We start from the raw sequence: 134,295 nt of genomic DNA on the forward strand, positions 1-134,295 counted from the left end.
TCTTCTCTTTACGCAATGTTCTTCCTTCCTAGGGACCAGAATGCCGTTGCGGGTTTACGCTTTAAGGCCTTAACACTTAATGGACTGTTCTTGCTCTGCAAATGACATATTCCCAAAAAGGATTAGGTGAGATTCAAGCATTACCGTTTTAAAATTGTATGTGTTATTGAAAGTAAGAGAATCAGAACTTACCATTAAACAGGTTCCATGATCAATGTCACAAACCGGGTACTCGTGAGGGCAGCAACTAGAGTTGTCATCACAGCAAGTGGCTGCTTCTAATGGGCAACATCCCCAAGCAAAGCAATACTTTCCATACTCAAAGAGACAGCAACAAGTAGCGGTGTCAGGACAAGTGTAGTAACTGTCACATTGGGTTGGTGGCTTGATGGGAGATGGAGGTGAAGGTCCCGGGTTTGGCGGGTTTGCGCCATTCTTGACCGGGTATGAAGGTTCAATTGCGATACCACATTTTCCTGATGAAGAGGCGATGTTACGCTCCATCTTTAAGTATCCACTCTCTCCCCAGCTTTTACCCCATGAGTTTCTCACAATCCAGTAGTCTTTGCCGTTCTCAGTTCCGTATCCAATCGCCACAACTCCATGGTCTACTTGTGTTCCACAAGTTCCATCAAATATACCCTTAAAGAGGAAAATAACACATCAACACATTAGAACACAAGTGAGTAGCACTATGAACATTTTGAGATAAAAAAAAGCTACTTAATAACTACGAGAAGATGGCTTATTTAGTTACCGAAACATAGAGCTGGAACGCACGACCACCAGCCTCAATGGCGACACTGATGGGTTGATTAGCAACTGCTTTCTTCAACGATTCCTCGCTGTAAACAGGAACATCCTCATAGGAATCGATTGTGACAACTTTAGCGTTTTTCTGAAACAAGAAAGCCACGAGGGGATTGATATAAGAATCATAAGTTGTTAGTGATCAAATGTAATTCCTGATCAAAACAAAAACCAATGTACTTACCCTGATCTGGTCACAACGTCCATCAAGACCCTTGTAAGGATAATCTTTGTCTGTATCGATTCCACCATTCTTGATGATGAACTCAAAAGCATAGTCCATGAGACCTCCGTTACAACCTTCATTGTATGAAGTGTCACAATCGACCAGCTCTTGTTCGGACAAGGTTGTTAAGTTTCCGGTTACGATTTGGTTTATCCCCTCCACTGCTCCAATGGCTGAGAACGCCCAACAACTCCCTTAATTACCCAAAGGAACAAAACAAACAAGATGAAATTAGTTACTTTACTTCATTTATGTCATCTATATCAGCTTACAAGATAAACCATTAATATCAAACAGAACATTTCTACTAATAAACAATCACCCACCGACCGACTCGATCTTTTGGCAATTTCTTTGATAATTTTGACTACGCATTACATATAATCAAAATGAATATATTCAAGATTTCCCAACCGAACAAAACCTCATCTGTAATCTGCATATTTGAACCCAGGCTAAATGTCACAACGACTACTAAAGTACTAATACAAACCACAAAGCTACAAATATTTGTCAATTTAAACAAGTCTCTAATAAAGTAATAACCTCTACGCTTCTGATGATTTGTCAACTTAAATTCATTTCATAACATTAACTGAGTTATGTTTTGCCAACAGACCACCCTCATTCCTGAAGGGGCAATTATGTCATTTTCAGAAGTTCCAATACTTTTTGAAAAAATCAGAGAGATATTATAAGAATATTACTATACTAGAGTAAAATACAAAATGATTGGTTAGAGTTAGATCTAGTGAACTGAAACTTACCGCAGCCTCCCTGATCTTTGACCTCAGCCACGGCTCCTTTTTTCCTCCAGTCAACAAACTCCGGTAGCTCATCACCGACACGAGCCTTGTACCGATGGCTAGTCCTTCTCTCACCTTTCTTGTGCGTCTTAGCTCCAAGGTACATGGATCTATACTCATCGTTGGTAAGATCCGCAAAACGAGTCAACCCCAATCTATAACCAAGATTCTTCTCGTTGTGATCGTCGATGAAACGGAGATTGTCCTTAAAGATCTCGAACCGATCTTTCTCACCAAGAAGAGAGTTCTGGTTCTGAACCTTCCCGTGTTTCACCAACCACTCCTCGTACATACTCCTAACCTCTGCTTCGCTCCGGCCACCGGAAGAGGAGACCCCGTGCTTCTCGTCGTAGGAGATGATTGACATGTCCATGGCCGATGAAACTGCGACCATCGCTAGGAAAAGGATCGCCATGACTGGCTTAAGGTAACCCATTTCTTCTTCAAGTGTTTTCTTGTTGAAGAAGAAGAGAAAAAGATGAAGAAGACGATTGTATGATGGACAAGCTATGGTGGTGGGGTATATTTAAAGCCAAATGAGATAAGCGTAATAATTGTTTCTTTTCCTATTTTTTATGTTTTCGTTTGTCACTATTATTTCATTTCTAAAATAATAATGGTGACTTGTTCCAAATTTTTCATTAGAAAGTTGAAAATAGATAGGAAAAATCCAAATGAATTTTGAACAGGTAGCGAAACAAGAAAAACTTATGTGTGCATCAAACAAGTTGAAACGGAATCTAAACCGAAAAAAGAAACAAATAAGGGATCTAATATAAATGAAGATAATTCATGTATGGGCTTCTTTGTAGATAAGATATCATATGGGGGTTGGAAATTTTTATAACTCTATAGTGAACTAAAGTTTAAGATGTAGAAAATAGGATAAATAAATTGTGTTATTAGGAAAAAAAGGTTATATAATGAAAAAATGATATTAACTTGTTGATCTATGTTAGAAAAAACTGAGAGAAATAAAGCCAAAACAAATTATTTTTAATAATTATCATCCTTTTTCGCATATCCCTTTTTCTAATTTTTTTTTAAATTCATGTCATTTTCAGTTTTTTTTTTTAATTGAAAAAACACTAGGCCGAAATTGTTATTCAAACCTTTCTACTAGGAAAAATTAATCAAATTCTTCTTAAATTAATACATATGTATCGTATATTTATTCTTGTTATTACCATTATTAAAGATAAAATAAAAATTTCTGAGACCAAAATCCGGTTTTAAAATCCTAATTAATTTCAGAGTTGGTAGAGATATTTTCAAAAGTTAAGGCGGTTAAACAAATAAGTTTTAAAAAAACAATAGTGTAAAAATGAAAAGATTTAAATGTGATGGCCACAATTATTGGTTTTGGTTAGACAAAATATGGGGAAGGAAGAGATGAGACGTCAGTGTGGTTTGATTTGGCAAACCAAAATATGTCATGTCCACACAAATTGGAGCGCGTCAGATTCAGCGCGTGGATAGGATTGATTATGTACGCGAGATTCTTATTGAGTTATTTGTGATACTACTATGGATGGATCTAAAGTCTTACAAGTTACCGATAAGAAATAAACATTATTGTAGACATGTCTCTATTATTATGATTCCTTCCTAAACTAAAAGACTCAAATAATTCTATAATTTATTTGGCACACTCGAAACAATTTAAATTAAAATGGTTTGAAGAAGCAGTTGGCTTGTGAGATTAGATTACTTGCCTTTCTTGCCGTCTGTTTCACTGAAAAGAGATAATGTAAACGAGAGTTACATATAAAATAAGTCATATTGAACAAAGAAAGAAAGAAAAAAAAAAAACTCACTCATTTACGTGCATACTGATGACTTTATATGATTATTGCTGAAGAATAAAAATGAAAATAATAATTTACAACATACACCGGCGGACCTACGTACATGAAAGGGGGGTCATTTGACCTCCCCAAATTTCAAAAATTTCTTTATTGTTACAAGTAAAAATACATTTGGTAGCCATTAATTTTTCTTTTTTACTTAAGTCTGACCTGGGTAAAAAACAGTCCTAGGTCCGCTATTGACAACATATCTAGAGTTAACGGATTATTATTCTACGCTATTGCACAAGTGTGCACGTATGGCCAAAACAATCCAGACACAACTAAATCTCCTACTCTCCTAGTCTCTTTAACAAACAAAAGAAAAAACTCATAGTCTAAAGGAGAACTCTTCTCCAATGGTCATAATTGATATATATAAAATATGAGTGGCATACCACTTAGTTATGTTTTCATCTTATCAAGACATAATTCGGCTATAGAAATATATAATTAGAAAATATAAGACACGCACGACTAAGATTACTTTTTATCATTTTATAATTAATTCACAAATTTTTACTTAACTTATTTTGTTCTGCTAACAATTATTCAGCTATTTCGTTATTTCACTGTTTAATCTACCATATAAGTCCGATCTGTAAACGATTCATTAATCACGGAATCACTTCACATGCTTTTAATGGAGCGAGAGACATGATGGCTACAGCAGGTTGGACATAGTATCAAGATGGCATGTAAATTTATTTATTTTCTGCCTTGTTGTACCTACCCACCTCCATCCTCCAGTCCACCATGAGAAACCACACTACTTGCAACCAATATCCATTCATAGTTCAACAGTTTTGAAATTATGTATAACAGTTCTTTGTTATTGTCTTTCGGTTTAAGAAAGGGTTGCAACATGGATGCGTTGCACATCCTAGTATGACTCTTTCCCTATGATACTTCAGCGTAAAGTGCTTATTGATACAGTTCATTAGTGCTTGTATATTTTTGGAACGTTACAATTTTTTCATATTTGGAACATTTAAGAAAAATAAAACAGTAAGACTAATATGGGCAGAAAGTTTGTCAAGAAATCTAGGAGGTTGTAAAAGGTTTTCTTTTCGTTTATTGATTATGTCTAAGCGGCTTATATACAACGAGTACCATTAATCTAGGTTACATTCACAATATTAACAAGATAAATATAACCGTAAGCCCAATTATGGCCCAATATCCCCCCTCAAGATGGAGTGTGTAGATTACAAACACCCATCTTGACAAGGAAAGCATCAAACTCTTTCTTCCCCAAAGCTTTGGTCATAATATCGGCAAGTTGTTGAGAAGTATACACATGAATAGGTGTAATGACACCATGCAAAATCTCATCACGAATAAAGTGACAGTCATTCTCAATATGCTTTGTTCGAGCATGGTAAACGGGCTTCTTTGCCAAGAAAATCGTCGAGAGACTATCGGAATACAAAACCGTAGAAGCTGAACAATCGATGCCAAGAGATGGTAACAGACCTCGCAGCCATAAGATTTCCGAGACCGTGTCAGCCATCGCACGATATTCCGCTTCAGCAGAAGAACGAGAAACAACATCATGCTTCTTAGTTTTCCATGAGATCAGAGAATCGCCCAGTTGAATAAGCCAACCCGTGAGAGATCGGCGAGTGATAGGGCACTTGCTATAATCAGAATCACACCAGCCAGTGAGAACCAAAGGCGTATTAGCTTTGAGAAGAATACCTTGACCCGGACTGTGTTTCAAGTAACACAAAACACGCAGAGCAGCAGTCCAGTGTGCCTCTTTCGGTTTACTCATAAATTGCGACAAAACATGGATCGCATAAGACAACTCAGGCCGAGTAACACTGAGATAAATCAACTGTCCCACAAGACTGCAATAACGAGTAGGAAGGGCAAAATCTTTTCCTTTGGCCAATGCAAGTTTGTGGTTTTGCTCCATAGGAAAAGATACAGGTTTAACGCCAAGACAACCTGTTTTGGTGAGGATGTCAAGCGTGTACTTGCGCTGGCAAAGATAAAAACCAGTCGAATTCCTTTCCACTTTGATTCCAAGAAAGTAACGAAGCTGACCAAGATTCTTCATGTGAAAACAATCACTCAAATAATGTTTGAACTTGTCAACGACGGCGAGAGAACTACCCAAAATAATCAGATCATCAACATACACAAGCACATGGAGAGACGATGAAGAATCAGAGAATGTAAACAAAGAGTAGTCCGAAAATTCTGTTCAAACCCGTATTCTTTTAAAGCAGACCCTAATTTCGCAAACCAACATCAAGGGGCTTGTTTTAGACCATATAAAGACTTGTGAAGCCGGCAAACCTGAGTCTTATCAGCGGTGCGGAAACCCGGAGGGAACTGCATATATACTTCCTCATCAAGATCACCATGCAAAAACCCATTATGAACATCCATTTGATGAACCTCCCAGTTATTTGATGCATCATGTTGTAGAAATGCCCGAAGTGTGACCATCTTAGCCACTGGTGCAAAAGTCTCACTGAAATCAACTCCCTCCTTTTGATGATTCCCATGAACAACTAATCGAGCTTTGTGTCTCTCTAAGGTGCCATCAGAGTTGTATTTAAGTTTGAACACCCATTTACACCCCAATGCCTTCTTACCAGGCGGAAGAGTACAAACGGTGAACGTTCAACTCTGAGAAAACGGTGAACTGCCTTGTTGTACCTACCCACCTCCATCCTCCAGTCAACCATGAGAAACCACACTACTTGCAACCAATATCCATTCATAGTTCAACAGTTTTGAAATTATGTATAACAGTTCTTTGTTATTTTCTTTCGGTTTAAGAAAGGGTTGCAACATGGATGCGTTGCACATCCTAGTATGACTCTTTCCCTAGGATACTTCAGCGTAAAGTGCTTATTGATACAGTTCATTAGTGCTTGTATATTTTTGGAACGTTACAATTTTTTCATATTTGGAACATTTAAGAAAAATAAAACAGTAAGACTAATATGGGCAGAAAGTTTGTCAAGAAATCTAGGAGGTTGTAAAAGGTTTTCTTTTCGTTTATTGATTATGTCTAAGCGGCTTATATACAACGAGTACCATTAATCTAGGTTACATTCACAATATTAACAAGATAAATATAACCGTAAGCCCAATTATGGCCCAATATCCCCCCTCAAGATGGAGTGTGCAGATTACAAACACCCATCTTGACAAGGAAAGCATCAAACTCTTTCTTCCCCAAAGCTTTGGTCATAATATTGGGAAGTTGTTGAGAAGTATACACATGAATAGGTGTAATGACACCATGCAAAATCTCATCACGAATAAAGTGACAGTCATTCTCAATATGCTTTGTTCGAGCATGGTAAACGGGATTCTTTGCCAAGAAAATCGTCGAGAGACTATCGGAATACAAAACCGTAGAAGCTGAACAATCGATGCCAAGAGATGGTAACAGACCTTGCAGCCATAAGATTTCCGAGACCGTGTCAGCCATCGCACGATATTCCGCTTCAGCAGAAGAACGAGAAACAACATCATGCTTCTTAGTTTTCCATGAGATCAGAGAATCGCCCAGTTGAATAAGCCAACCCGTGAGAGATCGGCGAGTGATAGGGCACTTGCTATAATCAGAATCACACCAGCCAGTGAGAACCAAAGGCGTATTAGCTTTGAGAAGAATACCTTGACCCGGACTGTGTTTCAAGTAACACAAAACACGCAGAGCAGCAGTCCAGTGTGCCTCTTTCGGTTTACTCATAAATTGCGACAAAACATGGATCGCATAAGACAACTCAGGCCGAGTAACACTGAGATAAATCAACTGTCCCACAAGACTGCAATAACGAGTAGGAAGGGCAAAATCTTTTCCTTTGGCCAATGCAAGTTTGTGGTTTTGCTCCACAGGAAAAGATACAGGTTTAACGCCAAGACAACCTGTTTTGGTGAGGATGTCAAGCGTGTACTTGCGCTGGCAAAGATAAAAACCAGTCGAATTCCTTTCCACTTTGATTCCAAGAAAGTAACGAAGCTGACCAAGATTCTTCATGTGAAAACAATCACTCAAATAATGTTTGAACTTGTCAACGACGGCGAGAGAACTACCCAAAATAATCAGATCATCAACATACACAAGCACATGGAGAGACGATGAAGAATCAGAGAATGTAAACAAAGAGTAGTCCAAAATATTCTGTTCAAACCCGTATTCTTTTAAAGCAGACCCTAATTTTGCAAACCAACATCGAGGGGCTTGTTTTAGACCATATAAAGACTTGTGAAGCCGGCAAACCTGAGTCTTATCAGCGGTGCGGAAACCCGGAGGGAACTGCATGTATACTTCCTCATCAAGATCACCATGCAAAAACGCATTATGAACAGCCATTTGATGAACCTCCTAGTTATTTGATGCAGCATGTTGTAGAAATGCCCGAAGTGTGACCATCTTAGCCACTGGTGCAAAAGTCTCACTGAAATCAACTCCCTCCTTTTGATGATTCCCATGAACAACTAATCGAGCTTTGTGTCTCTCTAAGGTGCCATCAGAGTTGTATTTAAGTTTGAACACCCATTTACACCCCAATGCCTTCTTACCAGGCGGAAGAGTACAAACGGTGAACGTACCGCGATCCTCAAGTGCGACAATCTCATCTTGTACACCATTCCTCCAATTCTCATCAAGCACTGCTTCATTGTAGGATGTGGGTTCATGACTGAAAGTAATAGCCAAGAGAAATGCCTGATACGTATCCGAAAATCTTGAGCTAGAAAGAAACTGATCAATGGGATAAGGTGTGGCAGACGGATATGGTCGATGCAGTAGAGTAGTAACGTAATCTGCAAGTTTCACCGGAGGATTCTTGATCCGACACCCACGCCAAAGATGTTCGATGTCGGAGTGAGAAGACGAAGGAACATAACTTGACAGAGAGGGAGAAAGAGAAGGATCAGTCGACGTGTCTGTTAGTGTCGACGACGGAGATAACGCAGACGGTGAGGATGGTGTGCTTTCCACCGACGGAGCAAATAAATCCGTTGAGATATCATCCAAGAACGTGTGAGATGAAGCAGGCAGAGCATCCTCTGTTTACGAGACTGATGTCGACGGAGGAGCCACAACCAAAGGTGATGATCTAGAATTTGGTGCAGTTTGAACCATACTGAAACCATCGTCGTCCGGAATAAGAGATTCAACAACCAGGAGAAGGCGATACCGGTAGAGATGGAGAGATAGCGCTACCAAGGGCGAGAAAGGGGAACTCTATTTCTTGTTAGAGAACATCGCGAGAAACTGAAACCAGACCAGTGTCCAAATCATAAACTCTCCATCCTTTCTTTGCAAAGGGATAACCCAAAAAAACAGATCGCTTACTCCTTGGTGCAAATTTATCACCTCCATGCTTTTGATTGTGAACAAAACACAAACAACCAAAAACACGTAAATGTTGAAGTGGAGGAGGTCGACCGTAAATCAGTTCAAATGGTGTTTTGCCATCTAAAAGCTTTGTGGGAGTTCGATTAATAAGGTAACCCGCTGTGAGAGCACAGTATCCCCAAAATTCGATAGGCAGAGCAGCTTGAAAACGAAGTGCTCTAGCAACATTGAGGATATGTCGATGTTTCCGTTCAACCCGACCATTCTGTTGCGGAGTTCCGACACAAGAGGTTTCATGAATAATGCCGGAGGAAGCAAAGAAATCACGAAGACAAATAAATTCCGATCCATTGTCACTGCGGATCGTCCGAACCTTAGCAGAAAATTGTCGCTCAACAAGAGCCAAAAAAATTTTCAGATGCGTTGGAGCCTCTGTTTTGGAAGTAAGAAGGTATATCCATACCGCACGGGAATAATCATCAACAATAGTTAAGAAAAACCGTGATCCACAAAGAGCTGACTTGTGATAAAGACCCCAAAAATCACAATGTATTAAATTAAAAGCCTTTTGAGATTTAGTAGTACTCAAAGGAAAAGAATCTCTAGTATGTTTTGCTCTAATACAAGTCTGGCATGAATGAGAATCAAAGGAACTGCTATTTCTAGAAAACTCCAAAAAATCCAATGCTTTAGAGGAAGGATGTCCTAAACGCTTATGCCACAGCTCCAAAGACTGCAAATCCGTCCCTCGAACTGCTGAAGCAATCTCCACTCCTCTAAAGAAATACAAACCGTGTCGTTGTTCACCTGCACCAATCACCATCCCCGAAGTGCGTTCCTGAACCACGCACAGCCGATCAGTTATCTGAAAGACACAACCACTGTCACGAGTTAACTGACAGACTGAGATAAGGTGACATTTGAGTTCCTCTACAAAATACACAGCTTGCAAACATAGAGAAGAACCCATTCGAACAGTTCCTTGACGAGTCGACATAGTAAAACGACCATCAGGAAGCTTAATGAGAATCAGAGGCATATCAGAAACCTCACTTAAAAAATCCAAAGAGCCAGTCATGTGATTAGATGCACCAGTATCAATAATCCAAGACTCAAAAAACCACTTACCATTGAGGTTATCGGGGGAGGTAGACTTGCATTCAGAAAGCAGTTAACGACTTCCATTGATGATCATTGAGACCGGTGAGACCCACACGATCAACGTCAGAAAGAGCCGTTGTGTGCAGAGCTGAACCAAGCGGACGAGAAACCACTGCAGTGTTAGCTTATCCACCACGAGGAGCTTCATTGGAACCACGAGGACGAGAGGTCTGAAGCGGAGCTGGACTAGTGAAACGACCACCATTTGTTCCAGAGGAACTCTTGTTCTTTGGCTTTTCTACCCACCAAGCAGGATAGCCAATTTTTCGAAAACAATTATCATCAAAATGTCCAATCTTTCCACAAATTTTGTAAGTGTGATTACGATACTCCATCGGAGACGGCGACGAACGTGATTGCGTTTGAACCGTAAAACTGACAGCATCAACCCGTTCGTTATGAAACTGACTCGCCAACTTGGACTCTGCCTCTTGCTGCAACACATTATACGCCTCTTCTAAAGAAGGTAAAGGAACTCGAGAGAGGAGAGAGGACGTCACTGTTGCATGAACGGATTCATCGAGACCCATTAAAAGTTGATGCAGCTTGTCCTCTTCTCTCTCTTTTTGCACTTCTTCCATTGTTTTGGCCTGTTGGTAATCGCCCAAACTCTTCCATAGACCAGACAATTTGCCGTAGTACTCATCTAGAGACACACCTTAATGTCGACACATAGCAAGTTCAGTCTTTAATCGCTGAACACGCTGCCCGTTCTTCACACCATAACGTTTTTGGATATGTGTCCAAAGCTGGTATGAATCATCGAGATGAGACATTGAATCCGAGATGGTATCTGCAATTGTCAACTTCATCCAGGAAACCACCAAAGCATTATTTGCAATCCAATCCTCATAATTTTCTGAATCGATTCCTGGGTTGGGAATCGATCCATCAGCAAACCCAAATTTCTTCTGAGATGTAAGAGCCAATCGCATGTTTGTTGCCCATGCATCATAATTCGGACCACACAGCAAAGGTTTGGGGATGACGATGCCCGGATTATCACCTGAAGAGAGATCATAGGGTGAAATCGTTTTTCTTCGAGATTCAGTGGTAGCTCGAACCGATGAACTCATCGAAATCGCGGAAGATGGAGAAGACGCCATGATGAAATAAAAATTGGAGGTAAAAGAATTTCAATCAAACGAGGTCAAAGAGAAGTCAAGATCTTTGCTCTGATACCATGTCAAGAAACCTATGAGGTTGTAAAAGGTTTTCTTTTCGTTTATTGATTATGCCTAAGCGGCTTATATACATCGAGTACCATTAACCTAGGTTACATTCACAATATTAACAAGATAAATATAACCGTAAGTCCAGTTATGGCCCAATAAAGTTTTGGGTGGACATAGTCAACTTTTTTTTTGTTTAAATAACTAAGGATGTGTTAACTGTTAACAAGTTTGGGCTTAGGCCCTAAAATTTCTCCTATATTATTAGAGGGGTAAACTTTTTCTTTTTAAAACTTGTTTTTGGTCATTGTTAACTCTATGATACGAAGATATTGTAATTTCTTTCTATCTAATTACAAATTATCAACTTACTTTTCACCCAGCAAATCATTTATACAGTTTCTTATGACAAATGATTCTACCTACAGCAACAAAATTCGTGTTATGTAATATATATGTGGTTCACTTTGCACCATGTTCATATGGTTGATTTAACCATGTGATAGAATGGAGTCAATGGACCACAGAAATACAGTTTTTCCTAAGATTGAATTAAAAATTATATAAATTCCTTTTTCAGTATTTTAGAATTTTTCTTTGAATTTTTTTTTTCTTTCTAATATTTGTTTCCACAATCTTTGCAGCTATTTAAAAAGTTTATTCTTTCCAAATATTAAATTGTTTTTTAACAGAACATATTAAATTGTTAACCAAATCAACATTTTTAAAAATACATATTTTCACCGCAAAATATAATGGGTAAACTCAATCTAACCCAATTTATGAACTTATTGAATTGATAATTTGGGTTTAAATGAATTATCACCACTTGGTTGTAGAATTTAAACAATAAATAATCCGTTTAGAATAATAAAATCATCATATTAGAAGCATAAATTAGATATGATATGGAAAGGGAAAACCTATAAGAAAACTGTTCGTCCTTCCAACACATATGTTTTTCTAATTATGGATGGACAACATTCAACTAATTTGTCCGTAGATGTATTCATCGAAAGAAAAAAAAAAGAAAAAAAGAAAAAAAAAAGACTGAAGAGGTTTGTTTAAGGGCTCTTTAACGTACAATAATCCATATACGTGTAACATCAAGTTCCATGAACGTGCTTGCGTGCTTGGCCATTCGTAAGGTAGCTCGAAAATATTTGAAGTTGACATAGATATATATTTTAATCCAACGAGTTCGAGTGACAACATTTTTGTTTTTCGAGCTACCTTACGAATATCAAATCCGATCTCAACACATTCAATTCAGCAGGAGAGGTTCCGAGCTTAATTTGCGGATTATCTAATTTGATAAAAAAAAAAAATCGAATTATGTGCAAGAAAAGGAAAACAACATACAAAAAATTTGGAAACGTTGATACAAGAGTTACAATTTCTATTTTGGTCGATTTATATAAAACTATATTATACACTCACAATCATAATTACTAGCAAAAACAGAGAAAACAAGAAAACAACATTAACGATATACAAATTTTTTGGGAACGTTGATACTATAGTTACAAATATTCATCATGTGTATTACATCCGGTCATTTTAGCTTAAACTGGATCTTGCTAAGAAATATACAAAGTGTATAATTAGAATACTATACCTCCAACATCGCAATTAACACTTCGAATTAACATATTATACCAAAAAAAACTCGAAACATAACCTTTTTTGTGTGGAGTACCTTTCTTTGGCCATTGGATCTGACTACCTATTTGAATAATAGCCAACTTACAGAATTTGTTCCTTAATTGCTAATTTACCATGTTTAATCCGAAAAAACCACCTATGTTTTACAAATTGAACTGAAATGGATCGTCATTGAAATTAGATTATTGATAAGCTCAGAATGGGGCTTATCAAGAGAGTAACAAGGAAAGGGATGAGATTCAGAAGAAATAGAGATGGAGATTGAGGCTAGAAGTCAGAAGAAGGAATGAAGAGGAAAAGAGACAAAGGTAAAAGAGAAACATTGTCCAGATGTATTTCGATAAAAGGCCTAATATGACTATTGCATGCGACAGGGGTGCAAGGTATACATTTGCACTGGGACCATATTAAATTAACATAAAAATAGTTTATTTTAAGGTCAAAAAAAGTTTTGTAAATTTGTTTCAATGTAATTAAGGCTTATTTTCTGAAAATTGAACAAGGACCATAACTTTTTAAGCTAGTTTAAAGCTGACACTTCCTTCTTGTTAAGAACTAAGCCTCCGATTCACAACCCAATCGTAATCAATTGCCAAATAACAACTCTAATCAACACAAGAAACGAATAGCAAAATACTTAAACAAGAAACAACGAACGCAAGAACACGCAAGAGTTTGTTTACCCAATTTAACCATATCGATGTGATCTAGTCTACGTCTAAGGGCGAATCAGTTCGGCAATCCACTATATCAAAGTGATGAATACAATCTCAGGGCAGAGCTCTACAACAATGGAGTCACTCTCAGTTACTATTACAAGAATGAAAACGTTAGAGAAAAAGATGAATCGTTCTTCGGTATTTATACCAACACCGACATAAAACAACAAACTCTCTCTCGCGAAAAGAAGGTATCTCTTGCTTCTTCAATTCCAGTTCATTAAGCTCCAGAACGGTTATCAAATCTTCTCAAACCAATGACTAAACCAGCCACTAAAAATTGAATCAGAATCAATACCTTTAACACTTCTTTTATTCAGCTAGCCCACTTAAAGCCCACCAGTCTCAGTTACATTCACATCAATTATTGTATACATATAGTTTTAGTTATCTTCATCAAGTAAAACATGGTAATGACCATGTCTTGGAGTTCCCTAAGACATCATCATTGAGATAAACATTATGTAGAGTTGATTGTAATAAAGGTGTGAGGGGTGTAGCTTTTGGAAGTAAACAAGTGTCAATTTATTTGAGTCTAACACATGTAAAAAGGGTGTGAGGAGTGAAGCTATAATTCCGCCTTAGCACACATGTAAATTTTTGTAGTGTGCTAGGTGCACGATCTTTGTGTCCACGATAGTTCTTGGCAAACATGGTTGTTTTTATGATTCCTCGCGTTACAAGCTTCCTCTCACTGTTTTCAAAACATTTATCGATAAAAATACTTTGAGATGGAGCTATACACCGGAATGAGTTTTGAAACAACCCGACCAGCTTTTTTAATTAATAACAATATATAATTAAACATCTCATACTACTTAATTAAACCAACCAAACTACAACTCATCAATAAACCAACAACAACCAATATGCACAGCAGAAGCATACCAACAACACAAAACCAACATATCATCAATACAATAACATCCCTAACCATTCTATCCAACTACCTATCATAACTCTATCCAAGGTTCGAACATCAAGAACTTAACCATAACACAATAACTGAGACCCTAGATTATCCTCCTCCTCATCGCCATGATTCCACGTCACATACCTGCACACCACAAACAACAATTGAGATGCATGATACTAGGATTTTTGTATGTCCTAGCAGGTTCAATTAACCTTATGTGTTGTAGTACTTAAGGTGTCAATCCAAATGGGATGTTGCTAATAATCAAGATGCAATCAAGCAATCACAAGTCAAGCCAATTCAAAAAGAGTGTTTGTCTAACAATCTTAGAATGATCAAAATGCAAAACGGAAATGAGTCACAGAACTAGAAACGAGAATGCATGACAAGAAGCGAAAATGAATGAAAACAGAAACGAGTCTATGCATGAACTAAACAATGAACATCACGACTTAGCTAATCCAATCTCTTGACAGAAGCTACTCAGACTCAACCACTTCCAAACCTAGCTCTCGCTAGAGAAACATGATCAAGCATGGCATGACAAACAAGTTCATTCCCGTCAACAAACATCCTAGACAACTAATCTCGTAGGCTAGGAACGTAAGTCTCTGGCAATAGTTGGTCAGACATTTCATCAAACACCTTATGGGTGTGGAAATGTCTAAGACCTAGTTCTAATTGATCAGAGAGAAACTAGTATTTCGAACTCTAGTCCATAAGGGAATCATACAAATCAAAGCTTAAACACCCTACATCCTAAGATCCTCCACCTAATCTATCCTATCCTCAAGAACTCTAACACTACTCGGATCTAGAAATCATCATCAACGATAAAAACGTAGAAAAAATTGAATCAAGCATCTATTAGATAGATAAAAATAAGATGAATAATTTTGTAGAAGAAATCAAATGCAAAAACTGAATAATCTCAAAGATGTCGGATTACAAAGTCTCAAAACATTTTGGTGGCTAGGTAAAACCTTAAAAAAAATAACAGAAACGTAGATAAAAAAAATTTTCTCTGTAAAAACTTAACAAAATGTATTTATAGAAAAACATGGAAAGCCCTAGAACATAAAACGACAAGATAGAGCATCGGTTCGGGAATCGGGTTGTCCAAGTCGGGTGTCGTCAATCCTGCGAGTGCGTCGGTCGAGCTGGGTCGAGTGGAGGGGTGTTTGATCAAGCAGGGTCGAGTGGAGTGGTGTTGGCTCGACCCAGAGTGGTGTTGGCTCGATCCAGAGTGGTGTTGGCTCGATCCAGAGTGGTATTGGTTCGAGCTGGGTGTATACGCATCCACTAAAACGATTATAACTCTTGAACCATACCTCCGATTGGCTTGAAATAAAGGGCATTGGAAAGATGACTCAATTCCCTACAAATTTGATGAAGACGTCGAAAGCTAAATCCCTCAACTGGTGGCTCGAATGGTGGCTCGAGCGCGTGAGTGAAATTGGCTCGATTGAGTTCAGCGGTTGGCTCGATTGGTGAGGCTCGAACGGGAGACGAAGTCGGCTTGAGAGAGGGAGTTCGGAACGTCGGCTGTCGAACGGCTCAAGTGAGAGAGTTTGGAATGCTGCTAGAGCGTGGATGTTGGAGCATGGCTCGAACATTGATGTTGGAGCGTGGCTCGAGCGTTGATGTTGGAGCGTGGCTCGAGCGTTGATGACATCCATTCCAGGCATGATGGATCGAGTGGGATACTGGTGCTTCTTCCTGGGAGTGCATCCAAGTCGCATATCGGTCGAGTCACATGACGTCCATTCTAGGCATGCTTGGTTGAGCCGCATGTCTCAACCTCCATTCGGTTCCAAAAGCCTGGACATCTCCTAAACACCTGAAATAACTACAATATGCAAGATGTATGCAGGATCAATGCAAAGACTACCTATATATGCATATTATGCAAAAAAGACTAAAAACAATGCAAAACAATGAGTTAAGAAAAAAAAATGAATAACAAATGCATGATGAAAGAGTGTAGAATATATACATATCAATGCGTAAGTATTATCAAAAATACTTAGTGAGGCAATACTCGTATCTACTGATCTATACACACAAACAACTAAGAAACCAATGTTTAACAAACAACAAGCAAACACAACAAACCAGGAAAACAAGCATCAGCCGTCTGCTGAACAGGTTGGTGTTGACCAACACCCTTTTGGTGTCGTCTGACACCCTTCTGGAGTTGACCGACACTGGCCCTTGGTGTCGACCGACACCTTTCCTCCAACCCCTTGGTGTCGACCGACACTCTTTTGGTGTTGATCGACACCGACTCTGCAGACACGTTCTGCTCAAAGCCGAAAGTCTTAGATCCGCTTCTCAAAATCTCCAAATCGCCCGAAACTCACCCAAAAGTCCTAGAAACTCAAGGAAACCAACAACCAACCACAAACATACAAGAAAACAACACAAACAGCCACAAAATAAGCAAAAAAAAAGGATTCTCAGGCTTAGATCAGCAATGGTCATGTACTCACCTCTTTTGCATAAAGTTCTGTCCCAACAACGACGAATCCAACCTTTAGAAGTCTTCTCCTTTGTTCCTAGCACAATCTCCACTCCACATGAACATATCTCTCAAACAAGCCTAGAATCACCACAATCTCTCAAGAACACTCTCTCTTCTCTCTTTTCTCTCTATTTTTCTCTCTAGACGGCACAAAGTGACTTTCCCAAAACCCTTAGGTCGACTTCTCACTTATATATCCCAGTTTGGAATTCCACTTAAATCAAACCGCTCCAATTGGAAGTTTTAAAATGATCTGGTCGAACCAGAAATTGCTGGTGTCGATCGATACTACCCTAGTGTCGACCGACACCCTTCCCCAAAATCCATAATTTGGTTCACGGATGTTATAATTCTCCCCGACCAACAAGGATTTGTCCTCAAATCCCGCAACACCGCACCCCAACTACAAAAATCTCCACTGTCGCAACGGTTCACACCACAACCTGAACCAGTGGTCCATACACCTTGTCCCCACTGGTCAGCACAAACCAAACTCCACCGGACAACCCCAAACTAGAGTTTCCCAAACAACAAAACTCTGCCCCTTGGCCAGCATAAACTTAAGCCTCTCGGTCAACACACATAACCCCCGAGACTAAACCCCCATCAACCCCGAGATCCGCATCCGGTCTCAACCAAAAACCTAAGATTGAACCCCCATCAATCTCCTAAAACCCACATCCAGTTACAATGCTTATTCCCACGTCCTTGACACTTTTGCCGCCAACTCATTTGCTCTTAGGTCGCAACCTTCAAGCCATACCGATCACAATATCAGACCCTCTGTTTTCGAGCCACACCGTCGTCACCCTCAAGATCTCGGTAATAGGAGAACCCCCATCTCCTCAGGAAAACCTCCATCTCCTCTACCACCCTCAGAACCGTAGTCCCTCGACCTATCGGTATCTAGGGAACCCCGCGTTCCCTCAGGAGAACCCTCATCTCCTCATGAGTTGTTTAGGACCCCGGCCCCTACAACAAACATTCATAACGTCTATAAGCATTTCATCAACCATGACCACCCCCCGTGATCCGCGTAAGGCATCACAATGTCCTACCAACCACCATATTCCCTCCCGGAACGTCACCTCCACTGTGGCCACTCCTAGGCCAGACTCCAAAACATCCCAACCACTTTGGATGTTCACACGCACCCTTTCCATAAATAGACAACTTCTAACTCATGCAAAACTTTCCATTTTTGGAAACTTTCTATTTATGGAAACTTCCCATTTTTAGAAATCTCGTGCAAATTTCTTTTTCCACATGACACACAAGTCAAAACTCCAAAAGAACTCTATTTTATGATAACACGATCGACGATATTCCTGCGTGTCAGCGACCTCCACCACACATGTGCATCTCTCGGCAGGTAGTGCACTGCCAAGTCCACCCGATACTGGTCAGTCACCAGAGCGACTAGAAAATATCCTCCATCCGCTCTCTCCACTCATCCGCCACACTCTGATCCGTGCCTCCCGAGAAAAATCCTGCACCCACATGCCGTAGTTGTACCAACATCTGAAGATATTGTGCATCCACCACCTCGGCCCCCGGCTGCACACATGCATGCACCTTAACCACAGGCTGCACCACTAGTCCCTGTCCACCAACCACTAGCGGAACCACCTAAGCCTGTGCCAGTAAAACTTCCGGCAACCGCTCCAATAGCTGCGTCAACAAGCCTGCCAGGTCAAAACCTCCCCAAGGGGCTCCACCTACTGGGAGTTCCGCACCCGGAACCCTAGCATCGCCGGCCACCCTTGCACCGACACCGTCCACACCGACTTCTTCGGCGCCTACGGTCCTATCGGCACCTCCACCGGCCACACTCATAAATCTCTCCTAGAAGCGCTGCAACTCGCCGACGCCCTCAGTTGTCACCCTCTGATCCGTGGTATCACTAACCACTAGGCCTCTGCCCCTACCACGACAACGACCACGTCCGCGTCCACGACCAGCAACAGCACCCTCTCTAACCATCTGCACTACCAGAACAGAAGGCTAAGCACACAAACAAACCGCACACAAAGAACACATCTTACCGTCGAATCTCATTTAAGGCTCGAAGAGGATGATACTAGGACTCCATACCACTTGCAATCGACTAACTACTCATAATAAATTCCCTCACACAGCATCATACATCAAGCAACAGGAAAATAACTCAACCAATTAAATTCCTAAACCGCTCTAAACCATCCACTTAACCATGCTAGAACCGTAAGGGCTCTGATACCAAACTGAAACATTCCGACCAGATATTTTTTTTTAATAATAACAATATATAATTAAGCATCCCATACTACTTAATTAAACTAACCAAACCACAACTCATCAATAAACCAACAACAACCAATATGCACAGCGGAAACATACCAACAACACAAAACAACCATATCATCAATACAATAACATCCCTAAACATTTTATCAAACAACCTAGCATAACTCTATCCAAGGTTCCAACATCAATAACATAACCATAACACAATAACCGAGACCCTAGATCATCTTCCTCCTCATCGTCATGATTCCACGTCACATACTTGCACACCACTAACAACAATTGAGTCTGCTGAACAGGTTGGTGTCGAACGAACTGGCCCTTGGTGTCGACCGACACCTCTCCTCCAACCCCTTGGTGTCGATCGACACCTCTCCTCCAACCCCTTGGTGTTGGTCGACACCACCTCTCCTCCAACCCCTTAGTGTCGATCGATATCCTTTTGGTGTTGATCGACACCGACTCCGTAGACACGTTCTGCTCGAAGCCGAAAGTCGTAGATCCGCTGCCCAAAACCTCCAATCGCCCGAAACTCACCCAAAGGTCCTAGAAACTCAAGGGAACCAACAACCAACCACAAACATACAAGAAAACAACACAAACAGCCACAAAACAAGCAAAACAAAAGATTCTCAGACTTAGATCACCCATGGTCATGCACTCACCTCTTTTGCAAAAAGTTCTGGCGCAACGACGACAAATCCAACCTTTAGAAATCTTTTCCTTTGTTCCTAGATCTCCACTCCACAAGAATATATCTCTCAAACAAGCCTAGAATCACCACAATCTCTCAAGAACACTCTCTCTTCTATCTTTTCTCTCTATTTCTCTCTCCAATAACCTGGAAAGAGAAGCAAAACCAAAATCAGGGAGGAGTATAGAAGTATATCCCCTCCAGCAAGAGTGATGGACAGAAGTATGTCCAACACAAGGTCTTCTAAATTCAGCAATGCAAAACCCAGCCGGTGACTCCCATCAAACCTTGAAGAACACACCGAACAGCCACACAAGAAACATGGTTGGGCAGTTGAGACATACTCTATTAATGAGCCAAAACGTAAGCCCACTAAGGAGAAAACACACCCACATGTCCAAGAAGTATTGGACCAGGCCCATCAAAGAAACAGCTTTAGGTTCCTCCGCGCAAGACTTAGCTCAAGCGAGAAAACATCATGGCGGCAGATAGGACGGGGAGGAGCAAAAGATAGACCGGAAGACACCAGCATAACCTGATATTATGGGATGGCTAAAGAGCCGGAAGCAAGGTTGATGGAGAAGCTAAGGGGAGGGAGAACCGGTGAGGAAATCACCAGAAGAAGGTTAGCAGCAGACTAGGAGAGAAGGGCTCTCCCAAAATTCATTGAGAGAGACTTAGGGCATCTCCAGCCCACCTCTATATTTGCTTTTTGACTCTATTTTAGAGTAAAATCTATTCCAATCCATCTCTATTTCTACCTCTATTATAGAGATCTCTATTTTTTCCTCTATATATAAAGGAACTCTATTTTTTCCTGTATAATAGAGTTGAACTTTTTTATTTATAAAATGGTCCTTAAACTTTTAACACTTTTATATTTACGATCAAAATAAATAAAATATATATTTAAATAGTTTAATGTTTGTCTATGCATATTTTTAACTAATGCATGTTTTCCTTCGGTCAAACTCAAATAATTAACCAATGCATGTGTAAATTATTAATGGACAATGTTTGTAAAAGATCAAATTTTAATTGGGTTTGTGAATGTTTGGATTGACAAGACATGGTATAATCGAGGCCAGTGCATGTTGTATTTGACCGGACAAAAAACTTTAACAATTAAATTGTAATCGTGAATCTTGTGTTTGACCGATATTGTACCTTAAGCATGTGGCGTCCAAATTACACATTCCCGTTGTGGAAAAAAGGAAATCTAATATACAAGTGAAACACCCATAATCTCATGTGATTGTGTGGGTGAGATTTAATAAGTGTTTAACTAATCAAAATTACATTAACATGGCACTTCTCGACCTGCTCATTACCACGTTCTTTGGGATGAGAACAACTTCACCGCTGATGGACTTCAGTCTCTGACCAACAACTTATGTTACACGTAAGATTATTTTGCCTCCCTTTATTAGCATAGTATTATATTTTAATATTCTTCATTCTCTTTTGGTTTATACTTTCTATATAACTCTTTTGGAAACTCACGAAGAAAAGTATACTTCCTTGTATTCATGATATCCGATCCCAAGAATATCTAGGTCGATTTAGAAAAATCAAAGATAAAGAAGTTCATTTTTCACTTCGAAATGCATTAATTGAGCATTTGTGGGAAAAATACACTAATGTCGATGGTTAAAAAAATCTACTATGTTTTATTATTTTATATGATGCAATGTATTTCTTTTAATAAATATGATATTTAAATAATATTTATAAATGTTAAAAATTTAAATAATATCATAATTTTATGAAAGTTTCACAAATACTAAAATAAATAGGTTAGTTTGCAACTTTTATAAGTAAAAGGTATTAATAGTAAAATAAAAAGGAATCTCTACGGAATATTCATTTTTAGAGGAAAAAATAGAGGTATGCATTGGAGCAAAAGTCACCTCTATTATAGAGTTCTTTTATTTTAGAGGTAAAAATAGGAAAAACCATTGGAGATGGTCTTAGGCCCATATCCATGACGAGACACGACAACACTTGGGCAAGCGCCGGGGAAGAATCCGGTAGACGAAGTGATTCCGGTGGACCCGTAAGTTGAACGCCAGAGACTAAAAGAGAAGACAGACCACGGCAGAAGTAACGCCGGATTTGAACCAGGAGTACGGTTTAAACGAGATCTTAAATCAAGACGAGCTTGAATTTGACGGGAGAGAGACGGAGCAGCAACACACAAGCAGGATCCAACGCCGGCGAGCCATAGCTACACCATTGCTAGAGAGCAGATGCTCTTTTGACGGCTAGGGCGAACTGGACGGAGGAGAGAGGAGCGAGCGTTTTTGTTTTTTATTTATTCCTTTTTCATTTTTCAAATTATTATTTTATTATTTTCTTAAATGAATTATACAATTAGACATATCTAATTAACTTGATTAATTACAATTATGTAAAAAATTGTTTCTCCATATACCACGGATTAAATCCTAGAATTAACCAATCAAAATACAATTATACATAAATAAATAAAACAAAATAAAATTTTAAAAATAATTACGACTTAATATTAAAAGAATTTAGTTATAAAATTGTCTCACGCTGTACCGTAGATTAGAATATAGTAGAAGCTTATTATAAAAGATTATCATTGGTTTGCATAAAGTTTTTTCAACTTTTGTATCAAGTAATATTCAAAATAATATATAAATTCATTTAAAATTTGGATGAACTTAATAAATAAACTAGATTATGACCCGTAGTATACCGCGAGACAAGTTATTTTTCTTCGTTTTTGTTAATATTCTATTTTAATACGCAGCACAACAACTTTTGTTTAATACAATCTTAATTAAATCTGTATGATTCGATATATTTTATATTGGTGTTGTTCAGGAAAATGATGATTTTCCCCGTATTGAAATATCATATTAATAATATTTTATCTTTAAGTATTATCAATTCAATCATGTTATGTCATATAACCCGATATGTAATATAACTCGTTTGTGTTATTTTGAAATTTAATATGTTTAAATATTTATAATTTAAAAAAATTATTAAGTTTAGATATTTCAGTTCTAAATTATAAACTTCTTAAAATTTTATAATTTATTATATACGGTAAATTTACTATATATGTATGTTGAACAAACACTTTTATATTAATTGAGTAATATATATTTGTTTTTAAAAAAAACTTAAATCACAATATATGCAGAAAAATATATATTTTCATTAACATTATGTATAATATAATGATTCTTTACATTTAAATTTTAAAATAAAAAAGAGATGATAGGAGAATAAATTTTTTAATCTGGAATAAATCTTCTAAATATATATATTAATTGTAGAACATTGTATATATGGATATTTAAAATATTTTAAATGTGTTTGGTTATAAGGATAGTAGAGAGAGTTAACTAAACTTTTTGGATATGAATATAAAGATTTAATGACATTCAATAAAAAAACTGGTTTCAAAAACATATTTTTGAGCAAAAAATGCTGCAAAAGTACTATTATAGCCGAGAACTTGCTATAATCAGTTGACAAAAAAAAACTATATTAAAATAATGTGGTATTTGAGATGAGCCCAACATATTTGATTTGGGTATCTGCATTATGAAATTGCACTTATATTTTTTGGTCAAACATTATGAGAAAATTTTATAGTTAAACATTTGGACTGGAGCAATTTCAGGATGAGTGACCTACCAGAAAATGATTTTCTGTATTGTGCAAAGTGAGGAAACAATATGAAGAAAGATTATTTGATGATTTGTAAGGTCAATAAAAAATCTTTAAAACCTCTAGAATATGGTAGCACCGATCATTTGTTGATTTGTAAGGTCGATAAAAAATCTTTAAAGCCTCTAGAATATGGTGATACAGACCGTCAAATCAAGGGTGAGCTCACGGGCCAAGAGAAGACATGGACATATTAAAAAGTGGTAGTGGAAGAGTTACACAAAAATATTGGTTCCTCCTTTTTTTTGTTGGGAAGAATTATACAATGAGGATAATAACCTGTTTTCTCTCAACTTTAATATCAAGGAAAAAAAAATTCAAAAGCCTCATAAAGATTCTCTAACCATTCCATTCTTTCCACATCTATAATCCTAATAAAAATCAGCTTTGTTGATTAGTATACTTCATAATTTTTGCATATATATTCATATGTCAATATATATATAAATATATATTTTGGTCAAAATATATTCACATGTCAATATAAGCACAAGAATGCACAAGATATAAAAAAAGTGGTTAAGGTTAGGATTGGTACTAGATTAAAATATAGTCTAGCCATTCAGAGTTAGCAAAAGCGATAAAAATGGTAAAAAAAAACTTCGAATGTATAAGTCCCATGACACGATTATCAAGCCCCTAGGTGAGATAACTTAAGTCCAAGTTCTACGTTTCAATTAATAAAGCTAAGTTCAAATCCAAGTTTCAAAGTGACTGAGACTTTCCTATTTATTAAGTCTTCTCATGGTTATTCTAAACTTCAGTTCAATTGTTGAACAAGGTAAGAATAAATTATAGGAAAGAAAACAAAGGACTTTTTTTTTTTTTGTTCTAAATTGTAGGAAAGAAAACAAAGGACTTTTGTTCCCGACTAAGCACATTTCACCCCAGTAATAAAAAATATCACCTACTTGTACTCCAGGAACAAGACCAATCCTCCTTCTCATATTAGTTTGGACCCCCATAGTCCTACAATTAACGTTCGCTGTTGTAAGGATGTCTTTCTGGAGGTTTAGTTGGCAAAATCTCCGTCTTACCGCGTCAAACCGCTTCAAAACCAACTCAACTATCTCCTGATTTCCGGTTTCCCTTTCTGCTTCGGTTATCCCTGAATCAAAGTTTCGGGGAGAGAGCACCTTTTTGTTTTTGGGATCTTCTGTTTTTGGCTTCTCCACTGGGGTCTTCAAGTTTTTGGAACCCTTTGGTCGACCACGTCCTTGTTTTTTTGGAGCAGTACTTGGACCAATACCAGAGGAGTAGTTGTTGAAGTCATCAGATGGTCTAATGATTCGTAGTGGTGTGACATGTAGAGGAGGAGGAAGGCCGGAGGTTGATGGTGATGGGTTTTTTGGGATGTTGATGAGGTTATCCATTGCAAATCCTATCAGTATACAAAAGTAATAAGCCATAGATTAGTCAAAATGCGATAGGTTTACAAAAATATGGTTGTGGATAACATTATACAAACAAAAAGACATTCGTTCCTTTTCTTATAATGATTAAAAAAAAAAAGAATTAACGAAACTTTTTTTTGTGCAACACTAATAAGTGAAAGAGTCCACTCACTATTGGTCCTCCGTATAACTGAGATTTATGGGAACCCTAAAATTATAATCAACTATGTAGACACTCGATGATGCGCTCAAGTATTTTTTTTTAATCACTCAAGGGCAACGAGGGTAAAATGCATTTGGAGACTCGATTCCGAGACTTAAATTATTCTTATCAAGCAACAAAAAAAAACGACTTGAACTGATGTATATATATAATTAGGGTTTTAAAAGGAGATGTTTAAAACTATTGCTTGACGATATTCAAACCACATAGTATAAGTCAATTGCATAACACTATGTTCAGATCTGAATTCTATAGTGATGACATCCCCTGGATTAAGAAGAACTCTTAATCAAATTGGAGTCTTCACAAACAATGGGACAGAGAAAACATATATCGTGTAGAAATATCATACATATAAATATAAATATAATTTCATTTTGACATCAACAAAAAAAATAACATTAGAAAATTATCTTACTCTGACCTTTCCTCTCAACAAATTAATCAAATAAATAAAACATAAAATAATCATAGCTTGAATATAAAATTAAAGTGAGTATATATATATATATATATATATATATATTCTTCAACAAAAATTGTATATAAAACAGTTAAATAGTGACACTGCAAATCAAATCAGCATAACATACCTTTACAATCTAAGAAATGAGATAGATGGTTTATAAAAACAAGCAGCAGGGTAGAGATAAGAGGAGAGAAACGGAGAGAAGAAAGTTATGAATGGAAAATGGTTGAAGTAGTGTACATAAATTTTTTTTTTGGATGTGTGAAGTTGTGGTAGATAGAAAGATAATCCTCTATTTATAATCACATAACGATATGGATTAATAACCGTCAGATGAATCTCCACCGTAGACATAAAGATTTAGTCATTAAAAACTTGTAGATTTTTTTCTATTCAATGTATCGAAGACTATCCATTAATATTTTGACTATTTTTGAAAAACATAATTAACATAAATCTGAAATATTATTTTTTCTATGTTACATATTATTTTCTACATACTTATAGTTTATTCAACTATTTTTAAGGAAAAAAAAGTTAAATGGGTTGAATCAAAATGCACCCATAAATATTGAATCATACGTGTTTAAATGTTTTGTCATTTTAATTTGAATATGACTTCAGAAGAGATTTTCATTTAAAACCATACTATATGAAAGTTTATTATTATCTTTGAATAATAAAAAAGAGTAGTATTTGTATTTGTCTCATAGATAGCAACGTCACTAGAGCATCTCCAATGACTAGATACTCATTAATATAATAATATTATTTTTAGTTTATTTTTATTATTTAATTAAATTTTAAATGAAAAATAAAAATTAACAAATTGGAATAAGACATGTGGCATTTGGGTTTAACCCTTGTTTATAAAAATGAGAAACTTAAGAACCCATCTCTATTCTCTTTCTTTCATTTTAATTATTTTTGATGATTTGATGTTAAGAAACTCACTTAAAAGCCCCTTCATTGGAAGTGCTATTATGATTACAAAATGTATCCAATATTGCAATTAAATTTTAGACACAAAACTAGATTTCCTAACCTCCACCAATCGTTATACGGCGCCTTCTCCATTGATTAGTGGCAATGTGCCTCCAAAATTAGTCAGTAGCATAGAGTACCGATCAGTCGCCATCTTAATTCTTCCCCTATTTTGGCGTATATTGATCCAATTCTCTTCTAAAACTCTTTCCTTGATTCGTACAGGTCCAAATCGTAATAAGACTCACAAAAAAAGCTGTATTGTTTTAATACTTAAAAGACTCAAAACTCGATGTGAAAATGGATTTAAAATCACTATACCTATAAGTTATCAGTCAATAAAAATATGAAAATAGGTCAAATTCATACATTTTTAATATATTTATAAGTTTGTGTTTTTTACAAAAACATTTACCCATATCAAAATAGCATAATATGTAAAAACAAAGCAAAGCCAGTAATGAACAAAACTTGTTCTAATATTAAGATTCACTTAAACCACCTTACAAGATGTGTTTAATCAGTTTTACACACAGTTGCTTAAGACTTGTCACTGACCAATTCTCAATAACTCTCTAATACAAAAGCTCTCAAGACTTATATTTTCTTAAGTCTCAAACTATCTCTCTTGATGGCCAAACAACCTGTTTGCCTTTACAAACCAATATATAGGAACCCTCCTATAACCTAGTTTCCTAAACAAGGATAAGTGTAAATCTTCTAGTTGATACGATAATATCTTGTCATCCAATCAAGCAGTCTTCAAACATAATGCCACGTCATCCAATTTCCATGATTTCTTCAAGGCGCGAAACCATCTTCCCGAGTCCTACACCACCATTTTGTAGCATAAGAAATCTTCATGCTTTCATAATATATCAAGTGATAATAACTCAATTGATAAAGACTCTCCGGTAAAGTCTAGAAGTCACCAGTTCAAATAACATTTAAGAGAAAACTATATAAAATTGTAAGATTCCTGGCTTGAGATAATATATAGATGTAAGCGGATAACCTCTTAATTATCTGAAGAAAAATAGGATAATATATGTATGAAAATGTAGCGGGTCATCTTCTAAGTGTTAACCCTACATCTGTCATGGGTTTTGTCCGCCAAAGTCACCTGCTTATGGACATAAAATTGTAGTCGATTTAAAATTGCGGAGTCACCTGCTTATGTCCTATAATACTATGCTTTACTGAAACGATCCGATCCGTTTTTTTAATATAATAATAATAATAACCTAGTGATTCCATATTCACTAACTACCTAACCACATTCAAACTAAACAGCAAAAATAACCAAACAATAAACCAATGAAATAAATAATCAAATAATAATACAATAACACCTAACCATCAATACCAATATCATAAACCAAGTTATAGAACAATGAACCCAAAATCTAAACATCCGTCCTAGACCACTACATTCCATTCTAGCCACCTAAGACCATCTCCAATGGTTTTCCCTATTTTTTCCTCTATAATAAAGGATCTCTATAATAGAGATAAGTTTTCTGCAATGGTTTACCCTATTTTTTCCTCTATAAAAGAATATTCCAAGTAGATTCTATTTTTATTTTACAAGTAACACCTTTTATTTATAAAAATTGGAAACTAACCCATTTTACTTTAAATTTTGTAACACTTTCATAAAATTATCTTTTGCAAATGGTAGTCTCAATATTTTAGAATAAATATTTATACTTAAATTTATAGTATTAGTTCTTAAAAATACTTATTTTATTTATTTTGGTCATAAATAAAAGAAGTTAAAGATTAAGAGAACAACTTTGCAAATAAAATAGTTCAACTCTATTTATAGAGGAAAAGGTAGAGTTCCTCTATATCTAGAGAAAAAAATAGCAGCCTCATAGAGGTGAAAATAGAGATTGATTGGAAAATTACTCTATAATAGAGTTTAGAGTCAAAAATAGAGGACCATTAGAGATGCTCTAACAGCAACATATAACAAACAATCAAGCCTCTAGAACATCCTCTTCTTCATTGCCTTGATTCCACGATCACACTTTGTCTTTACCTGCACCATAAACACAAATTGAGATGCATGAGTATTGTCATAAACACTTAGTGAGGCAATCTTCCCATCTACTGGGCTATACACACAAGAAACTGAGATTCCAATGTCTAACGAGAAACAAACAAACACAAACAAACCAAGAAAAACAACTATCAGCCGCCTGCTGAAAGGGTTGGTGTCGACCGACACCTGCCTGGTGTCGACTGACACCTGCTGGTGTCGACCGACACCTGTCGACCGACACCTGCCTGGTGTCGACTGACACCTGCTGGTGTCGACCGACACCTGTCGACCGACACTGCTCCTTGGTATCGACCGACACTGCTCCTCATTGTCGACAAACATCCCTCCTCGACCCGGAAACCCTTTACCGACACTCGCGAAGTCTCCGCGCCGTCAACACCTTGGTGTCAACCGAGACCCACCTGGTTTCGATCAACACCAACTCTGCAGACACGTTCTGCTCTAAGCCAAAAGTCGAAGAACCGTTTTCCAACTCTACAACTGACCCAAAATTCCTAGAAACTCATGGGAAGCACGAACCAACCTGATGAGACCATGGACAGCTCAACCAAACCAAACGGACCTGAGGAGCAGCTTGAACCAGAGGAAGCACCGGAGGAGCAGCTTGTACTAGCGGAAGCATCGGAGGAAGCGTTCATCGTTCCGGCGGGTCCTCTAACAAGGTCAAAATCCAGGAGGTTCAACCAAGCTATCAATGGACTAATTAAGGAACTGGACAAGAAGCAGGAAGACGTGGTTCAAACCATTTGGACGATGCTCACAGCTCAAGGTGCTCGGTAAAGGATTAAGTGTTGCTTATGCACTCTTTTTCCCTTGTCAAGTTTTGTCTCATTGGGTTTTCTTGACAAAATTTTTAATGAGGCCTAAGTAACACTTTCAAGACCCCCTTTGCCAGCCCATGTCGTGGTCCAAGACCCATTACAAAGCCTTGGCCTATTTTCTCTATCTTTTTGCATTTATTGCTTTTGTTATTTTCAAGACATTGTGCATGAGCTTGCATGAGTGTGGACTCTTGCATGTCCTTGCATGAGCTCGATCTTGTGCATGCTCTTGCATGTTTCTCCCTTCTATCCTCTTCTCCTTCGTCCTCCTTCTCCTACAAAAAAAAACAATGTAGTTCTCATTTCTTTTTCATCAAACATTTTAATCAAAAAACTTCTTTCTACTTGTTTATCAGAGAAGTGTGTAGTATCTTCTCAACTTGTTTACTTCCTAGTGTGTCATATCTAAGTTGTAATCAAGCTTGTAGTCCAAGAGTTCTCCATCTCTCTGAGAAGTACACTTCGTTCTCCCCCTTCAATCCGCTGCAATTCCACCTCTTCACCTTCTCTGCCGCTGCATCTTCCATCCATTCTTCTTCACCATTTTATTCATCCCTCTTCAAAACCTTGCAAAGTGTGTTCATGGGAATAGATCCTCACCCAGGATTCTATCATGTGGTATCAGAGCCACTTTGCAACCAGGTTTTGAAATTCCAATCGTTACTTTCTGTTTTTCCCACATTCTTTGTTCATCTTGCAAGAGTTTTATAAAATGTTTTGCTTGTTCAAAAATTACAAAATCAATTGCATTTGGATCAGCTTTAAGTCTATTATTTTTGAAAATTGATTTCCGAATTTTTTTGAACCGTTTTCATATTTTTCCAGATCCGTTTCTATTTCCGTGTTTTTGGAACTATTTACTTGTGGGATCTTTGATTTGATTTTCAGGTACCATGGTGACGTCTGAAGAAGAGGAAGAGTTATCTACATCTAGCCTGGAAAGGAGAATCATGAAATCAGTCACAGCAGCCATGGCAACCATGCTTGATCAAAAACTTGGCACTCTACATCTGAATCAAGACAACCCGGAACAAAATCAGCATCAAAGGCAGCACCATGAGGAACCAAGGCAAGACGACGAGACCAGGGAGTATTACAGTCACGGTTCTTCACACAGTGGTCAGCGTAGGTGTCGACGAGACCGTCCAGTCCCTAGAGATCCTTTGGGAGGTCTAAAGTTCAAGATTCCCGCTTTCCATGGAACCAGCAACCCGGACACTTACTTGGAGTGGGAGCAGAATTGAGTTAGTCTTTGTTTGTCAAGAGGTAACTGAGGTCAACAAGGTTAAATTTTCTGCTACTGATTTCTACGACCATGCCTTAAGTTGGTGGAATCAACTTGTTACCAGCCGCAGACATATCGGAGATATACCGATCGAAACATGGAACCAGCTGAAAGCCGTCATGCGAAGCAGATTTGTGCCGAGTTATTATCACCACGATCTACATCAGCGCTTGAGGAATTTGGTTCAAGGAAGCAAGTCAGTCGAGGAGTACTTCCAAGGAAATGGAAACCCTTATGCTAAGAGCTGATATTCAAGAAGATGGAGAAGCTGTTATATCGCGATTCATGGGAGGTCTTAACCGAGAAATCCAAGACCGTCTAGAAACCCAGCACTATGTGGAACTTGAGGAGATTCTTCACAAGGCAGTCATGTTCCAACAGCAAATCAAACGGAAGAATTCTCGATCCAGCTACAGCACCGCCAAGACCAACTACAGTTTAGGGAAACCAAGTTTTAAAAAGGAGGAAAAGCCCAGCTACCAAAAGGACTACAAGCCATTCGTCAAGCCAAAACTGCTAGATTCAGACCAAAAGGAAAGGGTAAGGAGGTGAACACTAGGGCAAGGGATATTAGATGCTCTAAGTGTCAAGGACTTGGGCATTATGTAAGCGAGTGTTCCAACAAAAGAATCATGGTCCTTAGAGATAATGGCGAAGTAGAATCTGAAGAAGAGCGTTCGGAAAACGACTCTTTGGAAGAGGGTTTGGAAGCCCCTACTAAAGGAGAGTTGCTTGTTGCGAGGAGATCTTTGAGTGTTCTAACTAAGGCTGAGGAACAATCACAAAGGGAAAACTTGTTTCACACGCGATGCTTGGTTAAAGATAATTTATGTAGTTTAATTATTGATGGTGGTAGTTGTACTAATGTTGCGAGCAGGACTATGGTTGAAAAGCTTGTCTTAGAAGTGCTCGATCCAGAGTGGTGTTGGCTCGATCCAGAGTGGTGTTGGTTCGAGCTGGGTGTATACGCATCCACTAAAACGATTATAACTCTTGAACCATACCTCCGATTGGCTCGAAATAAATGGCATTGGAAAGATGACTCAATTCCCTACAAATTTGATGAAGACGTCGAAAGCTAAATCCCTCAACTGGTGGCTCGAATGGTGGCTCGAGCGCGTGGTTGAAATTGGCTCGATTGAGTTTAGCGGTTGGCTCGATTGGTGAGGCTCGAACGGGAGACGAAGTCGGCTTGAGAGAGGGAGTTCGGAACGTCGGCTGTCGAGCGGCTCGAGTGAGGGAGTTTGGAATGCTGCTAGAGCGTGGATGTTGGAGCGTGGCTCGAACATTGATGATGGAGCGTGGCTCGAGCGTTGATGTTGGAGTGTGGCTCGAGCGTTGATGACATCCATTCCAGGCATGATGGATCGAGTGGGATACTGGTACTTCTTCCTGGGAGTGCATCCAAGTCGCATATCGGTCGAGTCACATGACGTCCATTCCAGGCATGCTTGGTTGAGCCGCATGTCTCAACCTCCATTCTGTTCCAACAGCCTGGACATCTCCTAAACACCTGAAATAACTACAATATGCAAAATGTATGCAGGATCAATGCAAAGACTACCTATATATGCATATTATACAAAAAAGACTAAAAACAATGCAAAACAATGAGTTAAGAAAAAAAAATGAATAACAAATGCATGATGAAAGAGTGTAAAATATATACATATCAATGCGTAAGTATTATCAAAAATACTTAGTGAGGCAATAATCGTATCTACTGATCTATACACACAAACAACTAAGAAACCAATGTTTAACAAACAACAAGCAAACACAACAAACCAGGAAAACAAGCATCAGCCGTCTGCTGAACAGGTTGGTGTTGACCAACACCCTTCTTGTGTCGTCTGACACCCTTCTGGAGTTGACCGACACTGGCCCTTGGTGTCGACCAACACCTTTCCTCCAACCCCTTGGTGTCGACCGACACTCTTTTGGTGTTGATCGACACCGACTCTGCAGACACGTTCTGCTCAAAGCCGAAAGTCTTAGATCCGCTTCTCAAAATCTCCAAATCGCCCGAGACTCACCCAAAAGTCCTAGAAACTCAAGGAAACCAACAACCAACCACAAACATACAAGAAAACAACACAAACAGCCACAAAATAAGCAAAAAAAAAGGATTCTCAGGCTTAGATCAGCCATGGTCATGTACTCACCTCTTTTGCATAAAGTTCTGTCCCAACAACGACGAATCCAACCTTTAGAAGTCTTCTCCTTTGTTCCTAGCACAATCTCCACTCCACATGAACATATCTCTCGAACAAGCCTAGAATCACCACAATCTCTCAAGAACACTCTCTCTTCTCTCTTTTCTCTCTATTTTTCTCTCTAGACGGCACAAAGTGACTTTCCCAAAACCCTTAGGTCGACTTCTCACTTATATATCCCAGTTTGGAATTCCACTTAAATCAAACCGCTTCAATTGGAAGTTTTAAAATCATCTGGTCGAACCAGAAATTGCTGGTGTCGATCGATACTACCCTGGTGTCCACCGACACCCTTCCCCAAAATCCATAATTTGGTTCACGGATGTTATAATTCTCCCCGACCAACAAGGATTTGTCCTCAAATCCCGCAACACCGCACCCCAACTACAAAAATCTCCACCGTCGCAACGGTTCACACCACAACCTGAACCCGTGGTCCATACACCATGTCCCCACTGGTCAGCACAAACCAAACTCCACCGGACAACCCCAAACTAGAGTTTCCCAAACAACAAAACTCTGCCCCTTGGCCAGCATAAACCTAAGCCTCTCGGTCAACACACATAACCCCCGAGACTAAACCCCCATCAACCCCGAGATCCGCATCCGGTCTCAACCAAAAACCTAAGATTGAACCCCCATCAATCTCCTAAAACCCACATCCAGTTACAATGCTTATTCCCACGTCCTTGACACTTTTGCCGCCAACTCATTTGCTCTTAGGTCGCAACCTTCAAGCCATACCGATCACAATATCAGACCCTCTGTTTTCGAGCCACACCGTCGTCACCCTCAAGATCTCGGTAATAGGAGAACCCCCATCTCCTCAGGAAAACCTCCATCTCCTCTACCATCCTCAGAACCGCAGTCCCTCGACCTATCGGTATCTAGGGAACCCTGCGTTCCCTCAGGAGAACCCTCATCTCCTCATGAGTTGTTTCGGACCCCCGCCCCTACAACAAACATTCATAACGTCTATAAGCATTTCATCAACCATGACCACCCCCCGTGATCCGCGTAAGGCATCACAATGTCCTACCAACCACCATATTCCCTCCCGGAACGTCACCTCCACTGTGGCCACTCCTAGGCCAGACTCCAAAACATCCCAACCACTTTGGATGTTCACACGCACCCTTTCCATAAATAGACAACTTCTAACTCATGCAAAACTTTCCATTTTTGGAAACTTTCTATTTATGGAAACTTCCCATTTTTAGAAATCTCGTGCAAATTTCTTTTTCCACATGACACACAAGTCAAAACTCCAAAAGAACTCTATTTTATGATAACACGATCGACGATATTCCTGCGTGTCAGCGACCTCCACCACACATGTGCATCTCTCGACAGGTAGTGCACTGCCAAGTCCACCCGATGCTGGTCAGTCACCAGAGCGACTGGAAAATATCCTCCATCCGCTCTCTCCACTCATCCGCCACACTCTGATCCGTGCCTCCCGAGAAAAATCCTGCACCCACATGCCGTAGTTGTACCAACATCTGAAGATATTGTGCATCCACCACCTCGGCCCCCGCCTACGGTCATATCGGCACCTCCACCGGCCACACTCATAAACCCCTCCTAGAAGCGCTGCAACTCGCCGACGCCCTCAGTTGTCACCCTCTAATCCGTGGTATCACTAACCACCGGGCCTCTGCCCCTACCACGACAACGACCACGTCCGCGTCCACGACCAGCAACAGCACCCTCTCTAACCATCTGCACTACCAGAACAGAAGGCTAAGCACACAAACAAACCGCACACAAAGAACACATCTTACCGTCGAATCTCATTTAAGGCTCGAAGAGGATGATACTAGGACTCCATACCACTTGCAATCGACTAACTACTCATAATAAATTCCCTCACACAGCATCATACATCAAGCAACATGAAAATAACTCAACCAATTAAATTCCTAAACCGCTCTAAACCATCCACTTAACCATCCTAGAACCGTAAGGGCTCTGATACCAAACTGAAACATTCCGACCAGATATTTTTTTTTTAATAATAAAAATATATAATTAAGCATCCCATACTACTTAATTAAACTAACCAAACCACAACTCATCAATAAACCAACAACAACCAATATGCACAGCGAAACATACCAACAACACAAAACAACCATATCATCAATACAATAACATGCCTAACCATTTTATCAAACAACCTAGCATAACTCTATCCAAGGTTCCAACATCAATAACATAACCATAACACAATAACCGAGACCCTAGATCATCTTCCTCCTCATCGTCATGATTCCACGTCACATACTTGCACACCACTAACAACAATTGAGTCTGCTGAACAGGTTGGTGTCGAACGAACTGGCCCTTGGTGTCGACCGACACCTCTCCTCCAACCCCTTGGTGTCGATCGACACCTCTCCTCCAACCCCTTGGTGTTGGTCGACACCACCTCTCCTCCAACCCCTTAGTGTCGATCGATATCCTTTTGGTGTTGATCGACACCGACTCCGTAGACACGTTCTGCTCGAAGCCGAAAGTCGTAGATCCGCTGCCCAAAACCTCCAATCGCCCGAAACTCACCCAAAGGTCCTAGAAACTCAAGGGAACCAACAACCAACCACAAACATACAAGAAAACAACACAAACAGCCACAAAACAAGCAAAACAAAAGATTCTCAGACTTAGATCACCCATGGTCATGCACTTACCTCTTTTGCAAAAAGTTCTGGCGCAACGACGACAAATCCAACCTTTAGAAATCTTTTCCTTTGTTCCTAGATCTCCACTCCACAAGAATATATCTCTCAAACAAGCCTAGAATCACCACAATCTCTCAAGAACACTCTCTCTTCTATCTTTTCTCTCTATTTCTCTCTCTATATGGCACAAAGTGATTTTCCCGAAACCCTCAGGTCGAGTTCTCACTTATATATCCCGGTTTGGAATTCCACTTAAGCCAAAAAGCTCCAATTGGACGATTTAAAACGATCTGGTCGAACCAAAAATTGCTGGTGTTGATCGACACTACCCTGGTATCACACCCATCCCCAAAATCTACAATTTGGTTCATGGATGTTACAAGTTTTAGTTGATATTAATATAAATTTAAAATATCATTAATCTGTGCTACAATATGGATAAATTATTTTTCTTTCTTTTTTTGTACACCAAGATTTTATACCACACTAATCAACTCCTTGATCCAAAAGCAAGTCCAAAGACAAGATACAAGCAGATAGAATGAAGAGCAAAGCAATCCTAACATTTAGACAATAACTGTAGTCGCGGAAACTTTGATAATTTAAAACAATATAGCGAAAAAGTAAGAAGACACTTTGGACAACACCAAATACACAAGCTGAGATATTGGTCGAGATTTAGTTCGCCACTGAGACAGACAAGACAATCATAATATTGGATGAGAAGACAAAGGTGACAGGGCACCAAGATGGTTGAATACACAAGCGTCATGGAAGCAAGGATGACGGTGGGATGCTTTTCTCCAATAACCTGGAAAGAGAAGCAAAACCAAAATCAGGGAGGAGTATAGAAGTATATCCCCTCCAGCAAGAGTGATGGACAGAAGTATGTCCAACACAAGGTCTTCTAAATTCAGCAATGCAAAACCCAGCCGGTGACTCCCATCAAACCTTGAAGAACACACCGAACAGCCACACAAGAAACATGGTTGGGCAGTTGAGACATACTCTATTAATGAGCCAAAACGTAAGCCCACTAAGGAGAAAACACACCCACATGTCCAAGAAGTATTGGACCAGGCCCATCAAAGAAACAGCTTTAGGTTCCTCCGCGCAAGACTTAGCTCAAGCGAGAAAACATCATGGCGGCAGATAGGACGGGGAGGAGCAAAAGATAGACCGGAAGACACCAGCATAACCTGATATTATGGGATGGCTAAAGAGCCGGAAGCAAGGTTGATGGAGAAGCTAAGGGGAGGGAGAACCGGTGAGGAAATCACCAGAAGAAGGTTAGCAGCAGACTAGGAGAGAAGGGCTCTCCCAAAATTCATTGAGAGAGACTTAGGGCATCTCCAGCCCACCTCTATATTTGCTTTTTGACTCTATTTTAGAGTAAAATCTATTCCAATCCATCTCTATTTCTACCTCTATTATAGAGATCTCTATTTTTTCCTCTATATATAAAGGAACTCTATTTTTTCCTGTATAATAGAGTTGAACTTTTTTATTTATAAAATGGTCCTTAAACTTTTAACACTTTTATATTTACGATCAAAATAAATAAAATATATATTTAAATAGTTTAATGTTTGTCTATGCATATTTTTAACTAATGCATGTTTTCCTTCGGTCAAACTCAAATAATTAACCAATGCATGTGTAAATTATTAATGGACAATGTTTGTAAAAGATCAAATTTTAATTGGGTTTGTGAATGTTTGGATTGACAAGACATGGTATAATCGAGGCCAGTGCATGTTGTATTTGACCGGACAAAAAACTTTAACAATTAAATTGTAATCGTGAATCTTGTGTTTGACCGATATTGTACCTTAAGCATGTGGCGTCCAAATTACACATTCCCGTTGTGGAAAAAAGGAAATCTAATATACAAGTGAAACACCCATAATCTCATGTGATTGTGTGGGTGAGATTTAATAAGTGTTTAACTAATCAAAATTACATTAACATGGCACTTCTCGACCTGCTCATTACCACGTTCTTTGGGATGAGAACAACTTCACCGCTGATGGACTTCAGTCTCTGACCAACAACTTATGTTACACGTAAGATTATTTTGCCTCCCTTTATTAGCATAGTATTATATTTTAATATTCTTCATTCTCTTTTGGTTTATACTTTCTATATAACTCTTTTGGAAACTCACGAAGAAAAGTATACTTCCTTGTATTCATGATATCCGATCCCAAGAATATCTAGGTCGATTTAGAAAAATCAAAGATAAAGAAGTTCATTTTTCACTTCGAAATGCATTAATTGAGCATTTGTGGGAAAAATACACTAATGTCGATGGTTAAAAAAATCTACTATGTTTTATTATTTTATATGATGCAATGTATTTCTTTTAATAAATATGATATTTAAATAATATTTATAAATGTTAAAAATTTAAATAATATCATAATTTTATGAAAGTTTCACAAATACTAAAATAAATAGGTTAGTTTGCAACTTTTATAAGTAAAAGGTATTAATAGTAAAATAAAAAGGAATCTCTACGGAATATTCATTTTTAGAGGAAAAAATAGAGGTATGCATTGGAGCAAAAGTCACCTCTATTATAGAGTTCTTTTATTTTAGAGGTAAAAATAGGAAAAACCATTGGAGATGGTCTTAGGCCCATATCCATGACGAGACACGACAACACTTGGGCAAGCGCCGGGGAAGAATCCGGTAGACGAAGTGATTCCGGTGGACCCGTAAGTTGAACGCCAGAGACTAAAAGAGAAGACAGACCACGGTAGAAGTAACGCCGGATTTGAACCAGGAGTACGGTTTAAACGAGATCTTAAATCAAGACGAGCTTGAATTTGACGGGAGAGAGACGGAGCAGCAACACACAAGCAGGATCCAACGCCGGCGAGCCATAGCTACACCATTGCTAGAGAGCAGATGCTCTTTTGACGGCTAGGGCGAACTGGACGGAGGAGAGAGGAGCGAGCGTTTTTGTTTTTTATTTATTCCTTTTTCATTTTTCAAATTATTATTTTATTATTTTCTTAAATGAATTATACAATTAGACATATCTAATTAACTTGATTAATTACAATTATGTAAAAAATTGTTTCTCCATATACCACGGATTAAATCCTAGAATTAACCAATCAAAATACAATTATACATAAATAAATAAAACAAAATAAAATTTTAAAAATAATTACGACTTAATATTAAAAGAATTTAGGTATAAAATTGTCTCACGCTGTACCGTAGATTAGAATATAGTAGAAGCTTATTATAAAAGATTATCATTGGTTTGCATAAAGTTTTTTCAACTTTTGTATCAAGTAATATTCAAAATAATATATAAATTCATTTAAAATTTGGATGAACTTAATAAATAAACTAGATTATGACCCGTAGTATACCGCGAGACAAGTTATTTTTCTTCGTTTTTGTTAATATTCTATTTTAATACGCAGCACAACAACTTTTGTTTAATACAATCTTAATTAAATCTGTATGATTCGATATATTTTATATTGGTGTTGTTCAGGAAAATGATGATTTTCCCCGTATTGAAATATCATATTAATAATATTTTATCTTTAAGTATTATCAATTCAATCATGTTATGTCATATAACCCGATATGTAATATAACTCGTTTGTGTTATTTTGAAATTTAATATGTTTAAATATTTATAATTTAAAAAAATTATTAAGTTTAGATATTTCAGTTCTAAATTATAAACTTCTTAAAATTTTATAATTTATTATATACGGTAAATTTACTATATATGTATGTTGAACAAACACTTTTATATTAGTTGAGTAATATATATTTGTTTTAAAAAAAAACTTAAATCACAATATATGCAGAAAAATATATATTTTCATTAACATTATGTATAATATAATGATTCTTTACATTTAAATTTTAAAATAAAAAAGAGATGATAGGAGAATAAATTTTTTAATCTGGAATAAATCTTCTAAATATATATATTAATTGTAGAACATTGTATATATGGATATTTAAAATATTTTAAATGTGTTTGGTTATAAGGATAGTAGAGAGAGTTAACTAAACTTTTTGGATATGAATATAAAGATTTAATGACATTCAATAAAAAAACTGGTTTCAAAAACATATTTTTGAGCAAAAAATGCTGCAAAAGTACTATTATAGCCGAGAACTTGCTATAATCAGTTGACAAAAAAAAACTATATTAAAATAATGTGGTATTTGAGATGAGCCCAACATATTTGATTTGGGTATCTGCATTATGAAATTGCACTTATATTTTTTGGTCAAACATTATGAGAAAATTTTATAGTTAAACATTTGGACTGGAGCAATTTCAGGATGAGTGACCTACCAGAAAATGATTTTCTGTATTGTGCAAAGTGAGGAAACAATATGAAGAAAGATTATTTGATGATTTGTAAGGTCAATAAAAAATCTTTAAAACCTCTAGAATATGGTAGCACCGATCATTTGTTGATTTGTAAGGTCGATAAAAAATCTTTAAAGCCTCTAGAATATGGTGATACAGACCGTCAAATCAAGGGTGAGCTCACGGGCCAAGAGAAGACATGGACATATTAAAAAGTGGTAGTGGAAGAGTTACACAAAAATATTGGTTCCTCCTTTTTTTTGTTGGGAAGAATTATACAATGAGGATAATAACCTGTTTTCTCTCAACTTTAATATCAAGGAAAAAAAAATTCAAAAGCCTCATAAAGATTCTCTAACCATTCCATTCTTTCCACATCTATAATCCTAATAAAAATCAGCTTTGTTGATTAGTATACTTCATAATTTTTGCATATATATTCATATGTCAATATATATATAAATATATATTTTGGTCAAAATATATTCACATGTCAATATAAGCACAAGAATGCACAAGATATAAAAAAAGTGGTTAAGGTTAGGATTGGTACTAGATTAAAATATAGTCTAGCCATTCAGAGTTAGCAAAAGCGATAAAAATGGTAAAAAAAAACTTCGAATGTATAAGTCCCATGACACGATTATCAAGCCCCTAGGTGAGATAACTTAAGTCCAAGTTCTACGTTTCAATTAATAAAGCTAAGTTCAAATCCAAGTTTCAAAGTGACTGAGACTTTCCTATTTATTAAGTCTTCTCATGGTTATTCTAAACTTCAGTTCAATTGTTGAACAAGGTAAGAATAAATTATAGGAAAGAAAACAAAGGACTTTTTTTTTTTTTGTTCTAAATTGTAGGAAAGAAAACAAAGGACTTTTTTTTTTTTTGTTCTCAGAGAAAACAAAGAAATCAAATGACAAAAAAAAAGGAAATTAGAAGAAACAAATTACAAAAGAACCAAATGATGATATATAGAGTACAAATCAGCCGAAAGAGCCACGACAGTTGACTGAACCACAGAGACAAATCTTGTTGCCTTTGTAAAGCCTCTCATCTTCTCCAATACGCTCTACAGAAGAAACTCCATAGTCATATGTTAACTCTGTCATTGGAGGAATATGCTTCATCGCAAAAAGCCCAATGCGAACGTATGTATCAGATTCAATAGGCTGCCAGAAAACATTAGGCTTACAGCTGTGATTCATGAATCGAGCAACGTTCCCTTTTTCCTTGGCGCTTATCAATACTTGCGTCGTAAGATTGAAAACCTCAGGAACACTTTCCCATACATCCTCACACACAAGCTCAGGTTCGTAGTTCCACTTAAACCTCATATAAAATCGAGATGAGTCGAACAAGAAATTATCGTTTTCTTGTATTTCATCTTTTGTCTTCCTCACACCAGCAAACTCGCAGATAAAAGTCCCGGCTCGGATTGGATCCCAAGAACGTAAACCCCAACCACAATTTGTCGTCTTGAACACTTCCATGTGTAACTTCAAACCGTTTTGAACCAATCGGTTTTCACAGTCGTTGGAGCATGAACAAGATTTACCACACTCATAAATCAATGGTTTACGACAAACCAAAATGGAGTTATGGTACGGTAACTCGCCACTATTTCTTCGCATGCAAATGCAACTTTGATGAAAGCATGGCTGACCTTGACAATTCTGGCATCCAAGTTCTTGGGGATCGATGTTTAAATCAAGCATCATTCCTGAGTGATGCTGAGATGTGATGTATTCAAATTCTTCAGGAATTGTTTTGTCATCTTCATCTACATCGTTAACCAGCGGCACTCGTAAAACCTCTTTTCCAAAAGAAAGATCTTGAAGTATAAAACCCTGCCTCGGGTCGTGCATCCTCAATTCTTCAGCTAATTTCCAGTTTGCATAACCAGAATTAGGTTGATTTGGTTTCCTCACCATTTTAAACTTGAACTCTTTACGCCCGCTTTTTCCTATCACAGAATACGTCTCAGAAACTAGATAAAGTCCATCGTAAATGTATACCTTTCTAGTGTCATCATTGGGGTCGCGTCTACCTCGGATGACTCTAACGTCATTTCCTATTCTTCTACTGGTATCTAGTGCAAGGTTTCCTTTGTCCATAGTTTGATCACGAGGTAAACCGTTCTTATCCGCTCCGCCATATCCAGAATAAATCAAGCATTCAAGATCCTCGGTTTCATCATTGTACTGTCCTGATGTAACCACACTTGCTGCAAGAGGTTCTACTGCGCCATCATTAGCCGTCATATAATCAATGCCGCCAACCGTTTGTTTGTGAAGCCCGACTAAGCACATTTCACCCCAGTAATAAAAAATATCACCTACTTGTACTCCAGGAACAAGACCAATCCTCCTTCTCATATTAGTTTGGACCCCCATAGTCCTACAATTAACGTTCGCTGTTGTAAGGATGTCTTTCTGGAGGTTTAGTTGGCAAAATCTCCGTCTTACCGCGTCAAACCGCTTCAAAACCAACTCAACTATCTCCTGATTTCCGGTTTCCCTTTCTGCTTCGGTTATCCCTGAATCAAAGTTTCGGGGAGAGAGCACCTTTTTGTTTTTGGGATCTTCTGTTTTTGGCTTCTCCACTGGGGTCTTCAAGTTTTTGGAACCCTTTGGTCGACCACGTCCTTGTTTTTTTGGAGCAGTACTTGGACCAATACCAGAGGAGTAGTTGTTGAAGTCATCAGATGGTCTAATGATTCGTAGTGGTGTGACATGTAGAGGAGGAGGAAGGCCGGAGGTTGATGGTGATGGGTTTTTTGGGATGTTGATGAGGTTATCCATTGCAAATCCTATCAGTATACAAAAGTAATAAGCCATAGATTAGTCAAAATGCGATAGGTTTACAAAAATATGGTTGTGGATAACATTATACAAACAAAAAGACATTCGTTCCTTTTCTTATAATGATTAAAAAAAAAAAGAATTAACGAAACTTTTTTTTGTGCAACACTAATAAGTGAAAGAGTCCACTCACTATTGGTCCTCCGTAAAACTGAGATTTATGGGAACCCTAAAATTATAATCAACTATGTAGACACTCGATGATGCGCTCAAGTATTTTTTTTTAATCACTCAAGGGCAACGAGGGTAAAATGCATTTGGAGACTCGATTCCGAGACTTAAATTATTCTTATCAAGCAACAAAAAAAAACGACTTGAACTGATGTATATATATAATTAGGGTTTTAAAAGGAGATGTTTAAAACTATTGCTTGACGATATTCAAACCACATAGTATAAGTCAATTGCATAACACTATGTTCAGATCTGAATTCTATAGTGATGACATCCCCTGGATTAAGAAGAACTCTTAATCAAATTGGAGTCTTCACAAACAATGGGACAGAGAAAACATATATCGTGTAGAAATATCATACATATAAATATAAATATAATTTCATTTTGACATCAACAAAAAAAATAACATTAGAAAATTATCTTACTCTGACCTTTCCTCTCAACAAATTAATCAAATAAATAAAACATAAAATAATCATAGCTTGAATATAAAATTAAAGTGAGTATATATATATATATATATATATATTCTTCAACAAAAATTGTATATAAAACAGTTAAATAGTGACACTGCAAATCAAATCAGCATAACATACCTTTACAATCTAAGAAATGAGATAGATGGTTTATAAAAACAAGCAGCAGGGTAGAGATAAGAGGAGAGAAACGGAGAGAAGAAAGTTATGAATGGAAAATGGTTGAAGTAGTGTACATAAATTTTTTTTTTGGATGTGTGAAGTTGTGGTAGATAGAAAGATAATCCTCTATTTATAATCACATAACAATATGGATTAATAACCGTCAGATGAATCTCCACCGTAGACATAAAGATTTAGTCATTAAAAACTTGTAGATTTTTTTCTATTCAATGTATCGAAGACTATCCATTAATATTTTGACTATTTTTGAAAAACATAATTAACATAAATCTGAAATATTATTTTTTCTATGTTACATATTATTTTCTACATACTTATAGTTTATTCAACTATTTTTAAGGAAAAAAAAGTTAAATGGGTTGAATCAAAATGCACCCATAAATATTGAATCATACGTGTTTAAATGTTTTGTCATTTTAATTTGAATATGACTTCAGAAGAGATTTTCATTTAAAACCATACTATATGAAAGTTTATTATTATCTTTGAATAATAAAAAAGAGTAGTATTTGTATTTGTCTCATAGATAGCAACGTCACTAGAGCATCTCCAATGACTAGATACTCATTAATATAATAATATTATTTTTAGTTTATTTTTATTATTTAATTAAATTTTAAATGAAAAATAAAAATTAACAAATTGGAATAAGACATGTGGCATTTGGGTTTAACCCTTGTTTATAAAAATGAGAAACTTAAGAACCCATCTCTATTCTCTTTCTTTCATTTTAATTATTTTTGATGATTTGATGTTAAGAAACTCACTTAAAAGCCCCTTCATTGGAAGTGCTATTATGATTACAAAATGTATCCAATATTGCAATTAAATTTTAGACACAAAACTAGATTTCCTAACCTCCACCAATCGTTATACGGCGCCTTCTCCATTGATTTGTGGCAATGTGCCTCCAAAATTAGTCAGTAGCATAGAGTACCGATCAGTCGCCATCTTAATTCTTCCCCTATTTTGGCGTATATTGATCCAATTCTCTTCTAAAACTCTTTCCTTGATTCGTACAGGTCCAAATCGTAATAAGACTCACAAAAAAAGCTGTATTGTTTTAATACTTAAAAGACTCAAAACTCGATGTGAAAATGGATTTAAAATCACTATACCTATAAGTTATCAGTCAATAAAAATATGAAAATAGGTCAAATTCATACATTTTTAATATATTTATAAGTTTGTGTTTTTTACAAAAACATTTACCCATATCAAAATAGCATAATATGTAAAAACAAAGCAAAGCCAGTAATGAACAAAACTTGTTCTAATATTAAGATTCACTTAAACCACCTTACAAGATGTGTTTAATCAGTTTTACACACAGTTGCTTAAGACTTGTCACTGACCAATTCTCAATAACTCTCTAATACAAAAGCTCTCAAGACTTATATTTTCTTAAGTCTCAAACTATCTCTCTTGACGGCCAAACAACCTGTTTGCCTTTACAAACCAATATATAGGAACCCTCCTATAACCTAGTTTCCTAAACAAGGATAAGTGTAAATCTTCTAGTTGATACGATAATATCTTGTCATCCAATCAAGCAGTCTTCAAACATAATGCCACGTCATCCAATTTCCATGATTTCTTCAAGGCGCGAAACCATCTTCCCGAGTCCTACACCACCATTTTGTAGCATAAGAAATCTTCATGCTTTCATAATATATCAAGTGATAATAACTCAATTGATAAAGACTCTCCGGTAAAGTCTAGAAGTCACCAGTTCAAATAACATTTAAGAGAAAACTATATAAAATTGTAAGATTCCTGGCTTGAGATAATATATAGATGTAAGCGGATAACCTCTTAATTATCTGAAGAAAAATAGGATAATATATGTATGAAAATGTAGCGGGTCATCTTCTAAGTGTTAACCCTACATCTGTCATGGGTTTTGTCCGCCAAAGTCACCTGCTTATGGACATAAAATTGTAGTCGATTTAAAATTGCGGAGTCACCTGCTTATGTCCTATAATACTATGCTTTACTGAAACGATCCGATCCGTTTTTTTTAATATAATAATAATAATAACCTAGTGATTCCATATTCACTAACCACCTAACCACATTCAAACTAAACAGCAAAAATAACCAAACAATAAACCAATGAAATAAATAATCAAATAATAATACAATAACACCTAACCATCAATACCAATATCATAAACCAAGTTATAGAACAATGAACCCAAAATCTAAACATCCGTCCTAGACCACTACATTCCATTCTAGCCACCTAAGACCATCTCCAATGGTTTTCCCTATTTTTTCCTCTATAATAAAGGATCTCTATAATAGAGATAAGTTTTCTGCAATGGTTTTCCCTATTTTTTCCTCTATAAAAGAATATTCCAAGTAGATTCTATTTTTATTTTACAAGTAACACCTTTTATTTATAAAAATTGGAAACTAACCCATTTTACTTTAAATTTTGTAACACTTTCATAAAATTATCTTTTGCAAATGGTAGTCTCAATATTTTAGAATAAATATTTATACTTAAATTTATAGTATTAGTTCTTAAAAATACTTATTTTATTAATTTTGGTCATAAATAAAAGAAGTTAAAGATTAAGAGAACAACTTTGCAAATAAAATAGTTCAACTCTATTTATAGAGGAAAAGGTAGAGTTCCTCTATATCTAGACAAAAAAATAGCAGCCTCATAGAGGTGAAAATAGAGATTGATTGGAAAATTACTCTATAATAGAGTTTAGAGTCAAAAATAGAGGACCATTAGAGATGCTCTAACAGCAACATAGAACAAACAATCAAGCCTCTAGAACATCCTCTTCTTCATTGCCTTGATTCCACGATCACACTTTGTCTTTACCTGCACCATAAACACAAATTGAGATGCATGAGTATTGTCATAAACACTTAGTGAGGCAATCCTCCCATCTACTGGGCTATACACACAAGAAACTGAGATTCCAATGTCTAACGAGCAACAAACAAACACAAACAAACCAAGAAAAACAACTATCAGCCGCCTGCTGAAAGGGTTGGTGTCGACCGACACCTGCCTGGTGTCGACTGACACCTGCTGGTGTCGACCGACACCTGTCGACCGACACCTGTCAACCCACACTGCTCCTCATTGTCGACCAACACCCCTCCTCGACCCGGAAACCCTTTACCGACACTCGCGAAGTCTCCGCGCCGTCAACACCTTGGTGTCAACCGAGACCCACCTGGTTTCGATCAACACCAACTCCGCAGACACGTTCTGCTCTAAGCCAAAAGTCGAAGAACCGTTTTCCAACTCTACAACTGACCCAAAATTCCTAGAAACTCATGGGAAGCACGAACCAACCTGATGAGACCATGGACAGCTCAACCAAACCAAACGGACCTGAGGAGCAGCTTGTACCAGAGGAAGCACCGGAGGAGCAGCTTGTACCAGCGGAAGCATCGGAGGAAGCGTTCATCGTTCCGGCGGGTCCTCTAACAAGGTCAAAATCCAGGAGGTTCAACCAAGCTATCAATGGACTAATTAAGGAACTGGACAAGAAGCAGGAAGACGTGGTTCAAACCATTTGGACGATGCTCACAGCTCAAGGTGCTCGGTAAAGGATTAAGTGTTGCTTATGCACTCTTTTTCCCTTGTCAAGTTTTGTCTCATTGGGTTTTCTTGACAAAGTTTTTAATGAGGCCTAAGTAACACTTTCAAGACCCCCTTTGCCAGCCCATGTCGTGGTCCAAGACCCATTACAAAGCCTTGGCCTATTTTCTCTATCTTTTTGCATTTATTGCTTTTGTTATTTTCAAGACATTGTGCATGAGCTTGCATGAGTGTGGACTCTTGCATGTCCTTGCATGAGCTCGATCTTGTGCATGCTCTTGCATGTTTCTCCCTTCTATCCTCTTCTCCTTCGTCCTCCTTCTCCTACAAAAAAAAACAATGTAGTTCTCATTTCTTTTTCATCAAACATTTTAATCAAAAAACTTCTTTCTACTTGTTTAATCAGAGAAGTGTGTAATATCTTCTCAACTTGTTTACTTCTTAGTGTGTCATATCTAAGTTGTAATCAAGCTTGTAGTCCAAGAGTTCTCCATCTCTCTGAGAAGTACACTTCGTTCTCCCCCTTCAATCCGCTGCAATTCCACCTCTTCACCTTCTCCGCCGCTGCATCTTCCACCCATTCTTCTTCACCATTTTATTCATCCCTCTTCAAAACCTTGCAAAGTGTGTTCATGGGAATAGATCCTCACCCAGGATTCTATCATGTGGTATCAGAGCCACTTTGCAACCAGGTTTTGAAATTCCAATCGTCACTTTCTCTTTTTCCCACATTCATTGTTCATCTTGCAAGAGTTTTATAAAATGTTTTGCTTGTTCAAAAATTACAAAATCAATTGCATTTGGATCAGCTTTAAGTCTATTATTTTTGAAAATTGATTTCCGAATTTTTTTGAACCGTTTTCATATTTTTCCAGATCCGTTTCTATTTCCGTGTTTTTGGAACTATTTACTTGTGGGATCTTTGATTTGATTTTCAGGTACCATGGTGACGTCTGAAGAAGAGGAAGAGTTATCTACATCTAGCCTGGAAAGGAGAATCATGAAATCAGTCACAGCAGCCATGGCAACCATGCTTGATCAAAAACTTGGCACTCTACATCTGAATCAAGACAACCCGGAACAAAATCAGCATCAAAGGCAGCACCATGAGGAACCAAGGCAAGACGACGAGACCAGGGAGTATTACAGTCACGGTTCTTCACACAGTGGTCAGCGTAGGTGTCGACGAGACCGTCCAGTCCCTAGAGATCCTTTGGGAGGTCTAAAGTTCAAGATTCCCGCTTTCCATGGAACCAGCAACCCGGACACTTACTTGGAGTGGGAGCAGAATTGAGTTAGTCTTTGTTTGTCAAGAGGTAACTGAGGTCAACAAGGTTAAATTTTCTGCTACTGATTTCTACGACCATGCCTTAAGTTGGTGGAATCAACTTGTTACCAGCCGCAGACATATCGGAGATATACCGATCGAAACATGGAACCAGCTGAAAGCCGTCATGCGAAGCAGATTTGTGCCGAGTTATTATCACCACGATCTACATCAGCGCTTGAGGAATTTGGTTCAAGGAAGCAAGTCAGTCGAGGAGTACTTCCAAGGAAATGGAAACCCTTATGCTAAGAGCTGATATTCAAGAAGATGAAGAAGCTGTTATATCGCGATTCATGGGAGGTCTTAACCGAGAAATCCAAGACCGTCTAGAAATCCAGCACTATGTGGAACTTGAGGAGATTCTTCACAAGGCAGTCATGTTCCAACAGCAAATCAAACGGAAGAATTCTCGATCCAGCTACAGCACCGCCAAGACCAACTACAGTTTAGGGAAACCAAGTTTTAAAAAGGAGGAAAAGCCCAGCTACCAAAAGGACTACAAGCCATTCGTCAAGCCAAAACTGCTAGATTCAGACCAAAAGGAAAGGGTAAGGAGGTGAACACTAGGGCAAGGGATATTAGATGCTCTAAGTGTCAAGGACTTGGGCATTATGTAAGCGAGTGTTCCAACAAAAGAATCATGGTCCTTAGAGATAATGGCGAAGTAGAATCTGAAGAAGAACGTTCGGAAAACGACTCTTTGGAAGAGGGTTTGGAAGCCCCTACTAATGGAGAGTTGCTTGTTGCGAGGAGATCTTTGAGTGTTCTAACTAAGGCTGAGGAACAATCACAAAGGGAAAACTTGTTTCACACGCGATGCTTGGTTAAAGATAATTTATGTAGTTTAATTATTGATGGTGGTAGTTGTACTAATGTTGCGAGCAGGACTATGGTTGAAAAGCTTGTCTTAGAAGTGCTCGATCCAGAGTGGTGTTGGCTCGATCCAGAGTGGTGTTGGTTCGAGCTGGGTGTATACGCATCCACTAAAACGATTATAACTCTTGAACCATACCTCCGATTGGCTTGAAATAAATGGCATTGGAAAGATGACTCAATTCCCTACAAATTTGGTGAAGACGTCGAAAGCTAAATCCCTCAACTGGTGGCTCGAATGGTGGCTCGAGCGCGTGAGTGAAATTGGCTCGATTGAGTTCAGCGGTTGGCTCGATTGGTGAGGCTCGAACGGGAGACGAAGTCGGCTTGAGAGAGGGAGTTCGGAACGTCGGCTGTCGAGCGGCTCGAGTGAGGGAGTTTGGAATGCTGCTAGAGCGTGGATGTTGGAGCGTGGCTCGAACATTGATGATGGAGCGTGGCTCGAGCGTTGATGTTGGAGCGTGGCTCGAGCGTTGATGACATCCATTCCAGGCATGATGGATCGAGTGGGATACTGGTACTTCTTCCTGGGAGTGCATCCAAGTCGCATATCGGTCGAGTCACATGACGTCCATTCCAGGCATGCTTGGTTGAGCCGCATGTCTCAACCTCCATTCGGTTCCAACAGCCTGGACATCTCCTAAACACCTGAAATAACTACAATATGCAAGATGTATGCAGGATCAATGCAAAGACTACCTATATATGCATATTATGCAAAAAAGACTAAAAACAATGCAAAACAATGAGTTAAGAAAAATAAATGAATAACAAATGCATGATGAAAGAGTGTAAAATATATACATATCAATGCGTAAGTATTATCAAAAATACTTAGTGAGGCAATACTCGTATCTACTGATCTATACACACAAACAACTAAGAAACCAATGTTTAACAAACAACAAGCAAACACAACAAACCAGGAAAACAAGCATCAGCCGTCTGCTGAACAGGTTGGTGTTGACCAACACCCTTCTGGTGTCGTCTGACACCCTTCTGGAGTTGACCGACACTGGCCCTTGGTGTCGACCGACACCTTTCCTCCAACCCCTTGGTGTCGACCGACACTCTTTTGGTGTTGATCGACACCGACTCTGCAGACACGTTCTGCTCAAAGCCGAAAGTCTTAGATCCGCTTCTCAAAATCTCCAAATCGCCCGAAACTCACCCAAAAGTCCTAGAAACTCAAGGAAACCAACAACCAACCACAAACATACAAGAAAACAACACAAACAGCCACAAAATAAGCAAAAAAAAAGGATTCTCAGGCTTAGATCAGCCATGGTCATGTACTCACCTCTTTTGCATAAAGTTCTGTCCCAACAACGACGAATCCAACCTTTAGAAGTCTTCTCCTTTGTTCCTAGCACAATCTCCACTCCACATGAACATATCTCTCAAACAAGCCTAGAATCACCACAATCTCTCAAGAACACTCTCTCTTCTCTCTTTTCTCTCTATTTTTCTCTCTAGACGGCACAAAGTGACTTTCCCAAAACCCTTAGGTCGACTTCTCACTTATATATCCCAGTTTGGAATTCCACTTAAATCAAACCGCTCCAATTGGAAGTTTTAAAATGATCTGGTCGAACCAGAAATTGCTGGTGTCAATCGATACTACCCTGGTGTCGACCGACACCCTTCCCCAAAATCCATAATTTGGTTCACGGATGTTATAATTCTCCCCGACCAACAAGGATTTGTCCTCAAATCCCGCAACACCGCACCCCAACTACAAAAATCTCCACCGTCGCAACGGTTCACACCACAACCTGAACCAGTGGTCCATACACCTTGTCCCCACTGGTCAGCACAAACCAAACTCCACCGGACAACCCCAAACTAGAGTTTCCCAAACAACAAAACTCTGCCCCTTGGCCAGCATAAACTTAAGCCTCTCGGTCAACACACATAACCCCCGAGACTAAACCCCCATCAACCCCGAGATCCGCATCCGGTCTCAACCAAAAACCTAAGATTGAACCCCATCAATCTCCTAAAACCCACATCCAGTTACAATGCTTATTCCCACGTCCTTGACACTTTTGCCGCCAACTCATTTGCTCTTAGGTCGCAACCTTCAAGCCATACCGATCACAATATCAGACCCTCTGTTTTCGAGCCACACTGTCGTCACCCTCAAGATCTCGGTAATAGGAGAACCCCCATCTCCTCAGGAAAACCTCCATCTCCTCTACCACCCTCAGAACCGCAGTCCCTCGACCTATCGGTATCTAGGGAACCCCGCGTTCCCTCAGGAGAACCCTCATCTCCTCATGAGTTGTTTAGGACCCCCGCCCCTACAACAAACATTCATAACGTTTATAAGCATTTCATCAACCATGACCACCCCCCGTGATCCGCGTAAGGCATCACAATGTCCTACCAACCACCATATTCCCTCCCGGAACGTCACCTCCACTGTGGCCACTCCTAGGCCAGACTCCAAAACATCCCAACCACTTTGGATGTTCACACACACCCTTTCCATAAATAGACAACTTCTAACTCATGCAAAACTTTCCATTTTTGGAAACTTTCTATTTATGGAAACTTCCCATTTTTAGAAATCTCGTGCAAATTTCTTTTTCCACATGACACACAAGTCAAAACTCCAAAAGAACTCTATTTTATGATAACACGATCGACGATATTCCTGCATGTCAGCGACCTCCACCACACATGTGCATCTCTCGACAGGTAGTGCACTGCCAAGTCCACCCGATACTGGTCAGTCACCAGAGCGACTGGAAAATATCCTCCATCCGCTCTCTCCACTCATCCGCCACACTCTGATCCGTGCCTCCCGAGAAAAATCCTGCACCCACATGCCGTAGTTGTACCAACATCTTAAGATATTGTGCATCCACCACCTCGGCCCCTGGCTGCACACATGCATGCACCTTAGCCACAGGCTGCACCACTAGTCCCTGTCCACCAACCACTAGCGGAACCACCTAAGCCTGTGCCAGTAAAACTTCCGGCAACCGCTCAAATATCTGCGTCAACAAGCCTGCCAGGTCAAAACCTCCCCAAGGGGCTCCACCTGCTGGGAGTTCCGCACCCGGAACCCTAGCATCGCCGGCCACCCTGGCACCGACACCGTCCACACCGACTTCTTCGGCGCCTACGGTCCTATCGGCACCTCCACCGGCCACACTCATAAACCCCTCCTAGAAGCGCTGCAACTCGCCGACGCCCTCAGTTGTCACCCTCTGATCCGTGGTTTCACTAACCACCGGGCCTCTGCCCCTACCACGACAACGACCACGTCCGCGTCCACGACCAGCAACAGCACCCTCTCTAACCATCTGCACTACCAGAACAGAAGGCTAAGCACACAAACAAACCGCACACAAAGAACACATCTTACCGTCGAATCTCATTTAAGGCTCGAAGAGGATGATACTAGGACTCCATACCACTTGCAATCGACTAACTACTCATAATAAATTCCCTCACACAGCATCATACATCAAGCAACAGGAAAATAACTCAACCAATTAAATTCCTAAACCGCTCTAAACCATCCACTTAACCATCCTAGAACCGTAAGGGCTCTGATACCAAACTGAAACATTCCGACCAGATATTTTTTTTAATAATAACAATATATAATTAATCATCCCATACTACTTAATTAAACTAACCAAACCACAACTCATCAATAAACCAACAACAACCAATATGCACAGCGGAAACATACCAACAACCCAAAACAACCATATCATCAATACAATAACATCCCTAACCATTTTATCAAACAACCTAGCATAACTCTATCCAAGGTTCCAACATCAATAACATAACCATAACACAATAACCGAGACCCTAGATCATCTTCCTCCTCATCGTCATGATTCCACGTCACATACTTGCACACCACTAACAACAATTGAGTCTGCTGAACAGGTTGGTGTCGAACGAACTGGCCCTTGGTGTCGACCGACACCTCTCCTCCAACCCCTTGGTGTCGATCGACACCTCTTCTCCAACCCCTTGGTGTTGGTCGACACCACCTCTCCTCCAACCCCTTAGTGTCGATCGATATCCTTTTGGTGTTGATCGACACCGACTCCGTAGACACGTTCTGCTCGAAGCCGAAAGTCGTAGATCCGCTGCCCAAAACCTCCAATCGCCCGAAACTCACCCAAAGGTCCTAGAAACTCAAGGGAACCAACAACCAACCACAAACATACAAGAAAACAACACAAACAGCCACAAAACAAGTAAAAGAAAAGATTCTCAGACTTAGATCACCCATGGTCATGCACTCACCTCTTTTGCAAAAAGTTATGGCGCAACGACGACGAATCCAACCTTTAGAAATCTTTTCCTTTGTTCCTAGATCTCCACTCCACAAGAATATATCTCTCAAACAAGCCTAGAATCACCACAATCTCTCAAGAACACTCTCTCTTCTATCTTTTCTCTCTATTTCTCTCTCTATATGGCACAAAGTGATTTTCCCGAAACCCTCAGGTCGAGTTCTCACTTATATATCCCGGTTTGGAATTCCACTTAAGCCAAAAAGCTCCAATTGGACGATTTAAAACGATCTGGTCGAACCAAAAATTGCTGGTGTTGATCGACACTACCCTGGTATCACACCCATCCCCAAAATCTACAATTTGGTTCATGGATGTTAGAAGTTTTAGTTGATATTAATATAAATTTAAAATATCATTAATCTGTGCTACAATATGGATAAATTATTTTTCTTTCTTTTTTTGTACACCAAGATTTTATACCACACTAATCAACTCCTTGATCCAAAAGCAAGTCCAAAGACAAGATACAAGCAGATAGAATGAAGAGCAAAGCAATCCTAACATTTAGACAATAACTGTAGTCGCGGAAACTTTGATAATTTAAAACAATATAGCGAATAAGTAAGAAGACACTTTGGACAACACGAAATACACAAGCTAAGATATTGGTCGAGATTTAGTTCGCCACTGAGACAGACAAGACAATCATAATATTGGATGAGAAGACAAAAGTGACAGGGCACCAAGATGGTTGAATATACAAGCGTCATGGAAGCAAGGATGACGGTGGAATGCTTTTCTCCAATAACCTGGAAAGAGAAGCAAAACCAAAATCAGGGAGGAGTATAGAAGTATATCCCCTCCAACAAGAGCGATGGACAGAAGTATGTCCAACAAAAGGTCTTCTAAATTCAGCAATGCAAAACCTAGCCGGTGACTCCCATCAAACCTTGAAGAACACACCGAACAGCCACACAAGAAACATGGTTGGGCAGTTAAGACATACTCTATTAATGAGCCAAAAACGTAAGCCCACTAAGGAGAAAACACACCCACATGTCCAAGAAGGGCTCTCCCAAAATTCATTGAGAGAGACTTAGGACATCTCCAGCCCACCTCTATATTTGCTTTTTGACTCTATTTTAGAGTAAAATCTACTCCAATCCATCTCTATTTCTACCTCTATTATAGAGATCTTTATTTTTTCCTTTATATATAAAGGAACTCTATTTTTTCCTGTATAATAGAGTTGAACTTTTTTATTTATAAAATGGTCCTTAAACTTTTAACACTTTTATATTTACGATCAAAATAAATAAAATATATATTTAAATAGTTTAATGTTTGTCTATGCATATTTTTAACTAATGCATGTTTTCCTTCGGTCAAACTCAAATAATTAACCAATGCATGTGTAAATTATTAATGGACAATGTTTGTAAAAGATCAAATTTTAATTGGGTTTGTGAATGTTTGGATTGACAAGACATGGTATAATCGAGGCCAGTGCATGTTGTATTTGACCGGACAAAAAACTTTAACAATTAAATTGTAATCGTGAATCTTGTGTTTGACCGATATTGTACCTTAAGCATGTGGCGTCCAAATTACACATTCCCGTTGTGGAAAAAAGGAAATCTAATATACAAGTGAAACACCCATAATCTCATGTGATTGTGTGGGTGAGATTTAATAAGTGTTTAACTAATCAAAATTACATTAACATGGCACTTCTCGACCTGCTCATTACCACGTTCTTTGGGATGAGAACAACTTCACCGCTGATGGACTTCAGTCTCTGACCAACAACTTATGTTACACGTAAGATTATTTTGCCTCCCTTTATTAGCATAGTATTATATTTTAATATTCTTCATTCTCTTTTGGTTTATACTTTCTATATAACTCTTTTGGAAACTCACGAAGAAAAGTATACTTTCTTGTATTCATGATATCCGATCCCAAGAATATCTAGGTCGATTTAGAAAAATCAAAGATAAAGAAGTTCATTTTTCACTTCGAAATACATTAATTGAACATTTGTGGGAAAAATACACTAATGTCGATGGTTAAAAAAATCTACTATGTTTTATTATTTTATATGATGCAATGTATTTCTTTTAATAAATGTGATATTTAAATAATATTTATGAATGTTAAAAATTTAAATAATATCATAATTTTATGAAAGTTTCACAAATACTAAAATAAATAGGTTAGTTTGCAACTTTTATAAGTAAAAGGTATTAATAGTAAAATAAAAAGGAATCTCTACGGAATATTCATTTTTAGAGGAAAAAATAGAGGTATCCATTGGAGCAAAAGTCACCTCTATTATAGAGTTCTTTTATTTTAGAGGTAAAAATAGGAAAAACCATTGGAGATGGTCTTAGGCCCATATCCATGATGAGACACGACAACACTTGGGCAAGCGCCGGGGAAGAATCCGGTAGACGAAGTGATTCCGGTGGACCCGTAAGTTGAACGCCAGAGACTAAAAGAGAAGACAGACCACGGCAGAAGTAACGCCGGATTTGAACCAGGAGTACGGTTTAAACGAGATCTTAAATCAAGACGAGCTTGAATTTGACGGGAGAGAGACGGAGCAGCAACACACAAGCAGGATCCAACGCCGGCGAGCCATAGCTACACCATTGCTAGAGAGCAGATGCTCTTTTGACGGCTAGGGCGAACTAGATGGAGGAGAGAGGAGCGAGCGTTTTTGTTTTTTATTTATTCCTTTTTCATTTTTCAAATTATTATTTTATTATTTTCTTAAATGAATTATACAATTAGACATATCTAATTAACTTGATTAATTACAATTATGTAAAAAATTGTTTCTCCATATACCACGGATTAAATCCTAGAATTAACCAATCAAAATACAATTATACATAAATAAATAAAACAAAATAAAATTTTAAAAATAATTATGACTTAATATTAAAAGAATTTAGTTATAAAATTGTCTCACGCTGTACCGTAGATTAGAATATAGTAGAAGCTTATTATAAAAGATTATCATTGGTTTGCATAAAGTTTTTTCAACTTTTGTATCAAGTAATATTCAAAATAATATATAAATTCATTTAAAATTTGGATGAACTTAATAAATAAACTAGATTATGACCCGTAGTATACCGCGAGACAAGTTATTTTTCTTCGTTTTTGTTAATATCCTATTTTAATACGCAGCACAACAACTTTTGTTTAATACAATCTTAATTAAATCTGTATGATTCGATATATTTTATATTGGTGTTGTTCAGGAAAATGATGATTTTCCCCGTATTGAAATATCATATTAATAATATTTTATCTTTAAGTATTATCAATTCAATCATGTTATGTCATATCACCCGATATGTAATATAACTCGTTTGTGTTATTTTGAAATTTAATATGTTTAAATATTCATAATTTAAAAAAATTATTAAGTTTAGATATTTCAGTTCTAAATTATAAACTTCTTAAAATTTTATAATTTATTATATACGGTAAATTTACTATATATGTATGTTGAACAAACACTTTTATATTAATTGAGTAATATATATTTGTTTTTAAAAAAACTTAAATCACAATATATGCAGAAAAATATATATTTTCATTAACATTATGTATAATATAATGATTCTTTACATTTAAATTTTAAAATAAAAAAGAGATGATAGGAGAATAAATTTTTTAATCTGGAATAAATCTTCTAAATATATATATTAATTGTAGAACATTGTATATATGGATATTTAAAATATTTTAAATGTGTTTGGTTATAAGGATAGTAGAGAGAGTTAACTAAACTTTTTGGATATGAATATAAAGATTTAATGACATTCAATAAAAAAATGTTTTCAAAAACATATTTTTGAGCAAAAAATGCTGCAAAAGTACTATTATAGCCGAGAACTTGCTATAATCAGTTGACAAAAAAAAACTATATTAAAATAATGTGGTATTTGAGATGAGCCCAACATATTTGATTTGGGTATCTGCATTATGAAATTGCACTTATATTTTTTGGTCAAACATTATGAGAAAATTTTATAGTTAAACATTTGGACTGGAGCAATTTCAGGATGAGTGACCTACCAGAAAATGATTTTCTGTATTGTGCAAAGTGAGGAAACAATATGAAGAAAGATTATTTGATGATTTGTAAGGTCAATAAAAAATCTTTAAAACCTCTAGAATATGGTAGCACCGATCATTTGTTGATTTGTAAGGTCGATAAAAAATCTTTAAAGCCTCTAGAATATGGTGATACAGACCGTCAATCAAGGGTGAGCTCACGGGCCAAGAGAAGACATGGACATATTAAAAAGTGGTAGTGGAAGAGTTACACAAAAATATTGGTTCCTCCTTTTTTTTGTTGGGAAGAATTATACAATGAGGATAAGAACCTGTTTTCTCTCAACTTTAATATCAAGGAAAAAAAATTCAAAAGCCTCATAAACATTCTCTAACCATTCCATTCTTTCCACATCTATAATCCTAATAAAAATCAGCTTTGTTGATTAGTATACTTCATAATTTTTGCATATATATTCATATGTCAATATATATATAAATATATATTTTGGTCAAAATATATTCACATGTCAATATAAGCACAAGAATGCACAAGATATAAAAAAAGTGGTTAAGGTTAGGATTGGTACTAGATTAAAATATAGTCTAGCCATTCAGAGTTAGCAAAAGCGATAAAAATGGTAAAAAAAAACTTCGAATGTATAATCCCATGACACGATTATCAAGCCCCTAGGTGAGATAACTTAAGTCCAAGTTCTACGTTCCAATTAATAAAGCTAAGTTCAAATCCAAGTTTCAAAGTGACTGAGATTTTCCTATTTATTAAGTTTTCTCATGGTTATTCTAAACTTCAGTTCAATTGTTGAACAAGGTAAGAATAAATTGTAGGAAACAAAACAAAGGACTTTTTTTTTTTTGTTCTAAATTGTAGGAAAGAAAACAAAGGACTTTTTTTTTCATTGTTCTCAGAGAAAACAAAGAAATCAAATGACAAAAAAAAAGGAAATTAGAAGAAACAAATTACAAAAGAACCAAATGATGATATATAGAGTACAAATCAGCCGAAAGAGCCACGACAGTTGACTGAACCACAGAGACAAATCTTGTTGCCTTTGTAAAGCCTCTCATCTTCTCCAATACGCTCTACAGAAGAAACTCCATAGTCATATGTTAACTCTGTCATTGGAGGAATATGCTTCATCGCAAAAAGCCCAATGCGAACGTATGTATCAGATTCAATAGGCTGCCAGAAAACATTAGGCTTACAGCTGTGATTCATGAATCGAGCAACGTTCCCTTTTTCCTTGGCGCTTATCAATACTTGCGTCGTAAGATTGAAAACCTCAGGAACACTTTCCCATACATCCTCACACACAAGCTCAGGTTCGTAGTTCCACTTAAACCTCATATAAAATCGAGATGAGTCGAACAAGAAATTATCGTTTTCTTGTATTTCATCTTTTGTCTTCCTCACACCAGCAAACTCGCAGATAAAAGTCCCGGCTCGGATTGGATCCCAAGAACGTAAACCCCAACCACAATTTGTCGTCTTGAACACTTCCATGTGTAACTTCAAACCGTTTTGAACCAATCGGTTTTCACAGTCGTTGGAGCATGAACAAGATTTACCACACTCATAAATCAATGGTTTACGACAAACCAAAATGGAGTTATGGTACGGTAACTCGCCACTATTTCTTCGCATGCAAATGCAACTTTGATGAAAGCATGGCTGACCTTGACAATTCTGGCATCCAAGTTCTTGGGGATCGATGTTTAAATCAAGCATCATTCCTGAGTGATGCTGAGATGTGATGTATTCAAATTCTTCAGGAATTGTTTTGTCATCTTCATCTACATCGTTAACCAGCGGCACTCGTAAAACCTCTTTTCCAAAAGAAAGATCTTGAAGTATAAAACCCTGCCTCGGGTCGTGCATCCTCAATTCTTCAGCTAATTTCCAGTTTGCATAACCAGAATTAGGTTGATTTGGTTTCCTCACCATTTTAAACTTGAACTCTTTACGCCCGCTTTTTCCTATCACAGAATACGTCTCAGAAACTAGATAAAGTCCATCGTAAATGTATACCTTTCTAGTGTCATCATTGGGGTCGCGTCTACCTCGGATGACTCTAACGTCATTTCCTATTCTTCTACTGGTATCTAGTGCAAGGTTTCCTTTGTCCATAGTTTGATCACGAGGTAAACCGTTCTTATCCGCTCCGCCATATCCAGAATAAATCAAGCATTCAAGATCCTCGGTTTCATCATTGTACTGTCCTGATGTAACCACACTTGCTGCAAGAGGTTCTACTGCGCCATCATTAGCCGTCATATAATCAATGCCGCCAACCGTTTGTTTGTGAAGCCCGACTAAGCACATTTCACCCCAGTAATAAAAAATATCACCTACTTGTACTCCAGGAACAAGACCAATCCTCCTTCTCATATTAGTTTGGACCCCCATAGTCCTACAATTAACGTTCGCTGTTGTAAGGATGTCTTTCTGGAGGTTTAGTTGGCAAAATCTCCGTCTTACCGCGTCAAACCGCTTCAAAACCAACTCAACTATCTCCTGATTTCCGGTTTCCCTTTCTGCTTCGGTTATCCCTGAATCAAAGTTTCGGGGAGAGAGCACCTTTTTGTTTTTGGGATCTTCTGTTTTTGGCTTCTCCACTGGGGTCTTCAAGTTTTTGGAACCCTTTGGTCGACCACGTCCTTGTTTTTTTGGAGCAGTACTTGGACCAATACCAGAGGAGTAGTTGTTGAAGTCATCAGATGGTCTAATGATTCGTAGTGGTGTGACATGTAGAGGAGGAGGAAGGCCGGAGGTTGATGGTGATGGGTTTTTTGGGATGTTGATGAGGTTATCCATTGCAAATCCTATCAGTATACAAAAGTAATAAGCCATAGATTAGTCAAAATGCGATAGGTTTACAAAAATATGGTTGTGGATAACATTATACAAACAAAAAGACATTCGTTCCTTTTCTTATAATGATTAAAAAAAAAAAGAATTAACGAAACTTTTTTTTGTGCAACACTAATAAGTGAAAGAGTCCACTCACTATTGGTCCTCCGTAAAACTGAGATTTATGGGAACCCTAAAATTATAATCAACTATGTAGACACTCGATGATGCGCTCAAGTATTTTTTTTTAATCACTCAAGGGCAACGAGGGTAAAATGCATTTGGAGACTCGATTCCGAGACTTAAATTATTCTTATCAAGCAACAAAAAAAAACGACTTGAACTGATGTATATATATAATTAGGGTTTTAAAAGGAGATGTTTAAAACTATTGCTTGACGATATTCAAACCACATAGTATAAGTCAATTGCATAACACTATGTTCAGATCTGAATTCTATAGTGATGACATCCCCTGGATTAAGAAGAACTCTTAATCAAATTGGAGTCTTCACAAACAATGGGACAGAGAAAACATATATCGTGTAGAAATATCATACATATAAATATAAATATAATTTCATTTTGACATCAACAAAAAAAATAACATTAGAAAATTATCTTACTCTGACCTTTCCTCTCAACAAATTAATCAAATAAATAAAACATAAAATAATCATAGCTTGAATATAAAATTAAAGTGAGTATATATATATATATATATATATATATATTCTTCAACAAAAATTGTATATAAAACAGTTAAATAGTGACACTGCAAATCAAATCAGCATAACATACCTTTACAATCTAAGAAATGAGATAGATGGTTTACAAAAACAAGCAGCAGGGTAGAGATAAGAGGAGAGAAACGGAGAGAAGAAAGTTACGAATGGAAAATGGTTGAAGTAGTGTACATAAATTTTTTTTTTGGATGTGTGAAGTTGTGGTAGATAGAAAGATAATCCTCTATTTATAATCACATAACGATATGGATTAATAACCGTCAGATGAATCTCCACCGTAGACATAAAGATTTAGTCATTAAAAACTTGTAGATTTTTTTCTATTCAATGTATCCAAGACTATCCATTAATATTTTGACTATTTTTGAAAAACATAATTAACATAAATCTGAAATATTATTTTTTCTATTTTACATATTATTTTCTACATACTTATAGTTTATTCAACTATTTTTAAGGAAAAAAAAGTTAAATGGGTTGAATCAAAATGCACCCATAAATATTGAATCATACGTGTTTAAATGTTTTGTCATTTTAATTTGAATATGACTTCAGAAGAGATTTTCATTTAAAACCATACTATATGAAAGTTTATTATTATCTTTGAATAATAAAAAAGAGTAGTATTTGTATTTGTCTCATAGATAGCAACGTCACTAGAGCATCTCCAATGACTAGATACTCATTAATATAATAATATTATTTTTAGTTTATTTTTATTATTTAATTAAATTTTAAATGAAAAATAAAAATTAACAAATTGGAATAAGACATGTGGCATTTGGGCTTAACCCTTGTTTATAAAAATGAGAAACTTAAGAACCCATCTCTATTCTCTTTCTTTCATTTTAATTATTTTTGATGATTTGATGTTAAGAAACTCACTTAAAAGCCCCTTCATTGGAAGTGCTATTATGATTACAAAATGTATCCAATATTGCAATTAAATTTTAGACACAAAACTAGATTTCCTAACCTCCACCAATCGTTATACGGCGCCTTCTCCATTGATTAGTGGCAATGTGCCTCCAAAATTAGTCAGTAGCGTAGAGTACCGATCAGTCGCCATCTTAATTCTTCCCCTATTTTGGCGTATATTGATCCAATTCTCTTCTAAAACTCTTTCCTTGATTCGTACAGGTCCAAATCGTAATAAGACTCACAAAAAAAGCTGTATTGTTTTAATACTTAAAAGACTCAAAACTCGATGTGAAAATGGATTTAAAATCACTATACCTATAAGTTATCAGTCAATAAAAATATGAAAATAGGTCAAATTCATACATTTTTAATATATTTATAAGTTTGTGTTTTTTACAAAAACATTTACCCATATCAAAATAGCATAATATGTAAAAACAAAGCAAAGCCAGTAATGAACAAAACTTGTTCTAATATTAAACCACCTTACAAGATGTGTTTAATCAGTTTTACACACAGTTGCTTAAGACTTGTCACTGACCAATTCTCAATAACTCTCTAATACAAAAGCTCTCAAGACTTATATTTTCTTAAGTCTCAAACTATCTCTCTTGACGGCCAAACAACATGTTTGCCTTTACAAACCAATATATAGGAACCCTCCTATAACCTAGTTTCCTAAACAAGGATAAGTGTAAATCTTCTAGTTGATACGATAATATCTTGTCATCCAATCAAGCAGTCTTCAAACATAATGCCACGTCATCCAATTTCCATGATTTCTTCAAGGCGCGAAACCATCTTCCCGAGTCCTACACCACCATCTTGTAGCATAAGAAATCTTCATGCTTTCATGATATATCAAGTGATAATAACTCAATTGATAAAGACTCTCCGGTAAAGTCTAGAAGTCACCAGTTCAAATAACATTTAAGAGAAAACTATATAAAATTGTAAGATTCCTGGCTTGAGATAATATATAGATGTAAGCGGATAACCTCTTAATTATCTGAAGAAAAATAGGATAATATATGTATGAAAATGTAGCGGGTCATCTTCTAAGTGTTAACCCTACATCTGTCATGGGTTTTGTCCGCCAAAGTCACCTGCTTATGGACATAAAATTGTAGTCGATTTAAAATTGCGGAGTCACCTGCTTATGTCCTATAATACTATGCTTTACTGAAACGATCCGATCCATTTTTTTTAATATAATAATAATAATAACCTAGTGATTCCATATTCACTAACCACCTAACCACATTCAAACTAAACAGCAAAAATAACCAAACAATAAACCAATGAAATAAATAATCAAATAATAATACAATAACACCTAACCATCAATACCAATATCATAAACCAAGTTATAGAACAATGAACCCAAAATCTAAACATCCGTCCTAGACCACTACATTCCATTCTAGCCACCTAAGACCATCTCCAATGGTTTTCCCTATTTTTTCCTCTATAATAAAGGATCTCTATAATAGAGATAATTTTTCTGCAATGGTTTTCCCTATTTTTTCCTCTATAAAAGAATATTACAAGTAGATTCTATTTTTATTTTACAAGTAACACCTTTTATTTATAAAAATTGGAAACTAACCCATTTTACTTTAAATTTTGTAACACTTTCATAAAATTATCTTTTGCAAATGGTAGTCTCAATATTTTAGAATAAATATTTATACTTAAATTTATAGTATTAGTTCTTAAAAATACTTATTTTATTTATTTTGGTCATAAATAAAAGAAGTTAAAGATTAAGAGAACAACTTTGCAAATAAAATAGTTCAACTCTATTTATAGAGGAAAAGGTAGAGTTCCTCTATATCTAGAGAAAAAAATAGCAGCCTCATAGAGGTGAAAATAGAGATTGATTGGAAAATTACTCTATAATAGAGTTTAGAGTCAAAAATAGAGAACCATTAGAGATGCTCTAACAGCAACATAGAACAAACAATCAAGCCTCTAGAACATCCTCTTCTTCATTGCCTTGATTCCACGATCACACTTTGTCTTTACCTGCACCATAAACACAAATTGAGATGCATGAGTATTGTCATAAACACTTAGTGAGGCAATCCTCCCATCTACTGGGCTATACACACAAGAAACTGAGATTCCAATGTCTAACGAGCAACAAACAAACACAAACAAACCAAGAAAAACAACTATCAGCCGCCTGCTGAAAGGGTTGGTGTCGACCGACACCTGCCTGGTGTCGACTGACACCTGCTGGTGTCGACCGACACCTGTCGACCGACACTGCTCCTTGGTATCGACCGACACTGCTCCTCATTGTCGACCAACACCCCTCCTCGACCCGGAAACCCTTTACCGACACTCGCGAAGTCTCCGCGCCGTCAACACCTTGGTGTCAACCGAGACCCACCTGGTTTCGATCAACACCAACTCCGCAGACACGTTCTGCTCTAAGCCAAAAGTCGAAGAACCGTTTTCCAACTCTACAACTGACCCAAAATTCCTAGAAACTCATGGGAAGCACGAACCAACCTGATGAGACCATGGACAGCTCAACCAAACCAAACGGACCTGAGGAGCAGCTTGTACCAGAGGAAGCACCGGAGGAGCAGCTTGTACCAGCGGAAGCATCGGAGGAAGCGTTCATCGTTCCGGCGGGTCCTCTAACAAGGTCAAAATCCAGGAGGTTCAACCAAGCTATCAATGGACTAATTAAGGAACTGGACAAGAAGCAGGAAGACGTGGTTCAAACCATTTGGACGATGCTCACAGCTCAAGGTGCTCGGTAAAGGATTAAGTGTTGCTTATGCACTCTTTTTCCCTTGTCAAGTTTTGTCTCATTGGGTTTTCTTGACAAAGTTTTTAATGAGGCCTAAGTAACACTTTCAAGACCCCCTTTGCCAGCCCATGTCGTGGTCCAAGACCCATTACAAAGCCTTGGCCTATTTTCTCTATCTTTTTGCATTTATTGCTTTTGTTATTTTCAAGACATTGTGCATGAGCTTGCATGAGTGTGGACTCTTGCATGTCCTTGCATGAGCTCGATCTTGTGCATGCTCTTGCATGTTTCTCCCTTCTATCCTCTTCTCCTTCGTCCTCCTTCTCCTACAAAAAAAAACAATGTAGTTCTCATTTCTTTTTCATCAAACATTTTAATCAAAAAACTTCTTTCTACTTGTTTAATCAGAGAAGTGTGTAATATCTTCTCAACTTGTTTACTTCTTAGTGTGTTATATCTAAGTTGTAATCAAGCTTGTAGTCCAAGAGTTCTCCATCTCTCTGAGAAGTACACTTCGTTCTCCCCCTTCAATCCGCTGCAATTCCACCTCTTCACCTTCTCCGCCGCTGCATCTTCCACCCATTCTTCTTCACCATTTTATTCATCCCTCTTCAAAACCTTGCAAAGTGTGTTCATGGGAATAGATCCTCACCCAGGATTCTATCATGTGGTATCAGAGCCACTTTGCAACCAGGTTTTGAAATTCCAATCGTCACTTTCTCTTTTTCCCACATTCATTGTTCATCTTGCAAGAGTTTTATAAAATGTTTTGCTTGTTCAAAAATTACAAAATCAATTGCATTTGGATCAGCTTTAAGTCTATTATTTTTGAAAATTGATTTCCGAATTTTTTTGAACCGTTTTCATATTTTTCCAGATCCGTTTCTATTTCCGTGTTTTTGGAACTATTTACTTGTGGGATCTTTGATTTGATTTTCAGGTACCATGGTGACGTCTGAAGAAGAGGAAGAGTTATCTACATCTAGCCTGGAAAGGAGAATCATGAAATCAGTCACAGCAGCCATGGCAACCATGCTTGATCAAAAACTTGGCACTCTACATCTGAATCAAGACAACCCGGAACAAAATCAGCATCAAAGGCAGCACCATGAGGAACCAAGGCAAGACGACGAGACCAGGGAGTATTACAGTCACGGTTCTTCACACAGTGGTCAGCGTAGGTGTCGACGAGACCGTCCAGTCCCTAGAGATCCTTTGGGAGGTCTAAAGTTCAAGATTCCCGCTTTCCATGGAACCAGCAACCCGGACACTTACTTGGAGTGGGAGCAGAATTGAGTTAGTCTTTGTTTGTCAAGAGGTAACTGAGGTCAACAAGGTTAAATTTTCTGCTACTGATTTCTACGACCATGCCTTAAGTTGGTGGAATCAACTTGTTACCAGCCGCAGACATATCGGAGATATACCGATCGAAACATGGAACCAGCTGAAAGCCGTCATGCGAAGCAGATTTGTGCCGAGTTATTATCACCACGATCTACATCAGCGCTTGAGGAATTTGGTTCAAGGAAGCAAGTCAGTCGAGGAGTACTTCCAAGGAAATGGAAACCCTTATGCTAAGAGCTGATATTCAAGAAGATGAAGAAGCTGTTATATCGCGATTCATGGGAGGTCTTAACCGAGAAATCCAAGACCGTCTAGAAATCCAGCACTATGTGGAACTTGAGGAGATTCTTCACAAGGCAGTCATGTTCCAACAGCAAATCAAACGGAAGAATTCTCGATCCAGCTACAGCACCGCCAAGACCAACTACAGTTTAGGGAAACCAAGTTTTAAAAAGGAGGAAAAGCCCAGCTACCAAAAGGACTACAAGCCATTCGTCAAGCCAAAACTGCTAGATTCAGACCAAAAGGAAAGGGTAAGGAGGTGAACACTAGGGCAAGGGATATTAGATGCTCTAAGTGTCAAGGACTTGGGCATTATGTAAGCGAGTGTTCCAACAAAAGAATCATGGTCCTTAGAGATAATGGCGAAGTAGAATCTGAAGAAGAACGTTCGGAAAACGACTCTTTGGAAGAGGGTTTGGAAGCCCCTACTAATGGAGAGTTGCTTGTTGCGAGGAGATCTTTGAGTGTTCTAACTAAGGCTGAGGAACAATCACAAAGGGAAAACTTGTTTCACACGCGATGCTTGGTTAAAGATAATTTATGTAGTTTAATTATTGATGGTGGTAGTTGTACTAATGTTGCGAGCAGGACTATGGTTGAAAAGCTTGTCTTAGAAGTGCTCGATCCAGAGTGGTGTTGGCTCGATCCAGAGTGGTGTTGGTTCGAGCTGGGTGTATACGCATCCACTAAAACGATTATAACTCTTGAACCATACCTCCGATTGGCTTGAAATAAATGGCATTGGAAAGATGACTCAATTCCCTACAAATTTGGTGAAGACGTCGAAAGCTAAATCCCTCAACTGGTGGCTCGAATGGTGGCTCGAGCGCGTGAGTGAAATTGGCTCGATTGAGTTCAGCGGTTGGCTCGATTGGTGAGGCTCAAACGGGAGACGAAGTCGGCTTGAGAGAGGGAGTTCGGAACGTCGGCTGTCGAGCGGCTCGAGTGAGGGAGTTTGGAATGCTGCTAGAGCGTGGATGTTGGAGCGTGGCTCGAACATTGATGATGGAGCGTGGCTCGAGCGTTGATGTTGGAGCGTGGCTCGAGCGTTGATGACATCCATTCCAGGCATGATGGATCGAGTGGGATACTGGTACTTCTTCCTGGGAGTGCATCCAAGTCGCATATCGGTCGAGTCACATGACGTCCATTCCAGGCATGCTTGGTTGAGCCGCATGTCTCAACCTCCATTCGGTTCCAACAGCCTGGACATCTCCTAAACACCTGAAATAACTACAATATGCAAGATGTATGCAGGATCAATGCAAAGACTACCTATATATGCATATTATGCAAAAAAGACTAAAAACAATGCAAAACAATGAGTTAAGAAAAATAAATGAATAACAAATGCATGATGAAAGAGTGTAAAATATATACATATCAATGCGTAAGTATTATCAAAAATACTTAGTGAGGCAATACTCGTATCTACTGATCTATACACACAAACAACTAAGAAACCAATGTTTAACAAACAACAAGCAAACACAACAAACCAGGAAAACAAGCATCAGCCGTCTGCTGAACAGGTTGGTGTTGACCAACACCCTTCTGGTGTCGTCTGACACCCTTCTGGAGTTGACCGACACTGGCCCTTGGTGTCGACCGACACCTTTCCTCCAACCCCTTGGTGTCGACCGACACTCTTTTGGTGTTGATCGACACCGACTCTGCAGACACGTTCTGCTCAAAGCCGAAAGTCTTAGATCCGCTTCTCAAAATCTCCAAATCGCCCGAAACTCACCCAAAAGTCCTAGAAACTCAAGGAAACCAACAACCAACCACAAACATACAAGAAAACAACACAAACAGCCACAAAATAAGCAAAAAAAAAGGATTCTCAGGCTTAGATCAGCCATGGTCATGTACTCACCTCTTTTGCATAAAGTTCTGTCCCAACAACGACGAATCCAACCTTTAGAAGTCTTCTCCTTTGTTCCTAGCACAATCTCCACTCCACATGAACATATCTCTCAAACAAGCCTAGAATCACCACAATCTCTCAAGAACACTCTCTCTTCTCTCTTTTCTCTCTATTTTTCTCTCTAGACGGCACAAAGTGACTTTCCCAAAACCCTTAGGTCGACTTCTCACTTATATATCCCAGTTTGGAATTCCACTTAAATCAAACCGCTCCAATTGGAAGTTTTAAAATGATCTGGTCGAACCAGAAATTGCTGGTGTCAATCGATACTACCCTGGTGTCGACCGACACCCTTCCCCAAAATCCATAATTTGGTTCACGGATGTTATAATTCTCCCCGACCAACAAGGATTTGTCCTCAAATCCCGCAACACCGCACCCCAACTACAAAAATCTCCACCGTCGCAACGGTTCACACCACAACCTGAACCAGTGGTCCATACACCTTGTCCCCACTGGTCAGCACAAACCAAACTCCACCGGACAACCCCAAACTAGAGTTTCCCAAACAACAAAACTCTGCCCCTTGGCCAGCATAAACTTAAGCCTCTCGGTCAACACACATAACCCCCGAGACTAAACCCCCATCAACCCCGAGATCCGCATCCGGTCTCAACCAAAAACCTAAGATTGAACCCCATCAATCTCCTAAAACCCACATCCAGTTACAATGCTTATTCCCACGTCCTTGACACTTTTGCCGCCAACTCATTTGCTCTTAGGTCGCAACCTTCAAGCCATACCAATCACAATATCAGACCCTCTGTTTTCGAGCCACACTGTCGTCACCCTCAAGATCTCGGTAATAGGAGAACCCCCATCTCCTCAGGAAAACCTCCATCTCCTCTACCACCCTCAGAACCGCAGTCCCTCGACCTATCGGTATCTAGGGAACCCCGTGTTCCCTCAGGAGAACCCTCATCTCCTCATGAGTTGTTTAGGACCCCCGCCCCTACAACAAACATTCATAACGTTTATAAGCATTTCATCAACCATGACCACCCCCCGTGATCCGCGTAAGGCATCACAATGTCCTACCAACCACCATATTCCCTCCCGGAACGTCACCTCCACTGTGGCCACTCCTAGGCCAGACTCCAAAACATCCCAACCACTTTGGATGTTCACACACACCCTTTCCATAAATAGACAACTTCTAACTCATGCAAAACTTTCCATTTTTGGAAACTTTCTATTTATGGAAACTTCCCATTTTTAGAAATCTCGTGCAAATTTCTTTTTCCACATGACACACAAGTCAAAACTCCAAAAGAACTCTATTTTATGATAACACGATCGACGATATTCCTGCATGTCAGCGACCTCCACCACACATGTGCATCTCTCGACAGGTAGTGCACTGCCAAGTCCACCCGATACTGGTCAGTCACCAGAGCGACTGGAAAATATCCTCCATCCGCTCTCTCCACTCATCCGCCACACTCTGATCCGTGCCTCCCGAGAAAAATCCTGCACCCACATGCCGTAGTTGTACCAACATCTTAAGATATTGTGCATCCACCACCTCGGCCCCCGGCTGCACACATGCATGCACCTTAGCCACAGGCTGCACCACTAGTCCCTGTCCACCAACCACTAGCGGAACCACCTAAGCCTGTGCCAGTAAAACTTCCGGCAACCGCTCAAATATCTGCGTCAACAAGCCTGCCAGGTCAAAACCTCCCCAAGGGGCTCCACCTGCTGGGAGTTCCGCACCCGGAACCCTAGCATCGCCGGCCACCCTGGCACCGACACCGTCCACACCGACTTCTTCGGCGCCTACGGTCCTATCGGCACCTCCACCGGCCACACTCATAAACCCCTCCTAGAAGCGCTGCAACTCGCCGACGCCCTCAGTTGTCACCCTCTGATCCGTGGTATCACTAACCACCGGGCCTCTGCCCCTACCACGACAACGACCACGTCCGCGTCCACGACCAGCAACAGCACCCTCTCTAACCATCTGCACTACCAGAACAGAAGGCTAAGCACACAAACAAACCGCACACAAAGAACACATCTTACCGTCGAATCTCATTTAAGGCTCGAAGAGGATGATACTAGGACTCCATACCACTTGCAATCGACTAACTACTCATAATAAATTCCCTCACACAGCATCATACATCAAGCAACAGGAAAATAACTCAACCAATTAAATTCCTAAACCGCTCTAAACCATCCACTTAACCATCCTAGAACCGTAAGGGCTCTGATACCAAACTGAAACATTCCGACCAGATATTTTTTTTAATAATAACAATATATAATTAATCATCCCATACTACTTAATTAAACTAACCAAACCACAACTCATCAATAAACCAACAACAACCAATATGCACAGCGGAAACATACCAACAACACAAAACAACCATATCATCAATACAATAACATCCCTAACCATTTTATCAAACAACCTAGCATAACTCTATCCAAGGTTCCAACATCAATAACATAACCATAACACAATAACCGAGACCCTAGATCATCTTCCTCCTCATCGTCATGATTCCACGTCACATACTTGCACACCACTAACAACAATTGAGTCTGCTGAACAGGTTGGTGTCGAACGAACTGGCCCTTGGTGTCGACCGACACCTCTCCTCCAACCCCTTGGTGTCGATCGACACCTCTTCTCCAACCCCTTGGTGTTGGTCGACACCACCTCTCCTCCAACCCCTTAGTGTCGATCGATATCCTTTTGGTGTTGATCGACACCGACTCCGTAGACACGTTCTGCTCGAAGCCGAAAGTCGTAGATCCGCTGCCCAAAACCTCCAATCGCCCGAAACTCACCCAAAGGTCCTAGAAACTCAAGGGAACCAACAACCAACCACAAACATACAAGAAAACAACACAAACAGCCACAAAACAAGTAAAACAAAAGATTCTCAGACTTAGATCACCCATGGTCATGCACTCACCTCTTTTGCAAAAAGTTATGGCGCAACGACGACGAATCCAACCTTTAGAAATCTTTTCCTTTGTTCCTAGATCTCCACTCCACAAGAATATATCTCTCAAACAAGCCTAGAATCACCACAATCTCTCAAGAACACTCTCTCTTCTATCTTTTCTCTCTATTTCTCTCTCTATATGGCACAAAGTGATTTTCCCGAAACCCTCAGGTCGAGTTCTCACTTATATATCCCGGTTTGGAATTCCACTTAAGCCAAAAAGCTCCAATTGGACGATTTAAAACGATCTGGTCGAACCAAAAATTGCTGGTGTTGATCGACACTACCCTGGTATCACACCCATCCCCAAAATCTACAATTTGGTTCATGGATGTTAGAAGTTTTAGTTGATATTAATATAAATTTAAAATATCATTAATCTGTGCTACAATATGGATAAATTATTTTTCTTTCTTTTTTTGTACACCAAGATTTTATACCACACTAATCAACTCCTTGATCCAAAAGCAAGTCCAAAGACAAGATACAAGCAAATAGAATGAAGAGCAAAGCAATCCTAACATTTAGACAATAACTGTAGTCGCGGAAACTTTGATAATTTAAAACAATATAGCGAATAAGTAAGAAGACACTTTGGACAACACGAAATACACAAGCTAAGATATTGGTCGAGATTTAGTTCGCCACTGAGACAGACAAGACAATCATAATATTGGATGAGAAGACAAAAGTGACAGGGCACCAAGATGGTTGAATATACAAGCGTCATGGAAGCAAGGATGACGGTGGAATGCTTTTCTCCAATAACCTGGAAAGAGAAGCAAAACCAAAATCAGGGAGGAGTATAGAAGTATATCCCCTCCAACAAGAGCGATGGACAGAAGTATGTCCAACAAAAGGTCTTCTAAATTCAGCAATGCAAAACCTAGCCGGTGACTCCCATCAAACCTTGAAGAACACACCGAACAGCCACACAAGAAACATGGTTGGGCAGTTAAGACATACTCTATTAATGAGCCAAAAACGTAAGCCCACTAAGGAGAAAACACACCCACATGTCCAAGAAGTATTGGACCAGGCCCATCAAAGAAACAGCTTTAGGTTCCTCCGCACAAGACTTAGCTCAAGCGAGAAAACATCATGGCGGCAGATAGGACGGGGAGGAGCAAAAGATAGACCGGAAGACACCAGCATAACCTGATATTATGGGATGGCTAAAGAGCCGGAAGCAAGGTTGATGGAGAAGCTAAGGGGAGGGAGAACCGGTGAGGAAATCACCAGAAGAAGGTTAGCAGCAGACTAGGAGAGAAGGGCTCTCCCAAAATTCATTGAGAGAGACTTAGGACATCTCCAGCCCACCTCTATATTTGCTTTTTGACTCTATTTTAGAGTAAAATCTACTCCAATCCATCTCTATTTCTACCTCTATTATAGAGATCTTTATTTTTTCCTTTATATATAAAGGAACTCTATTTTTTCCTGTATAATAGAGTTGAACTTTTTTATTTATAAAATGGTCCTTAAACTTTTAACACTTTTATATTTACGATCAAAATAAATAAAATATATATTTAAATAGTTTAATGTTTGTCTATGCATATTTTTAACTAATGCATGTTTTCCTTCGGTCAAACTCAAATAATTAACCAATGCATGTGTAAATTATTAATGGACAATGTTTGTAAAAGATCAAATTTTAATTGGGTTTGTGAATGTTTGGATTGACAAGACATGGTATAATCGAGGCCAGTGCATGTTGTATTTGACCGGACAAAAAACTTTAACAATTAAATTGTTCGTGAATCTTGTGTTTGACCGATATTGTACCTTAAGCATGTGGCGTCCAAATTACACATTCCCGTTGTGGAAAAAAGGAAATCTAATATACAAGTGAAACACCCATAATCTCATGTGATTGTGTGGGTGAGATTTAATAAGTGTTTAACTAATCAAAATTACATTAACATGGCACTTCTCGACCTGCTCATTACCACGTTCTTTGGGATGAGAACAACTTCACCGCTGATGGACTTCAGTCTCTGACCAACAACTTATGTTACACGTAAGATTATTTTGCCTCCCTTTATTAGCATAGTATTATATTTTAATATTCTTCATTCTCTTTTGGTTTATACTTTCTATATAACTCTTTTGGAAACTCACGAAGAAAAGTATACTTTCTTGTATTCATGATATCCGATCCCAAGAATATCTAGGTCGATTTAGAAAAATCAAAGATAAAGAAGTTCATTTTTCACTTCGAAATACATTAATTGAACATTTGTGGGAAAAATACACTAATGTCGATGGTTAAAAAAATCTACTATGTTTTATTATTTTATATGATGCAATGTATTTCTTTTAATAAATGTGATATTTAAATAATATTTATGAATGTTAAAAATTTAAATAATATCATAATTTTATGAAAGTTTCACAAATACTAAAATAAATAGGTTAGTTTGCAACTTTTATAAGTAAAAGGTATTAATAGTAAAATAAAAAGGAATCTCTACGGAATATTCATTTTTAGAGGAAAAAATAGAGGTATCCATTGGAGCAAAAGTCACCTCTATTATAGAGTTCTTTTATTTTAGAGGTAAAAATAGGAAAAACCATTGGAGATGGTCTTAGGCCCATATCCATGATGAGACACGACAACACTTGGGCAAGCGCCGGGGAAGAATCCGGTAGACGAAGTGATTCCGGTGGACCCGTAAGTTGAACGCCAGAGACTAAAAGAGAAGACAGACCACGGCAGAAGTAACGCCGGATTTGAACCAGGAGTACGGTTTAAACGAGATCTTAAATCAAGACGAGCTTGAATTTGACGGGAGAGAGACGGAGCAGCAACACACAAGCAGGATCCAACGCCGGCGAGCCATAGCTACACCATTGCTAGAGAGCAGATGCTCTTTTGACGGCTAGGGCGAACTGGACGGAGGAGAGAGGAGCGAGCGTTTTTGTTTTTTATTTATTCCTTTTTCATTTTTCAAATTATTATTTTATTATTTTCTTAAATGAATTATACAATTAGACATATCTAATTAACTTGATTAATTACAATTATGTAAAAAATTGTTTCTCCATATACCACGGATTAAATCCTAGAATTAACCAATCAAAATACAATTATACATAAATAAATAAAACAAAATAAAATTTTAAAAATAATTACGACTTAATATTAAAAGAATTTAGTTATAAAATTGTCTCACGCTGTACCGTAGATTAGAATATAGTAGAAGCTTATTATAAAAGATTATCATTGGTTTGCATAAAGTTTTTTCAACTTTTGTATCAAGTAATATTCAAAATAATATATAAATTCATTTAAAATTTGGATGAACTTAATAAATAAACTAGATTATGACCCGTAGTATACCGCGAGACAAGTTATTTTTCTTCGTTTTTGTTAATATCCTATTTTAATACGCAGCACAACAACTTTTGTTTAATACAATTTTAATTAAATCTGTATGATTCGATATATTTTATATTGGTGTTGTTCAGGAAAATGATGATTTTCCCCGTATTGAAATATCATATTAATAATATTTTATCTTTAAGTATTATCAATTCAATCATGTTATGTCATATCACCCGATATGTAATATAACTCGTTTGTGTTATTTTGAAATTTAATATGTTTAAATATTCATAATTTAAAAAAATTATTAAGTTTAGATATTTCAGTTCTAAATTATAAACTTCTTAAAATTTTATAATTTATTATATACGGTAAATTTACTATATATGTATGTTGAACAAACACTTTTATATTAATTGAGTAATATATATTTGTTTTTAAAAAAACTTAAATCACAATATATGCAGAAAAATATATATTTTCATTAACATTATGTATAATATAATGATTCTTTACATTTAAATTTTAAAATAAAAAAGAGATGATAGGAGAATAAATTTTTTAATCTGGAATAAATCTTCTAAATATATATATTAATTGTAGAACATTGTATATATGGATATTTAAAATATTTTAAATGTGTTTGGTTATAAGGATAGTAGAGAGAGTTAACTAAACTTTTTGGATATGAATATAAAGATTTAATGACATTCAATAAAAAAATGTTTTCAAAAACATATTTTTGAGCAAAAAATGCTGCAAAAGTACTATTATAGCCGAGAACTTGCTATAATCAGTTGACAAAAAAAAACTATATTAAAATAATGTGGTATTTGAGATGAGCCCAACATATTTGATTTGGGTATCTGCATTATGAAATTGCACTTAAATTTTTTGGTCAAACATTATGAGAAAATTTTAATAGTTAAACATTTGGACTGGAGCAATTTCAGGATGAGTGACCTACCAGAAAATGATTTTCTGTATTGTGCAAAGTGAGGAAACAATATGAAGAAAGATTATTTGATGATTTGTAAGGTCAATAAAAAATCTTTAAAACCTCTAGAATATGGTAGCACCGATCATTTGTTGATTTGTAAGGTCGATAAAAAATCTTTAAAGCCTCTAGAATATGGTGATACAGACCGTCAATCAAGGGTGAGCTCACGGGCCAAGAGAAGACATGGACATATTAAAAAGTGGTAGTGGAAGAGTTACACAAAAATATTGGTTCCTCCTTTTTTTTGTTGGGAAGAATTATACAATGAGGATAAGAACCTGTTTTCTCTCAACTTTAATATCAAGGAAAAAAAATTCAAAAGCCTCATAAACATTCTCTAACCATTCCATTCTTTCCACATCTATAATCCTAATAAAAATCAGCTTTGTTGATTAGTATACTTCATAACTTTTGCATATATATTCATATGTCAATATATATATAAATATATATTTTGGTCAAAATATATTCACATGTCAATATAAGCACAAGAATGCACAAGATATAAAAAAAGTGGTTAAGGTTAGGATTGGTACTAGATTAAAATATAGTCTAGCCATTCAGAGTTAGCAAAAGCGATAAAAATGGTAAAAAAAAACTTCGAATGTATAATCCCATGACACGATTATCAAGCCCCTAGGTGAGATAACTTAAGTCCAAGTTCTACGTTCCAATTAATAAAGCTAAGTTCAAATCCAAGTTTCAAAGTGACTGAGATTTTCCTATTTATTAAGTTTTCTCATGGTTATTCTAAACTTCAGTTCAATTGTTGAACAAGGTAAGAATAAATTGTAGGAAAGAAAACAAAGGACTTTTTTTTTTTTGTTCTAAATTGTAGGAAAGAAAACAAAGGACTTTTTTTTTCATTGTTCTCAGAGAAAACAAAGAAATCAAATGACAAAAAAAAAGGAAATTAGAAGAAACAAATTACAAAAGAACCAAATGATGATATATAGAGTACAAATCTGCCGAAAGAGCCACGACAGTTGACTGAACCACAGAGACAAATCTTGTTGCCTTTGTAAAGCCTCTCATCTTCTCCAATACGCTCTACAGAAGAAACTCCATAGTCATATGTTAACTCTGTCATTGGAGGAATATGCTTCATCGCAAAAAGCCCAATGCGAACGTATGTATCAGATTCAATAGGCTGCCAGAAAACATTAGGCTTACAGCTGTGATTCATGAATCGAGCAACGTTCCCTTTTTCCTTGGCGCTTATCAATACTTGCGTCGTAAGATTGAAAACCTCAGGAACACTTTCCCATACATCCTCACACACAAGCTCAGGTTCGTAGTTCCACTTAAACCTCATATAAAATCGAGATGAGTCGAACAAGAAATTATCGTTTTCTTGTATTTCATCTTTTGTCTTCCTCACACCAGCAAACTCGCAGATAAAAGTCCCGGCTCGGATTGGATCCCAAGAACGTAAACCCCAACCACAATTTGTCGTCTTGAACACTTCCATGTGTAACTTCAAACCGTTTTGAACCAATCGGTTTTCACAGTCGTTGGAGCATGAACAAGATTTACCACACTCATAAATCAATGGTTTACGACAAACCAAAATGGAGTTATGGTACGGTAACTCGCCACTATTTCTTCGCATGCAAATGCAACTTTGATGAAAGCATGGCTGACCTTGACAATTCTGGCATCCAAGTTCTTGGGGATCGATGTTTAAATCAAGCATCATTCCTGAGTGATGCTGAGATGTGATGTATTCAAATTCTTCAGGAATTGTTTTGTCATCTTCATCTACATCGTTAACCAGCGGCACTCGTAAAACCTCTTTTCCAAAAGAAAGATCTTGAAGTATAAAACCCTGCCTCGGGTCGTGCATCCTCAATTCTTCAGCTAATTTCCAGTTTGCATAACCAGAATTAGGTTGATTTGGTTTCCTCACCATTTTAAACTTGAACTCTTTACGCCCGCTTTTTCCTATCACAGAATACGTCTCAGAAACTAGATAAAGTCCATCGTAAATGTATACCTTTCTAGTGTCATCATTGGGGTCGCGTCTACCTCGGATGACTCTAACGTCATTTCCTATTCTTCTACTGGTATCTAGTGCAAGGTTTCCTTTGTCCATAGTTTGATCACGAGGTAAACCGTTCTTATCCGCTCCGCCATATCCAGAATAAATCAAGCATTCAAGATCCTCGGTTTCATCATTGTACTGTCCTGATGTAACCACACTTGCTGCAAGAGGTTCTACTGCGCCATCATTAGCCGTCATATAATCAATGCCGCCAACCGTTTGTTTGTGAAGCCCGACTAAGCACATTTCACCCCAGTAATAAAAAATATCACCTACTTGTACTCCAGGAACAAGACCAATCCTCCTTCTCATATTAGTTTGGACCCCCATAGTCCTACAATTAACGTTCGCTGTTGTAAGGATGTCTTTCTGGAGGTTTAGTTGGCAAAATCTCCGTCTTACCGCGTCAAACCGCTTCAAAACCAACTCAACTATCTCCTGATTTCCGGTTTCCCTTTCTGCTTCGGTTATCCCTGAATCAAAGTTTCGGGGAGAGAGCACCTTTTTGTTTTTGGGATCTTCTGTTTTTGGCTTCTCCACTGGGGTCTTCAAGTTTTTGGAACCCTTTGGTCGACCACGTCCTTGTTTTTTTGGAGCAGTACTTGGACCAATACCAGAGGAGTAGTTGTTGAAGTCATCAGATGGTCTAATGATTCGTAGTGGTGTGACATGTAGAGGAGGAGGAAGGCCGGAGGTTGATGGTGATGGGTTTTTTGGGATGTTGATGAGGTTATCCATTGCAAATCCTATCAGTATACAAAAGTAATAAGCCATAGATTAGTCAAAATGCGATAGGTTTACAAAAATATGGTTGTGGATAACATTATACAAACAAAAAGACATTCGTTCCTTTTCTTATAATGATTAAAAAAAAAAAGAATTAACGAAACTTTTTTTTGTGCAACACTAATAAGTGAAAGAGTCCACTCACTATTGGTCCTCCGTAAAACTGAGATTTATGGGAACCCTAAAATTATAATCAACTATGTAGACACTCGATGATGCGCTCAAGTATTTTTTTTTAATCACTCAAGGGCAACGAGGGTAAAATGCATTTGGAGACTCGATTCCGAGACTTAAATTATTCTTATCAAGCAACAAAAAAAAACGACTTGAACTGATGTATATATATAATTAGGGTTTTAAAAGGAGATGTTTAAAACTATTGCTTGACGATATTCAAACCACATAGTATAAGTCAATTGCATAACACTATGTTCAGATCTGAATTCTATAGTGATGACATCCCCTGGATTAAGAAGAACTCTTAATCAAATTGGAGTCTTCACAAACAATGGGACAGAGAAAACATATATCGTGTAGAAATATCATACATATAAGTATAAATATAATTTCATTTTGACATCAACAAAAAAAATAACATTAGAAAATTATCTTACTCTGACCTTTCCTCTCAACAAATTAATCAAATAAATAAAACATAAAATAATCATAGCTTGAATATAAAATTAAAGTGAGTATATATATATATATATATATATATATTCTTCAACAAAAATTGTATATAAAACAGTTAAATAGTGACACTGCAAATCAAATCAGCATAACATACCTTTACAATCTAAGAAATGAGATAGATGGTTTACAAAAACAAGCAGCAGGGTAGAGATAAGAGGAGAGAAACGGAGAGAAGAAAGTTACGAATGGAAAATGGTTGAAGTAGTGTACATAAATTTTTTTTTTGGATGTGTGAAGTTGTGGTAGATAGAAAGATAATCCTCTATTTATAATCACATAACGATATGGATTAATAACCGTCAGATGAATCTCCACCGTAGACATAAAGATTTAGTCATTAAAAACTTGTAGATTTTTTTCTATTCAATGTATCCAAGACTATCCATTAATATTTTGACTATTTTTGAAAAACATAATTAACATAAATCTGAAATATTATTTTTTCTATTTTACATATTATTTTCTACATACTTATAGTTTATTCAACTATTTTTAAGGAAAAAAAAGTTAAATGGGTTGAATCAAAATGCACCCATAAATATTGAATCATACGTGTTTAAATGTTTTGTCATTTTAATTTGAATATGACTTCAGAAGAGATTTTCATTTAAAACCATACGATATGAAAGTTTATTATTATCTTTGAATAATAAAAAAGAGTAGTATTTGTATTTGTCTCATAGATAGCAACGTCACTAGAGCATCTCCAATGACTAGATACTCATTAATATAATAATATTATTTTTAGTTTATTTTTATTATTTAATTAAATTTTAAATGAAAAATAAAAATTAACAAATTGGAATAAGACATGTGGCATTTGGGCTTAACCCTTGTTTATAAAAATGAGAAACTTAAGAACCCATCTCTATTCTCTTTCTTTCATTTTAATTATTTTTGATGATTTGATGTTAAGAAACTCACTTAAAAGCCCCTTCATTGGAAGTGCTATTATGATTACAAAATGTATCCAATATTGCAATTAAATTTTAGACACAAAACTAGATTTCCTAACCTCCACCAATCGTTATACGGCGCCTTCTCCATTGATTAGTGGCAATGTGCCTCCAAAATTAGTCAGTAGCGTAGAGTACCGATCAGTCGCCATCTTAATTCTTCCCCTATTTTGGCGTATATTGATCCAATTCTCTTCTAAAACTCTTTCCTTGATTCGTACAGGTCCAAATCGTAATAAGACTCACAAAAAAAGCTGTATTGTTTTAATACTTAAAAGACTCAAAACTCGATGTGAAAATGGATTTAAAATCACTATACCTATAAGTTATCAGTCAATAAAAATATGAAAATAGGTCAAATTCATACATTTTTAATATATTTATAAGTTTGTGTTTTTTACAAAAACATTTACCCATATCAAAATAGCATAATATGTAAAAACAAAGCAAAGCCAGTAATGAACAAAACTTGTTCTAATATTAAACCACCTTACAAGATGTGTTTAATCAGTTTTACACACAGTTGCTTAAGACTTGTCACTGACCAATTCTCAATAACTCTCTAATACAAAAGCTCTCAAGACTTATATTTTCTTAAGTCTCAAACTATCTCTCTTGACGGCCAAACAACATGTTTGCCTTTACAAACCAATATATAGGAACCCTCCTATAACCTAGTTTCCTAAACAAGGATAAGTGTAAATCTTCTAGTTGATACGATAATATCTTGTCATCCAATCAAGCAGTCTTCAAACATAATGCCACGTCATCCAATTTCCATGATTTCTTCAAGGCGCGAAACCATCTTCCCGAGTCCTACACCACCATCTTGTAGCATAAGAAATCTTCATGCTTTCATGATATATCAAGTGATAATAACTCAATTGATAAAGACTCTCCGGTAAAGTCTAGAAGTCACCAGTTCAAATAACATTTAAGAGAAAACTATATAAAATTGTAAGATTCCTGGCTTGAGATAATATATAGATGTAAGCGGATAACCTCTTAATTATCTGAAGAAAAATAGGATAATATATGTATGAAAATGTAGCGGGTCATCTTCTAAGTGTTAACCCTACATCTGTCATGGGTTTTGTCCGCCAAAGTCACCTGCTTATGGACATAAAATTGTAGTCGATTTAAAATTGCGGAGTCACCTGCTTATGTCCTATAATACTATGCTTTACTGAAACGATCCGATCCGTTTTTTTTAATATAATAATAATAATAACCTAGTGATTCCATATTCACTAACCACCTAACCACATTCAAACTAAACAGCAAAAATAACCAAACAATAAACCAATGAAATAAATAATCAAATAATAATACAATAACACCTAACCATCAATACCAATATCATAAACCAAGTTATAGAACAATGAACCCAAAATCTAAACATCCGTCCTAGACCACTACATTCCATTCTAGCCACCTAAGACCATCTCCAATGGTTTTCCCTATTTTTTCCTCTATAATAAAGGATCTCTATAATAGAGATAATTTTTCTGCAATGGTTTTCCCTATTTTTTCCTCTATAAAAGAATATTCCAAGTAGATTCTATTTTTATTTTACAAGTAACACCTTTTATTTATAAAAATTGGAAACTAACCCATTTTACTTTAAATTTTGTAACACTTTCATAAAATTATCTTTTGCAAATGGTAGTCTCAATATTTTAGAATAAATATTTATACTTAAATTTATAGTATTAGTTCTTAAAAATACTTATTTTATTTATTTTGGTCATAAATAAAAGAAGTTAAAGATTAAGAGAACAACTTTGCAAATAAAATAGTTCAACTCTATTTATAGAGGAAAAGGTAGAGTTCCTCTATATCTAGAGAAAAAAATAGCAGCCTCATAGAGGTGAAAATAGAGATTGATTGGAAAATTACTCTATAATAGAGTTTAGAGTCAAAAATAGAGGACCATTAGAGATGCTCTAACAGCAACATAGAACAAACAATCAAGCCTCTAGAACATCCTCTTCTTCATTGCCTTGATTCCAAGTCGACAATGAGGAGCAGTGTCGGTCGATACCAAGGAGCAGTGTCGGTCGACAGGTGTCGGTTGACACCAGCAGGTGTCAGTCGACACCAGGCAGGTGTCGGTCGACACCAACCCTTTCAGCAGGCGGCTGATAGTTGTTTTTGCTCCTTGGTATCGACCGACACTGCTCCTCATTGTCGACCAACACCCCTCCTCGACCCGGAAACCCTTTACCGACACTCGCGAAGTCTCCGCGCCGTCAACACCTTGGTGTCAACCGAGACCCACCTGGTTTCGATCAACACCAACTCCGCAGACACGTTCTGCTCTAAGCCAAAAGTCGAAGAACCGTTTTCCAACTCTACAACTGACCCAAAATTCCTAGAAACTCATGGGAAGCACGAACCAACCTGATGAGACCATGGACAGCTCAACCAAACCAAACGGACCTGAGGAGCAGCTTGAACCAGAGGAAGCACCGGAGGATCAGCTTGTACCAGCGGAAGCATCGGAGGAAGTGTTCATCGTTCCGGCGGGTCCGCTAACAAGGTCAAAATCCAGGAGGTTCAACCAAGCTATCAATGGACTAATTAAGGAGCTGGACAAGAAGCAGGAAGACGTGGTTCAAACCATTTGGACGATGCTCACAGCTCAAGGTGCTCGGTAAAGGATTAAGTGTTGCTTATGCACTCTTTTTCCCTTGTCAAGTTTTGTCTCATTGGGTTTTCTTGAAAAAGTTTTTAATGAGGCCTAAGTAACACTTTCAAGACCCCCTTTGCCAGCCCATGTCGTGGTCCAAGACCCATTACAAAGCCTTGGCCTATTTTCTCTATCTTTTTGCATTTATTGCTTTTGTTATTTTCAAGACATTGTGCATGAGCTTGCATGAGTGTGGACTCTTGCATGTCCTTGCATGAGCTCGATCTTGTGCATGCTCTTGCATGTTTCTCCCTTCTATCCTCTTCTCCTTCGTCCTCCTTCTCCTACAAAAAAAAACAATGTAGTTCTCATTTCTTTTTCATCAAACATTTTAATCAAAAAACTTCTTTCTACTTGTTTAATCAGAGAAGTGTGTAATATCTTCTCAACTTGTTTACTTCTTAGTGTGTCATATCTAAGTTGTAATCAAGCTTGTAGTCCAAGAGTTCTCCATCTCTCTGAGAAGTACACTTCGTTCTCCCCCTTCAATCCGCTGCAATTCCACCTCTTCACCTTCTCCGCCGCTGCATCTTCCACCCATTCTTCTTCACAATTTTATTCATCCCTCTTCAAAACCTTGCAAAGTGTGTTCATGGGAATAGATCCTCACCCAGGATTCTATCATGTGGTATCAGAGCCACTTTGCAACCAGGTTTTGAAATTCCAATCGTCACTTTCTGTTTTTCCCACATTCTTTGTTCATCTTGCAAGAGTTTTATAAAATGTTTTGCTTGTTCAAAAATTACAAAATCAATTGCATTTGGATCAGCTTTAAGTCTATTATTTTTGAAAATTGATTTCCGAATTTTTTTGAACCGTTTTCATATTTTTCCAGATCCGTTTCTATTTCCGTGTTTTTGGAACTATTTACTTGTGGGATCTTTGATTTGATTTTCAGGTACCATGGTGACGTCTGAAGAAGAGGAAGAGTTATCTACATCTAGCCTGGAAAGGAGAATCATGAAATCAGTCACAGCAGCCATGGCAACCATGCTTGATCAAAAACTTGGCACTTTACATCTGAATCAAGACAACCCGGAACAAAATCAGCATCAAAGGCAGCACCATTGATGAACCAAGGCAAGACGACGAGACCAGGGAGTATTACAGTCACGGTTCTTCACACAGTGGTCAGCGTAGGTGTCGCGAGACCGTCCAGTCCCTAGAGATCCTTTGGGAGGTCTAAAGTTCAAGATTCCCGCTTTCCATGGAACCAGCAACCCGGACACTTACTTGGAGTGGGAGCAGAATTGAGTTAGTCTTTGTTTGTCAAGAGGTAACTGAGGTCAACAAGGTTAAATTTTCTGCTACTGATTTCTACGACCATTCCTTAAGTTGGTGGAATCAACTTGTTACCAGCCGCAGACATATCGAAGATATACCGATCGAAACATGGAACCAGCTGAAAGCCGTCATGCGAAGCAGATTTGTGCCGAGTTATTATCACCACGATCTACATCAGCGCTTGAAGAATTTGGTTCAAGGAAGCAAGTCAGTCGAGGAGTACTTCCAAGGAAATGGAAACCCTTATGCTAAGAGCTGATATTCAAGAAGATGGAGAAGCTGTTATATCGCGATTCATGGGAGGTCTTAACCGAGAAATCCAAGACCGTCTAGAAACCCAGCACTATGTGGAACTTGAGGAGATTCTTCACAAGGCAGTCATGTTCCAACAGCAAATCAAACGGAAGAATTCTCGATCCAGCTACAGCACCGCCAAGACCAACTACAGTTTAGGGAAACCAAGTTTTAAAAAGGAGGAAAAGCCCAGCTACCAAAAGGACTACAAGCCATTCGTCAAGCCAAAACTGCTAGATTCAGACCAAAAGGAAAGGGTAAGGAGGTGAACACTAGGGCAAGGGATATTAGATGCTCTAAGTGTCAAGGACTTGGGCATTATGTAAGCGAGTGTTCCAACAAAAGAATCATGGTCCTTAGAGATAATGGCGAAGTAGAATCTGAAGAAGAGCGTTCGGAAAACGACTCTTTGGAAGAGGGTTTGGAAGCCCCTACTAAAGGAGAGTTGCTTGTTGCGAGGAGATCTTTGAGTGTTCTAACTAAGGCTGAGGAACAATCACAAAGGGAAAACTTGTTTCACACGCGATGCTTGGTTAAAGATAATTTATGTAGTTTAATTATTGATGGTGGTAGTTGTACTAATGTTGCGAGCAGGACTATGGTTGAAAAGCTTGTCTTAGAAGTGCTTAAACAATCGAGACCATATGCGCTCCAATGGCTTAATGAAGCGGGTGAGATGTCCGTCAATGAACAAGTCAAGGTGCCTCTTTCAAATGGTAAGTATCAGGACGAGATCATGTGCGACATACTACCGATGGACGCTAGCCACATTCTTCTTGGACGTCCATGGCAATCAGATCGATTCCGCTGCATCTCTCCCTTCAATCCGCTGCAATTACACCTCTTCACCTTCTCCGCCGTTCATCTCTCCATTCCGCTGCATTTTCCACCCATTCTTCGTCACCATTTCGTTCATCCCTCTTCAAAACCTTGCAAAGTGTGTTTTTGGGAATATATCCTCACCCAAGAGTCTATCACAACCAAAAGCATACAAGAAAACACCACAACAGCCATAAAACAAGCAAAACAAAAGATTCTCAGTCTTAGATTAGTCATGGTCATGCACTCACCTATTTTGCAAGAAGTTTATGACTCAACCAGATGAATCCACACCTTAGAAAGCTCCTCCTACGTTCCTAGCACCATATCTCCACTCCACATGATCATATCTTACCAAACAAGCCAAAAATCTCCAAAAAAACCCCTAAAGTCTCAAGCGCTCTCTTTTCTCCCTTTGTTTCTCTATAGAATCGGCAAACAACACTAAAACCACGACCTAGGTTGATTTTTCGTTTACATACATTGGTTTGGAGATTTCACTTAAACCAAACCAAACCAAACTGACGAACCAAATCAACCCGGTCAGATCAGAAATTGTTGGTGTCGATCGACACTCCTCTTAGTGTCGATCGATACCCACCCCCAAAACTGACTATTTGGTTCGCGGATGTTACATCTACTTGCATGCTAATTTTTTCTATTACATACTTCTTTTTCACTTTTGATTTTGAAAGTGTTATGGGCCCGATCATAAACACATTTTAACAGATAATACGTGAAAGACCTAGGACAACTGAACTGGACATGGACACGGACCCGACCTCGGACACGGACGTGACCATGTCAAGGCACGGATCATGGACGTCGCTTCAAGCTCCAAGTGTCATGCACAGGACGAGCACACGAAGGAAGAGCACAACAAGGAATTTGAGGCACAAGTGCAACCCTTCCGTTGAACAGTTTGTCCAAGGTCACGAACTCACCTCAAGCCAACCGATGATGTCCAATGATGCAATCGAGACTTTCTTCATCCTTACCCAATCATAAAGATACAAAAGTCTTTCAAATGAATTGTGCTCTTTTTCCTACTTCGGGGTTTTCCCATTGAGTTTACCGAAGAGGTTTTAATGAGGCAATGATCCTTAGCGCATCACCACATCCGTCCCAGTGACATGGCGACTCAATCTTATTTTCTTTCCTTTTATTCTTGAACTTTCTTTTTGACAGTTGTAATAAGGCTACATGTGTGGTCCTTAGCGTAGCGGCGTCTCTTTAGCGTACCCTCGGCTAAGTGTATGTTCCTTGGCATAGCTGCGTGGTTAGGTCTTTTTAGTAACCAGCCTATTTGAAAGCTTGGACGATCCTCTTGTAAGGTAGACTTGATTAAAATAAAAAAGGTTATCCTTTCTTTCTTGTCTAACTCCTTCGTCACTCAAATAGCTTAGGCTAGAGTTCGAAAACCTTAGATTGATTTGTGGATTGGGAGCGTTTCTATGGACGACCATTTCCAGCAACAAAGGGACCTAGACCGAGTGTTTACCACTCATCGAGTTTGCATACAACCAAGCAGTACATTCGACCACAAAGAAGTTACCTTCTAAAGTCGCATTTGGATTTAAGCTCTTGATGCTTATGGATTTGCTACCATTACCACCCGTCGAGATTGAGAGTCAAGACGGCACAGAATTAGTCAAAAAGTTGCACAAGGAGGTTCGGGCTAATATTGAGAAGCGGACTGAGCACTACTTCCACCAAGCCAACAAAGGACGGAAACCGATGATCTTCCAACCGGGTGATTGGGTGTGGCTACATTTAAGGTCAGAGAGGTTTCCCCAGCGAAGAAAGGATTAACTCAGCCTCCGCGGAGATGGACTATTCAGAATCGTTGAGAAGATTAAAAAAAACGCCTACCGCCTCGCATTGCCCAGTGGGTATCAAACTTCGACTTCTTTCAACGTTGTTGAGTTGGTCCCATTTGATGTAGGTAACGACGAAAATCTTTTGGAGACAAAACCTTCGCAAGGGGAGGGGATGATGGAGCTAGGACAGCTGAACCGGACATGGACACGGGTGCAACCTCAGACATGGACACGGCCATGTCAAGGCATAAATCATGGATGTCGCTTCAAGCTTCAAGTATCATGCACGGGGCGACTATACGAAGCAACTTGCGTAGCAAGGAATGCGAGGCACAAGTGCAACCTTTTCGTTGAACGGTTTGTCCAAGGCAAATACCTCACCTCAAGCCAACCGATGACGTCCGACGATGCAATATGGACTGTTGTAATAAGGCCACTTGTATGTTTGTAACATCCGCGAACCAAATATTGAGTTTTGGGAGTGGGTGTCGATCGACACCAAGGGGAGTGTCGATCGGCACCATCAATTTTGATTCGACCAGGTTGTTTTGAATTGTTGTTTTGGTTTGGTTTAGTTCAATTGAAGTTCCTAACCGATGTATAAAAGAGAAAACTCGACTTAGGTCGTGGAAAAGGAGTGTTTGTGCCGTTTCTAGAGAGAAAAGAGAGAAGAGAGTGTTCTTGGGAGATTTTGGAGATTCTAAGTTTTTTTGGTGAGCTGTTCCTGTGGAGTGGAGATCTAGAGCTAAGGACGAAGGAGAAGCTTCCTAAGGTATTGGATTCGTCATCTTTTGGTCATAATCTTCCTGCAAAGAGGTGAGTACATGACCATGGCTGATCTAAGCCTAAGAGTCCTTTGTTTTGCTTGTTTTGTGGCTGGTTGTGTTGTGTTCTTGTGTCTTCGTGGTTGGCTGTTGGTTCCTATGAGTTTCCAGGAGTTTTGGAAGATTTGGAGGTTTTGGTAAACGGTTCTTTGACTTTTGGCTTCGTGCAGATCGTGTTGCAGGGTCGGTGTCGGTCGACACCATGTTGGGGTCAGTGTCGATCGACATCACTCAGGTGTCGGTCGACACCAACTTGTCTGTTGCGTGTTTTCCTGGTTTGTTGTGTTGTTTGTTGTTTATTAAACATTGGAATCTCAGTTGCTTGTGTGTATAGCCTAGTAGATGGGAGCATTGCCTCACTAAGTACTTATGATAATACTTACGCATCTCAATTTTTGTTTGTGGTGTGCAGGTATGTGACGTGGAATCATGGCGATGAGGAGGAGGATGATCTAGGGTCTCGTTTGTGTGATGTTGGTTATGTATGGTTATGTTATTGTAACCTTGGTGATAACAGGATTTTCACCCAGGGTATCAATTCCCTATGCAGTTGTAGTACAAAGGGTTATCAATCCAAATGGTTGTTATGCTAGCAGATAGGATGCAATCACGAGCAAGCAAGTCAAGCCAAGCAATAAAAGGGTTTTGTCTAACAATCCTAAAATGATAAAAGAAAAGAATATAAACAAGGAACCACTCGACCTAAGCACTCGATGCAAGCATTTGAGTACATGATCGGGTGGGTGATCGAGTAAGCTAGATGAGTATGAACAGCTCAAAGGGTTACTCGAAGCAGGTGAGCGTGTACCTGTTCGGGTAAGGGATCGAGTGATGAATGAAAATGCAAACAATTAAAATACGAAAGCTTCTAAGGATGGGGTAATCGACTCCTAAGTGTTCCTGACCGATACAGATGTCTTACATGCCTCAAGAAAATATTCCCTAGACAATGAATCTCTAAAACCTTGTTAAAACACTCTCGTGATAGAAACAATCAACCTTGATCACTCCCCTACCCAACTCTCGTTGGAGAAACATGACCAAGCAGGCAATATGAACCGATTCATTATTGTCAATAAACCCCTTACTCATCTAATCTCTTAGGCTAAGTGAGTAAATCTCTAGCATTGGGGGATTCAAGCATTTCATCTACACCTCTCGATGGTAAAACACCCTATATCTAATCTCACCCTCTCGGTTTGTTGACAGCATTAAGAACACCAATCTAGAAGGGAATTTATAAAACATAAACAATCAAACTAAGACATCCTAACCGATCAAGAACACAAAATCATCTATCCCATCCCTAGAAACTTTACTTCACTACTCGGAAATCATTGCAGAAAACATAGAAACAAAGATAAACAAAAATTGCATTGTATTAAAATATAAAGTAGAAGAGAAGAGTATAGAGTAGAAATCTAAAAGAATGACAAAAAGATGTAAAATAAATCCTAACAAAAGTGGAAAAGTGTTTGAGTCGCTCTAGATCTCTCTCAGAAGCTCTCACTCTCTGGTTTGAGGGTCTGCGGCATGCTAGGGCGAGAGGAAGAAGAGGGGGGTTTATATATGGAATCCCCTTTGACCTAGCTTCTCAGTCCTGCCCGAGGGTCTACTCGATGGGGTGCACGAGGATAAGGTCGGGTTAATCCTCGGGTAGATCTTTGGGTTGTTCTTCCTGCTCTTGGATCCTCCTCGATCGTGCTGGGGTTCGGACTGTTCTTCCAGCTCGATGGCTCCTTCGGGTACATGCTCGGATTTGTCCTTGTTTTCCCCCATTTTAGAGTCTAAATCCAAAGTATGCAAATGCAAGAATGCAACACCCTAAATGGCCTAAATGCGAATTCGTACAGTTAATGACCTAAAAATGCTAAGGTAAGGGTATAAACAATACAAAATATGGACAAAAAGGGATGCTAAAAACATGTAAATTAGAGAGTTATCAGACCCCCAAATTTAAATTTTGCTAGTCCTTTAGCAAGGAAGTAGGAGGGTGCGGTTTAAAAACGGGGACTCATAACCTTTATATGCTAAGCGAAGGATTCAAGCTATAGTCCTTAAAGATAGTTTAATGGTGCTAAGATCAATCAACATACTTACAAATATTTTTCTATGCTTATTACCATGCATCGATTTAGTTCAACCTCCAACTAAAAGTAAAGACTTGCAATTCCAAAGAACATCTCTTTCACATTCATTTAAGTGTTTGGCGAATTCTTGCAAATGGAAGGTGAATCAAGCTCAATCGGTTTCAAGGGTAAGGCTTTATGGTAAGGTGGTTTCAAACATACTATTTGGGTGGTTTTCTCTCAAAAGAAGGAATGCTAGACTCTTGATAATCTACCATTTTCTTATTCATCTCTTTTTTAATCAAAGCCCCTAGAATAAAACTACCCACAACCTTGATTTTAACTCTTTTTTTTGTTGTAATCCTGAAACTTGGTTTTTATGGTTGTTGAATGATGATGAATGAGATGATGTGATGATGAATAGGTGGAATGCAAGGAGTTTCAATTTCCCTTATGCTGTTGTAGTATAAGAGATGTCAATCCTAAATGAGTGTTATGCAAGCAATCATGATGTGAATATTTGTCTAAGTTAAGCCAATTATCAAGGATGTTTGTCACTAACAACCTAATGATGAATATAAAATGCAGAAAGTAAAAGCTACTAAGACTAGATGCTAAATGCAAGAGAACAAGATGATCTAAGCAGTGATGTAATGAAACAGAAACAGAAACTATAGCAATGCAGGACAAGTAATGAATAGGATCAAATAGAAAACTAAGCAAATGCAACAGGAATGAAACTAAAATGAAACAGGAAATGAGACAGGACAAACACAAAGCATAAACAAGAGACTCTGGGGTGAGCTCGAGCAAGCACTCGATCAGATGCTCGATCGAGTACTAGGTCGAGTTGACAAATGCGAGAAACAGAGCAAACCAAATAAAACAGAGCAAGACAAAAGTAAATCAATCAACAAGCGGATAACAGGATTTAAACAGATAAATCAATAGATAAGGAAGGTCCTAAGGATGGATTCATGGGCTGGACTTTGGATTATGGTCATCTAACTTGGTCAACAAATCTCAAACAACATGAGCTAATCTCTAGACAATGATCTCCTAGAACATGTTAATCCACTCTCATGGCAAAAACAATCAAGCTTATATATTTCTAAATTAGTTCTCACATAGCAAAGATCATATAAAAGCAGGCATTAATCAACAGATCATTTATGTCAAAAATCAAACAAAACATCTAATCTCTTAACATGTTTAATGATAATCTCTAGATCTAGCCTTATCTAGCAACCTAGACATTGGTGTGATGCTAAGAAGCTTAAAATCAAACCCTACCCTCTCGGTTATAAGGTTAGCATAGAGCATATCTAGCCTAGAAGAGATCTTTAACAAAAAAGCTTGACCTAGCCAAACAAACCACAACCAAAATCCAGCCTAAATCATCCTTAAGATTCTAAGCCACTACTCACAAATGCTAAACATGATCAATGAAATCATAAACCCAAAAAATGACGAAACTTGCATCACTAGAAAGATAAAGCAAAGATCTACAATATTGAAGAAGGAATCAAACTCGAATTCTTAATACTTTGAAAGTTATTGATCAAGCAAGTATCAAGAAATCTCTTGTTTTCTCTTCAATAGTAGATAAAGGATCTAAGAAATGTCAAAAGCAAAAAGCATAAATTCCCAAAAGGGTAAATACTAGGTTTTTAGATTTTCTCAAAGGTGGCTCTCCTTGGTGGCTGCAGGGTACAAGGCTTTATATAGAAAAAGTAGTGGAAGCCCTAAAAATGCTAAAAGACAAAATAGCTAGGCGGCTCGGTCAACTCGACCTGGTGCTTGGTGGAGTGACCGGTCGAGTTGACCTCTCTTCTGCTTCTTGCATCCGGTCGAGTCCATCTCCGCACATGGTCGAGTGTCTGGTCGAGTGGGCGGTCGAGCCGGACCTTGATTCTTCAGCTCTAACTCCCTTGCTTTCTTCTCTTGATAGCTTCACTTCTCATCAGCATTGCTTCCATGCTCTTTAGGCTCCAAAATCACCTGTTTATGCAAGAAAATATGCAAATGCAATGCAACTATACTCTAATGCATGAACAGTCCTAAAAGCTATGCAATAATGGCTAAACTAGATAGCAAATGATGCAAACGAGGTGAAAATACTAAGGAAAACAAGGTAAAATATATGAACACCAACACTCCCAAACTTAGTCTTTGCTTGCCCTCAAGCAAATAAACAAGACATAAGAAGGTAGGTGAGGTTTGAAAATGGGATCTCAGCTCCTAAAGTTTGCTAATAAACTAGCTAGAATCAATGTCCAAGTTACTAGTACTATGATGCAAGTTGAATGAGCTGTACTTAAAGATTTTAGACAAGCCTATCACAACTTTTACTGATTTGAGCCTTAGATGTCCACATGCATTCAAATCAACCATTTCCTTTAACATTCATTGATCAAGAACATGAATCAACCTTATGGAATGCTTAAACTCATTTGGCTTGGTAATAAAGGTTTAGAGACAATGATGGTCTCTTTTTAGAGTGGGGCTTATCAATATCAAGGTTCTCACATAAAAATGGATTGAGCTTTAGAAGAAGGCTAAAGGTAAGAACACTTAGACACATACAAGAATAAAACCTTGTCTACCCAAAGTGTTTATCCTATCAATCTAAACCCAAATTGTCCTAGTTCTACCCTTCATCTTCAACTTTTCTCAAATACCCTTTTCTCTTTTGTTTCTAAGCCTTAGGAGAGGTTTCTTACTTGAATCAACTAGTGGAATGGGGGTTTCTTTCTTATTGCTAAGGTTCCATTTTCTTCTTATTTCTTAAGACATAAAAGCTTTTTTGCTATACTCTTCTTTTCTTTCTTTCTTTCTTTGACTAGAACCATCTTTAAACAATCTTATACTTCCCATTCTTTCACTAGAGCTTAAATTCTCTTAAACACATTCCCCTCCTAAAGACTTTAACCTTTTCTTTCTCTTTTTCCTCTTTTCTTTTCTTTTTCTTTTTCAAACAACCAAGTCCCAAACCCAACAATGAAACCACCTAGTCCTATCTAGTTTGAAAAATGCAACTAGAACTACACAAGGCTTTACTCTTGCCAGTTCAGACCTAACACTTTCTACCAAGCTCAATCCCAAAACATGCCTCACACACACAGGAATAAATATGGCTTGAAAGAAGAATAGGTTAAGGGTAGGGAAACTGATTCTTAATGAGGAAATCAGCTACTTGGATCAACAAGAGTGGTAAAAGGAGAAAGATGATCCAAATATGTATATGGTATCCATGAGTTTAAAGCAATGCACAAGTTGATAATTGAAAGTCAATATTAGGTTCTTATAAATAGGAAATGGTATCAAATCACAAAATGCTTCAATTTAGACCAAATGCAATGCAGGAATTCAAGGCTTGGTTCAATCTTATGCTTCTAACTACTCAACTAGCATCAAAGTACTATTAACTTGGGCATTGATCCTAGTTTAGTGAATTAAACAAGCTAACAAGGCAAAACTCATCATAGATCCCTAATGCAAATATTGAATAGTCCTACATGAAACATGCTAAACAAGATCCTAATTATGCAATGCTAACTACATGAACACTCTTTTTTTATGAAGATTTTTGCAAAAATTTTCAAATTTTTAGGTTTTTTCTACGCCTTAGATGCAATGCAAATACTAACATGATAATGCTAAAAATTTGAAATAAGGAAACAAAACACAACATCAAATACTAGCTCAAACCCTCCCCCAAACTTAAATTACACAATCCCTTGTGTAAGAGAAATTTGGAAGAAGATTCAAGACTAAAAACAAATTGAAACTAGATATGCAATGATATTTACAAAGGAAGGTGATAGTGTTACCTCATGGATTGTGGAAGAAGCTATCCACATCCTCATTCATGCTCTCATAAGTGTAGTGGGGGTCTTGTGATTGACTTGGAGAAGGAGACTGGGGCAACTCGACTATGGCCATCGACAGGTACTCGGTCGAGTGCTCGGTCGAGTGCTCGGTCGAGTGGGTGGGTCGAGTTGATGCGCGAGTCTTCATTTCTTCCTCTGTTTGGACTCCCTTTCTTTCCTGACCATGAAAACACCAAAACAAAAATCAAAATACCAAAAATCCTAATCAATATATACAGAGATACCTTAGGGACTTCCTCCCTAGTGAGCTTGTTTAAAGTCACTTAGCTTGACTTTTGATGCCTTTTCAGGCTTGGTTTAGATACCAAGGAGGTGATGAAATCCTCCCTGGCACTTTTTGATCACTGTGAAGTTGACCCTTGATCACTTCACCCTAAACACATAACCCTTGTTTCTTCTTCATCTTGAGCCTTGGTCTTGCCTTCTTCAAAGACCTCTTGTTAAGCTTAACTTGGAGATCCTTCACCAGATCAGTCAACTCTTGAACTGAACCCTTGAGCTTTTCCACTGATTCCTCATGAGGAGAGAGCTTAGCCTTTGGAGTTGCCACTTCACTTGAGACTTCATGACCACCTTTGTCCTTGATAGTAAAAGGTTGATCATCAATGGTAGGCAGGTTGGTTGGGTTATAGATGTCAAACTTCATGGTTAAACCCTCAGCTATGTTCAAGGTTACAAGATCTTCCTTGACATCTATAACAGCTCCAACAGTGGCTAAGAATGGCCTCCCTAGAATGATAGGGTCTTCAAGCTCCTTATCCATCTATATAACCACAAAGTCTGTAGGAATTCTTGCCTTTCCTATCTTGACTGGAAGGTTTTCAAACTTACCAACCACATCCTTGTTTGATCCATCAGCTAGACATATGTGAAGGTTGGTGGACTTGAATTTAGTGTGCCCAACCTTTTGTGCTATAGAGTAAGGCATTACACTGATAGATGCTCCCAAGTCACATAAGCACTGGTTGTAGTGAAGATAGCTAAATGAGCAAGGCAGATAGAATGGACCTGGATCTTCAAGTTTAGTTGGGATGATAACTCCCTCAATCTCTTTAAGATCCTTCTTGTCTTGATTCTGAGCTTTCTGCTTTGACATCTCAAGTAGCATATTCTGATAGAGAGGGTATGGAGCATACTGTTCCAAAGCAGGCCCTCTCTCTTCTTCTTGGTAAGCAATGATAACCTCTTGTATGGCCATCACTTCCTCTTTCTTCTCAATGACAACCTCTTCCTTCAAAACCTTCACTTCCTCTTGTTGCAAAGCCATCATTTCTTTTTTCTCAATGATTTCCCTTAGTTCCTTCAGCTTCTGAGCCTTGAAACATCCTGGGAATGGTAGAGGCGGTTTGTAAGCAGGAGGAATGTACTTAGCAGGCTTGATAGCTTCAGATTCTTCAGCTCGATCGACCACTCGATCAGGCACTCGGTCGAGTGCAGGCTCGAGTACCTGGTCGAGTGCTTTAGCGGATTCAGTCTGCTGTGCACAATCTTCACTCTGGGCTTCAATAAATGATGAATTCCCCCCAGCTTGAACTTCAGTGTCCTCAGTGACAGCTTCCTCATGGATAAGAATGGCTTTTGCAGTGAACTCCCTTGGGTTTTGAACAGCTTTTCCAGGGAGTTGATTAGGCTCTAGAGCTGAAGTAGAAGCAATATTGCTCTCCATATACTTCACTCTAGAGTTTAGACCTTCAAACTTCATGTTGAGATCATTATACTGGGATGTTAGCCTTTGGTTCAACTCAGCAAACTGTTTTGCCTCCTCAATCTTTCCATTGGCTTGCCCAATCAACAGTTTTTGCATCATTGCTCTTAAACGCTGGAGGGGGACACAATTGAGGCTGGAACACTTGATATTGTTGCTTGGGTGCATAGTTGTTTTGCTGTTGAGGCTGTTGAGGTGGATAGACTTGATCTTGAGGATTGGCTACATTGTTGCTTCTATAGGAGAGATTGTTGTTCTTGAATCCTCCTTTGTTGTAACCTTTGAATCCTCCTTGGTTCTGCATATAGCAGAGCTCAGCAAATTCTCTCTCCCCTTCTTGAACTTGACAGTCTTCTTCACCAATAAAATTGGTCTTTTGGTTGCTAAGGAGGATCTTGTCTAGCTTCTCATTGACCATCTTCAAGTCTTTCTTGTACTTCTCCTCTTGATCATTGGAGGTGAGCCTTACTGTTCTGTCATAGTCATCATTATAGTTGCCATCTAACTGAGCTAGATTCTCAACCAACTCCCAGCCTTCTACCACATTTTTGTTGAGGAAGTTACCATTGGAGGCTGTATCAAGAAGCATCCTTATCTTGGGGAGAACTCCTCTATACAAGGTGCTGAGCAAAGACTCATTGCTGAAGCCATGGTGAGGACACTGAGTTTGGAAGCCTTTGAATCTCTCCCATGCCTCACAAAAGCTCTCATTATTCCTTTGTGCAAAACCAGAAATCTCATTCCTCAACCTTACAGTTCTTGCATTGGAGAAGAACTTGGCTAGAAAAGCCTTCTTACAAGCATCCCATGTGGTGATTGCTCCAGTTGGAAGTGTCTTCTCCCATAGATGAGCTTTGTCTCCAAGTGAGAAAGGAAACAGCCTAAGCTTGAAGCCATCTTCACTAACACCATTGATCTTGGTGAGACCACATATCCTATCAAACTCATCAAGGTGGTCTAGGGGATCTTCCATTGGCAAACGATGGAACTTATCTGCTTGAATCATAGAGATCAATCCACTCTTGCTCTCATAGTTGTTGTTGGCAACTGCAGGAGGCACAATACCAGCTCTTTGGTTATGTGTGTTTGGTGCATCTCCAGCACCAATGTGCCTTGGCCTTTGAACTTCATTAGCTTGTTGCTCCATTAGCAACTGTTGTTCTTGTTCTTGATAGATTCTTGTTCTCTGCTGTCTCAGGTCCCTTGGTGGTCGGTTGATGTGATCAAGGAGCCTTTGAAGATTGTGATGGCCCTTGGACCTTTTTTGCATCAACAGACTCGAGTACAGACTCGGACAGACACTCGGTCGAGCGCAGGCTCGAGTGGGTGGTCGAGTTGACTGAGATGAGACGTCCAATTGTATTTGGGCCGTGAATCGATAGAGTACTCGATCGAGTAGTGGTCGAGTTTGTACCTGAAACTCAACACAGACAAGCAGATGAAGAATCAAGATTAGTATCGAACAAGGGGAAAAAGGAACTTAATCTTAGACTAATAGAAATCCTAAATGTCACAAAACACACTCAAATGGGCAATGGCGCCAAATTGAAACTTGGTTTTTATGGTAGTTGAATGATGATGAATGAGATGATGTGATGATGAACAGGTGGAATGCAAGGAGTTTCAATTTCCCTTATGATGTTGTAGTATAAGAGATATCAATCCTAATGAGTGTTATGCAAGCAATCAGGATGTGAATATTTGTCTAAGTTAAGCCAATTATCAAGGATGTTTGTCACTAACAACCTAATGATGAATATAAAATGCAGAAAGTAAAAGCTACTAAGACTAGATGCTAAATGCAAGAGAACAAGATGATCTAAGCAGTGATGTAATGAAACAGAAACAAAAACTATAGCAATGCAGGACAAGTAATGAATAGGATCAAATAGAAAACTAAGCAAATGCAACAGGAATGAAACTAAAATGAAACAGGAAATGAGACAGGACAAACACAAAGCATAAACAAGATACTCTGGGGTGAGCTCGCAAGCACTCGATCGGATAAATCAATAGATAAGGAAGGTCCTAAGGATGGATTCATGGGCTGGACTTTGGATTATGGTCATCTAACTTGGTCAACAAATCTCAAACAACATGAGCTAATCTCTAGACAATGATCTCCTAGAACATGTTAATCCACTCTCATGGCAAAAACAATCAAGCAAATATATTTCTAAACTAGTTCTCACATAGCAAAGATCATATAAAAGCAAGCATTAAACAACAGATCATTTATGTCAAAAATCAAACAAAACATCTAATCTCTTAGCATGTTTAATGATAATCTCTAGATCTAGCTTTATCTAGCAACCTAGACATTGGTGTGATGCTAAGAAGCTTAAAATCAAACCCTACCCTCTCGGTTATAAGGTCAGCATAGACCATATCTAGCCTAGAAGAGATCTTTAACAAACAAGGTTGACCTAGCTAAACAAACCATAACCAAAATCCAGCCTAAACCACCCTTAAGATCCTAAGCCACTACTCACAAATGCTAAACATGATCAATGAAATCATAAACTCAGAAAATGACGAAACTTGCATCATTAGAAAATAAAGCAAAGATCTACAATATTGAAGAAGGAATCAAACTCGAATTCTTAATACTTTGAAAGTTATTGAACAAGCAAGTATCAAGAAATCTCTTGTTTTCTCTTCAAAAGTAGATAAAGGATCTAAGAAATGTCAAAAGCAAAAAGCATAAATTCCCAAAAGGGTAAATACTAGGTTTTTAGATTTTCTCAAAGGTGGCTCTCCTTGGTGGCTGCAGGGTACAAGGCTTTATATAGAAAAAGTAGTGGAAGCCCTAAAAATACTAAAAAACAAAATAGCTAGGCGGCTCGGTCGAGTGACCGGTCGAGTTGACCTCTCTTCTGCTTTTTCCATCCGGTCGAGTCCATCTCCACACACGGTCGAGTGTCTGGTCGAGTGGGCGGTCGAGTGGAACTCCGAACCTTGATTCTTCAGCTCTGACTCCCTTGCTTTCTTCTCTTTATAGCTTCACTTCTCATCAGCATTGCTGTCATGCTTCTTAGGCTCCAAAATCACCTGTTTATGCAAGAAAATATGCAAATGCAATGCAACTATACTCTAATGCATGAACAGTCCTAAAAGCTATGCAATAATGGCTAAACTAGATAGCAAATGATGCAAAAGAGGTGAAAATACTAAGGAAAACAAGGTAAAATATATGAACATCAAATCCCTAAGGTTTAAACTTTAAACATCTAGCTCTTTTTTTTTTTTTTCTTTCTTTGCTAAACTCTGAATATGTATATATATATATATATATATATTTATTTTTTTTCTTTCTAGGAGACTATAGCAAGATCTTTTTCTCTTTTTTTACTTAGAGACTTAGAGCTAATTGAACTGAACCTTAGGTACTTCTTTTCTTTTTTTATTCGTCAACCCAACCCAAATAAATATGCTAACCACCTATCTTACAAAACCAATTCTATTAGCTAGTCCAAATGATTCTAACTTAGCTAAATTAAGAGCCAGCTTTTTGTCGTTCTCAATACTCTCAAGGTTTCACAACCTATAGCACAATGAAAAGGCCTCACTCAACAATTAACAACAAGGTTGGAAAGAAAGGTTTGGGTTCAAGGGTAGGGAAAAACAAATCGGGTTAAACGAAAAGATTGGCAAAAATGGAGTGTTAACCCGAGTTTAGAGTTATCATGAGCAAGTATTCAAATTCCATGAGCAAGACAATTTAAGTTCAAATTAAGTCCAATAACATAGAGATGATGCAATGTTCAAGCAAGTGGAGGAAGCATTCAAAAGACACAAGGTTCTAAACAAATATTTTTCATTTTTTTCCAAAGATTGATCTAGCAACAATGAACTATGATTAAGGGCTATAGCTTCAATCCTAAGGTTTGATTTTTAAAAAGGTGGTTTTAATCATTGTCCCCTAAGATGCATATGCAACAATCCTATATGAAGCAAACTAGACTCAATCCTAATATGTAAATGCAACTACATGAACACTCTTTTTTTTTTTTTTTTTTTCAAATTTTTTGTGTTTTTTCAATGCACATAGATGCAGACTCAAATGAATAAACTAGCATGCAAAAATTTGAAATAAGAAAATAAGAAAATAAAACACAATGTTATATACATTCTAGGACCCTCCCCCAAACTTAAATTACAAAGTTTCTGTGTAGTAAAAGCCTGAGAAAGAATCCAAGAATCACACAAAATGAAATAAAACTAAATGCAATGTTATTTACAAAGGTTGGATGAATGTGGTACCTCATGGGTTGGTGAAGAAGGAGGTTGTAGCAGACTCAATAGTCGCCAATTTGTAGCCAGGGTCGTTACCGGCTTCAGCAGGTGCTGGGATTTGCTCATTAGAGAGCTCGGTGATATGCGCGGACGACTTGCTCGGACCAGCATCCGAGGGGTTATCGGGTATGCCATCGCGTAGCTCATCGGGTAGGGCATCGGGTAGTATGACGGGTATGGCGGGAGAGGTCCGGAGTGATCACCCGTATAGCCACTCGCAGGGTGCATCGAATACGGCATCGGATAAGGCATTTGATATGTCGGAGGGAAAGGCCCCGATTGCTAACCCTAATAGGTACTCGATGGGTAAATCGGGTAAGGCATCGTGTACCCCATCGGGTTAGGCGTCTGAGTGGCTTCTCCGCGATCTGTCGGGTCTTGTGACATCCTCCTCTGGCTGGGGCTCGTAAGATGATGCTCTGTGAGGCTCTAGAGGTTTCAGTCCTCGAATTCCTCCTAGTGGTCCGCTTCTCCCCATCCTTGTGGGTGCATATGCCAAGGTGGGAGCTGAGGCACAGCTTGCCTTGTCTTGTAGCTCCTTTATCTGACCTCCCATCACCTTCACTGAGCCGATAAGATCCTTCACCTTCCTAACCAGAAACTTGTTCATCCTCTTTAGCCATCTGATCCGCTTGTGAGCTTCCCTCACCCCAACAGGCTGCTTCTATGAGCAGACATACTCCTCAAAGTCATAATCTTCCGAGTTGTCTCCCTGTTCTTGCCAAGTCGGCTCTCTCTCTTCAGCTTCGGACTCCTCCTCCGGGTTGTACAGCTCCTCCAGAGGTGGTGTAAAGTCGATGTTGTCCACCAGCCGGACCTTGGTGCACACTACATTGGGCAGGATCATTTGGGCGGCTCCGGCAGTTGAATAGACAAACTTGAAGAGCAGCATGTCGTTTGGCTTCTTATAAGCCAAATATCTCGCTAGTGTCAAGTACTCGACGTCCAGCCATCTCGGATCATGTACCACTCCTTTCAAAAGCACATCGCAAGCCACCAAAATTGGTGTAACCAGTCCTCCTATGGAGATCTCTCCGGCTCCCTCTCTTCTCTCAGTTTTCATCGCTCAAGACTTTAGGTAGAGGAACTGATCGAGCAGCACAAAGACCATAATAGTGTCTGCAACATCTCCTACTAGCGGTGTACCATCCCTAGCATTGTCTAACACTCCACACAAGGCAATGTCTAGCAGCTGGAGCTCATGGTCATTCACATTTCCAGTCTCCTTTCTAGCAAAAAGAGTGCAAGCAAGGGACTTGTGAAAGTACCTCAAAACAGGAATCCTTATTTGAGCGGATTTGGAGCTTGTAGACTTGTAAGGGAGCTTTTCGCCTATTGTCAGCCATAGGGACTTCATCTCCTCCTTGCGCACCTCCATGCCTTCTCCACTCCCAGCCTTGAAACCATACAGCTTCTCCATCTCCTTGAAAGTAAGCCGGTACTCCTTGTTTCGCACGGAGAAGTTGATAAACCCGATCCCCCATCGGGTAGTAGGGTTGGGTGATCCTCAAAGTAGTGCAACCGTAGTGTTTAGAGAAAGTGAACCGTCCCCTCCTCATAAGCTTCAAGGTGGGATCGCATCATATGGCCCAGGTGGCACATGTTGAACAGGAACTCGACATCTCTAGCGATGCCCAACTGCTTCATCGTTTCTCGGTGAGGGTAGTGGGTACCGACGAAACTCATCTTGTGGAAAACCTTGAAGAGCTTTGATGGATTCTCCACTTCTTTCTGCTTCAGCCTCCGCGAAGCCTGGCGTGTGCGTTCTCTCTGCTCCTCCTCTCGCTCACGGTTCTCCTCCTCTGTGTCTTGATCCTCTTCCTCAGCTGCTCTCTCAGCTACCTTCTCAGCCCTTTCAGAGGCTGGTCTCTTTCCTCTTGCAACCGCAGCTCTGCCCCTTAGCCGCGACATTTGGATCTCCTCTGGCTCACCTCCGCCAGCATCAGAATCGACCTCCATAGGGTCGGTAACAGTTCTCTTGGATGTAGACAGGTCCCTACGTCGAGGAGATCGGCGAACAGCACTCGCCACCGGGCTTAGTGAGCGAACTCTGGGGTCTGCTCGATCGGTTGCTCGAGCACCGGATCGGGCGACGGATCGGGTTGAGCATCGGGTTGGAGAAGCGAAACGTCCAGCCAGCGGTTGGGAATGCGGAATGTCTCCTCTTCCTTGGGATACGCGAGTGATAACACTTTAATTTACATGTTTTTAGCATCTTTTTTTGTCCATATTTTGCATTGTTCCTACCTCTAACTTAGCCTTTTTAGGTCATTTACTGTAAGAATCAACTTTTAGAGCATTTAGGGTGTTGTATTTTTGCATTTGCATATTTTGGATGAAAACAGGTACTTTATAGCCTAAAAAGAGCAAAAAGAAGGGTTAACAAGTTACAGCTATTACAAGGAAGGAACTGGTTACATTTATAGGGTTTATACAAAATCATCAAGAAGGAAAAAGGAAGCACCCGACCATACCACCCAATAATTACCACATAGCATGTGGTCGAGTTCATGACGAGACCTGCAAATATCGACTCGAATGAAGATTTTACGTTGGGATTCAGCTTCTGAGTTCTTCATCAAAGTTATAGGATATCGAGTTCTCTTTCCAAAGGTGGTGTTCTTTCTTTCGGATGAGCCAATTGAATCAGATGAAGATATGAGATCAGTTCAGTCTCATTCCATAAAGCCAAAGATGACTGAAGCCAATCGGATGTGCTGTTCAAGAGTTATTCCTGTTTTAGTAAGCATATATACATCCAGATCGAAGAATGGAACCACCCGATCACCTATCCGATCATGCACCCTAAGGGGAGCTCGAGTTCCACCTCGTGTAACATGGTCGGATACCTGCTGACGTGGCTGCTGTCGTGTCTAGGTCAACCTGTTTCCTTATAAATACCCCCTCTTAACCCTATTTTCGCGAGCAGGAGGCGAAAGCCGCTTCTACTCTTTTCTTAGCATTTCTTTTCATGTTTTTGTTCTTCTTTCAACTTGAATTCTGTTTACATTTTGCTATTGCTTCTTTTAAATAAAACGTTTATCTCTTTCTCATCTTTATAATTATGCAATTTTTATTTATTTCTGGGTTTATGTTCTTTGCAATGAGATCTGAGTAGTGTAGTAAAGTTTCTAGGGATGGGATAGATGATTTTGTGTTCTTGATCGGTTAGGATGCTTTAGTTGATTGTGATGATTGATAGATTTCCTTCTAGGTTGGTGTTCTTAATGCTGTCAACAGACCGAAAGGTTGAGATTAGATCTAGGGCGTTTACAATGCTACAGGCCGAAAGGAGTAGATAAAATGCTTGATTTAGCAAATGATAGAGGTTTACTTAGCTCTGAGTGACAAAATCAGATGAGTTTAAGTCTACTGACAATAATGAATCGTGCTTAATGCCAGCTTGTTCATATTGCTAGTGCGACAGTGTGGTAGTGTGTTCAAGGTTGATTGTTGCTAGTGTGAAAGTGTGGTGACAAGGTCTTAGAGGTTCATTGTCTAGGAAATAATTGCTTGAGGCATGTAAGGCATCCGTACTGGTCTAGAACACTTAGGATTCGATTACCCCCATCCTTAGGAACTTTCGTATTTTGATTGTTTACTGTTTTTATATCAACCCGACCACCAACCCGATCAGGTACTCGATCACCTGCATTGTGTGGTACTTCGAGTTGTTCTTTATTTTTGTTCTTTCTGTTTTCTTATTTTTGTTCACCTTAGGTTGATAGACAAAACCCCCATTATTACTTGGTTTGACTTGCTTGTTTCTGATTGCATCCTATCTGGCATAACAACCATTTGGATTGATAACCCTTTGTACTACAACTACATAGGGAATTGATACCCTGGGTGAAAACCTGTCTATCAATTTGGCGATGTTGCCATTTGATTGTTTCTTGTTACATTTAGGATATCAGAACTTGCTAGATCAAGTTCTTTTTCTTATTTTCTCGGTAAAGACTGTTTGCTTGTCTCTTTTGGATCTCAGGTGAACCTACGCGAACCCGTACCCAATCCACCACCCGAACCCTTACCCGATCCCCCACCTGAACCCCTACCCGAACCTGTCTACCCGAGCACCTGCTCGAGTGACCTTTCGGATTCTTGATCGGGTACTTGTATACACCAACCGTTTGCCAGGAGAACCAAGACATCAAAGGACGGTATCAGGGTAGAACAGGAAGAAGTGGGAATGGAAAACCTACAGGATCAAACTGAACTTCTAAGGAGAAGGAAGATTGGTGATAGTGATGCTCTCACTACTTATACTCAGAGGTATGGGATAGTGTAATACGATCTCCCTAGGATAGAACTCTGATGAAAGGCTGAAGACAAGAGGCTAGTGATGAGATCCGATGGTGATGGTGCGTAAGTGACAAATACGATGGAGATAGTGATGATCGAGTGATAGAACAATGATATGATGGAGATAGATGTTTAAGTGGTTGTATGGATTGAAATAAAGTGAAGAGTTTCTGAAACATAAAGTGTATAAAAACCCAGAAATCAAGAACGCATTCAAGAATTTTGAATTGAGAGAAAAAGTTAACAATACTTGTTCAACATTCTTCTTCGCTAAAGAACAAAGAGGCGTAGCTTTAGGGTTTTATAATTAACCCTAGGGCTCGACACTCCAAACAACAGGAAGTTCAGAATAAAACAACAAGACGTTTAAAGGAAATAAGAAAAACAGCAAAACGTCTAAGTGACCTGTAGTAGTACAGAAGTCTCCTGTATTAGTACAGAAGTACATTATTCCCCATTGGTAATGACTTCTAGATAACTCGACGTAGTGATCCATTTGTCTCATTAAAAACCATACTGAGAAAACCCATTGGGACAAAACTCAGCTATGGGAAAAAGAGTACAAACTTCACACCTAAGTTATCTAGTTATCATTACCGGGTGAAGTCTTCAAGGTGGATATGTTGAAGACTTGGATCCTCGGTAGGTTGAATGACCCGTCAACTATGAGTGAATGAGCTTCCTTGGCCATCTCCTTAGCAATTGAAAGATTGATCCTTCCCACCATCTCCGGTTTCTCTGCAGCCTCTGGCTCTGTGCTTGCCACGATCATATCATCCTCCCCCTCTTCAAAAGGATTTGTCCTCAAATCAAAATCTGCATAGTAAGGGAGCAAGTCAGAAACATTGAATGTTGACGATATGGTATACTTACCTTGAAGATCAATTCGGTAGGCGTTGTTGTTGATCTTCTTGATGACTTCAAATGGACCATCAGTTCGTGGTAGAAGCTTGCTCTTCCTCTCTTCTGGGAACCTATCCTTGCGTAAGTGAATCCACACTAAGTCTCCTTCTTCGAAAACGAGCTCCTTTCTGCCCTTGTTCGCATGCTTCTCGTATTGCTTGGTCCTTTTCTCTATGTTCTCCTTAGCTTTAGCATGTATTCTCCTCACATGTTCAGCCTTTTCTTTGCCATCAAAGCTACACTTCACACTTAAAGGTAAAGGAATCAAGTCTAGAGGTGATTGTGGATTAAAACCATAAACAATTTCAAAAGGAGAAAATAGAGTAGCAGAATGCTTAGCGTGATTATATGCAAACTCAACATGTGGTAGACATTCTTCCCATGATTTGAGATTGTTTCTCACTAAGGTCCTGAGGAGTGTAGATAGCGTCCTGTTCACCACTTCGGTTTGCCCATCTGTTTGGGGGTGACATGTGGTTGAGAATGATAGCTTGGTTCCTAGCTTAGCCCATAACGTCCTCCAGAAGTGTCCTAGAAACTTTGTATCTCGGTCTGAGACGATTACTTGAGGCATTCCATGTAGACGTACTACTTCCCTGAAAAACAAGTTAGCTACAATAACAGCATCGTCCGTCTTGTGACTTGCAATGAAGTGAGCCATCTTGCTAAACCTGTCAACCACAACAAAAAATGAATCTCTACCATTTCTGGTTCGAGGTAAGCCAAGAACAAAATCCATAGAAATATGAGTCCAAGGTTGAGAAGGGATAGGGAGAGGAGTGTACAAACCGTGGGGCTGTACCTTACCCTTCGCCATTTTGCAGATATGGCACCTAGAACAAACCTTCTCAACGTCTTTCTTCATTTGAGGCCAATAAAAGTGTTCTTGCAGTCCAAGTAGAGTCTTTGACACTCCAAAATGTCCAGCTATAGTCCACCTCCGTGAGCTTCTCTGATCAGCAGCTCTCTCATGGATCCTCTTGGTATGCACAATCGATCCTTAAAGAACAGATATCCATCCTGCCTATAATAGTTTTCAAAAGCAAACTTATGGCATTTGCCATAGCTCTCAGCAAAATCGATGTCAGTCCCATAAAGTTCTACTATCTCATCAAAACCTTCTAGCTTAGAAGACAAAGTAGAAACGAGAGTGTACCTTCTAGATAATGCATCTGCCACTACATTATCCTTACCTTTCTTTTACTTAACCGTGTAGGGAAAAGTCTCAATGAACTCCATCCATCTGGCATGTCTCTTGTTGAGCTTCTGTTGTCCTTTGAGATGCTTCAGGGACTCATGATCAGTGTGAATAACGAACTCCTTGGGCCACAGGTAATGCTGCCACGTTTGAAGAGCCCAAACCAAAGCATACAGATCCTTGTCATATGTAGGATAGTTCAACGTCGATCCTCCTAGCTTTTCACTGAAGTAAGCTACTGGTTTCCTATCCTGCATCAAAACAGCACCTATACCCACTCCGGAGGCATCACATTCAATCTCAAAAGTTTTCATAAAGTCAGGAAGTAAAAGAATAGGGGCACTGATAAGCTTCTCTTTTAAGGTTGAAAACGCCTTCTCTTGTGCTTCCTCCCATCTGAATCCTACATCCTTCTTGACAACTTCTGTAAGTGGCGCTGCAATAGTACTGAAGTCTTGGACAAATCGCCTGTAGAACCCGGCTAAACCATGAAAGCTCCTGACTTCTGCCACGTTTTTGGGTGTTGGCCACTCCTTAATAGCCTTGACCTTCTCATCGTCCACTCTAACTCTTTCTGCACTAACAACAAAGCCTAGAAAAACAACCTCAGTAGTACAGAATGAACATTTAGAAAAATTAGCAAAGAGGGATTGAGAACGAAGAACATTTAGAACTTGGCGGATGTGTTCTAAGTGTTCTTCTAGACCTTTGCTGTATATGAGTATGTCGTCGAAGTACACAACCACGAAGATGCCTATGAAAGGTCTGAGAGCATGATTCATTAAACGCATGAAGGTGCTTGGAGCATTTGTGAGACCAAACGGCATGACTAGCCATTCGTAGAGCCCTTGCTTGGTCTTGAAAGCTGTTTTCCATTCATCTCCTTCCTTCATTCTGATCTGATGATACCCACTCTTCAAATCTATCTTTGAGAAGACTGTTGAACCACATAACTCGTCCAGCATGTCATCTAATCTTGGAATCAGATGTCTGTACTTCACTGTAATGTTGTTAATAGCTCTGCAACAACACACATCCTCCATGAACCATCTTTCTATGGTACAAGCAAAACTGGTACTGCACATGGACTGAGACTCTCTCGGATATGTCCCTTGCCCATCAGCTCTTCTACTTGCTTCTGAAGCTCTTTGGTCTCTACTGGATTAGTTCTGTCAGCGGGTCTGTTCGGTAGTGCTGAACCTGGTACCAAATCGATCTGATGCTCTATCCCACGTATTGGCGGCAAACCTGGAGGAATCTCTTCTGGAAATACATCCTTGTACTCCTCTATAATCTCTATCATCTCGCGTGGAAGCTCTTCTGCTGACTTAGTACTGGTGAGTGTCTCCTTATACACAAACATGAATGTGGTCATCTCTGGATCAAATAACTTGTTGAACTCGCTGTGATTGATGTACAGGCTGTGAGACACTTTCTCTGTATCCTTGCGGTTCATGTGAAGCTGGTCCTTGTAGATTTCGCTGGGTGTAAGTGGTAGAAGAGTGACCTTGCGTCCTTTGAACTCAAAGGACTGCTTGTTGGTGTAGCCATCATGAAATATTCTTCTGTCGAACTGCCATGGTCTTCCCAAAAGGATATGACTTGACTTCATTGGAATCACATCACAAAGCAGCTCATCCTCATACTTCCCAATCGTTAGTTTCACCATCACTTGCTGCGAAACTGTTAAAGCTCACTTGTTGTTCAACCACTGCAGCTGGTAAGGTCTTGGATGTGAAGTGGTCTTGAGATTAAGCTTCTGTACCATCTCTTCACTAGCTGCATTAGTACAACTACCACCATCAACGATCAAGGTACAGACCTTGTCTTGAACCATACACCTGGTGTGGAATAGGTTCTCACGCTACCCTCTATCATCTGGATGAATCTGAACACTTAAAGCTCTGCGTGCTACTAACATTTCTCCCATGACTGCTGGTTCACCTTCTTCACCGAATTCAGACTCTGGTTCACTCTCTGAACTGTCTACTGACACAATCTCTCCTCCTTCTTGAAGAAGAAACATCTTCTTGTTAGGACAGTCTCTGGAATAATGCCCCATTCCTTGGCATTTGAAACACCTGATATGACTTGTAGAGGCGCTACTCTTGGGCTTGAAATCGATCTTAAATTTCTCTTTGACTGTGGCTGTCGCGGGTTTGCTGTCCTTGGTGAAGGCGGGTTTACTGAACTCTCTTGGCTTGGACATGTTAGGTGTAAATGTTGACCTCCCTCCCTTTTTCTTGATCTACGATTCAATCAGCTCTGCCTTATGTACCATTTCTTGCACATCTTCATAGTTCTGCAACTCTACCTTGTCTTGAATCTCTCTGTTCAATCCTCCAAGGAACCTTGACATAACCATGTCTTCACTTTCTCTTAAATCAGCCCTGATCATAAGCGTTTCCAGCTCTCGATAGTAGTCTCTAACAGACTTAGTACCTTGAATGAGACGCCTAAGCTTGTTGAGAATCTCTCTCTGGTAGTGTGTAGGAACAAACTTCTTTCTCATCTGCGTGACTAGCTGTTCCCATGTACTGATAGCAGGTTCTCTCTGTCGATGTCTAGTAAGTCCCAGCTGCTCCCACCACAACAATGCATAGCCATAGAATTCCGATATGGCTATCTTCACCTTGTTCAACTCATAAGTACCTTGAACATGAAAATTAGATTCCATTTTCCTTTCCCAGTCTAGATAAGTCTCTGGATCATTGGTTCCATGAAAAGAAGGATACTGAATCTTGAGGTGCTTCAGCTGCTGCCTCAAAGGATCATAATCCCTACCATGATCTCTGTTTTTGTTTCTCCTCATTGTTTCTTGACTATGATCTGAAACTTCTTCTTCTTCAGAATAATCTCTATCTGACTCAATCTATATTCGATGCCCAGCTACTTGTTCAGCTCGTCGTGGGCGTGTGTAGGGTCTCTACCAGTTCTGCGATGCTCTCTTTCTGTGCCTTGAGTGTTTCTTCTCTGATTGAAACAAGTCTCTCTTCCCCCAGTAGGTGACTGAACTGTTCTGATCCTTGTGTGTTTGGAGGAAGCTCCCACGTGAGCCTTTCCTTTAGCTAAACGAAGGGCTTCATTAGGACTAGGCGGGTCTGAAGAACTCTGATCTGAAGCGCTAGTTGCTTGAGCTATATCTTTGATTTGCTTCTCAAACTTGTTACTGAGCTGCTCCATCTGTTGCTGAAACTGAGTAGACATTGTCTTATTTGCTTCGGCAATTTGCTTAGATATGGCTTGGTTCAAAGCTTCCATAGCTTCTGGAGAGAGCTCCATTGTACATGCAAATTAAAGAAGAAACTCGCAGTAAGTTGTTCCTTGAATGAGATAAACGAAAATAAACTCTAAGACTCGAAATTTTAAACAAGAGATACTCAACAATAAGAAAAATCAAAAACCCCAAACCCTATAATGAACAAACTGCGAAATAATTAAACCCTAATTGCAGTCTAATTTCGAGACAACACAAAACTAAATCCTAAACTCACAGAACTCGATCTAGGCACAAACGAATTAACAAAAATTCAAACCCTAAAACTAAACAAACGAAATTAAGCAAAAACACAAGAGATTAGGGTTTAGAATCGCTTAGCCTTTGGCACAGAGTTGGCTCTGATACCACATAATACGATCTCCCTAGGATAGAACTCTGATGAAAGGCTGAAGACAAGAGGCTAGTGATGAGATCCGATAGTGATGGTGCGTAGGTGACAAATACGATGGAGATAGTGATGATCGAGTGATAGAACAATGATACGATGGAGATAGATGTTTAGGTGGTTGTATGGATTGAAATAAAGTGAAGAGTTTCTGAATCACAAAGTGTATAGAACCCCAGAAATCAAGAACGCATTCAAGAATTTTGAATTGAGAGAAAAAGTTTAACAATACTTGTTCAACATACTTCTTCGCTAAAGAACAAAGAGGTGTAGCTTTGGGGTTTTATAATTAACCCTATGGCTCGACACTCCAAACAACAGGAAGTTCAGATTAAAACAACAAGACGTTTAAAGGAAATAAGAAAAACAGCAAAACGTCTAAGTGACCTGTAGTAGTACAGAAGTCTCCTGTATTAGTAACGAAGTACATTATTCCCCATTGGTAGTGACTTCTAGATAACTCGACGTAGTGATCCATTTGCCTCATTAAAAACCATACTGAGAAAACCCATTGGGACAAAACTCAGCTATGGAAAAAAGAGTACAAACTTCACACCTAAGTTATCTAGTTATCATTACCGGGTGAAGTCTTCAAGGTGGATATGTTGAAGACTTGGATCCTCGGTAGGTTGAATGACCCGTCAACTATGAGTGAATGAGCTTCCTTGGCCATCTCCTTAGCTCTTGAACGAGTGATCCTTCCCACCATCTCCGGTTTCTCTGCAGCCTCTGGCTCCGTGCTTGCCACGATCATATCATAGTGCCTCCTGCTGTCCACAACACAACCTTCACAATCAAGAGTAGTCTGATCGCAATGGTTCAGAGCAACAGATTTCATGGACTGCCTACTGAAGACCCACTTGCACATCTTGATGAGTTTGATAGGCTCTGTAGTCTCACCAATATAAATGGAGTTAGTGAGGATGCCTTGAAGTTGAGATTGTTTCCATTTTCTCTATGAGATAAAGCCCAGTTGGAGAAGACTTTACCTTCTAGAAAAATCACCTCTTCGATTGATTGTAAGAAGGTCTTCCTTGCAAATTTCTTCTCTAGTTCAAGGACTGCATGTTTGAGGAACGAAATTTCCGGATTTCTTCAACAAAATGGCGAGTCTTTCAGTGAACCATGGGAGCGCTTCAAAGGCTACCAGAGACAATGCCCACACCATGGATTCAACGATGCATCTTTGTTGGGTACTTTGTATAGAGGTGTTATTCACAGTATCCGAATACTTCTAGACACAGCCTCCAATGGAAGTTTCATGAATAGAGATGTAGCTGAAGGTTGGGAATTAGTAGAGAATCTTGCTCAATGTGATGCAAATTACAGTGAGGAATATGATTTCAGCTTAAAGGGAGGTGTTGATTCTGAGGAAGGCCATAGGAAGGAACTAAATGCCTTAAATGAGAAGCTTGAGAAGCTAGATAAACTCCGTCTAACCCAACAGGAGCAAGTACATGTTTTCTGTGAAGATGAGCAGTTTATGGTCCCAATCTATCCTCCACAACATCCCAAGCAGGCCCCTGCTCAAGATCAAGAACTGACGAATATGCTTCGGCAAGTTCTACAAGGTCAAGCTAATCAAGCTATGGAAACAACTAGGCTGTTTACAGAGATGAACAACAAACTGGACTACATCAACAATGCCCATAATCTCAATATTGAAGATTTGACCTCCAGAATTCATCACCTTTAAAGCTTGGCTGCTTCTCCTTGTTCAGGACAACTCCCAGGGACATCAATACTCCATCAAAGGGAGTTGGCTACTATCCATGCTATCAACTTAAGCGAGTTACCTGCCTATGAAGAAAACATTACAATCATTGGGGACAATGCAGTTCAAGATGGGGAGGATTTATGTGAAAATCATTATGTAATCTTTGAGGGTGTAAATGGGCCAAAAGCAGAGATTTTCGCAGCATATGAGGAAGCTCCAGCGGGAGCACGACCCCATAACACGACCCCATGTTTGGGTTCATGTTTGGGTCTATGGTCGGGTCACACTCCAGCTCTCCCAGAATGCTCAGATTCAATCTTCAAGCTTCCCCAACAGCTGGAGTCAAGAAATCCCGTATCTGATGGGTTGTCAGCACTTCAAACTACTAACATTCTCAAGGATTCTGTGAGGGAGTTAACAACTACAGTGTAGAAGATCAGTGGGAAAATCAAGAAACTTCAAGGGAAAGTCAGTGGTTCTTCCTCAAAGAAAGCAAAGCAAGGACTGCATATAACGATCAGGAATAAAACTTTTAGCATTGATCCTGGAAAAAGAAGAAAAATGAAATCTCAGGGAATAGAGAGGACTTCATCTCCTCTCTATAAATCTTCCAAAGCATGAGAAAGATGCAAAGTCAAGCTTAGTGACTTTAAACAAGCTCACTTGGGAGGAAGTCCCAAAGGTATCATTCTAAATATGGCTTAAGTTTTTTGTTGTTTTGATTTCTTTTCTTTAGTGTCTTTGAATTCTAGGAATAAAAAAAAAAAAAAAAAAACATTAAGTGTTAAGGGGATATTTGAATGAGCTAGAGCCTATCTGATGCCAAACCCGATGGGGTACCCGATGCCCTACCCGATGCATGACTCGGATGCTGGTCCGAGCAACAGGTCCGCAGACATCAACGAGCTCACTGATGAGCCAAATCCAGCAACCACTAGAGCTGAGAACAAGCCTGAATGTACATTGGGAAGCATGGACGTTGCTGCAACCTCCTTCTTCTCCAACCCATGAGGTACCAATTTCATCCCAACCTTGTATATACCATTGCATTTAGTTTAATTCATTTTGTGTGATTCTTGGATTCTTTTCCAACTTTTATTTACACAGGGACTGTGTAATTTAAGTTTGGGGGAGGGTCCTAGAATGTATTTAACATTGTGTTTTATTTTCTTATTTTTATTATTTCAAATTTTTGTATGCTAGTTATATTCATTTGAGTATGCATTTATGTGCATTAAAAACCCAAAAAAATTGAAAAATTTCGGAAAAAAAAAAAAAAGTGTTCATGTAGTTGCATTTACATATTAGGATTGTGTCTAGTTTGTTTCATATAGGATTGTTGCATATGCATCTTAGGGGACAATGATTAAAACCACCTTGTTTAAAAATGAAACCTTAGGATTGAAGCTATAGCCCGTAGTCACAGTTCATTGTTGCTAGATCAATCTTTGGAAAAAAATGAAAAATCTTTGCTTAGACCCTTTGTGTCGATTGAATGCTTCCTCCACTTGCTTGAACATTAGAACATCTCTATATTATTGGATTTAATTTGAACTTTAATTGTCTTGCTTATGGAACTTGAATACTTGCTCATGGTGACTCTAAAACTCGGGTTAGCACTCCACTTTTTACCAATCTTTTCGTTTAACCCGATCCATTTGTCCTACCCATGAACACAAACCTTTCTTTCAAACCTTGTTGTGAATTGTTGAGTGAGGCCTTTTTCATTGTGCTATAGGTTGTGAAACCTTGAGAGTATTGAGAACGACAAAGAACTGCCTCTTGATTTAGCTAAGTTAGATTTGAACTAGCAAATAGATTCGGTTTTGAAAGATAGGTGGTTAGAATGTTTATTTGGGGTTGGGTTATGGAATATAAAAAAAAAAAAAAAAGAAGAAGAAAGTCCAGGTTAGAATTAATTAGCTCTAAGTCTCTAAGTAAAAAAAAAAGTTCTTGCTATAGTCTCCTAGAAAGAAAGAAAAGAATATATATATATAGATATATATATATATATATTAGGAGTTTAGCAAAGAAAGAAAAAAAAAAAGAAAAAAAAAAGAGAGAAAGAGCTAGGAATTTAAAGTTTTAAAGTCTAAACCTTAGGGAATAAAAAAAAAAGGGTTAAAATCAAGGATGCGGGTAGTTTAATTCTAGGGGGTTTAAAAAAAAAAAAAAATGAGAAAAGGGTAGATCATCAAGAGTTAAGCTTTGTATGCCCAAATTGTTCTCAGTCTTAGATAGTTTTCATGACTGTCTAGCACTCAATTTTTTGAGAGAAAACCACCTAAAGAAGTTGTTTGAAACCACATTTACCAAAAAGCCTTACCCTTGAAACCGATTGAGCTTGATTCACCTTCCATTTGCAAGAACTCGCCAAACACTTAATTGAATGTGAAAGAGATGTTCCTTATCTTTAGTTGGAGGTTAAGCTAGATCGATGCATGGTAATAAGCATAGAAAAATATTTGTAAGTATGTTGATTGATCTTAGCACCATTAAACTATCTTTAAGGACTATCCTTCGGTTAGCATCTTAAGGTTATGAGTCCCCACTTTCAAACCGTACCCTTCCATGCTAATTTACATGTTTTTAGCATCCTTTTTTGTCTATATTTTGCATTGTTCATACCTCTAACTTAACAGTTTTAGGTCATTTACTGTAAGAATCAACTTTTAGAGTATTTAGGGTGTTGCATTTTTGTATTTGCATATTTTGGATGAAAACAGGTACTTTAGAGCCTAAAAAGAGCAAAAAGAAGGGTTAACAAGTTACAGCTATTACAAGGAAGGAACTGGTTACATTTATAGGATTTATACAGAATCATCAAGAAGGAAAAAGGAGGCACCCGACCATACCACCCGATAATTACCACATAGCACCTGATCGAGTTCATGACGAGACCTGCAAATATCGACTCGAATGAAGATTTTACGTTGGTATTCATCTCCTGAGTTCTTCATCAAAGTTATATGATATCGAGTTCTCTTTCCAAAGGTGGTGATATGAAGCCAATCGGCGATCATGCACCCGAAGGGGAGCTCGAGTTCCACCTCGTGTAGCATGGTCGGATACCTGCTGACGTGGCCGCTGTTGTGGCTAGGTCAACATGTTTCCTTATAAATACCCCCTCTTAACCCTATTTTCGCGAGCAGGAGGCGAAAGCCGCTTCTACTCTTTTCTTAGCATTTCTTTTCATGTTTTTGTTCTTCTTTCAACTTGAATTCTGTTTACATTTTGCTATTGCTTCTTTTTAATAAAACGTTTATCTCTTTCTCATCTTTATGATTATGCAATTTTTATTTATTTATGGGTTTATGTTCTTTGCAATGAGATCTGAGTAGTGTAGTAAAGTTTCTAGGGATGGGATAGATGATTTTGTGTTCTTGATCGGTTAGGATGCTTTAGTTGATTGTGATGATTGATAGATTTCCTTCAAGGTTGGTGTTCTTAATGCTGTCAACAGACCGAAAGGTTGAGATTAGATCTAGGGCGTTTACAATGCTACAGGCCGAAAGGAGTAGATAAAATGCTTGATTTATCCAATGCTAGAGGTTTACTTAGCTCTGAGTGACAAAATCAGATGAGTTTAAGTCTACTGACAATAATGAATCGTTCTTAATGCCTGCTTGTTCATATTGCTAGTGCGACAGTGTGGTACTGTGTTCAAGGTTGATTGTTGCTAGTGCGAAAGTGTGGTGACAAGGTCTTAGAGGTTCATTGTCTAGGAAATAATTGCTTGAGGCATGTAAGGCATCCGTCCTGGTCTAGAACACTTAGGATTCGATTACCCCCATCCTTAGGAACTTTCGTATTTTGATTGTTTACTGTTTTTATATCAACCCGACCACCAACCCGATCAGGTACTCGATCACCTGCATCGTGTGGTACTTCGAGTTGTTCTTTATTTTTGTTCTTTCTGTTTTCTTATTTTTGTTCACCTTAGGTTGATAGAAAAAACCCCCCATTATTACTTGGCTTGACTTGCTTGTTTCTGATTGCATCCTATCTGCTAGCATAACAACCATTTGGATTGATAACCCTTTGTACTACAACTACATAGGGAATTGATACCCTGGGTGAAAACCTGTGTATCAGCGAGGTTCGACGGCATCTCTTCCGGTTCTTGCAGCGATGGAGGTTGATCTGCTTCCCTTCTTTTGGTAGGTATTCATCCTTGGTGCCTTTGGAAAGATCCTTAAAAAGAAAGAAAAGCTAAACTCGAGATTAATAGGGTTAGTTCCCAAAAATCTTAGAACACTCGAGTTTGAGAGAGAATGGATAAGAAGACAAAGAGTTTTTAGGGTTTAGAGAGAACTTATGGAGTTGTGAGGGTTAGGCTCCTTAAATAGGGAGGGTTGACTTCTTGGGCTTCTCCGAGAGTGGGCTAGGGTTTGTGGAATTTGGACTCCACTCGCCACCCGAGTAGGAACACGATCAGGCGCATCGGGTACGGATTCGGGTAGAGCCTCGGATTCCCCAAAATTTCCTTTTTCACTTGTCTCTTTTTTTTTTATAAATGTAAATATGCGAAAATAGAAAATAAGATAAAACAAATAAATAAGAATTAAAATAAAATAAAAGATACCTTTGGGATTTCCTCCCAAGTGAGCTTGTTTTAAGTCACTAAGCTTGACTCTTCATGCTCTTTAAGCATGGGATTTAGGAGGGAGGTGTTCTGGAATCCTCTCCACTGTATCAGGCTGATTCAATGGATTCTCCAAGTCTTGTCCAGGTTCCACAGCAAATGTAGTGTTGACTTCTTCAAGATGCTTGACTATTCTCTGCTTTGTCTTAGTGGAAAAGACTTGACCATCAATGGTTGGCCTTTTAATTACTTTCTTGACATCAAACTCCATCTTGAAATGCTTCCCATGCTCAATTCTGATCTTGCCTTGTTTCACCTCAATCATTGCACCTACTGTTGCCAGCAATGGTCTCCCTAGGATCAATGGATCGTCTGGTTCTTTATCCATATACAGGATCATAAAATAAGTAGGGACTTCCACTTTTCCAATCCTGAGAGGCAAGTTTTCTAGGATCCCAATCGGATGTCTGATTGTTCTATCAGCTAGAACCAAATACAGACTACTCGGTTTAGAACTGTTGAAACCCATCTTGTTGGCAACTGACAGTGGCATGATGTTGACTGAAGCTCCCAGATCGCACAAGCAATTTTTGAAAATCTGAAGTCCTATCGAGCATGGCAAAGTAAAAGAGCTAGGATCCTCCAATTTCTCCTCGATTCGCAGCTCAGGATCTAAGCACACTCCACTTCTGAGAATCTCATACCCAATCTCCTTGACAGCTTCCTTAACCTCAATCTCCAGCTGAGCTGTCTCCTTGGTGATTTCCTCTTGAAGTTTGTGTGGTGGCAAAAGCTTAGGAGGTGGAGCTTTACGCTTGGCCATACGCTCTGCAAGCGCCTCCAGTTGGATGTCAAGAGCAGCATTGAACATTTCCTCTAGTTCCCCTTCTGCTGCTACAGGCAGTTGAGGTTGATCTCTCATCTGAACATCTACTCGATGTATCATCCGATTACCATCATCGGGTGAGTCATCGGGTTCTGCCTCGGGTGGTTCTTTAATTTGTGATTCTCGAACCAGTGCTCGATCATCAACTCGATCAGTCTCCTCGGGTGAAGGCTCGGGTTCATATTCGGATATGTAGTACTTGGCCTCATTTATCCCATAGTGATCCATATCCTCCCCATCTTGAACATCACTGTCCTCAGTGAGGTAATCCTCATAATCATCATCAAGGAAGATGGCTTGGGCAGTGGCATAATCCTTTGGGTTCTGAACAGCTTTACCTGGAAGATGGTTGATCTTTGGAGATGGTTGGTTGTTGTGGTGGCCCTCAAGGTACCTCAGCTTAGTGTTGAGCGAATCATACTTGGCAGTCAAGTCATTGTATCCATAATCAATCTTGTTGCTCATCTCCGCAAACCGTTTTGCAGTGTCCATAGCAGCTGATGCCTGATTTTGAATCATCTGCTGAATTAGTCTGCGTAGGTCAGCTTCTTGGGATTGGTTCTACGGGCCTTATTTTTGTTGGAATCCAGGTGGTGCAATGGGTTGGTGGTAATTGCTAGAGTATTGCTGCTTAGGAGCATAACCTTGATTGTATTGGACAAAAGGCTTCTGTTGGACCTGGTTCCCTTGAACTGCTGATGGGTAGATTTAGTCTTGAGGATTGGCAACATTCGGGTTACGGTATGACAGATTCGGATTCGGCTTGTAGTTGTTGTACCCTTTGTTGTAACCTCCTTTAATGTTGATGTAGTTCACATCCTCTAGCTAAGTATTCTCCCCATCTTGTTGTAAAAACTGCTCTTCCTCTGAGATTGCATGAACATGCTGCTGCTGGTTGAGGAGCTTATTGAGCTCTTCATTGAGGGCTTTCATGTCCCTCTTGTACTTGACATCTTCCTCTCTAGTAGATTGCACAGTGCGATTGTACTCCACATTGTAATGCCCATCAGATTGAGCTAAGTTCTCCACTAGGTCCCAACCTTCATCAACATCATTGTTGAGGAAGTTACCATTGCTTGCAGTGTCCAGCAACATCCGTATCTTAGGGACCACTCCTCTGTATAGTGTACTTAGCAATGAAGCATTGCTGAAGCCTTGATGAGGACATCTGGTAGTGTATCCCTTGAAACGTTCCCAAGCTTCACTGAACGTCTCATTATTCTTCTGAACAAAGCTGGAAATGTCATTTCGCAGCCTTGCGGTTCTAGAGTTGGAGAAGAATTTGGCTAGAAACGCCTTCTTGCACGCTTCCCAAGTGGTGATGGACTCCTTGGGAAGTGATTTCTCCCAGATGTGTGCTTTGTCTCCCAAAGAGAATGGGAACAGCCGGAGTTTGAATCCTTCCTCACTAACTCCATTTATCTTGGTTAGGCTACATAGCCTATCAAACTCATCTAGATGGTCCAATGGGTCCTCCATTGGCAATCCATGAAACTTGTTGCTTTGTATCATCTGGATGAGACTACTCTTGATCTCAAAATTGTTGTTCTGGACAGCAGGTGGCACAATGTCATTCCTTTGAGTATGAGTAGATGGAGCATCCCCTGCTCCTATGTTGGTCTGTGCTTGATGAGCTGGTGGACCGATCTGATTGTTCATTGTCTCCTCAACTGTTGCTGGTTGCGGTTGTTGAACTTGTTGTTGTCGGAGTAACCTTGGTCTGTTGATGTTGTCGATGAAAGGACTCAAGTGTTGGGTACCCTTGGATCGTGTGTGCATGCACAAGTAGGTGACTGAGTGAGTACACGGAGGTCAACCCGATCCAAGTGATCGAGTGACGGGTCGGATGGGTGCTCGGGTTGTACCTGCAATGCAAAACAAACAAACACAAAAACAAATGTAGATAAGAGAACTTGATCTAGCAAGTGCTGAAATCCTAACCAAATGGCAACGACGCCAAATTGATAACAGGATTTTCACCCAGGGTATCAATTCTCTATGCAGTTGTAGTACAAAAGGTTATCAATCCAAATGGTTGTTATGCTAGCAGATAGGATGCAATCAGGAGCAAGCAAGTCAAGCCAAGCAATAAAAGGGTTTTGTCTAACAATCCTAAAATGATAAAAGAAAAGAATATATACAAGGAACCACTCGACCTAAGCACTCGATGCATGCATTCGAGTACAGGATCGGGTGGGGTGATCGAGTAAGCTAGATGAGTATGAACAGCTCGAAGGGTTACTCGAAGCTGGTGATCGTGTACCTGTTCGGGAAAGGGATCGAGTGATGAATGAAAATGCAAACAATTAAAATACGAAAGCTTCTAAGGATGGGGTAATCAACTCCTAAGTGTTCCTGACTGATACAGATGTCTTACATGCCTCAAGAAAATATTCCCTAGACAATAAAACTCTAAAACCTTTTTAAAACACTCTCGTGATAGAAACAATCAACCTTGATCACTCCTCTACCCAACTCTCGTTGGAGAAACATGAACAAGCAGGCAATATGAACCGATTCATTATTGTCAATAAACCCCTTACTCATCTAATCTCTTAGGCTAAGTGAGTAAATCTCTAGCATTGGTTGATTCAAGCATTTCATCTATACCTCTCGATGGTAAAACAACCTAGATCTAATCTCACCCTCTCGGTTTGTTGACAGCATTAAGAACACCAATCTAGAAGGGAATTTATAAAACATAAACAATCAAACTAAGACATCCTAACCGATCAAGAACACAAAATCATCTATCCCATCCCTAGAAACTTTACTTCACTACTCGGAAATCATTGCAGAAAACATAGAAACAAAGACAAACAAAAATTGCATTGTATTAAAATATAAAGTAGAAGAGAAGAGTATAGAGTAGAAATCTAAAAGAATGACAAAAATATGTAAAATTCCTAACAAAAGTGGAAAAGAGTTTGAGTCGCTCTAGATCTCTCTCAGAAGCTCTCGCTCTCTGGTTTGAGGGTCTGCGGCGTGCTAGGGCGAGAGGAAGAAGAGGGTGGGTTTATATATGGAAACCCCTTTGACCTAGCTTCCCAGTCCTGCCCGAGGGTCTACTCGATGGGGTGCACGAGGATAAGGTCGGGTTAATCCTCGGGTAGATCTTCGGGTTGTTCTTCCTGCTCTTGGATCCTCCTCAATCGTGTTGGGGTTCAGACTGTTCATCCAGCTCGATGGCTCCTTTGGGTACATGCTCGAATTTGTCCTTGTTTTCCCCCATTTTAGGCTCTAAAGCACATGTTTTCATCCAAAGTATGCAACTGCAAGAATGCAACACCCTAAATGGCCTAAATGCGAATTCCTACAGTTAATGACCTAAAAATGCTAAGGTAAGGGTTTAACAATGCAAAATATGGACAAAAGGGAAGCTAAAAACATGTAAATTATAGAGTTATCACTTGGTTACAATTTTGTTAGGTTGCTGGATAGAATAGTTAGGAATGTTATTGTATTGATGATGTATTGGTTTTGTATTATTGGTATGTTTCCGATGTTCTTATTGGTTATTGCTGGTTAATGATGAGTTGTGGTTTGGGTTGATTTAATTAAGTAGTATGGGATGCTTAATTATATGTATTGTATTTATTATTATAAATAAAATAAAAAAACAGGCCAGGTTGTTTCAGTTTTGGTATGAGAGCCCTTACGGTTCTAGGATGGTTAAGTGGATGGTTTAGAGCGGTTTAGGAATTTAATTGGTTGAACTATTTTCCTGTTGTTGGATGTATGTTGTGGTGTGATGGAATTGATTATGAGTAGTTAGTTAATTTGTATGTGGTATTGAGTCCTAGTATCATCCTCTTCGAGCCTTCAATGAGATTTCACAGTAAGATGTGTGTTTTGTGTGCGGTTTTGAATTGTGTGCTTAGCTTTCTGTTCTGGGTAGTGCAGATGGTTAGGGGTAGAGTTGTTGCTGGTCGTGGATGCGGGCGTGGTCAGGGACGCGGTCGTGGTCGTGATCGTGGTAGGGGCAGAGTCCCAGCTGTTAGTGAGTCGGTTGACCAGAGTGTGACACCTAAGGTTGTGGCCGGTGTGCTCACAGGTGTTGCTGGAGGTCCAGCGGGTGCTGTGAGTGTGGCAACAGGTTTTGCTCAGACCAAGATGACCATATTGCGGAACTGACAATGTGGTTGGAGAGGATTTAATAAGATGATTAGTTCTTATTGAATCTTGATGTGGAATGGATTAAGGGATTATGCAATTTTATAAATGGAAAGTTTCTAAAAATGAAAAGCGGTATAGGAGATGGTGGTTCTCCTGAGGGGATGGTGGTTCCCAGGTATACCGATAGCTTGAGGGGTGGTGGGCCCTGAGAGCGGCATAGGAGATGGTGGGTCTCCTGGGAGATGGTGGTTCTCCTAAGGGGATGGTGGTTCCCCTAGTACTGAGATCTCAAGGGTGACGACCCAAGAGTGAGACGGTATGACTCGAGGACGGTGGTCTAAGAGTGAGATCTGTATGCCTCAACAGTTTTGACCTGAGAATAGATGAGTTGGGAGCAAATAATGTCTAGGACGTGTGGATGAGCATAGAGACCGAATGGGGATGTCAGGGTTGATGGTGGTTCAATCCCGGGGATTAATGTTGACCGGTGGGGTCAGGGCTTTGTTGACAGGTGGTGATGCAACCCTGGGTAGCGTTTGTACGGACGGACGAATATTTTCGCGGACAGGCGGATGGCTCGGTCAACAAACGGATGGACGGTTTGAACAAACGAATGGACGGCGACCTAGCGTGACGAACAAACGGTCGAACGCGACGTTATGGACGCGGAACGGTGAACGGACGTCGAATGATCGGTGGTCTTGCAAGGAACGGTAGAGCGGAGGAACATGTCCGATAAGTAACTCGCATCAGCGGTTCCGGTAGCGATGGAGCGGGAGATCGACTCGGTAAGTAACTCGACTCGAGCTGATCTCAAGGGATGGAGAGTGGATTGATGTAGCGACACACGAGCTATGTAAGGACTCGTGATACGGCTAGACTTAAACGATTTGGACCCGGTTCAAAGCGTATTAAGGGTTTTCGTTTCCATGAGAGAACGAAGAGAGAAAGAACAACTTTTATAATTTTATTCAAGGTAGCCTAACTTTTACAAAGAGGTTCACAGCCCTTAAATAGGCAAGCTAAGCAAGGGAACTCTTAACCCTAAAACAAACGTGGCCAAATGCCAGCCTTACACATGGCCCTAAAGACAAGACAAAGATAAGCGAAAATCAACGGTCCGAAAGATATTCAAACAAAGTAAAGAAAGAAGATAGGATTGCCACGTCACTTGGACGGGCAATGTGTTAGAGTTCACAGCGTCATTAAAACCTTCTCGGTAAACCCTGTGGGACAAACCCGAGTAAGGAAAAAGAGTACCATGCCTCTTAACGTCTTAATGTCTTCACCCTTGGGTAATGGTGAAGACCATCCGAACAACCTCGGAGTGTTGAGAAGAGTTGTTCGGTTGTGTTCCTTGACCGGCTGGATCATGATCTTGGAGGAACCATTCGGCGGACAGGTTGCACTTGATCAGGAGTGTCTCCTGGAACGATCCGTGGTACTTGGGCCGCTTTCCTAGTCCCTTGTCCCGAACTGGCCTCGAATGTGTCCGCATGCGCGTCAGTGTCTGCGTCTGTGTTCGTGTATGCGTCCGGTCCGGTTGGCCAGGTCGCATCATCCGCTCCCCCTTGTGAAAGTTTTGTGCCCAAAAAATCCTCGTCCTCACCTACATCAAACGGGGCCAAATCAGCAACATTAAAGGAGGTAGATGTAAGGTACTCACCTGGTAATTCGAGTCGGTAGACGTTGTCATTGATCCGTTCGGTGACTCGAAAAGGTCCATCTCTGCATGAACTCATATTGTTCTTCCTTTGCTGCAGAAAACGGTATGGCCTAAGATGGAGCCACACCCAATCGCCTGGTTTAAAAATCATCGCCTTGCATCCATGATTGGCCTTACAGGCGTACTGTTCGGTCCGTCTTTCCAAATTGGCTCGAACCTCGGCATGTAACTTCTTGACTAACTCGGCTTTGGCGATGCCGTCTTGACACTCAGTTTCGCCTGGTGGTAGGGGTAGCAAGTGTAGAGGCGTCAAGGGCTTGAATCCATAAGCAACCTCAAAGGGAGACTTCTTGGTGGCTGAATGCACCGACTGATTATAGGCAACCTCGATGAGCAGTAGTAACTCTAGCCACGTCCCAGTGTTGGTAGCGATGGTTGTGCGGAGAAGCGCTCCCAGCGTCCGGTTTACCAATTCAGTTTGGCCATCGGTCTGGAGGTGACAAGCCGTTGAGTAAAGTAGCCTGGTTCCCAGTTTTCTCCAAAGAGTTTGCCAAAAATGACCGAGAAAACACGGATCTCGATCGGACACAATGCTCCGTGGTAGACCTTGTAGACAAACTATTTCTTGGAAAAATAGACTGGCGACAGCCATAGCATCATTCACCTTGTTGCATGGGATAAAGTTAGCCATTTTTGAGAATTGATTGACCACCACGAAAATGGAATCCTTTTTGTCTTTAACCGGCAAACCGAGAACAAAGTCCATCGATAGATCTACACAAGGACTCTCCACTATGGGTAGCGGCTTATAGAGACCGTAGGAAGGTGTAGTGGACTTGGCGGCACGACAAATGACACATCGACCGCAGAATCGTTCCACCATACTCTTCATCTTCGGCCAATAGAAATGTGTCTTCAGAACCTCCAAGGTCTTCGCTACTCCAAAGTGTCCGGTTAATCCTCCTCCATGGGCTTCATACAGCAATAGTTCGCGGATCGATCCGGCCGGTACGCAAAGGCGTCTATCCTTGAATAGGAACCCCTCATGAATGAAAAACCGCTGGTAGATGCCTTTCCTGTGTTCACGATAACATTCTTCAAACTCGGGATCAGTTGCGTAGGCTTCCTTAATCCATTTGAAGCCTAATACCCGTGCCTCCATGGTGGTGATGAGGGAGTGTCGTCTTGAGAGTGTGTCGGCCACGACATTGTCTTTCCCTTTCTTATATTTGATCACATAAGGAAAAGACTCAATAATTCCAAACACTTGGCGTGACGCCTCTTGAGATTGGTCTGGCCGCGAAGGTGTTTCATCGTTTCATGATCGGTGTGGATCACAAACTCTCAGGAAAACAGATAGTGTTGGTAGGTCTCCATGGCTCGGACCAGCGAGTAGAGCTCCTTGTCATAGGTGGAATAATTGAGACTTGGTCCATGCAGTTTCTCGCTGAAATAGGCCACTAGACGGCCACCTTGCGTCAGGACGGCTGCGATGCCTACACCGTAGGTATCACACTCCACTTCGAATGTTTTGTTGAAGTCGGGTAGGACCAAAAGCGGCACTTGGGTCAGGCGGTTCTTGAGCTCTCGAAAGGATGCTTCATGTGCCGGCCCCCACTTGAACTCCTCATTCTTCTTGGTCACGGCCGTGAGTGGTGCGGCTATAGTACTGAAATCCTTCACGAACCGCCGGTAGAAGCTGGCTAACCCGTGGAAACCCCGAACTTGGCTAACATTGGTCGGGGTTGGCCACTCATTGATCGCCTTGATCTTTTCATTGTCCACTTTAAGTCCCTGCAAACTCACCACGAACCCTAAAAAGACAAGTTTAACAGCTCCAAACACACACTTCTTAAGGTTAGCAAAAAGTTTATCTTCCCTAAGCGTTTTCAAGACATGTTCAAGGTGGATAAGATGGTCTTCTATACTTTGACTATACACAAGGATATCATCAAAATAGACTACCACAAATTTATTGATGTAAGCACGAAGAACATGATTCATGAGTCGCATAAAGGTAGAAGGTGCATTGGATAGACCGAATGGCATTACCAACCATTCGTACAAACCTTGCTTGGTTTTGAATGCGGTTTTCCACTCATCTCCCTCTTTCATCCTCACTCGTTGATAGCCACTTTTAAGGTCTATCTTGGATAAGATGGTGGAACCGCTCAACTCGTCAAGCTTGTCGTCAAGGCGAGGAATCGGATGCTGGTACTTGACGGTAATGTTGTTCACAGCTCGGCAATCTACGCACATCCTCCATGTGCCGTCTTTCTTTGGAACCAGAAAAACAGGCACTGCACATGGGCTGAGACTCTCTCGGATGTACCCTTGCTTCATCAGTTCGCCCACTTATCGTTCTACCTCCTTGGCCTCGGTAGGGTTGACTCGGTACGCTAGTCTGTTCGGTAGTTGAGCTCTGGGTATGAGGTCAATTTGGTGTTCGATGCCGCGTACTGGTGGTAGGCCGTGTGGGACCTCTTTGGGAAATACATCTTGGAACATCCTTAGAAGGGCCTTGATCTCACCGGGTACGTGATCCTCAACGTTTCCTACGGTCAAAACATCTTTGAACACCATCAATAACACTTGACAAGTGGAGTCACTAAGTGATCTCCTAACATCATTGGCACTTATCAAGAAATTCATTTTAGAGTCCGGATCCTTAGCCAGTTTAGATTGCATTTCACTCACTTGAGTTGGTGATAACGGTTTCAAACAAATGCATTTACTATCATGAATGAACGTATACTGGTTAGTATGGCCACAATGAGACGTCCTCTTATCAAACTGCCAAGGACGCCCCAAAAGGAGGTGGCTAGCTTTCATGGGGACGACATCACATAAGACTTGGTCTTTATATGGGCCAACACTGAAAGGAACCGTGACCTGTTGCGATACTTGGATCACGGCCTTGTCATTTAACCACTTAAGCTTATAAGGTTTGGGATGGTTTGTGGTTGGGAGGGATAATTTCTTGACCATATAAGAGCTTGCAACATTAGTGCATGAACCCCCATCAATGATCAAGCCACAAACTTTCCCACTTACAGTGCATCGTGTGTGGAAAATTTTGTCTCTTTGATTAGTGTCGTCTAAAGCTTGACTGGTGCTAAGCATTCGCCTGATCATGAGCATTTCTCCGACATCATGTTCGGCAATAGCTTCCCCTAGCTCGATCGGCTCCGCATGATTGTCCGGTTCTCCTTCTTCTTCGTCTTGGGACTCGATGTCACCGGCTGGTGTAACGATCATGGCTCTCGGGTTTGGGCAGTCTCTCGCATAGTGTCCTCTTCCTTGACACTTGAAACAAACAATGTCCCAGCTCCTTGCTTCGTTAGTAACGGTCTCGGATCAGTACGCACTTCCTTGGCTGGTTCCTTTGATTTGAATCGAGTGTCGATCCGGCCTGACTTGGACTTGTCTTGATTGGCGTTTGAGGGGGATGCGTTAGGTGACCAACTTGGGAGTCCTTGGTTGCGTGTGCAACTAAGGCTTGCGGCCTTCCTCTTGATTTGTTGCTCGACTTGGATGGCCAAGTGTAACAACTCGTCGAACCCATCATAATAAAGTCTCTCGACCTTTCGCACGATCTGATCTTGCAAACCATCAAGGAATTGAGCCATAAGAGCTTCCTCGGTCTCCTCAATTTGGAGTCGATTGCGCAGATGTTCAAACTCCTCGTAGTACTCCTCCACGCTTTTGTTGCTTTGACTAAGTCTTCAGAATCGGCGTTGCAACTCCCGACTGTAGTGAGGAGGAACGTATCGGTGACGCATGGTGGCTTTCATGGCGTCCCAAGTAGGAATGGGCCGTTCATGGTTTCTCCTTCGATCGGCCACGTCTCGTTCCCACCAGCTTAAGGCATGGTCCGTAAGTTGGGCTGCGGCATAATTGACTTGCCTCTGGTCTGTGTACTGGTAACAAGAGAAGACATGGTCCTTGCGTCCTTCCCAGTCGAGATAAGCTTCGGGATCAACTTTGCCAGCAAAGGTCAGAACCGTGAGCTTATGCGCTGGCTAAAGCTGATTGTTGTCGGGTCGGGCTCGCCGGTCTTGGTTCCGGTTCATGCCGCCCAAATGGAAAACGAATATTCAATGATTGAAAGAGAGGATCCAATGATAGAACAAAAAGCAAAAGCAACCTACAAAACGACAAAAAGAGAGAACTTTGACGCAAAACAGCTAACCTAGGACTGACACGCGTCTAAGGACCACTACTAACAAGAGAAACAAGATAAAGCAAAGAATTTTAACGATCTACACCCTAAAACAACCAAAAACAAAAGCAACACAACCCAATAAAGAAGAACAATAAGAACAACGAGAACAAACAAGAACGAGCTAGAACGAAAAGAAAACTAACAACCTAGAGCACAAGGGGAACGAAAGATGATTAAGGATGTACGAAAAAAGAGGTAAAGGAAAGATACAACCTTGTGGGGATCCTTTAGCTCTGATACCAAAATGATGCGACCCTGGATAGCGTTCGTATGGACAGACGGATATTTCCGTTGACGGACGGAAGGCTAGGTCAACGAACGGATGGACGGACGGCTAGGTCAACCAACAGACGGACGGTTTGAACAAACGAACGGGCGGCGACCTAGCGAGACAAACAAACGGTCAAACGCGAGGTTATGGACGCGGAACTGTGAATGGACGTCGAACGAACGGTGGTCTTGCGAGGAACGGTAGAGCGGAAGAACCTGTCCGATAAGTAACTCGACTCGGTGGTTCCGGTAGCGATGGAGCGGGAGATCGACTCGGTAAGTAACTCGACCCAAGCCGATCTCAACGGATGGAGAGTGGATTAATGTATCGACACACGAGATATGTAAGGACTCGTGATACAGCTAGACTTAAACGATTTGAACCCGGTTCAAAGCGTATTAAGGGTTTTCGTTTCCATGAGAGAACGAAGAGAGAAAGAACAACTTTTATAATTTTATTCATGGTAGGCTAACTTTTATAAAGAGGTTCACAGCCCTTAAACAGGCAAGCTAAGCAAGGGAACTCTTAACCCTAAAACAAACATGGCCAAACGCCAGCCTTAATCATGGCCCTAAAGACAAGACAAAGATAAGCAAAATTCAACGGTCCGAAAGATATTCAAACAAAGTAAAGAAAGAAGATAGGATTGCCACGTCACTTGGACGGGCAATGTGTTAGAGTTCATGGCCTCATTAAAACCTTCTCAGTAAACCCTGTGGGACAAATCCGAATAAGGAAAAAGAGTACCATGCCTCGTAACGTCTTAATGTCTTCACCCTTGGGTAATGGTGAAGACCGTCCGAACAACCTCGGAGTGTTGAGACGAGTTGTTTGGTCGTGTTCCTTGACCGGCTGGATCATGATCTTGGAGGAACCATTCGGCAAACAGGTTGCACTTGATCCAAAGGTTCCTCTTAGCACTTTTGCTCCTTGTAGTTGGTCCCTTGTCCCGAACTGGTCTCGAACGGCTTTCCTGGTCCCTTGTCCCAAACTGGTCTCGAACGTGTCCGCATGCGCGTCCGTGTCTGTGTATGCGTCTGGTCCGGTTGGCCAGGTCGCATTAGGTGGGGTCAAGGATTGTGTGGACCGGTGGAGTCAGGATTGTGTGGACCGGTGGGGTCAGGATTGTGTGGACTAGTGGGGTCAGGATTGTGCGGACCAGTGGGGTCGGGATAGTGTTGACTGTTGGGGTCGGGATGGAATGACCAATGGGAGTCAGGTTGGTGTGGACCAGTAGTGTCTTGGTTGCGGTAGACCGGATGGTTGGGTGGTGCGAACCGTTGAAACGGTGGTTGAATGAGTTTTGTAGTCGAGTAGCGGTGTTTTGCAGATTCGAGGATGAATTTTTCGTTAGAGGAGGAAAATTGTAACATCCGCGAACCAAATTTTGAGTTTTGGGAGTGGATGTCGATCGACATCAAGGAGAGGGTTAGAACTGCACCCTATCCCTACACTTTTCCTGCATCCCAAAAACATTACTGCATCTCCACTTCCAACTCCACCACACAGCCATCACAAATAAAGTTACCCAAGGACTACCATAAATAACATTTTGTATTCCCAAATTCGTATAAAACCATTCTAGTAAAGACATTGTGAAAAAAGTGGCTCGCCTTTGTCGAGGAACAAGCCTGTTCCAATGGCAATATATTTAATATCGATTTCTTTTCTAAATTGGGTAGTCAGATTTTCGTTAAAACATTAGGATCATGTTTAACATTTATATGCAATCCCCTATTTTTAACTAATCTAAGTTTCAGAATAAAAAAATATTTCAGAATTAGTGATAATCAATTATAAATATCAAAAAAAATAATTGAGTATTACTGGTATATATTAATAGAAAATTGTTAATCACAAAAGATATCATATATTTATGGGAGATTCTCAAAAATAGCACTAAAATAAGTTTTTTTCCAAACTTAGCACAACATCTCTAAAATTTCAAAAATAGCATCTTTTAATGTTTTAAAATTAAATCCTAAATTCAAAATACTAAACCCTACATCTCAAAACTATACCCTAAATGTGAAATTGGGAACCCAAACATAAAAAAACAAATTCTAAAAATTAATTTTAAATATTTTAATGTGTTAAATAGTGCTATTTTTGGAAATTTATGGAATGTGTGCTAGAATTGTCCATAAAACTTGTTTTAGTGCTATTTTAGGGTATTTCTCTATATTTATTAAATTTTAATATGTGTAAGAAAGTAATATTTGAACTAATTAGAAATAAAAATTATCTCTTATTTTATAAAGTTTGATGTCAAAATTACTAATTAACTAGATCGTGACATGTGTCAATTATATCATTCAGATGTTGACATGTGTCAATTCTATATTTATTAAAAAGTTTAAAAATAAAAATGTGAAAATTCAAAAGTAACCATTAAAAAAAAACTTATATAAAAAATAGAGAAAAGAAAACCTAATAAATAGAAATCGAAATTATAATTGTTTCATATTTTTTTTCACCAATCAAATAATTTATTCATAAGACTGTTATTATATGAGTATATAAGATTAACATATGTGTTTGAGTAACTAAAAAAAATATTAAAGTAAAAAGATATATAATAGGCTATTTAATGTGTTTATAAATAAAATTTGTTGGTTGTAGTAAAGACTAAAGAGTATATTTTACAAGTAAAATATTTTTATGTGTACAAATACATTTTTAGTGGTAATGTAGATAGTATATTTATAAATGGATATACATTAGTGTATTATAGCAAAAAAGCTTGATGTCAAAATTACTCATTAACAAAATCGTGACTTGTGTCAGTTGTATCATCCAGATGTTGACACGTGTCAATTCTAAATTTATTAAAAATAAATTAAAAAAAATGTAAAAAGTCAAAACCTACTATAAAAGATTTTATATAAAAGTAAAATAGAGAGAAGAAAAGCTAATAAAAAGAAATTCAAAATTATAATCGTCTCATATTTTTTTCACCAATCAAATAATTTATTCAAAAAGACTGTATTATAATATATATATATATAAGATATGAGTATGTAAGATTAACGTATGTGTTTTTGTAACTATAAAAATATTAAAGTAAAGAGATATATAATAGGTTATTTAATGTGTTTATAAATAAAATTTGTTGGTTGTAATAAAGACTAAAGAGTATATTTTACAAGTAAAATATTTTTGTATGTACAAATACATTTTTAGTGGTAATGTAGATAGTATATTTGAAAATGGATATACATTAGTGTATTATAGCAAAAATACAACTATTTTCTATAACTAAAAGTTTATCTCTTTACTTTTATACATTGTTTTTAGTTACGAAAAGAATTAAATATATATTCTTTGTTAAATTTCATTTTATTTTAATAACTTTGAACTCATCTATAACTATTTTCTTTAACTAAAAGTGTATCTATTTACTTTTTTTTTTCAACCAAACAATAAATTAAAAGGAAATTCCTCAGTTAGTTGCCCAAGCTAGAGGGAAGTAGGCCTGGGCAAAATACCCGGATCCGAAGATCCGATCCGAACCCGATCCAAAAACCCGATCCGAATCCGTATCCAAAATTGTAAAATACCTGAACGGGTTATAAATCTTTAAATCTGAAAACCCAAACCTGAACCCGATCCGAAACGAAATCCGAACGGGTATCCGAATATACCCATATTATTAAGATATAGTAGTAATATATTAGTAATATTTATAATTTTAATAATATAAGTGTCTAAAATATACAGATTTTTAGATATTTTCGATAATTTGAAGTATTTAAACTGGTTATTAGTAAAATTGGGTAAATAATACTCTAAATTTTTAGATAAATTGCGTATTATTGAATAATTTAGACTAAATTAGATACTAAAATTTTGAATTATGTGAACTTTGGATAATCTGAATCCAAACCCGAAATACCGGATCCAAACCCGATCCAAATCCGAAGTCTAGAAATACTCGAACGGGTCCTATACCTCTAAACCCAAAAAGCCGAAATACCAAAACCGAACCCGAACGGGTACCCGAATGCCCACGCCTAGAGGGAAGGTGTAATGACCCGATTCCTCGGTACCGGTAGTACCGAGAGTTGCCGAGAATCTGTGTCGAGAAGTACCGAGAGTCAGTATCGGGAGTTACCGAGAGTCAGTATCGGGAGTTACCGAGAACCAGTATCGAGAAGTGCCGATAGTCAGTGCCGATAAGTGCCGATACTTGGTATTGAGGAATGCCGATAAATGCCGATACTTGGTATCGAGAAATGCCGATACTTGGTGTCGATGAATGTCGATGAATGCTGATACTTGGTATCGAGAAATGCCGATGAATGCCGATACTTGGTATCGAGAAATGCCGATGCTTAGTGCCGAGAAATACCGAGGGAATGTGGAAGTCAGTGTCGGTAGAATCCGACTATAGAACTCGATAGGTTAAGGGGATTGGATGGAAATGGAGAGTTCGAGACTACTGAAGTAGCGAACAGACGTTTGAACTGAAGAAAGGGGATCTTCGGTTCGTCATAGACGATACAGGCCTGTAAGTTGCTGAATGAAAAAGAAGAGAGGTTTCGGTACTTAGTCCGAGAGACAGTCCGAGTAGAATTAGGAGTGAAAGTCCTAGTGATAGTGATATTGAAGTGATAGTGATAGTGAAGTAGGCTATCCGGAAATGGTTGCATCGGTGAACGATGGATCGGACCGATGGACGAGGATGGATCGATTAGACTATGGGCCGATGGATGGCCCAGGGACTCGGTAATCTTGCAAAGATTTAAGCCGACTCATGGGAAAGGAAACCCGAGGGAAATGGAAACTCTCGGAAAAGGCAAAGGTGATTGGATAAGGATATATGCGAGAAATAAGGGAAGATAGGGGACGATAAGGCTTATCGTTTTAAGGCGACTTAGGGAGGTTTAGTTTACCCTATATAAGGAACGAAACCCTTAGAAATTCTCTAGTTTCGCATAACACATCCGAGAGCCGCCGCGAGAGAAAGAAAGGAGTTTCCATCGAAGCTTAAACCGAAAGATCCTAAGTCTAAGTCGAGAAAAGGAACGGTAAGTGTCCTTCCACCTTGATCTGTCGATGGTTATGGGTTATACATCAGATATTAACGATGTTGATCTGTCCGTGTAGAAGCGGGGATCAGATTTGGACATAGGAACCGAGAGTTCAATACCTTAGGTTGATACTGAAGGTGAGTGTGTGACTGTGGCAGAGTTCCATAGTTGATTCTCTTGACCCGCGGTTTATTTAATCTTGTTAATTGCTTGTCTTGATTGATGGTTAATGTGCTCTATTGCAATATGAATGGTGGCTGGTCTAAACGACTTAGACAACTATCCGATGTGAATTGTTTGACTTGCGTGACTTGATTGGAATATACCTTGTGTTAGTTTGAGATCGTTGAACTGAGCCTAGTGTGACGGGATAACCGCTCCACTAAGCAAACATTGTTTGCTTACACCTCCTTTTAATGGACGCAGGAAAGGAAAGGTCCGATGATCAGGATTATAGTGGTTGACCAGCTCGTGTAACGGAGGCAAGGGAGGAAGAGAATGGTGGCTTTGGGTAGTTTTAATTATGGCATTTATTTTCAAAGGATTGTACGTTACATGCATGGGATAATTATGTTGCTAAAGATAATTTGAACCTCGGAATTAATGAATGCGTCTATTTAAGTTATATTACCTGCTTTACATATTTGCTGCTAAGTCTTGTCGAACAAACGAGTAGAAATTTATAGGCCCTAAGAAAAAATTTTATCGGCCGGTACGTCCGTGTACGAGTTTTTAGGGTCGGGGTCTTACAGAAGGTGTTTATTAAAGAAACTTCAGAGATAAGAGAACGCGAAACACATGCAAGATACTCCGCCTTCGTATTTTCTGCACGCGAGATCCAGGAGATGAAGAATAGTAGGAAGGACTCCAGCGAGTTAAACTCATCGAGCAGGTTGGAGAAAGACGGGCAATCTTGGACTGCACCATATTGAGTAATTCAGCACAATCAGTCTCAAAATGTTGACAAGTGATTCTTACAGCACATATCCGCTCCATGGCCCACAACAACTCTTCTAACTCCAAATGCAGGGGGAGATGCTCCGTCTTAGACACGAGGTGAAAAATATGGACATGCGAAGATGGAGATGGAGCTGACAAGATCACCGTAAAAGAGAGCGCCTCTTCCCAGGCTAACTTATCGCCCAAAGCCTAAGCAATTATATCATTTGCCTCAATCTCTAATCCTTGTAAAACTTTTTCCTTTA

At 39.0% G+C, this 134,295-nt stretch overlaps 4 protein-coding genes, 5 long non-coding RNA genes and 3 other non-coding genes across 15 annotated transcripts in view; 6 read left to right on the forward strand and 6 right to left on the reverse strand.

The window, feature by feature from the left end:
* Positions 1–2,339, reverse strand: part of RD21A (Granulin repeat cysteine protease family protein) — a 2,640-nt gene extending 301 nt beyond the window's left edge. Inside the window, exons 1-5 of the mRNA XM_010480814.3 lie at positions 1,804–2,339; positions 995–1,230; positions 758–898; positions 193–642; positions 1–95 (exon numbers count right to left, since the gene is read on the reverse strand). The exon at positions 1–95 is cut by the window's left edge and continues 301 nt beyond it. Coding sequence (XP_010479116.1) covers positions 9–95; positions 193–642; positions 758–898; positions 995–1,230; positions 1,804–2,278 — 1,389 coding nt within the window. The 5' untranslated portion in view covers positions 2,279–2,339 and the 3' untranslated portion in view covers positions 1–8. The remainder of the gene's footprint in view (positions 96–192; positions 643–757; positions 899–994; positions 1,231–1,803) is intronic.
* A 22,302-nt stretch (positions 2,340–24,641) lies between these two features.
* On the reverse strand, positions 24,642–26,213 carry LOC147924572 (uncharacterized). The gene is made up of 2 exons (XR_015587371.1): positions 26,083–26,213; positions 24,642–25,253 (listed from the first exon to the last, which is right to left on the reverse strand). It is a non-coding gene; the product is annotated as an uncharacterized LOC147924572 (long non-coding RNA).
* Positions 26,214–30,014: 3,801 nt separating this feature from the next.
* Positions 30,015–32,763, forward strand: LOC147924573 (uncharacterized). Its single transcript, XR_015586315.1, has 2 exons — positions 30,015–31,097; positions 31,181–32,763. It is a non-coding gene; the product is annotated as an uncharacterized LOC147924573 (long non-coding RNA).
* Positions 32,764–41,234: 8,471 nt separating this feature from the next.
* On the reverse strand, positions 41,235–44,281 carry LOC147924574 (histone-lysine N-methyltransferase, H3 lysine-9 specific SUVH7-like). 2 transcript variants are annotated; one of them, XM_087494024.1, is made up of 3 exons: positions 44,008–44,140; positions 42,421–43,182; positions 41,235–42,336 (listed from the first exon to the last, which is right to left on the reverse strand). In XM_087494024.1, the coding sequence occupies exons 2-3, from the start codon at positions 43,172–43,174 to the stop codon at positions 41,357–41,359; spliced, it is 1,734 nt and encodes a 577-aa protein (XP_087350150.1). In that variant the 5' UTR covers positions 43,175–43,182; positions 44,008–44,140; the 3' UTR covers positions 41,235–41,356. The 2 variants fall into 2 exon arrangements, with proteins under 2 accessions (XP_087350150.1, XP_087350149.1); XM_087494023.1 differs by having other exon boundaries at positions 41,235–43,182; positions 44,008–44,281.
* A 3,724-nt stretch (positions 44,282–48,005) lies between these two features.
* On the forward strand, positions 48,006–50,662 carry LOC147924575 (uncharacterized). Its single transcript, XR_015586304.1, has 2 exons — positions 48,006–48,960; positions 49,044–50,662. It is a non-coding gene; the product is annotated as an uncharacterized LOC147924575 (long non-coding RNA).
* An 8,426-nt stretch (positions 50,663–59,088) lies between these two features.
* On the reverse strand, positions 59,089–62,027 carry LOC147924576 (histone-lysine N-methyltransferase, H3 lysine-9 specific SUVH7-like). Of its 2 annotated transcripts, XM_087494250.1 has the most exons (3): positions 61,866–62,027; positions 60,275–61,036; positions 59,089–60,190 (listed from the first exon to the last, which is right to left on the reverse strand). In XM_087494250.1, exons 2-3 carry the CDS (start codon positions 61,026–61,028, stop codon positions 59,211–59,213), a joined length of 1,734 nt encoding a protein of 577 aa, XP_087350376.1. In that variant the 5' UTR covers positions 61,029–61,036; positions 61,866–62,027; the 3' UTR covers positions 59,089–59,210. The 2 variants fall into 2 exon arrangements, with proteins under 2 accessions (XP_087350376.1, XP_087350375.1); XM_087494249.1 differs by having other exon boundaries at positions 59,089–61,036; positions 61,866–62,012.
* Positions 62,028–65,726: 3,699 nt separating this feature from the next.
* Positions 65,727–68,539, forward strand: LOC147924577 (uncharacterized). Its single transcript, XR_015586297.1, has 2 exons — positions 65,727–66,816; positions 66,900–68,539. It is a non-coding gene; the product is annotated as an uncharacterized LOC147924577 (long non-coding RNA).
* Positions 68,540–77,139: 8,600 nt separating this feature from the next.
* On the reverse strand, positions 77,140–80,109 carry LOC147924578 (histone-lysine N-methyltransferase, H3 lysine-9 specific SUVH7-like). Of its 2 annotated transcripts, XM_087494329.1 has the most exons (3): positions 79,963–80,109; positions 78,374–79,135; positions 77,140–78,289 (listed from the first exon to the last, which is right to left on the reverse strand). In XM_087494329.1, the coding sequence occupies exons 2-3, from the start codon at positions 79,125–79,127 to the stop codon at positions 77,259–77,261; spliced, it is 1,785 nt and encodes a 594-aa protein (XP_087350455.1). In that variant the 5' UTR covers positions 79,128–79,135; positions 79,963–80,109; the 3' UTR covers positions 77,140–77,258. The 2 variants fall into 2 exon arrangements, with proteins under 2 accessions (XP_087350455.1, XP_087350454.1); XM_087494328.1 differs by having other exon boundaries at positions 77,140–79,135.
* Positions 80,110–83,740: 3,631 nt separating this feature from the next.
* On the forward strand, positions 83,741–87,291 carry LOC147924579 (uncharacterized). The gene is made up of 2 exons (XR_015586334.1): positions 83,741–84,792; positions 84,876–87,291. It is a non-coding gene; the product is annotated as an uncharacterized LOC147924579 (long non-coding RNA).
* A 9,577-nt stretch (positions 87,292–96,868) lies between these two features.
* LOC147924580 (small nucleolar RNA R71) lies at positions 96,869–96,975 on the forward strand. Its single transcript, XR_015587828.1, has one exon. It is a non-coding gene; the product is annotated as a small nucleolar RNA R71 (small nucleolar RNA).
* Positions 96,976–111,657: 14,682 nt separating this feature from the next.
* On the reverse strand, positions 111,658–111,764 carry LOC147924581 (small nucleolar RNA R71). The gene has a single exon (XR_015587925.1). It is a non-coding gene; the product is annotated as a small nucleolar RNA R71 (small nucleolar RNA).
* A 7,165-nt stretch (positions 111,765–118,929) lies between these two features.
* LOC147924582 (small nucleolar RNA R71) lies at positions 118,930–119,036 on the forward strand. The gene has a single exon (XR_015587827.1). It is a non-coding gene; the product is annotated as a small nucleolar RNA R71 (small nucleolar RNA).
* Positions 119,037–134,295: the final 15,259 nt, after the last annotated feature.

This window comes from Camelina sativa, chromosome 17 (genome assembly GCF_030686135.1).
Source record: "Camelina sativa cultivar CO46 ecotype springtype chromosome 17, ASM3068613v1".
Taxonomy (NCBI): domain Eukaryota; kingdom Viridiplantae; phylum Streptophyta; class Magnoliopsida; order Brassicales; family Brassicaceae; genus Camelina; species Camelina sativa.

Coding starts and splice junctions, on each gene's coding strand:
- LOC147924574 (XM_087494023.1), bottom strand. CDS start 43,174: ATGGATAACCTCATCAACATCCCAAAAAACCCATCACCATCAACCTCC.
- LOC147924576 (XM_087494249.1), bottom strand. CDS start 61,028: ATGGATAACCTCATCAACATCCCAAAAAACCCATCACCATCAACCTCC.
- LOC147924578 (XM_087494328.1), bottom strand. CDS start 79,127: ATGGATAACCTCATCAACATCCCAAAAAACCCATCACCATCAACCTCC.